The sequence below is a fragment of the Muntiacus reevesi genome, chromosome 12 (assembly GCF_963930625.1).
Source record: "Muntiacus reevesi chromosome 12, mMunRee1.1, whole genome shotgun sequence".
In the NCBI taxonomy this organism is placed as follows: Eukaryota; Metazoa; Chordata; class Mammalia; order Artiodactyla; family Cervidae; genus Muntiacus; species Muntiacus reevesi.
This window is the reverse complement of record NC_089260.1, coordinates 69834142-69976006: the sequence shown is the minus strand read 5'-3', so window position 1 is coordinate 69976006 and position 141865 is coordinate 69834142. Positions and strand designations below refer to the sequence as shown.

Genomic DNA, 141865 nt, shown 5'->3' with positions numbered 1-141865 from the left:
ACCCTTGACCTGGGGGGTGCCCTAGGGGGTAGAGAGTGGAGGTCTGGAGATCCAAGTTCCCGTCCCCTGGGACGGCCAGAACTCTACTCCAGCCTCCTCTGTCCTGCAGGAAATGAGGTCAGTGATGCCAATTTCTCTCTTTTCAAGGAAACATCTGGACAGTTGGATTTTTTATTTGAACCGTTTTGATTTTTTAAACTGCTCTGGGGTGGGGCACGAAGCAAGAACGGAGCAAAAGAGTGTTTGTGGGCCACATAAAAACCTTGAGATGGCGATTCCTGAAGCTCCTCCCCATTTTGCAGATGAACAAACCAAGGGACCACATCTTGCCCAAAGTCCCTAGGAGTGAGTGAGTGATCCAGGAATGAGGCTTCCAGTTTCTCAGCCCAGGCTCTTCCCTCTGTCCTGCTCTTGAGGCCAAGGGTGTGCAAGCCCAGGAGCGGGGTCTATCCGGAGAAGAACCAGATGGTCCTGCCTTGCCTCCAACCCCCAGTCCTACCTCTTCAAAGGAGCCCATTGTGACCGCTGGTGACCAATGCTTCCAGCAACAGGAGAGAGCCCAGAGATAAGGGGCACAGTCTGGTACAGGGATGCCAGGGTCAAGGGAGATGGAGGCGCCTCTGGAATTATAGGGCAAGGGCGGGGGGACCGAGCTGGAAGGCCAGCTTCTCTGCTGGGTGAGTGTGTAAGTGACAGCAGTTCTCAGGGTATCAGTGCACTCACGTGGAAAGCCAGGTAACACACAAGGCTGGGTACAACGTCAAGTTAGTGTAAGTCGGTCCCCAAGGTCCGAGCAGGTGCTTCTCAGTGCAAGAATTCTGGATGGCCAGACGGGACCTCTTGCAAGAGAAATTAGACAGAGTCCGGTGCAGTTTTAAAAAACAGGTCAGCACTTTGTGGAGGGTCATCTCAATGAGGAATTCCTTGTTTTACGTGGAGTCAGTGTAACCAGGACCAGAGTTACTGCCAAGGACAGAGACATGCTCAGAAAAGACAGCTCAGAGTTTTTGAAGCCAGCTCCCCAGTTGTGCAGGGGAGGGGAGAAGGGACCTTGAACAAGGAGGCTTCAGGCCGAGGTAGAAAGAGCACTTGACCCAGGGGACAAGGCCTCTGGTCCTGTCTCCACATCATTCAGCTGTGTGACTCTGGGAAAGTCATGTAACCTCTCTGGAACCCGGTTTTCACAACCGCAACAAGGAAAATAGCATCTTGCACGCTGGTGGCAAGAGTAACTGGGGCAAGTTGTTTTTGTTGTTTAGTTCCTACGTTATGTCTGGCTCTTTTGTGACCCCATGGACTATAGCCCGCCAGGCTCCTCTGTCCATGGATTTCCCAGGCAAGAAGACTGGAATGGATTGACATTTCTTCCCTCAGGGGATCTTCCCAACCCAGGGATCAAATCCATGTCTCCTGCAATGGCAGGCAGATTCTTTACCACTGAGCCACCAGGGAAACCCTAACTCAGGAAAGAAAGTACATAATACATGTGACTCCCTGGGTGGTCCCAGCTCCTCCACATCCTGATTGCCTGGCGTCTCCTTCTGGGACCTCATTTTCCCTGCCTGGATTCATGTTTGTGTTTGAGTAATGTTTCCCAAACAGCAGTCTTTGGCATATTACATTTGTGATTTTTACCATCACCCAAGTACATTTGGTGAAATTTATTACTTCACATTAAAAAAATAAAAATTAATGGATCCCTTATATAAACTGAAACATAAAAATGTAAAGGAAAACATTGCATCAGTGTTCTAAGTGGAGAAGCTGTTTCACTGGTCGTAAATTGAAATCATTGGTAAAAATAAACACCATCAAAAGCAAACGAGGTATTAAATTCGAGCTAGACCCAGCTCCTGGGGAAGGTTCTGGGCACACTGCATTTCCCCTTGTTACGAGCAGAGAAGGGTGTGAGAGAAATGTCAGGGCCAGTGTGAATGGAACATTGCTTCCTGGTGTAACCAGGAGGATTTAAGGAATTCACCTAGGAATCATTTTTGTGCTCTGTGGTTTGATTTATGCCTTGAAACTGTGCCTCAGAAAATGATGTTGGGGGAGCCTCCAGCCCCATCTCCGTGAACACAGGCTCATAGGCTGAGCAGAGGCTGTTCCCGGGCAAGTCTGTCCTGGGGACAGACCTTGTCTAGAGGAAGCCATGCCGAGTGGCTGTGGGAGGGACCATAGGGTCCTCATAACTTGGAGAGGAGTCCTGAGAGGGAGCCTTTGATGACAGCTTATGGAATGATGCTCTGGGACCCTGGTCACATGAAGAGTGTGTTCCTTGTATTCGGTGTAAGAGTGTATTCACTGGAAAAGAAACCAGTGACCTTAATAATGATAGTACCCACAGCCCATGAGACAGCCATCCAAGGCTTCCACTGGAGGCAAAGATGAAATAAAGTTGCAAGATACGCTGAATCCACTTCCCCCATCCTCAGACTCGTGAGAAGCCTCCCAGGTAAGAGTTTGAGTAACTTTCATTTTTGCTCACCAATGGAATTGAGATCATAAAATCTTTAACCTTGATTAGGTGTTTACCACATACCAGGCACTGTGCTAACCATCCAGTAGGTGTTATCTCATTTGTCCTTCACAACAGGTAATTATTGCTGTCATTATTTTATGTCTGAGCAAAGCAAGATGCAGACACGAGACTGATGTGGCAGCCAGGGTCACCGTCTCTGGGAGGCGAGACTGGGTGCAGACTCCAACTCCTGGGGGTCCCACCACGGTTGGAACAGGTGTGGACTGGCTCTTGTGACCCTAAGACTTAAGACGGAAGCATAAGGCTAGACACTTTCCAGGGGGCAGCCCAGGGTTCAAAATCTAACAGAGCCTCTGGGGGTCAGAATGAACCCACTCTGTGAAGCACAGAGGCCGGCTGCCCACAGGGGCTGGACACGACCATCAGGGTTGCTGGGACGGACACCCAGCCTGGGGAGAGGGTACTGGTGACCCCACCTTTGAATGCATAGCCACAGGACGCTCACCACACATCATCTCCTGGGGTGCTGGCAAGGCAGTGAGCTGTCCTCCGGAACCTGATTTTACAGACTTTGCAACAGATCCCAAGAGACATGGAGTCACTGGCCAGAGTCACCCGGCCATTGAGAGGCTGAACGAGAGTTGAATCCAAACTTCCCAGGGAATAGACCTTGATTCTACACATTTTGTGAACCTAGACTAGCCATGGCACCCACCGTCAACTTTCAACCCATCTCCTCCAGTGGCCCCATCTTTGCTTCAACCTTTAACCCCCTAAACTCTAACCATCATGCAGCAGCCAAGGAATCTTTTAAAAAAGTAAATCTACCACTTAATTTCCAATCCTCTGCTGGCCTTACATCAGCTTAGAATAAAGTCCAAACTCCCTTTCCAGATCTACAAGTCCTTCCAAGGCCCTGCCTATCATGAGCTAAATTGTGTCCCCTCCCCTCAAATCCATATATTGAAATTCTAACTCCCAGGATCTCAGAATGTGGCCGTATTTGGAGACAGGGTCTTTAAAAAGGTGACCCCATGGACTATAACCCTGTAGGTTCCTCTGTCCATGGGATTTCCCAGGACAGAATACTGGAGTGGATTGCCATTTTTTCTCCAGGGGATCTTCCCAAGCCAGGAATTGAACCTGCATCTTCTGCTTTGGCAGGTGGATTCTTTACCACTGAGCCACCAGGGAAGCCCTTTAAAGAGGCAGTTAGAGTAAAAATCAGGTCACCGGGGGAGGCCCTAATCCAACATGGCCTGTGTCCTTATAAGAATAGGAGATGAGGACACAAACATGTACACATACACACACAGAGGGAAGAGCCTGTGAAGACATAGGGAGGAGAAAAATGATCATCTACAAGCCCAGAAGAGAGGCCTCAGAAGGAATCAGCCAGGTTTACACACTGATTTCAAATTTTTAGTGCCCCAAAACAGTACATTTCTGTTGTTTAAGTCACCCAGTCTGGGGAATTTCATTATGATAGCCCCAGAAAACTAGCACACCTCCCTGTGACTCTCCCCTTTGCTCTCTGCATCCAACATCGGCCTCCAAATTCTTCCAAGTGTTTTGGTTGTGAACATTCATGCCTCAGGGCCTTTGCACATACTCAACCACGGTCTACATTTCTCCCAACATATCCACAGAAATATTAATTGGGAAGCAGAATGTGGGATATGTGGAAAGAGAAAGGTAAATGGATTTAACAAATCTAGCACCCTGTCTATGGAGAAGAAATCGCAACCCACTCCAATATTCTTGTCAGGAAAATCCCATGGACAGAGAAGCATGGTGGGCTATAGTCCATGGGGTCACAAGAGTTGGACACAATTCAGTGACTTCACCACCACCACCAGGTGCCCAATCTGTACCCAGCACTGGGCCAGCTCAGAGTTGCAGAGATGAAAAACAAAGACTCCTCATCCACTGAGGAGGGAACTGGAGTCCAGGAAAAAAACAGAATATTTTAGATAATAAGAGTGGTGGGGTATAGAATTTGCAGAAGAATGAAGAAGCAATGAGGCCCGAGGTATCCTCCTAATCTTCGGGAATCCTCTAGATTGAATATTTGTGTCCCCCCAAAATTCATGTGAACCGTGAACTTCCAGATGTTCAAGCTGATTTTAGAAAAAGCACAGGAACCAGAGATCAAATTGCCAACATCCGCTGGATCATTGAAAAAGCAAGAGAGTTTCAGAAAAACATCTATTTTTGCTTTATTGACTATGCCAAAATCTTTGACTATGTGGATCACAATAAACTGTAGAAAATTCTGAAAGAGATGGAAATACCAGACCACCTGACTTGCCTCTTGAGAAATCTGTATGCAGCTCAGGAAGCAACAGCTAGAACTGGACATGGAACAACAGACTGGTTCCAAATAGGAAAAGGAGTACATCAAGGCTCTTTACTGTCACCACGCTTATTTAACTTATATGCAGAGCACATCATGAGAAATGCTGGGCTGGATGAAGCACAAGCTGGAATCAAGATTTCCAGGAGAAATACCAATAACCTCAGATATGCAGATGGCACTACACTTATGGCAGAGAGTGAAGAACTAAAGAGCCTCTTGATTAAAGTGAAAGGAGAGAGTGAAAAAGTTGGCTTAAAGCTCAACATTCAGAAAACAAAGATCATGGCATCCGATCCCATCACTTCATGGCAAATAGATGGAGAAACAGTGGAAACAGTGTCAGACTTTGTTTTCTTGGGCACCGAAATCACTACAGATGGTGACTGTGGTCATGAAATTAAAACACGCTTGCTCCTTGGGAGAAAAGTTATGACCAACCTAGACAGCATATTAAAAAGCAGAGACAGTACTTTGCCAACAAAGGTTCACCAACTCAAGGCTATGGTTTTTCCAGTAGTCATGTATGGATATGAGAGTTGGACTATAAAGAAAGTGGAGTGCTGAAGAATTGATGCTTTTGAACTGTGGTGTTGGAAAATACTCTAGAGAGTCCCTTGGACTACAAGGAGATCCAGCCAGTCCATCCTAAAGGAAATCAGTCCTGAATATTCATTGGAAGTACTGATGTTGAAGATGAAACTCCAATACCTTGGCCACCTAATGTGAAGAGCTGACTCTTTTGAAAACACCCTGATGCTGGGAGAGATGGAAAGCAGGAGAAGAAGGGAAAGACAGAGGATGTGATGGTTATATGGCATCAGTGACTCAATGGACATGAGTTTGAGCAAGTTCTGGGTGTTGGTGATGGATAGGGAGGCCTGGTATACTGCAGTCCATGGGGTCACAAAGAGTTGGACATGACTGAGTGACTGTACTGAACTGAGAATTCATGTGGAAGTTCTACTCCCAAAATGGTGATGATTGAAAGTGGGCCTTTAGAAGTTGATCAAGATTAGTGAGGGCTTCCCTGGTAGCTCAGAGAGTAAAGAATCTGCTTGCAATGCAGGAGACCTGGGTTCAGTCTATGGGTTGGGAAGATCCCCTGGAGAAGGGAATGGCTACTCTCTCCAGTATTCTTGCCTGGAAAATCCCATGGACAGAGGAGCTTGATGGGCCATAATCCATGGGGTCACAAAGAGTCACAGGACTGAGCATACACATCCCACCCAGTTTCAGCTTCTTGTCTTAGCTGGTCCTCCAAGCTTTCCGGTTTCTTTGGAAACCCTCAAGTCCATTCACTGCCTCATCCTTTCTGTTGCCTGCACAGCTACTGACCTGTGGTCTGCCCCTTCACATGCATGGCTCCCGTGTTCATGGGGATTTCCCACTCCTCACTTGTGAGGCCTTGTGGATGGACTTCTTAAGATGGATTAACGCCTTTATGAAAAGTAGAAGAGAAAGGGCTCTCGCCAGGTTGTGCGGACACAGCAGGAGAGTGGCCATCTGCACACCAGGAAGAGAGGTCTCAGCAGGAACAGCATCTGCCTTGACCTTGGACTTCCCAGCCTGCGGAAGTGTGAGAAACCAATTCTTCGTTGCTTAAGCCACCTGGTCTATGGTCTTTTGTTACGGCAGCTTGAGCACATGAAGACAGGAAGGATGAGGCCAAGACAGGGTGTCAGGAGACTGAGTTTTTCTCTCCTGCTAGTGTGACCCTAGGTAAGGGATTCCCTTCTGCGGGCCTCAGTTTCCCCATCTATAAAAGAGAAGTCCTAGTCCTGAAAACCTCTACAGTGGAGAGTTTCTGCCCTGATCATAGGGAATATCTGCCCTTGAGCTGACCAGCACTGAGGGCCCAGAAAAGAATGGAGGCTACATATATGAGCTTGGAGCTGCCCAGAAGCAGGGTGGCGAAGAGGGGGAGGGGAAGGCATCCTCAGGCAGGAACCTCACTCAGCAGTTTTCAGGGGTGCCTGGGATCAGAGCTCGGGCTGGGTCCTGCAGGCTCTGAGAAACCCAGCTCATACCTTTCCCCTCCCTGGTTAAATATTTGCCGGCTTTAGCCTGATCTCAGAGGAGTTTAACCAGTCAGCCCAGCCAATGCATTTGTACGTGTCCTTATGCACATGTGGGCTTAGCGCTGAGGCAGCACTTCTGCTATCCAGTTTTTTATTTAACTAGGAAAAAAAAAAAACAACAGATACTTGCTCCCCACTCCCAACTCATACCTCCCACTCTGCTGCCCAGCTGACCTTGGCCCCACTCAAGACCAACCAGTACCTGACAAGCCACCCCAGTAGGGTTCAGAGCTGTAGGTCTTCATGCTGAGAGTGTGGGCCTGAATTCTTGCTCTGCCACTGGGGTTGTATGTCTTTGACAATTCCTTTAACATAGGGAATAGTCTCCACCCCTGCAAAATGAGCTCATAAAGCCCCCTTAGGCCTCAGCCCTTGCCCTCACACCCTTTGTTTTGCTCTCCAAACTCAGTGCCCTTCTATTGGGCATCTCTCCTTATCTTGGCTCTTGTGTTTCTGCCTCCCCACCTCTCCCCTTCCTTGCAGAGGCAGCAGTATTTGATGGCAGCTGCCCAACTCTTGAGTGGGCAGCCTTGAAGGCGGGTTCAGATCTCATCTGCATCTCTTGCCTTAAGGGAAAGTTACCTAACCTCTCTCAACCTTGATGTCCCCTCTGTGTGTTGGGGGTAAGAGAATCAGGTCTTCTTAGAGAATCAGGTCTTTAACCCTTGTTCCCTTGCTGAGAGGATTAAAGAAGATGATGCTGCCATATTGATGTTCAGTTCAGTTCAGTCGATCAGTCGTGTCTGACTCTTTGCGACCCCATGGACTTCAGCACGCCAGGCCTCCCTGTCCATCACCAACTCCCAGAGCCCACCCAAACCCATGCCCATGGAGTCGGTGATGCCCTCCAACCATCTCATCCTCTGTCATCCCCTTCTCCTCCCATCTTCAATCTTTCCCAGCATCAGGGTCTTTTCCAATGAGTCAACTCTTCGCATGAGGTGGCCAAAGTATTAGAGTTTCAGCTTTAACATCAGTCCTTCCAATGAACACCCAGGACTGATCTCCTTTAGGATGGACTGGCTGGATCTCCTTGCAGTCCAGGGGATGCTCAAGAGTCTTCTCTAACACCACAGATGTAAGAACATCAATAAAGATCACTATGATTATTCAGGAGATCATCCCAAGCCTGTCTTCCCTGCTTATTAATTTCCCTGCCTTCACCCTTTCCTTTCCACACCCTGGGGGGGTGGGTAAGATGCCTTCTCTTTATTCTGTGCCGTGCTGACCTCTAAAGACATAGCCCGTAATGGACTTAATCACCGTTTTTTTGGGTTTTTTTTTTTTTTTTGATTCATGTAGCATTTTATTTATTTTTTTTTATTTTGTATTTTTTTCATTTATTTTTATTACTTGGAGGCTAATTACTTTACAATATTGTAGTGGTTTTTGCCATACATTGACGTGAATCAGTCATGGATTTACATGTGTTCCCCATTTAATCACCATTTGTGCTTGTGATGATGGTGAGTACTTCCTGGGCAGTTATCTTCTAACCCTCAGGTCCACAGCACTTGAGCAGCACCAGGTTCTTGAGTGAATGAATAAATGGGCAAATGAGTAAATGAACGGCCAATGACCTTTCCAGACCCATGGGAAAATGCTCTTGGTCTCCAGCAATCAATAGAGATCTGTGTCCCACTTTTTCAGTTATGCCCTAGAAAACGATTGCCAGGCTCAGAGGCATGACACAGTGATCGATGGACTGGACAGGGCAGAGGAGGGGGCAGAGAGGTCATGTGGAACAGCCTTTGTTCCCAGCAGGCCTCCTACGGTGGGCGAAGGACTAGCACATGAATCTATACCCTTTCATTCAACTCATTCCGCTGGAGGGCTTGCCGGGCTCCCAGCCCAGGCTGGTACAGTCCTCAGAGAGTTTCCTTAAATTTCATCTGAGGGCTACCCTGGATGAGTCAGTTCAGTTCAGTCACTCAGTCGTGCCCGACTCTTTGAGACCCCATGGACTACAGCAGGCCAGGCTTCCCTGTCTATTGCCAACCCCCAGAGTTTACTCTAACTCATGTCCATTGAGTCGGTGATGCCATTCAACCATCTCATCCTCTGTCATCCCCTTCTCCTTCTGCCTTCAATCTTTCCCAGCTTCGGGGTCTTTTCCAATGAGTCTGTAGGATCCATAAGATCCGAAGCTCAGCTCCATGAGGGAGGCCCCTCCCTCTGCCATGCTCGGACTCTGATGATGCTGCGACCAGTCCACTTTGAAACTCAGCCCAGGAGGGGCCCACACCCTGTATTACCTCTGAGACAGACCAGCACTTTCTTGAAAATCTTAATAAAAGACCAAGAGACGACCCAAAGAGACTGTATCTCATTTCCCTTGGCTCCTTGCTTGCATTTCATTTTTTATTATTCTTGTAACTACTTCTGAAGACTGAATAGTGTTTGCATTTTACTTTTATTTTTGCTTTTTTATTTGCTGGGCCACTGGAAAGTAAGATGCAGATATCATGATCACTTACTCCTGAATATTTCAACAAGTATCTTCTAAAACGAAAGGCCTTTTCCTCACCTAACCACACTCCAACACCTCACCTGAGCCCAGAGCCCCGGAGTCCAAGCCGGTTCCTCGCCTATCTTTCAGTTGTTCGCTTACTCTTTCCTTCCAAGATGACAGATGCCGCCGTGTCCTTCGCCAAGGACTTCCTGGCAGGTGGAGTGACCGCGGCCATCTCCAAGACCGCGGTCGCGCCCATCGAGCGGGTGAAGCTGCTGCTGCAGGTGCAGCATGCCAGCAAGCAAATCACTGCAGATAAGCAGTACAAGGGCATCATAGACTGCGTGGTTCGTATCCCCAAGGAGCAGGGAGTCCTGTCCTTCTGGCGTGGTAACCTGGCCAATGTGATTAGATACTTCCCCACCCAGGCTCTCAACTTTGCCTTCAAAGATAAATACAAGCAGATCTTCCTGGGTGGTGTGGACAAGAGGACCCAGTTTTGGCGCTACTTTGCAGGGAATCTGGCATCAGGTGGTGCCGCCGGGGCCACGTCCCTGTGTTTCGTGTACCCTCTCGACTTTGCCCGTACCCGTCTAGCAGCCGACATGGGCAAAGCTGGAGCTGAAAGGGAATTCAGAGGCCTCGGTGACTGCCTGGTTAAGATCTACAAATCTGACGGGATTAGGGGCCTGTACCAAGGCTTTAACGTGTCTGTGCAGGGTATTATCATCTACCGAGCTGCCTACTTCAGTATCTATGACACTGCCAAGGGAATGCTTCCAGATCCCAAGAACACACATATCTTCATCAGCTGGATGATTGCACAGTCGGTCACGGCAGTTGCTGGGTTGACTTCCTATATCCGTTTGACACTGTGCGTCACCGCATGATGATGCAGTCAGGGCGCAAAGGAACTGATATCATGTACACAGGAACGCTTGACTGCTGGAGGAAGATTGCTCGTGACGAAGGAGCCAAAGCCTTTTTCAAAGGCGCGTGGTCCAATGTTCTCAGAGGCATGGGTGGGGCTTTTGTGCTTGTCCTGTATGATGAAATCAAGAAGTTCACCTAAGTTATTTCCTAGTTTTTCTCCTGTGACTAGACATGTTGTATTATATAACATATCTTGAGCATTCCTGACAGACTGTTAGCTGTCTATTTATCAATGGCAACTATTTACTGGTTGAAAATGGGAAGCAATAATATTCACCTGACCAGTTTTCTCTTAAAGCCATTTCCATGACGACGATGGGACCCAATTAATTTTTTATTTCAGTCACTCCTGGCAAATAAATTTGAAGAAATAAAAAAAAAAAAAAAAAAAAAAACCTCACCTGAGATCATTGATGAGAAATTTCTAATATCATCTAATACCCAACCCATAGTTAAAAGTACAGAATTGCCTCCCAGATCACTTTGGCAATTTTTTTTTTTCCAAATCAGAGTCCAATCAAGATCCACACAGTGCACTGTGTATGATGTATTTTAAGTCCTTTTTCACCTAGAGTTGTGCTTCCTGCTTATACCTTTTTTGTTCTTTATTTATTTCCTGACTTTGGCTGCTAGACCAGAATTGGCCAGACATCATGAAAGATGCCCTATACCCTGGGGTTGTTCACTGTCCCCTTGTCCATCTATAGTTGGTTCCCAGCTGGGCCTGGACGTGACTGTCTTCAAAACTGGTGGTGTTAGTAAAGGGACTCTTGGTGATCTCAGCAACAGAGAGGTGATACATGCAGTGGGGACGCAGGGGTGCCTGAGCAGAAGACAGACCCTGGGTACGAGAGGACTTTTGTCACATCAGAGGGAGCCCAGGGGACCTGGGCAGGTGAGGGCATTGGATTCTTCCTGATCCTCCCCCTCGGTGTCACCTGCCCCCACCCGCCTTCAGCCTACTGTGCTGTTCCATCCTGCCCCACCCCTACTAGCGTCTTATCTTAGACCCAGGGAAAGCTCTGGGGACCGGCTCACTTTTCCTCTACCTCTGCCCTGGTTCAATTTAAATTCTAGATTGATTAAAATGTTCAAATTCACATATAAAAGTAAAGAAATAAGACTAGCATAAATATTGGTAAGTATTATTATACTTTACCGAGTTGAGCAGGAGCTTTAAGCATGACCTCAAAAAGCTGACCCCATACAGAGAGAAAGGAATAGATTTGACCAAATCAATCAGCTGTAATAAAAAAGCCAAACAAATTCTGGAGAAAATAAGATGAACCATGATAGTTGACTTCGAGCACTTAATATCTTCCATATGCAAGCTGTAATCTATAGAGTTTGTGTAAATAGTAGGCTTTTTGGTTTGCTATCTGGGTGTAACAAATTACTGCAAACTAGTGGCTTAAAATAATTGTTTGATTTGTCTGCTATTGATTCTTGGACGTGTTTGGCAGGGCTGACTGCTCTCTCCGCTGTGTGTCTGCTCACCACTAAGGAGTGGCTGGAGTGGGTTGAAGAACCCACTTCCAAGGTGACCACTCACCTGGCTGGCTGTCAGAAGCCAAGCCAGAGTTACTGGCTGGAGCCTCGGTTTTCTTCCTCGGGGCTTGTCCTTGTGGCTAGACTGGGCCTCTAACAAAATGGTGGTGTTTTGGCAGTTGGACTTGTTGCCTGGCAGCTGACTTCAAAGAGAGTCAAAGTTGGGGAGCCTCCGGTCTCTGAAGGCTGAGCCCCGAAACAGTGTTACTTCTGCTACATGCTATCAGTTGAAGCAGGTCATCTGAGCACCCCAAGTCCAAGGGGGGAAGGGAGCAAAGAAACAAAGACCAGAAGACATGGTTCATTGGAAACACCAAAGTAACCTTCTGCCACAATGAGAAATTAAACAAAACCCCAACAGAAAAACAGACAATGAATGAGAACAAATAATTCATTTAAGAAGCACAGACTGCCAACAGATATATAAACATATATTCAACTCAGCATAATGGAAGAAATACACATTTAAATTTCACCTAATTTTTCCTCACCCAAGAATGGAAGAGCATATTGCCAAGACCCATAGACCATTGTTGGAGCAAAAATTTTCTGTGAATTTCCCAGAGGAGAATTTTGATAAGATGCAATCAAAATCTCCAAAAATAATGACTCTTTTGATTCAGTATTTCCACATTTAGGATTTTCCAGTACTTTTCGGTAAGGAAATACTCAGAAAAGCACACAGTGTTGTTTCCATAGTAAAAGACTGAAAGTATGCTGACTATCCTTTAATTATGGACTAAAATTGTTGCATTGATTTGATAGAACACAATGCAGTAAATTTCTTAATGAATCTGGTGATTAGGCTGCTGACTTGGTGTCAGAAAATATTCACCAACCCTTCCTACCTCTGATCTGATATTTCAGGCATTCATCTACTCAATCATTCCACAAAAATATTAAATGAACATGGGGATCAGTGGTTATGCAAGATACAGTCCCTGCCCTAAAAGCATTTTCATGGTCTTTGGAGAAAATAGACATATTAATTGCTAAGTACTGGGTTGGCCAAAAAGTTAGTTCGGGTTTTTCCATCAGATGTTACGGAAAGAACCAAATGACCTTTTAGCCAACCAATATAACACAGTGCATATAGTATGACATAGTCATGTCCGACTCTTTGTGACCCCATGGGCTGCAGCACACCAGGCTCCCCTGTCCTTCACTATCTCCAAAAGTTTACTCAAGTTCAAGTCTATCGAGTAGGTGAAGCTATCTTACCATCTCATCCTCTAAATTATTATGTATCTGTAAAATAGAACTCTAAAACTTGGAATAAAGACTGATCGAGATCCATGATATTACTATCAGAAGTAAAAAGGTTTTATTTTTCTTTATTTCTTCTAGCTGATCAACTTGTACAGCATGTCCCCATTTATGTAAAACATATAAAAGGGAACTTTCTGAAAATATAAGAAACCAGTTTGGGGACTGGAACATCTGGGAAGTGGTTTTAGGAGGGGGAACAAAGACTTACTTTTCATTTTACACCGTTGGGCAGTGTTACGGACTGCATGTCTGTGTCCTCCTGCAAATTCATTTCCTAACCCCCAGTGTGATGGTATTAGAAGGTGGGGCATTTGGGAGGTAATTGGATCATGAGGATGGGGACCTGGTGAATGAGATTAGTGCCCATATGGAACAGACCACAGAGGGCTTCTTCACCCTCTTCCGCCACATGAAGACATGGTGAGAAATTAGCCAGCGAGAAGCCAGGAAATGAGCTTTCACCTACAGGACCTTGATCTTGGACTTCACAGCATCCAGAACTGTAAGAAATTGGTCTTTGTTGTTTAAGCCTCCCAGTCTATGGTATTTTTGTTACAATAGCCTGAACTAACTAAAACAGGCACTGTTAGGTCTTTTTTTTTTTTTAATCCAGTGCCTGTATTTTATAAAAACATTGTAATAAAGCATTTAAAATGTATCAAAGACAGTGTTTTAATTATAGTATTGTCCTAGCATTCTTTAAATTCTTGCATAGATTGATTAATGTGTTCACTGATTCATTCAATAATTTTGTGGGAGTCATATCCCAGGTTGAAAGATACCAAGGATGGACCACTCAGAGACTAGGGGAGACCCCATGGGAACAGGTGGCAGGCAGGGTCGTCACATCAGTGCTGCGGGAGGGATCCAGAGACAGTGACCTCATCTGTCAGCCAAGGGCATGTTGTAGGGGTCATAGAGTAGGCAAGCACGGGGTGGAGGCTTTAAGGAGGAGGGGACATCTGAGTTGGGCTCTGAAGTGTGCATGCACTTGGGCCAGGTGAGGAAGTCTGGGCAGGAACCTTGGCATCTGACAGCACAGGCAATTAATGTCTTCAACTCAACTGACCTATTTAGCAGGAGTGAGAAATTCACAAGCCAATAGGAAGAGAGGAGAGAGGAGAGGCATCCAGACTGGGGCAAGCATGAGGCATTTTATAGCTTATCACAGAAGGAACCACACCTCTCTCTCTCTTTTTTTTTAAACAGCAAGAATAAGAAGCTTCTCTCACCATCCCCAGTCACTATGGTAACCAAAGACCCTTCTGCTCAGAGTGATGGGCTGTGTCTTCTCTCCCAGGATAGCACGCGAGGCTCATGATGCTGTGACATCCAAGCAGGGCTCCGGTGAGGACAATCCACACCCTTCCTTAGACTCTGAAATGCATTTCAGTGAACAGCACCAGGCAGCCGAGAGGTCTAGGATGGCTTCTCAAAATTCTGCCCATCAGGGTAGCTGTTAATAAACAGATGTAACCACAATTTGGTTTCCAGAGGTGTGACCTTGAACAAGCCACTTTCTCTCTCTGAAGAACAAATATTCTGAACCAACCAACTCTCAGGATTGGTCCAAAGATTCATATGACACTGTCCCCCATCAAGTGCCACCCATATAAAACTCAACATCATTTTGTGTCTCAGAGTCTCAGGTTTATCAGCTACACATCTGGGCGAATGTTCTCTGCTAGGGGACCACCTGTCGAGAGACATTTCAGACTGCACTCCAATTACTCTGTCCTCTTTGGTATTTTTCTGCCTTTTCTCCTCTTAATGATCCCTACGGCCACAGTCTCAGTTCAGTTTCCATGGTCTCTTTCTTATAAAATGTCTTCCTGCTCTGTGCTTCCACTACACAAGATATCAAACTCCTTTTTTAGGATTTTTCTTTTATATGGACCATTTTTCAAGAGAGCCTTTATTGAATTTGTTACAATATTGCTTTTGTTTTTTGTTTTGGGGTTTTGGCCACAAGGTAGGTGGGATCTTAGCTTCCAAACCAGGGATCAAACCCATGCTCCCTGAACTGGAAGGCGAAGTGTTAACCTCTGGACCACCAGGGAAGTGCCACGCTCTTTTGAAAGCACAAATCTATGTCTTCTCCTGCTTGCAGCTCCTCAGTGATTCCCAACTGCCCAAAGGGCAATCAAAACTCCTTATGAGGGACTTCTCTGGCCCCCCTAGTCGCTAAGACTGTGCTCCCAATACAGGGACACAGATTTGGTCGCTCCTTGGGAATTAAGATCTCGCATGCTGCACGGTGCAGCCAGGAAAAAAAAAACAAAAAACCTTAAGAGAGTCTACAAGGCCCTTTCTAACCAGCCCCCATCTACCCAATCAAACTCAATTCTAGATTTTCCAACCCACATTCTGTATGCCCAATAAATCTGTCACTAGTCAATCTTAAAGCACACTGTACTTTCTCGTGCATCCACGCCTTTGTGGGTCCCACTGTCTAGAACCACCATGTCTTCTAATCCTTCTCTTGGTCTAAAACAGTTCTCTCAAGTAACCCCCCCAACAACTGCCTGCCCTGTGCTCTGGTAACTTTGGGGGCTATTTTAGTCATCCTCTGCTTGGTTTTCTCTGGGCCCACCCCCTCACTGACCTGGAGCAACCCGAGGGCTTGGCTCAGGGGACGTGCTCAACCAGTGAGAGACGGATCATTCTGGGCTAAGCCTTTTGCTCACAGCTGAGACATGGGGACCTGCCTGGGAGCTTGCCCAGCTCCTGGAAGTGGCTGCCATCACCTTCCTCCCTGGGAGTCATGTTTCCTCCCGAGGCTGTTTCTAGACATGTGGAATACTTGGGGTTTAGCTACTTTCGGTTATTTTTTCCGAATCAAAGAATTTCCCCCTTCCGTGAACAAGCTTACCCTTCAATTAATCTCATGGGACTTTTGTGGGCAAATGGGCCTTAGGACACATCTGGTGAGTGGAGTCCTGTGTTTGCTCTGTGGATGAGGAAGCAGGTAAGAGGTGGACCACACAGCTGGTGGGGAGGCCTCCCCAGCACGCCTCGCTCTCCAGAGCGGCCTGACTCACTCCCCCCAGTACCTGGGGCCCCAGACTCTGTGGAAAGCAGCCTTGTGTTCACAGGGTCCTTCCCAGGTCCCCAAATGCTACCTCCTCGGAGATGGAGCTATTAATATAATTCTTGCTTTTACAGGTGGGGTTCAGAAGCTCAGAGCAGGGCAGGTTCCCAAAGTGAGCCGCACAAGGAGACTCAAACTGAGCTCTTCTGTCTCTGCCGGGTCCCTTTCCCTTTAAAGGACAAAGATGGGCAACCCATATCCTGAAATGCAAAAACCCTTAATTATTTCTGAAGCCTTTTAAGGGCAAAGATACATGGATATTGCTGGAATCTTAAAGGCCAGGAGAAAGTGCAGCGTGGAGGCCTGCGAGGAATTACTGGAGGAGCATCAAGTAACTTCCCTTGTAAGGCATGAAAGCGGTGTTTACATGCCTCAGATTCCACCATGACCTTCTGCCATGGCACTTCTTCCTCCTGATCTATTTATTTCTATCAAAAACTAACAACTCCATGGGTTTCCCTGGTGGTTCAGGGGTAAAGAATCTACCTGCCAATGCAGGAGACCTGGCTTTGATCCCTGTGTCAGGGAGATCACTTGGAGAAAGAAATGGACACCTTTTTTCTCTAACCTGTCAGAGAAGACTGACAGGTTACAGTCCATGAAGTGCAAAAGAGCTGGACACTACTTAGTGATTAAATAACAACAAAGGCTCCACGCCCCCCTTTAAATGTAATATCCTGTCTACCTTGAAAGCAGAATCATAGCATAACCTGCTTGTATGTATGATTTTTTTAGCTTTCCATTTTATATTGGAATAGAGTTGATTAACAATTTTGTGATAGTCTCAGGTGTACTGTTTTGAAGAAAATCCACGTGATGCTCTAACTTTAATACAGAGGAAGAATAAGAGGAAATGGTTTTGTGATACAGTAATATGCATTTTGGTATGTAAAGGCTCAGGCAGGACCGTACTGAAAAATATAATAAAGTAGTCAGCTCCCTGCATCTATACAAAAGAAAATGGTTTCCCAGGTGGTGCTAGTGGTAAACAAGTTGTCTGCCAATGCAGGAGACACAAGACACAGGTTCAGACTCTGGATTGGGAAGATTCCCTGGAACAGGAAATGGCAACGCACTCTGGTATTCTTGCCTGGAGAACTACATGGACACAGGAGCCTGGCAGGCTACAATCGTTGGGATGGCAGATAGTCAGACACAACTGAGCGACTTCACACAATAGCACACGAATAAAAAAATCACCATGAATAATCACAGAGATCAACCTAGGTGTGTTCTGTAAGTGATGTGCAGTACTTATAGGAATTATGTGATTTTTTAAAACAGAGAACAACTCTTGAAAAGATGCCAGAATCAACAAAGCACAAGTTTCCCTCAACTTACATGGTAGTTGCATTCCTGAAAATTCAGGGAATATTCAGTTCAGTCGCTCAGTCCTGTCTGACTCTTTGCGACCCCATGAATTGAAGCACGCCAGGCCTCCCTGTCCATCACCAACTCCCAGAGTTTACCCAAACTCATGTCCATTGAGTTGGTGATGCCATCCAGCCATCACATCCTCTGTCATCCCCTTCTCCTCCTGCCCCCAATCCCTCCCAGCATCAGGGTCTTTTCCAGTGAGTCACCTCTTCGCATGAGGTGGCCAAAGTATTGGAGTTTCAGCTTTAGCGTCAGTCCTTCCAATGAACACCCAGGACTGATCTCCTTTAGGATGGACCGGTTGAATCTCCTTGCAGTCCAAGGGACTCTCAAGAGTCTTCTCCAACACCACTCCATGCAAAAACCCCTTCAAGTGTCTATGCAAAAGGGAAGTAGGTTCTGGATGTCCAAATAATACATTAACAAATAAAATTGAGCAGCACATTAAAAGAGTGATACACTGTGACCGGGTAAAATGTATCTAAATATTTTAGCATGTGTTGAATATTATAAAATATCTTAATATAATGTATTACATTAATTGATCTAGGAGAAAACATTATAAGATTATTTTTATGAAAACAGAAAACCCATTTGACAGATTCAATAATAATCCATTATTTTTAAAAAGTAATAGTATAGTAATGGATGGATATTTCTTTAACATGGCACTATATGTCTCTCTACTCAGGAGGAAACACAGAATCAATCCTATTAAAGGCAAGAGCAACAAGGTCCTTCACGATCACTAGTTTTGTTTAATGTCTTCTTGGTTTTCCCAGTGATCATGTACAGATGTGAGAGTTGGACCATAAAGAAAGCTGAATGCTGAAGAATTGATGCGTTTGAACTGTGGTGTTGGAGAAGACTCTTGAGAGTCCCTTGGACTGCTAGGAGATCCAACCAGTCCATCCTAAAGGAAATCAGTCCTGAATATTCATTGGAAAGACTGATGCTGAAGCTGAAACTCCAGTACTTTGGCCACATGATGTGAAGAACTGATTCACTGGAAAAGACCCTAATGCTGGGAAAGATTGAAGGCAGGAGGAGAAGGGGATACCAGAGGATGAGATGGTTTGGATGGCATTACTGACTCGATGGACATGAGTTTGAGCAAGCTCCGGGAGTTGGTGATGGACAGGGAGGCCTGGCGTGCTGCAGTCCATGGGGTCACAGAGTCACACTTGACTGAGTGAATAAACTGAACTGAGTAAAGCAGTCAGATAAAAAATAATATAAACATAAACAATTTTTGTACAGACCTATAAATAGTGAGTAGGTTTACTTTTTCAGTTCAGTTCAGTTCAGTTGCTCAGTTGTGTCCGACTCTTTGCGACCCCATGAACTGCAGCACACAAGGCCTCCCTGTCCATCCCAACTCCCGGAGTTTCCCCAAACTCATGTCCATTGAGTCGGCAATGCCATCGAACCATCTCATCCTCTGTCGTCCCCTTCTCCTCCTGCCTTCAATCTTTCCCAACATCAGGGTCTTTTCAAATGAGTCAGCTCTTCGCATCAGGTAGCCAAAATATTGAAGTTTCAGCTTCAGCATCAGTCCTTCCAATGAACACCCAGGACTGATCTCCTTTAGGATGGACTGGTTGGATCTCCTTGCTGTCCAAGGAACTCTCAAGAGTCTCCTCCAACACCACAGTTCAAAAGCATCAATTCTTCAGCACCCAGCTTTCTTTATATTCCAACTCTCACATCCATACATGACTACTGGAAAAACCATAACCTTGACTAGATGAACCTTTGTTGACAAAGTAATGTCTCTGCTTTTTAATATGCTGTCTAGGTTGGTCATAACTTTCCTTCCAAGGAGTAAGCATCTTTTAATTTCATGGCTGCAATCACCATCTGTAGTGATTTTGGAGCCCCCCAAAATAAAGTCTGACACTATTTCCACTGTTTCCCCATCTTTTTAGAAAACCTTTCTCTCTTAGCTCCACACTCCCCTTCTCTACTCTGTTGTGAACTTTGGGGGCTAGAAGACATTTTCCAGCCTCCCTTAGCAGCCTCTTTCCTAACAGTTTCTGTCAGTGCGAGGCATTCACAGGAGGCTGGAGTTGCTGGGGGGTGGGAGAGACAGCTGAGAACCCCAGGGACCCCAGTGCGCAGCCCCTCATTGGGGGTCCAGCATGGGCAGTGGTAGGACCTCCAGTACAAGAGGCAGGGCAGGCTCTGAGCTCCAGGTTCCTGTGGTAGCAGCTTCCTGATCTCAAGGTAAAACCCCTTCTCTCTTGCTCCTCGACACTTCCAGTAAGTCTGCAACTAATTCCCATATGGTACCCTCTCGAACTAAAATACCTAACAGGATTTCTTGTTCCTGACTGACTAATCCTGACTCATAAAATAGATACAGTAGAGGGGAAAAAAAAAAAAAAAAGCAAATGAGCAATCACAATAAAACAATAAAATGTCGAGTAATAAACTGGAAAAGAAATAAGCAAGACCTGTTAGGTAGAAAGTATAAAACTCTATGGAAAGACACAAAGGAAGGTGTGAAAAACAAAAAGAAATGCTATGTCTCTGGTCAGATATATTCCCTTTCATAAGGTGGTGATTCTCTCTAGGCTATCTTCTAACATTAACGCAGTCTCAATAAGAATTCTGAATTTTTGTTTTAGTTTGAGAAGTAGACTAGATGATTCTAAAGTTGATACTGTAAACCAATAAGGAAAACTCATTAAAAAATAAGAGCAATAAGAGAGGTCTAATTTTATCAGATATTAAAATATGTTAGGAAGCTCAATAATCAATTAACTATTGTTAATTAAATTAGTGCAGTGCTGATAACGTAGTCAAACTGAACAGGAGAGAAAGTTGATAAATAAAACCAAATATGTTCCGTAACTTAGTATAAGATACAGTAAATGTGGTGTCTTAAATCAGCAAAGAAAATTAGTGTAAAGGGTAGTGAGACAACTGGGCATCTTTTAAACACACCTTACTTCATGTACTATCATAAATAAACTCAAAATGGATAAAATACTTACATGTAAAAATTTAAACCCTAATAGTACCACAAGAAAATATGGAGTGAGCAGGCTTATTTAACTATGGTTCAAAATCCAATGTTTATAAAATACTTGATTGATAAATGCTACTATATAAAAGTTTTCAAAATTTCTACACAACAAAACAAAAACGCTTAGCAAAATCAAAAGACCAAAATAGAAAAAAAACTTAAAAACCAAACTGGGCAAAATATTTGCAACTCATGTCATAGACTAAGCTTTTAATTTATCAAAAAAGTAAAGAGCTCTCAGAAAGAAACAACAAAACATTAAAAAAAAACCCAAATGGGCAAGGGACTTTTAAAAATATAAAAAAGATGTACAGCTTGACATAAAATAAGAGATAATTAGATTAAAATAATACTGAGACAACATTTTTCACCAATCAGATTTATTTAAAAATTTAAATATTAATAATACATTCTGTGGGTGAGATTGGGTGGCAACTGGTACTTTGCTGGTGTGTGTATAAATTGTCTCAAACTTTATGAAGGGTAATTTGACAATACTAGCAAAATTATAAAAGTTTATACCCATTGGACCAGCAATTCCACTTCTGGAAATTCATCCAACTGGCAAACTTGCTCAATTTCTATGTGACATATATTACTACAGAATTATTTGTAGGAAAAAAAGTTGGAAATGTACTTGATATCTATCAAGAGAAGACAAATAATCTAGTTATCTATTCAACAAAATTTATGCAATGTCATGTCAAAGCTATGGTTTTTCCATTAGTCAAGTATGGATATGAGTTGGACCATAAAGAATGCTGAAGAATTGATGCTTTTGGACTGTGGTGATGGAGAAGACTCTTGAGAGTCCCTTGGCCTGCAAGGAGAACCAACCAGTCCATCCTAAAGGAAATCAGTCCTGAATATTCATTGGAAGCAGTCATGCTGAAGCTCCAATACTTTGGCCACCTGATGTGAAGAGCCAGCTCGTTAGAAAAGACCTTGATGCTAGGAATCGGTGAAGGCAGGAGGAGAAGGGGATGACAGAGGACAAAATCGTTGAATGGCATCAGTGACTCAATTGACATGAGTTTGAGCAAGCTCTGGAGTATGGTGAAGGACAGGGAATCCTAGTGTGCTGTAGTCCATGGGGTTGCAAAGAGTTGGACATGACTGAGCGACTGAACAGCAAATGCATGTCAGAAAAAAAAGGGGGAAATTTTTTGTGTTTTATAAGGAAAGAGCTTCAGGATATATTGTTACCTGAAATAAAGTTTCCCAGGTAGAACTAGTGATAGTGGTAAAGAACTTGCCTGCCAATGCCGGTGACTCAAGAGACAAAGGTTTGATCCCTGGGTTGGGAAGATCCCTTGGAGTAGGAAATGACACCCAACTCCAGTATTCTTGCCTGGAAAATTCCATGGGCAAAGGAGTCAAGGGGTTATAGTGCATGGGGGCCACAAAAAGTTAGACACAAGTGAGTGACTGAGCATATGCTTACACACTTTCTAGGGTGATATACACAGTATGCTAACTTTTGCCTAGCAGAAGAGGGCTGATAAACATATATATTCAGACATGTGAGTGTTCTCTCTACAAAACTAGGCAAGACATGCACAAATGTAACAAAAGTGGTTAGTATGGTGGAGGGGAGGGAACGGTTGGGACAGGAGAAGGAATAAGAAATTTTCATTTGTACCTTTTGATGTCACTTATTTTGTTAAGCTATTAAAATGTATTCTCCATTCAAAGTTACTAAGCATGAAAACATTTGCAAAATTAGCATAAAGGCAATACAAAGAAGAAGGGGTGCAGGTGAGGGGGACCGGAGGCTCCCACCATGAGCTTGCTCAGGCCCCCCAGGTTCTTGGCCCACTGATCAGGAATGGGTGGAGAGAATACAGGCTTTCACACTCCCAGTCCTGCTGAAATAAGCACCCCCTCAACCAGGCAGCCCTGAGTCAGCATCCGGCCCTGCCTCTGCACGCAGAGAAATGACTTTCTGTAGGTGAGTCCGTGGAGAACGTGCGTCTGGCTGAAGCTGAACTGTCTGGGACCAAACACGGGCATTTCCCAACCCCCGGAAGAAACACCCGTCTGGTGAAAGCCAATATTACCTGTCAGAGTCAAAGCCAAGCAGAGGCTGAGGGAGTTGCCTGGGGAACTCAGCAAGGCCCAAAAAATGACAGCTTCTGTAATGGTCTAGTTGTAGGGGCCACTCCTTTGGCCCATGGGAACACAGTATGGCTGAACAAAAGATTCCAGCTCTGCCACTTAATTCAGTACACTTCTGGCAAGTCACTGAAACTCTCAGAAACTCAATTTCCTAATCTGTAAAATGGGTATACTCTTTCCTCACTGCAGAGCTGTTGGAGGGATCAGAAAACAATGTGTGCAATGTACTTGGCCTTTTGTGCTCAATTCTGGATAACTTAACACAGGATCCAAGTGTTAATGTGTCTTTCACTTCCAGTGCTACCTGGAAGGTCTCCTTCACCAAGGGAAGGTCTCTGAACTACTATTAGCACCTGGTTTTGACCTACCTTCACAAGGTTTATCTAGATGATAGGAAGAGACTAACCCAGGGATAGCAAATACCTAGACCATGTGTACATGGTCACACTTCTGCCCTATGCCCACGCAGACATCTCTAGTTGATATGAAGGGCAGACATCACTAGTTGCTTTGACAAGGAGAATTCTCAATGCAGTGTGCTCCAGGCAGCCACTTCTTATCCACCACCATGCAGGAGAGAGGAAATCCATTTATCCATTCTAAACAGGACTTCAAAGTCCTGTTACAATCTTGCTAGCTCTGACTTCCCAGATTCTATAAGAAATTAAAATATAAAATAATTTAAATATGAAATCTAAAAAATCAAAAGATATTGCCACTTCCGAAGTATTAATATTCAACATTTCAGTCAGTTCAGTTCAGTTCAGTTGCTCAGTTGTGTCCGACTCTTTGTGGTCCCATGAATCGCAGCACGCCAGGTCTCCCTGTCCATCACCAACTCCCAGAGTTTACCCAAATTCATGTCCATTGAGTTGGTGATGCCATCCAGTCATCTCATTCTCTGTCGTCCCCTTCTCCTCCTGCCCCCAATCCCTCCCAGCATCAGGGTCTTTTCCAGTGAGTCAACTCTTCGCATGAGGTGGCCACAGTATTGGAGTTTCAGCTTCAGCATCAGTCCTTCCAATGAACACCCAGGACTGATCTCCTTTAGGATGGACTGGTCGGATCTCCTTGCAGTCCAAGGGACTCTCAAGAGTCTTCTCCAACACGACAGTTCAAAAGCATCGATTCTTTGGCACTCAGCTTTCTTCACAATCCAACTCTCACATCCATACATGACCACTGAAAAAACCATACCCTTGACTAGACAGACCTATGTTGGCAAAGTAATGTCTCTGCTTTTTAATATGCGATCTAGGTTGGTCATAACTTTCCTTCCAAGGAGTAAGCGTCTTTTAATTTCATGGCTGCAATCACCATCTGCAGTGATTTTGGAGCCCCAAAAAACAAAGTCTGACACTGTTTCCACTGTCTCCCCATCTATTTCCCATGAAGTGATGGGACCAGATGCCATGATCTTAGTTTTCTGAATGTTGAGCTTTAAGCCAGCTTTTTCACTCTCTTCTTTCACTTTTATCAAGAGGCTTTTTAGTTCCTCTTCACTTTCTGCCATAAGGGTGGTGTCATCTGCATATCTGAGGTTATTGATATTTCTCCCAGCAATCTTGATTCTAGCTTGTGCTTTTTCCAGCCCAGCATTTCTCATGATGTAATCTGCATATAAGTTAAATAAGTATACAGCCTTGACGTGCTCCTTTTCCTATTTGGAACCTGTCTGTTGTTCCATGCCCAGTTCTGACTGTTGCTTCCTGTTCACTGTAGAACCTTTCTCTGTGCTGTGACGTGGACCAGAACAGGGAGCAGAGCTTTCCTGTCTGGTGCTGCCGCACCTGGGGATGTTCATGTCACCTGGCGTGAGCTCTGCCCTCATCTGGCTCACCTGTAGTCACGAGATCACATAGGACAAATACACATCCTTCTCCATTTGTGCTCTTGAAATAAATTCTGTGTACTCTTGGGCCCCACTGTTATGGCTCTAGGGGGTAAGGGAATGAACAGAGAATATTTACTAAGTACATACTGCTTGCCAGAAAAATGTATTTCATATCTTAGCAAACTTTGAGGGTGGGTATTACTATCTGCATTGTAAAAGTGACAAAATTAAGGTTTTACAAGCTAAAATGTCTTCTTACCCAAGTTTTCTGAGCAGGTAAATCAAAAGAATGAATTACCTGCCTGATTACAATCCCTGGTGGCTCAGATGGTAAAGAATCTGCCTGCGATGCAGGAGACCTGGGTTCATTCCTTGGATCGGGAAGATCCCCTGAAGAAGGGAATGACTACCCACTCCAGTATTTTTGCCTGGAGGATTCCATGGACAGAGGAGCTTGGTGGGCTACAGTCCGTGAGGTCACAAATAATCAGACACAACTGAGAGACTAACACTTTCACTTTCTTTAAGTAACAGACAAGAGACAGAACAAACCACTCCAAACTAAACCTGTCTGAGCCAGATTTCTCTTTGTCCCTATAACTTAAAGTAATGGACAATTTGGGGGCTCAGAGAGGCAAACATTTTTAATTTGGATGCACATAGTCTTGTGGTGAGTTCTTGTGTTCTGATTGCTGCGGCATGGTTCTCCTTAGGCCCACCCACCTTTCCAGAGAACTCTCTGAGTCGGCAAAGGTTGGAAAGTCAAGGGAGTTCCCAAGTATCTTCTCCTTCCTGGCAGCCCTCTGCCTGCTCTGATGAAGGCTCTGCCAGGAGTTCTGGGCTGTTCCGTCTTCAAGGCCAGGCTGACTCATGGTCACCTGTGACAGAAAGGAAAGCACCATAATTATCCACATCATCATCATCTGACAAAAGCTGATCCTAGTCCCGTGTCCATGCTGGGGCCTGGGAGCTCAAGGTGGGGTCTCTACTGGAGCACCCCACCGCGTGGGCTTCACAGTGAGCTGTGCCCTAAGTATTTGTATGATGCAGCTCACTTTAATCTGCCCACCAATATTACGCGGTAAAAGTAATTACTAACCCTGAACTGAAACTCTAGAAGGTAGAGTAACTTGTACAAGGTGATTCTTTAGAAAGTACATCTAAATATATAGCCTGAGATTTTGACTAATTCTCTGTGTGGCTTCTCTGATAAATAGATTTCTCCATTGAGACTTGAAATGGTTTTCTCCAATTCTGAGTCATAGAAAAAAGAAATCCAAATAACAGAAGTTTAAGCAATATAGAAATTTACTTCTCTCTCATGTCCAAGGTGTCCAGAGGAGCTGTTCAGGGATGGTATGGTGCCCCATGTTATCAATAACCCAGGTTCCTTCTCTCTTATTTTTCTATGCTACATTTCATTCCTAAGGTCACTTCATGGTCCAGTATGGCTGCTGGAGCTCCAACCATTGCATTTCATCCTGTGGGCACTAGTGGTAAAGAATCCACTAGTGGAGACATAAGAGACACAGTTTTGATCCCTGGGTTGGGCAGTTCCCCTGGAGGAGGAAATGGAAACCCACTCCAGTATTCTTGCCTGCGAAATCCCATGGATAGAGGAGCCTGGGAGGCTATAATCCATAGGGAAGGGAAGAGTCAGATACGACTGAGCTTGCACACGCACACACACACACACACACACACACACACACATCATTAAGGAGGAAGAGAGTTAATTTGTGCATGCTTTCTTCCTTTAAGCATATTTCTTAGATTTCAACTACTTTTACTTAAAACTTAGTATTGCCCCAAACTTAGTCTATACATGGGAAACTGGGAGATATCAGACTTACTCTGGCTGGTTTTGTGTTAAAATCTGGTGTTCCATCAAGGAGGATGAGAAGTAGAATGGATAGGATTCATTCTTTCTGGAGTGATTTGGGGCTAAAACAAGCAAAACAAGCTGGGAATTAATTTATTCACTGTTCATTTATTCACTCTTCAAATAAATGTGTACAAATATATACAGAAGGTTTACTTTCTGCTCATTTGGTTTTCCATCCAGGGAATTCAGGGTGACCAAGACAGACAGGGTCCCTGCATCTGTATGGTCACAGTCCAGTTGGGCATCCTAACTCTGACTGTTTATCAGGTTTTATGGCTTTAATAAACCACACCCTTTATCTGATCTTCACCCTATCCTCATTTATAGAATCCTTGAATCCAGCAGTTCATATTAACCTCCCAGTTAGAATATTCTCTGCTGAGATGTCGCTGAGATGTCTCTGAGGTGTGGGGGAAGGCAGGAGCACAGAGAACCTGTTTTTCTATTGTTTCCTCTCTGGGATAACACTCACTCACTGCAGGGTTGTTCTTTCAGTTGGATGGGTCCTCGGGGGAGCACCCAGCAGGGGCCTTGTGGGGCAGCGACTTTTCTTCTGTTTATACGTCTGTCTGTCACTCTGCTAAGGGAAAGAAGATGCCCTGGAAGGAGGTCCTTTTTGAGCTTGAGAATTCCCAGAGAATGTGGGGTACCAGGGTTTGGAGAGCTGCTGAGGGGGGCTTGGAGGACACCAACCATCAGTCCCTCCTACCGCCTCCTGATGTTGCCTACTCTGGGCATCCTCCAGTCACAGGTTAGGAGATCTCTGGGCTCCAGCATCCACTGTGGTGATTCTCTGTAGGCGGCAGTGCGTGGCCGAAGCACATGGATTCTGGAACTGACCGCCTGGGTTCAAATCCCGGCCCTGGCACTGTGGCCCCCAGTGTATGCTGAAGTCCTAACTTCCAGGGCTTCAGCATGGGATGATATTTGAAGCCACGATCTTTAAAGAGGTTGTTGCTGTTTAGTCGCTAAGTCGAATCCAACTCTTTTGTGACCCCACGGACTGTAGCTCGCCAGGGTCCTCTGTCCGTAGGATTTCCCAAGCAAGAATACTGGAGTGGTTTTCCATTTCCTTCTCCAGGGAATCTTCCTGGATCAAGGATCGAACCCAGGTCTCCTGCTAGGCAGGCAGATTCTTCACTGCTGAGCCACCAGGGAAGCCCCCTTTAAAGAGATAATTAAGTTAAAATGAAGTCATTACAATGGGTCCCAATTCAATACCACGGGTATTCCTATAAGAAGAGGAGATTAGAACTGGGAGATACAGAGGGAAAACCATGTGAAGAGACAGGAAGAAGACAGCAATCTATAAGCCAAGGAGAGAAGCCTTGAGAAATCAATCCTGCCACACCCTGATCTTGAACTTTTAACTTCCAAGACTACGAAAGTGCATTTCTTCTGTTGAGGCCGCCCAGTCTGTGCTTCTCTGCCATGGCAGCCCTAGAAAATGAATACAAACCGTGGGATGCCTTTTCACATCCATTCTGTGCCCATTTTCCTCATTTATAAAACTGAGATTATAACAGGAGCTCCCTCATAAGAATGTTGTGAGGCTTCAACCAGCAACAATTACTTAGAACGGGACCTGACACAGAATTATCTGTCTGTAAGTGAACCTATAATTATGATGACGATTTCTCTCCACCTGCCCCACCAGATTTCAAAGACAGAGTTTCCCTCTCCATTTCGCAATGGCTAGCGCTCAGTGGAAAATAGAATGCTCTGCTTAAAAGGGACAAATGGGTGAATGAGATGCTGTTTTAAATGCTTCTGGGAAGAAGTCAGAACTGAAGTTGTTGTCAAGGGGAAGCTCTCTAGTATCTAGATGGAAGTGCTGAAAAATAAAGTTAGTACCCAAGTGTGAAAATGAGGAATTTCTAGAAGGAAGAAGGGGTGGAGAGGCAGTGAGAGTCACAGTCACTCCGGCTCAGCAGGTGACCTTTATCAGATATAGCTGGATCTGGGCCAGAGGCTTAGCTGCCTCTGGTGAGGCTGACGCCGCCTGCGTGGGGAACGTGGCCTACGAGCAGGACAGGACTGAGCCTGCAAGCAGGGTAGGGTGTCAGAGAACCAGGAGAGACACCCTTCCAGTCCGGCTGCCTGTGAACACAGCGGCAGGCACCTGCCCGGAGGCAGACACGAGGGCTTCTCCGCCCCGAATGCCCCGCCCACACCCATCTTTCTCCTTCTCTTTTGCCTACCAAGTTTTGACTCCTCCACAGACCCTCCCCATTTCTGATCACTGATTTCTCTGCTCTCCTACCTGTAACTCCAAAGCCACTTTTTTCCCTCCTCCAGGGAATCTTCCCAACCCAGGGATCAAACACAGTTCTCCCACATGGCAGGCGGATTCTTCACCAGCTGAGTCACAAGGGAAGCCCAAAAATACTGGAGTGGGTAGCCTATCCCTTCTCCAGGGGATCTTCCTGACCCAGGAATCAAACTGGGGTTTCCCGAATTGCAGGCGGATTCTTTACCAATGGGGCTATCAGGGAAGCCGAACCTAAGAAAGCAATGGGGAAATCTTGGACCCCTACAGAGAGCAATTCTGGCTCTTAAATACCTGATTCTGCCCTGAGCTGGAGGCTGTAGTTGGCAAAGATTTCCTGGAGATGATGAGGTTTAAATCTAGTTACATCAGAGATCAAAGTCAGCCTGCCATCCAGCCGTGTTTGGATCCACCCTGTCAATGTTTATTAAATGTCCTCTATGTGCCAGCCAGGCTCTGCATGTTGGGGAGACACAGGTGACCGAGAGGGTTTTCTCAAAGAACTAGCACCCCAAAAGAAGAAGACAGCCCTGCGCACAAAAAATAAGGCTTTGTTGTGATGTTACCAGCCCAGAACACCCCTTCAGCGGCACCACGAAGGGACGTGACAATGCACAGCTCACCCTAGAGAGCACCCTGAAAGGTCTGAGAAAGGGGGACCCTTGGGTGTGTCTTAGAGAACAAAGTAACCACAAATACCCACGCAGGCCAGCTAGAGACCATCTGCATGAACACTTCCTCCTTGGAAATTTTCATTGTTCCCTCTGCTTTTTTCTAACTTCTTCCACATTGGTGGTTGGAAATAATTAAAACTGTCCCTGAAAAGGACAGAAGACTTCACCTGTTTCGGGCAGAGGAGAGAAAGAGGCCTCTTAGGGAATCGTCCAGGTCAGCAGCTCCCAGGAGAACTTCCTGTTGTGATGGAAATACTTGCTGGCTGGGGCAATAGCCACTGGTCACGTGGGGCTATTATAAGCCCTTGAAAACGTGGCTAATCTTTCATTTCCCTGGAATTAATTCTAAAATAGCCACATGTGGCCACTGGCTATTGCATTAGAAAGCGCAGGGCTGGGCATCAAGGAGGCTGCCTCGTCAGACCGGCGTCCCGCCTGTGGCCTCAGGCACACTCTCTCCAGGAGTGCTTCCTCTCCTGCAGGGATGCGGGGCCCCATTGTGGGGGTGGTGTCCACATCCCTGGCCACACACTCAGATGCACAGGAAACGTCCATTTTCCTTATTTCCTTGAAGTCAAATCAAATGCGACTGGCAGCTCCCTTTTTGCCAGCCCTGGGGGATGTCCAGTCTCAGTGATAGTAGACACCCAGTGTCTGCATGCCATCATCATGCCAAGGTTCCAGGGTTGGGCTACGGGGCAGCTAGGCACCTGGGTAACAGAAGTTTCCTTCAGGGCCGGGCTGCTGCCTGGATACCTGGACCCTCTGGAGAGGGCATGTTCAGGATCTGCCACCCTCCCACCTCCTTAAGACACGGGGTCAAGGGTGCTGGCTACTAACAGAACCCTGGCCCCTGGCCTCACCCAGGCAAAGAGCTCTCCCTGCTCCACCTTCTAGCTTCTCTCCTTCCCTTCTGGTGTTCTTGGCACAGAATTTTACTTGCTTCAGGCTTTACCAAAAAAAAAGCCAGTAGGGGCTGTGTCTTGCTTTAAGCCCAGGAACCCTAATGCTGAGTTGAGAAGGCTCAACACAGTCAGTTTTTTCCCCTAGAAGCTTACTGAAAAAATTAAAAAAGAATCCTGCTATTTAATACTGCAGTAAATTATGCACGCCGTGCTCAGTTGCCAAACTGTGTCTGATCCTTTGTGACCCCATGGACTGTAGCCCACCAGGCTCCCCTGCCCATGGGATTTTCCAGGCAAGCATACTGGAGTGGGTTGCCATTCCCTTCTCCAGGGGATCTTCCCCACCCAAGGGTCGAACCTGCATCTCCTGCATTGGCAGGCGAATTCTTTACCGTTGAGCCACCAGGGAAGTCCTGCGATAAATTATACTTCCTTATAAAACTGTAATGCCCCACGTGGAGAAAAAAAGTAAGAGGCCAGGAAAAGACATCCACAGCAAAGGGAACAGTGTGTGCAAAGGGCCAAAGGCCATTAAGCTCCATGGCAACCAGGTTCCAAGTTGGGCAGCCTCAGGTGGCAGTTCCATGAGTGTCTGCTATAAGATTATTTCCACCAGGTCTCATGACTTAGATGTTGTCATGCCCATTTCAAAGATGAGGACACTGAGGTTCCAAGGGGTCAGATGATTTGGCCAAGTTACCCCAGGATTTAAACCCAGGTCTCCTGCAGCCAGCCTGGGAACAGATCATGTAAACGAGGAGCAAGGAGGAAGGTGAGACAGCAATTTGCCTTGGGAATGGGGTGTCTCAGAGGTGCGAGGGCCAGCCCTCAGCCAGGAGATGCGTCAGGGGAGATGGTCTAAAATCTGAATCATCCAGTTGACGCCAGAAACCGCTGGTCCGACGGTGAGCCTGCCTACCTTCCCAGGCTTCTATTAATAATCGGCCAAAGGGAGCTGCCCACGGTTACTCACTTAAAGATTAAACACACCATCACTCCTTCCCAGAGTGCAGCCCCGGCGGGGCAGGCAGGCATGACATCACCAGCCATGCCCTCTCTGCCCTTGGGAAGTGGTGGCGTGGGCTGGGATTTTGGGAAGCCTGGATTCAAAGACAGGCTTCCCTGGTGGCTCAGCTGGTTAAGAATCTGCCTGCAATGCAGGAGACCAGGGCACGATCCCTGGGGCAGAAGGCTCCTCTAGAGAAGGGAATGGTTATCCACTCCACTACTCTTGCCTGGAGAATTCCATGGAAATAGGAGCCTGGCGGGCACTAGTCTGGGACCCAGGACCGGATGCATTCTCTCTGTTTGTCAGATCCCCTAACTACTGAGAGAAAGTACCAAGCATCTCTCCCCATCAACATTGTATTAACATAAAAGAGTGGTTATAGGGCCTCTAGTGTTAGAAGGCATTTGATGGTTTGGGATAAAGACTGTGGGTTTGGGAGTCCTCCAGACATAGTGGTTAGGGACAAATTTGGGAGCCAGACCTCCTGGGTTTGAATTCCAGCTCTATTATGTACTAGCTAGGCCATCCTGAGCAAATTACCTAATTTTTTTTTCTGTCTTAATATTTCCATTTATGAAGTAGACATGACAAAAATGGTACCCTGAGTCTTGGAGATGTGTTGAAGATTGTGATTACTCCATGCAAATGGTTTATCACAATCCCTGGTGCCTGTGTGCTGGATACATATTAGTTGTTATCGTTAGCCAGGAATCCTTGGACCAGGATTTTATCTGAGCCTCAACTTCCCCATCTGCAAAATGGAGACATACCCCTTCTTTGAGGTTAGACTGCTAATTGTGTATGATGATGTATGTGGGACTCTGGTGTAGAATTGACATTTAGTCATTGAAATCCTCTTTCCCTTCTAAGAGCCCTCAGGTTAGATAGTCTGAGTTTCCATTAGGTATGAAGCAGTCTCTTCATCAGCCTGGATGTAAGTGTGCAACAAACAGCGATGGTAACACCACGGAAGAAGGATGAGGTTCTCCAAGAAAATTCCCAGACAGAGGTATAGTATTTTCCAGGTGCTCTTTGGTCCTGGAGAAGCCCTTGAGAGTCCCTTGGATAGCAAGAAGATCGAGCCAATCAATCCTAAAGGAAATTAACTCTGAATATTCATTGGAAGGACTGATGCTAAAGCTCCAATACTTTGGCCACTTGATGCAAAGAGCCGACTCACTGGAAAAGACCCTGATTCTGGGAAAGACCGGAGGCCAAAGGAGAAGGGGACGGCAGAGAATAAGATGGTTCAGTAACATCACTGACTCAATGGACATAAATTTGAGTAAACTCTGGGAGATAGCAGAGAACAGAGGAGCCTGGCGTGCTGCAGTCCATGGGGTCGCAAAGTCAAACATGACTTAGTGACTGACCAACAAAGGTGCTATTTAAGAGTGGCGGTCATTTCACAGACTGAGCAGAGCTGCTGACAGTGCCAGGCCTTCCAGGGACATCAGGTTCTTGGGAATCAGCCGAACTGGTTAGTCTTCCTAGCTGTGGGTCCTTGGACATGTTACTGCCCCTCTTTGAGCCTCAGTTTCCTTGAGTGTAAAATGGGAATTCTAATACTTGCTTTGCAGTTTGTTGTAAAAACCAGAAACAAAATAATTGGATTTTTCTGTAACATTTTACTGAAAAACCCAAATGAACTTTTTGACCAGCCCAATTACTGCTACTGCTACTGCTAAGTCACTTCAGTCGTGTCTGACTTTGTGTGATCACATAGACGGCAGCCCACCAGGCTCCCCTGTCCCTGGGATTCTCCAGGCAAGAACACTGGAGTGGGTTGCCATTTCCTTCCCCAATGCATGAAAGTGAAAAGTGAAAGTGAAGACGCTCAGTCGTGTCCGACTCTTAGCGACCCCCCTGGACTACAGCCTACCAGGTTCCTTCGTCCATGGGATTTTCCAGCAAGAGTACTGGAGTGGGGTGCCAGTACCTGGCATAGAATAGGTGTTCAATAGGTAGTCTCTGAAAAAACAAGTTCAAATTCTTTTCCACTTAGATTACTCTCTCATCTGCTAAGCGCTTGTCTGTCGAGGAGCATGAGGCTCAGAGATGGGGTACCAGTCTGGTTCCCACAGCTCCTTGTTAGCAGAGCCAAGGACCTTGCCTGAAGTCATCATATAGAGTTTGGCTTCAAGCTTGGGAGCTGAAAGAGGGCTCTGGACATGGGGTAAGAGAGGGGGGCGGTGAGATGGGATTTTTATTTCTTAAAGATGAACACAGAGGTGGGACAGACAAACTCTTGAGATGACATGTCTTAATAATAGGACCTCTCACTTCTAATCCTGGGAGGCCAAGTATAAACACATAAAATAAATGACATCATTCGGCCTCGTCAGCAAACAAAGACTGCAAATGCATTGAGAAAACAATGAGGTGCCAGTGTGCGCCTATCAGATGGGCAGACAGTCCCAGGGGCAAGGATGTGCCCACACACAACTGGTGGGACCCAATCCTCACACTGCCTGTTGGAGGGTGGCTTACAGCACTGAAAAAAGTCCTTTAAAAAAAATTATATGTGTGTATATGGCTTCCCAGGTGGTGCAGTAGTAAAGAATTCACCTGACAATTCAGGAGATGCAGGAGACAGGAGTTTGGTCCCTGGGAAGAGTCCCTGGAGCAGGAAATGGCAACCCACTCCTGTATTCTTGCCTGGAGAATCCCATGGACAGTGGAACCTGATGGGCTACAGTCCACGGGGTCACAAAGAGTTGGACACTGTGGCTTTGTAGTAGAGTCTGAAGTCAGGCAGGTTGATTCCTCCAGTTCCATTCTTCTTTCTCAAGATTACTTTGGCTATTCGAGGTTTTTTGTATTTCCATACAAATTGTGAAATTATTTGTTCTAGTTCTGTGAAAAATACCGTTGGTAGCTTGATAGGGATTGCATTGAATCTATAGATTGCTTTGGGTAGAATAGCCATTTTGACAATATTGATTCTTCCAATCCATGAACACGGTATGTTTCTCCATCTGTTTGTGTACTACAAAGCCACAGTCATCAAGACAGTATGGTACTGGCACAAAGACAGAAATATAGATCAATGGAACAGAATAGAAAGCCCAGAGATAAATCCACGAACCTATGGACACCTTATCTTTGACAAAGGAGGCAAGGATATACAATGGAAAAAAGACAATCTCTTTAACAAGTGGTGCTGGGAAAACTGGTCAACCATTTGTAAAAGAATGAAACTAGAACACTTTCTAACACCATACACAAAAATAAACCCAAAACGGATTAAAGATATAAATGTAAGACCAGAAACTATAAAACTCCTAGAGGAGAACATAGGCAAAACACTCTCTGACATAAATCACAGCAAGATCTTCTATGACCCACCTCCCAGAATATTGGAAATAAAAGCAAAACTAAACAAATGGGACCTAATGAAACTTAAAAGCTTTTGCACAACAAAGGAAACTATAAGTAAGGTGAAAAGACAGCCCTCAGATTGGGAGAAAATAATAGCAAATGAAGAAACAGACAAAGGATTAATCTCAAAAATATACAAGCAACTCCTGAAGCTCAATTCCAGAAAAATAAATGACCCAATCAAAAAATGGGCCAAAGAACTAAACAGACATTTCTCCAAAGAAGACATACAGATGGCTAACAAACACATGAAAAGATGCTCCACATCACTCATTATCAGAGAAATGCAAATCAAAACCACAATGAGGTACCATTACACGCCAGTCAGGATGGCTGCTATCCAAAAGTCTACAAGCAATAAATGCTGGAGAGGGTGTGGAGAAAAGGGAACCCTCTTACACTGTTGGTGGGAATGCAAACTAGTACAGCCATTATGGAAAACAGTGTGGAGATTTCTTAAAAAACTGGAAATAGAACTGCCATATGACCCAGCAATACCACTTCTGGGCATACACACTGAGGAATCCAGATCTGAAAGAGACACGTGCACCCCAATGTTCATCGCAGCACTGTTTATAATAGCCAGGACGTGGAAGCAACCTAGATGCCCATCAGCAGATGAATGGATAAGGAAGCTGTGGTACATATACACCATGGAATATTACTCAGCTGTTAAAAAGAATTCATTTGAATCAGTTCTAATGAGATGGATGAAACTGGAGCCCATTATACAGAGTGAAGTAAGCCAGAAAGATAAAGAACATTACAGTATACTAACACATATATACGGAATTTAGAAAGATGGTAACGATGGCCCTATATGCAGGGCAGAAGAAGAGACGCAGAAGTACAGAACAGACTTTTGAACTCTGTGGGAGAAGGGGAGGGTGGGATGTTTCGAAAGAACAGCATGTATATTATCTGTGGTGAAACAGACCACCAGCCCAGGTGGGAGGCATGAGTCAAGTGCTCGGGCCTGTTGGGCTTGGAAGATCCAGAGGAATCGGGTGGAGAGGGAGGTGGGATGGGAGACCGGGATGGGGAATTCGTGTAACTCTATGGCTGATTCATATCAATGTATGACAAAACCCACTGAAAAATAAAAATTTAAAAAAAAAAAAAAAAAGAGTTGGACACAACTGAGTGACTGAGCACACACACACGTACGTATATACGTGTATACCTGTTGGCCCAGAGGTTTTGCTCTGTAGCATTATACAAAGATGGGTTTGGGGAAGCATATACAAGAATAGTCAATTCAGAGAAAACTGGAAACACCCAGAACGTCCATGAATGTAGGGCATGTTATATGAAGCATGGTCCCTTCGTGTAATAGAAAAAATACTATGTGTCACTAGAAGGGATCTCATAGCCTCATGGATAGTGGTGGTTGGTAGTGGGTGGACTCTCCATGGTGTGGCTGCCATACTCTTGGGAGTTCATTGTATAATTATTCTAATATACTGTACACTTAGATTTGTTTGGGCCTCTCAACCGGCACTAATGGTAAAGAGTCTGCCTGCTAATGCAGGAGATGCAAGAGATGCGGGTTTGATGCCTGGGTCAGAAAGATACCCTGGAGTAGGAAATAGCAACCCACTTCAGTATTATTGCCTAGAAAATGCCATGGACAGAGAAGCCTGGTGAGTCACAGCCCATGGGGACACAAAGAGTCGGACACGACTGAGCGTGCACAGGCTAGCGCGCACACACACACACGTTTGATGCATTTTCTGATGTTATACTTTATAATGAGAAAATTTTTTAAATGTGTGGATAGATTTCTTTTTAAATGCAGAAATGTTAATCATGTATGGCTTTGTAGAAAAAAAAAGCAGGTTATAAATATATATATCAGTTCAGTTCAGTTGCTCAGTTATGTCTGACTCTTTGCGACCTCATGGACTGCAGCACGCCAGGCTTCCCTATTTATCACCAACTCCTGGAGCTTACTCAAACTCATGTCCATTGCATCGGTGATGCCATCTAACCATCTCATCCTCTGTTGTCCCCTTCTCCCCATGATAGCATTTTAAAATGCTGTCATCAAAATATCTATTTGCAGTTAAATATTATCATACCAGGCTTCCCAGGTGGTGCTAGTAGTAAAGAACCTGACTGTCAATGCAGGAGACACAGGAGACGTGGATCAATCCCTGGGTTGGGAAGATCCCCTGGAGGAGGGTATGTCAACCCACTCCAGTATTCCTGCCTGGAGAATCCCATGGACAGAGGGGCCTGGCGGGATACAATCTATAGGGTTGCAAAGAGTCAGACATGACTGAAGTGACTTAGCACGCACATACGTTATCATACAATTGTAAATATATATTTACCTACACATACTCATAGTAAAGTGGAAGGACACCTACTAAAATATTAACAGGGATTGTTTCTGCATGGTCGCTTGCTTTTTTTAATTCTCTAAACTTATTTTTTTTTGGTTGCATGTATGTGTGTATGTATTTAGAGTTTCTTTGAATTTTCTAGTAGTTTTACATGGGCTCTTTGTTTCTGAAACATCTTTTGTTTCTTACTATGGGAGTAACATCCATTCTATAGCATTCTCTGGCTCGTAACAGGCTCAGAATTAAGCCACGGTCCACTGCCACTGGTGCTCACGTGCCCAAGGTTGAGTCAGCATCTACCTGGACAAACATGCATTTGGACTTGATATAGACAAGGGCTTGCTTGTCCGCTGTGGGCAGACTGGGCAACTCGAGCTCCACCCCTGCTACCACCCCACACAGCTCTGGGGCTCTGTCCCTTGCTTCCCTGGAAGGCTGGAGGTACTTGGCAGCCACTTTTTCTCCTCTCAGGACACTTCCTGGCTGTCTTCCTCCTTGGAGGCAATCTGTTCAGGTTGCCGGCTCCCTGACCAGCAATCATGCAGCCTGCAGGTCACCAGGGCCACCTTCCCAGGCTGGGGTCAAGAGTTAGATGGCTTTGTGCTATCAGTCTGGAGCTCAGCTTCCTCATCTGTGAAATGGGGCTAAAAGCACCCACACTCCCCACAGAACAGGCGCTCTTCCCTCTGATAAGCCTGTGCTCTGCACGTGTAGAAAGAATGTGTGTGCTAAGTCCCACGGTCGTGTCCGACTCTTTACGACCTTATGGAGGTCAGCCAGCCAGGCTCCACTGTCCATGGGATTCTCCAGGCAAGAATACTGGAGTGGGTTGCCAGGCCCTCCTCCAGGAGATCTTCCTGACTCAGTGATGGAACCTGTGTCTCTTACGTCTCCTGCATTGGCAGGCGGGTTCTTTAGCCCTAGTGCTACCTGGGAAGCCCTGTAAAAAGAATACTAGGTACAAACTTGTCCACCTGCTCAGGTGAGCCTAGTTGGGTTTTATTTAAGTAAAGGCTTGTTGGTTTTCCCACTACATCCCTATGCCTTTTGCTTAGGAACGGGGCAGCTATGCCTTGTCTGCCCTGTACCGTGAAAATAACCTGACTCAGACTATTCCAGCCCACTCTCCCTGGTACGAGCCTACATCTGTCGTCTGGTTCCTTGCAGCTCACAAGGGGAATACCTACACCGTGTTCCTCCAGGCCCACTGCAGAGCACCCTCCTCTTGCACATGATCCTGGTGGTGGTCAAAGGCACATGTTGCTTGAATGCTTTGGTGGGGGGGAAATTTCAGTTCCTGTCCAGAAAGAGCGAGGCACAATGCCTGCAGGATAAGGACTGTGCTGAGCTGTGCTTTGAGAGGCTCCCAGCAAAACAGTGAACCTAACGCTCCTTCAGGTTTTTCAGAAAGCATTGTGAGGGGTGAAAATAAAGCAGCAAATACTCCTTCCTAATTGCAATAACACTAGGCCAAACAGAATAATTTGCCAGTAGGTCCAGCAATGGTGGGGGGCTGGCTGAGATTTAATTTAACACGAGGAATGCAAAATCATGTGACATTGCTTCTCTAATCTGTCTGAGAAGTAAATTGCATGGTTGCCACCCCAAAAAATCCTTTTGCATTCGTTGAAGCTGGTCCCAGGTGGCGGTGGGTGGGGGGAGCGGTCAGCAAGGAGCCCCCAGAGGCTGTGGCCTCTGCTCTAACTTCTCCACCACCTAAGACATTCCCAAGGATCACCCAGGATGCCAGCGGGCACCTGCAGAGATAAGTTGTTTGAAGCCTCAGAGGCAAGAAAAGCAGATTAAAGTTTAGGAAATGTCAAAGAACCATCCCATCTCCTAAACCTGGATGATGAATGGTCATGTTACTGAACTGAGGTTCAGCTGCTCCTGGCTCAAGAATCCAATACTGACAAATAAGTATTGGGTAAAAAGACAAGATAGCTTGACTGAGAATCTGGCAATCCTGGGGAGAAGGTGTCCATGTGTCCCTGCAAAATCAACTCCCCACTTTCCATGTTTTGCTCAGAGATTATACAGGGAGAAGAAGGAAAGGGTTACATGCCAAGGAGAGGGTTGTGGGGTGTGTGATCAGCTTGTGGACATTCTTCTGACTGGTTGGCGGTGAGGTAACCGAGTCAACATCATCAGCCTCCCAGTTCTGACCTGTCCGGGGTCTACGTGCTTGTGGTCACTTAACGTGTGCTTAAGTCGCTCTTTGCAATCCCATGGGCTGTAGCCCTCCAGGCTCCTTTGTCCATGGGGATTCTCCAGGAAAGAATACTGGAGTGGGTTGCCAAGTCCTCCAGGGGATCTTCCTGACCCAGGGTCTCCTGCATTGCCCGTGGATTCTTTACCAGCTGAGCTACCACAGAAGCCTTAGTATAATTAACTTATTCCACCTCATGGGAGGTTTAGTATCTGTAAAACAGCTCAAAGAATATGGCTCAGAGTATTATCTATGGCCCTTGAGGAGGAACTAAAGGTCCTTAACTTTGTTTAATGTTTTTATTAAAATGTTTATTATTTAGTCTTGTTTGATCTCTTTCCTTTGCTTTTACGTTTTCTCACTTCTCTGATTAAATTTAGTCTTTGGCTAAAGTCTTTCTACAGTCAAGAGGCAGGTGAACGACATGGGTGGGGGTGGGTGGGTGTCTGTGCTGGGTAGGCCCATAGGGTCCAGCTCTGTTATAATAGTTTTAAGTCAACTGTCTGTACATAAAAGCAAACCATCTTCCTTCTTTCCTTTCCTTCCTCTTTTCTTCCATACAAATAGCAAATATTATTTAAGATTTTCCTGACCTGTGCAAGACAGTATAGTCCCAACTCAGAGAAGTTGCTGCCCCTTTTTGTAGGAAGCTCTGTCCTCAGAGGTACAAGCAAAACCCAGAGGATGAAGGAGCCAGAATGGGCAGGGTAGGCAGGCAGGTTAGGCTGGAAAGTGCAGCTGGAGGTGGTGGTGGAGACAGTCAAGCCAGGAACATGGGTGGAGCATGAAGGGCCCCCGATTTCAGAATGAGCGATTGCCAAACATATATGCGGGCTCCTCAAAGCTCCCATGACCTCTCAGAGAAAATGCGGGAAGTTTCCCAGGGCTCTGTCCTCTTCCGACTTTAGGAGTTCTCTAAGTAAGTAACCTAAAATTAACTGACAGCCTTTGACTTAACATGGAAACAGCCCATCTGAGAACAAAGTCAACATGGAATAAACCTGATCTGGAAGATATTAAGAGCTGAAGAGGTAGAGATCTGATAACATCAGGCCCTGGATCCAGCCATACCTGAAGGTAACCCTCCTCTGGATATTACTGCTATGTGAGCCCATAAATATGCCCCACACCTTTATTGCTTAAGCCATGTTTATGCTACATATACACCAAAGATTTCTAATTAATAACAAGAAAGGGAAACACACAAAACTCTGGGGGCAGGAGGTGGTGAGGGAATGCTTATCCATCCTTAGTCTAATGGCTGCCAGTTTGAAACATCCCTTTTTCAGGAGGGCTTTTCTAGAACCTCAAGAGTAGGTGAGATTTTGGGTCACATAGTCTTCTAAGACCCCAGGTCCTTAACAACGCTTCTAACAAAACCAATTATATAGTCATGCCATTTTCATCCCTTTATTGCTAGCATCTCACATAGTGCCTGATGGATTTTAAATGCTCAATAACTATGTATTAGAGTCTTTAAAAAGATGAATCTGGTCGGAGAGGAGCATGAGAGGTTTACTGGAAGAGCTGACGTTTGCCATAGCCTTGCCGGAGGGTGACCCGGTAAGGATGGACTGTGCTGGGCTGCCGTGACATCCCCCTTATGGATCCTGTTGGCACGTGGCAACAAGGTCTATTTTTTCCCCTTGTCACATGTTGATTTTGATCAGCTGGTTACTCCGCTCTGAGTTCCCTCCTTCCGGGTTCTGGGGGATGGACCCTTCACTAAATGGTGGCCAGAGTTGAGAGTGATGGGGATAGGAGATGAATCACAGGCTGGCTGTTAAAGTCCCCATCCAGAAGTGACACAAATCACTTCCCCTCCTGTTCACTGACAGAGCAAGTCATACCCACCTGCCTGACTGCAGGGGCGGGAAGTGGAAGAGCTGACATGGGGGTGAACGATCTGGTGATATCTCAGTATCTCCCAGTGCTCAGTTCTGCTCCATGCTAGCTTTGTTCTCAGGCAGGTCCTTTCAAGATTAAATCTATGTTTTCCCCAGATGAGCGACAACTCCGGAGAAGGGAATGTGGGAGGACTTTCTAGAAGGAGAAGACAGCTTGGCCAAAGGTTCAGAGGTGCCGACGTGAGGGTCTGCTTGAGAAAAAGTGGTGAGTAACCCAGTGGTTGAAAGAGGGAGAAAAATGCCTGGACGTGTTAGTGGACATCCCTGTTGCCACACTGGGGAGGAGTGGCGAACTTGGCAGGCAGCAAGAGCAATAACAGGTTTAATTAGGCAGGACCCATGATTTAGGTTATTCAAGATGTCAGCCAAGCAAGGGCTGGCTGGTGGAAAGCCTGGCGAGAACTACCGCGGGAGCATTGGAGAGCAGCTTCATCAGGGTGGCCCTGAGCAGGCCAGTAAGTAGGTCTCTCTGCAAATGCACGAAAAATATTTGGTAAACACATATTAACAAAATCCTGGGTTGAGTCCTGTTATCACTCCTTCTCCAAATTCATTTCTAGTCCAGAACCTCAGAATGTGATCTCATTTGGAAATACAGATGCAGATGATTACATTTGCAGATGCAATTAGTGAGGTTCAGATGAGGTCACACTGGATTAGGGTGGATCCTTCAGCCCACGTGACTGGTGTCCCCATGAGGAAAGATACAGAGACAGAGAGAGACACAAGCAAAGAAGGCCATGTGCTGACAGAGGCAGAGATCAGAATGATGCAGCCACAGCCAAGGCTTGCCTGCAAGCACCAGGAGCTGGGAGAGGAAGGGAAGGATTCCACCCTGGAGACTTCAGAGGGAGGATGACCCTGCTGACTTCCTGATGGCGGGCCTCCAGCCTCTGAAACTGAGATAAAATACATTTTTTCTATTATTTTAAGTCACTCTTTTGGTGGTAAGTTGTTACAGCACTCCTAACAAACTATTACAAATCAGGAGCAAAGAGAAACTGATTTTTATGGGCCAAAAGTTATATATACCTCTTCATTTCTATTAAAAATGGAAGATTTACTATGTACCGTGAACCAAAGGCTAACATCCGACCACCTGTGAAATTGTTTTCCTTTTGCAGATTTTCCCCATTGCTCATAACTGGACATTACATGTCAAGGATGCTCTCAGAGGACTGGGAAAAGGTTCAGAGGTCCGCAGATATGATCCTTCTACTTTGGCTCCCGAAGGAAGCAGAAAGATCCCTTGAAGTCCAAGTAGGGCTGCAGAAAGAAGGGTGAGGTCAGGAAGAAGCACTGGACTTTGCGCATTTATTCGACCACTATTTACTGGCTTTCTGTATGAATCGGGTACTTTGAAAGATGCCAGGAGAGATGGGATGAGATGATGATGGTGGTGATGATGATGACTAACATTCTATCAAGGACTTTGTACATGCCAGGCACTGTTCTAGGACATTTCACAGGTCCTTTACATGACTTCCCTGGTGGCTCAGACTGTAAAGCACCTGCCTACAATGCAGGATACCTGGGTTCGATCCCTGGGTTGGGAAGATCCCCTGGAGAAGGAAATAGCAACCCACTCCAGTACTGTTGCCTTGAAAATCCCATAGATGGAGGAACCTGGTAGGCTACAGTCCATGGGGTCACAAAGAGTTGGACACAACTGAGCGACTTCACTTTCTTTCTTTTCTTTACGTGTATTAACTGGTATTTCTTACAACAACCCTAGAAGGTAGCTCTCTTATTATGTACAACTTCCTGATGAGGAGGCTGAGGGAGCAAATTACAGAACATGTCCAGGGCCAGAAAAGCTGGTGAGAGCAGAGATGAGATACAAATGATCTACAGAGATGAAAGTCCTAGCTTCCTAGGAGGAGGGAGGAGGAGGAAGGAGTATGGGGGGATGGGGAGGTGGTATGTGGATACAGAGAAGGCTATTGTTTTCCTTAAAGAGCTTTGTAGATTTATTAAGCCAGGACTGACTCCTGAGGAACTTGATATATTAAACACTAAAAAGTTAAAGGAAGGGGAGATGAGGAAGTGGAGATGATGTAGATGGGCATCTATTTAGAGAAGTTTGGGGAGGAAGAGGCTACAGTAATTGGAGGGGAACTTGGGGTAAGAGACGATTATTAGGATGCGTCATTGATTGCTGTGAATGTGTACTTGTAGATCAGAATGATTCACAAGAGAGGGAGATATGGAGGAGAGCCCAATATGAGGATGAGGGGATGCTAACTTTTCATCTTTTTCATCTTTAAAAACATGGAACCGCATCAGGGAGCTCATACACTGTGGCCAGAAGGTCCAGCGGCTCCTCTTACCCATCTTCTCCACATTCATGATGAATGTCAAGACAGGTGGGGTAACTGCCCAAGGGACCACAGCACCGAGGTGGAGAAATCAAGCATTCTTCCCATGAACTCTAGCTTTAGATCGCTCTCAGGCCCAAGCACCCATGAACTCCAAGAAAGAAGCTTGGGAATGGATGATGCCTCTGGTCCTTCTAGTGAGAACAGTCTATAAAAAAAAATTTCCATGCTGCTAACTAGAAATTTCCAGGGACCTTAGTCCAGAAAATCCAGTCTCACTCGGTGATGGATCTGTATCACATGTGCATTCACTAAGCAAATCTAATTCTGTTGCTGACCAGCGAGAAAGAGAAATAATTTAAACGGTTCAATACAATTGCACCCATATTTGGCTCCAAGAGCTCTGCTGTCTCAGCTGACCTGGGCTGGGGGACCAGCGGTGCAGGAAACTCTCAGTGCTCTGGGGCCACTCCACAGGGGGAGCACCTTCTACCTGGGTGCCCATCCAGGGTTGCCCCTGAGTCCTTCCTTTCCACAAGTGGATGCAGGAAAACGGCTTCACCTGGGCACTCAACGCATTGCAGAAACAGCAAAGTATTGCAGCACTGAAGGAAAAACTGGCTGTGTTGGACCCATGAGAAGGAGTCTGTGATCCCTCAGAACTTTTCCGAGCTGCTTTGGACTCTGCAATGATTTCCTTTCACCCTGGTTGGAGAATGCCGCAGGTCTCAGAAAATGCTACCCACCCCCCCGCCCCACCCCCCACTCCGGTAAAATTCTTTTCCCCTCTCTTTGTCTCTGATATCTTGTCTCCCTCATCTGCCCACTTGCTCTCTGCTCATTGTCTTCCGGAAGACTTGGGTTCCTAAGCTCAAGAGGGCAGAACCTGCTGCAGGTCTGGACTGCTCCGGGTGCTCCACCCCCCAAGTCTTCCTCAAAGGGGTGGAAGTGGCTTCTCCTGGCAAAGTGCCCTTCTCCAGTCCACACGCCAGGGCTCCCATTTGTTATTGAGGAAGTACTGGCCTACTCCACTTTTGAACTTGAGCCTCTATATCTTTTGCCAGGTAATAAACACAGTGGCTCAATAAATGCTGAGAGTCGAAATAGGGAAGAAAAGGGGAAATGGATGTGTGTGAGTGGAGTAAAAGAAAGCAGGCTAATTTTGTTCATTACCATCTCCCCAGTGTATACAACAGAGGCTGAGTAGGTGCTCAATCCAGTTACCCAAGAAATGAGCCCAGATTAACCTTCCCTTTGGGTGAATGGGGAAACTGAATCTTGGGGCTCCTTGGCTTTTCAGTCCTTTTCCCCAGCCGCTGAGCAAAGGACTTGGCTCAAAGCAGCGGCTCAATAAATATTTGTGTAATGACAGAATAGGTAAATACCAGGGCCCCTGGAGGCCAATGGGATGCACAAAAGAGAACCAGGGCCCTGTCCTGAGCAAAGCCTGGGCTGGTAGAGGGAAGAGGTTTACCACCAACAGGCAGAGGGGTAGAGGAAGAGTGCAGATGCAAGCCAATACAAGTCTGGGCAAGGGGTCTGGAGACAATGGTAGGGTCTTCATTCATCCATAAAATGATATTCTCCCAGTGCAATGAGTCTCACCCGGGTTGCACATTAGAACCATCTGGGAAGCTCTTAAAAGATTCTTGGGCTGCACTCCCTGAGATTCTGATCAAACCATCTTGGGATGGAGCCCTGGCCAGTATCTTCTAAAAAAAAAAAAAAGTGCCACGGGGGATATTGATAAGCACAGCGGGTTGGGAACACGGAGTCACAAACCAGACAGTAGACAAGGCGGCTAAGCGCGCAAAGGGTGCCCAGTACAAGTTCTGGGAACCGGGCGAGGAAGGAGCGAGAACCTTCCTTTTCTGCCAGGGTTCTGGGGGCGGGGAGAGGGACGCAGGGCGGGAAAGGGCAGGTGGGCTTAGAATTCGGTAACTGGGGTTGGGTGCGGCGGCCCAAGCATTAGGACGGGCTGAGCAAGATGGACGTGATTAAGCGGGAGTCTGGGTTTCACCAGAAAGCCTATGCAACAAGGAAGGGTCATGGGGTGCGAATCGCAGGGAGCGGGTCTCCAGGAAGCAAAGGAGGCAGCACACAGGCCTTGGGATCTAAGACCCGGAGGAAGTGGGGGAGTCGCTCCCAAGGGATGTCCAGGCGTGGCGCAAGGGGACTCGGAAGAAGAAACTCTAAGATGGAGAGGGGGGCCACTCGTTCACACAGAGACACACGGAAGTCCACACGCACACGCGAGAGCGCGAACAAGCACACACACCCGCGCCCAAATGGATCCGCGGTGCACACACGCCCGCTGCACACGCCCAGGCCCCGGCCTTCCGGACGAGGAAAGGAACAGCGCTGCGGAACGGCCGCCGAGACCGGGAGGGCCGCTCCCCGCCTCGCCTCCACGCGGGCTTGCGCAACAGGCGGCGGCTCTGGCTGGCGCCCCCAGCGCGCTGCCCCAGCACGGCCAGGCGCGCCCAAGGGAGCGGGAGGAGCGCCGGGGAGGAGGGAGCCGCGAGGGGTGTGTCCCCGCGGCTAGAGGGCCCCGGGGGCGGGGGCGGGGCGAGGCGCGGGGGGCGGGGCCGCGGCGCCTATAAAATCGCCCTCCTCCCGGGCATAAACAAACCTCGTCTGGCTCCCAGCTCCGGCTCGGGAGCGCACGCCTGTGTTCGCCGCTCTCTTCGCTCCTTCTGGGCCCCGCCAGCCTAGCTCCGGGTCCTTTTCGCTTTTCTCCCTCTGCCTCAGGTAAGCCCGACGCCCTCTTCCCGCCAGGAGGGGAGGGATTGATCGCCCGTGGGTGCTCCTGCCTCTGCTGGACCACCTTTTGTGGCCAGCACCCCCTTCCTCCCCCACTCCCGGAGCTGCAAGTACTCGGTTTCCCGGTGGCGCGAGGGCGAGCTCCAGGAGGGGCTTTGGGGGCGCGGGCACTGCTGGTGTGGGGGTGTTTGATTCGGCAGCAAGAGGGAAAAACAGGTCCGGGTTCACCTTTCCCCTAGCTGAGGAAGTGGGATCCTGAGGGTCGGGGTGGGGAGTGGAGAGCCCCAACACCTTGATCCCTGTTTCCCAAGGCCCTCCCGGCTCATGGGCGCCTTGGGGCTGAGGGCGCGCTGGACCTGGAAGGAGGCGAGACAGGAGTGTGTGTGATTGAGGGTAGAAGTGGGGTGTGTTCCTGGAGTGGGGTGTCTGGGGAAGGAAAGATTGAGCGCGCCTGTAGAAAGGAGATAGCTAGGGGTGAGCGGCGCTAGGGACGAGGCTCGAGAAGCGGACGTGGGTGTGTCTGCTTCCCAGACTCTGCCCCCAACCAGTGTGTGTCTGAGGGGCGGGGGCCCATTCAGCCTGGAAGTCGGGGTGGAGCACGCTTCTGTGTGCGCGCGCGGGGGCGCGCGCGCGTGTGTGTTGAGGAAGGGTCCTAGTGTCCCAGCGCGAGCGACACGCGCGGGAGCGAGGGTTGGCGTGCGTTGCTGGGCAGGATGCGCCCCCCGAGGTGGCCCGGGGTGGGCGCTGTGGCGGCGCGCAAGAGGTGGCCTGGACCAGCGGGGTCGTGTGGCATCTGGCCGCTCTGCGCTGGCTGGGGCTTCGAGTGGCGTCATTTTAGCCTCCGCCCACTCTCCGCAGCTTTCCTTCTCTCCCCTGCCTCCCCGGCCCGCCTCTCCTGCCCTCCCAGGAGAGGAGAACAGCTGGATTTGCTCGGCCCTTCCTGGGAGATCCGCCGCGGTCTGGGATTCAGCATGGGCAGGGCGTGTGCACAGTGGTGGGCTCAGGGGAAACGCGCTGTCACCGCTTGGGTCACATTAGTGGCTGAAGCTGGGATTTAGTGGCTATTTGCCTTACTCCGCTCCACCTCCCCCACTCGCCCGTCTGTCGCGTCTGCTGTCAGACATCTCTCTAGGTCTGGGGCAGCACCGACTTGTGGCTTGGACTGGGAGTTGGGGGGGAGGTGCCCGGCAGCTGGTCGGGGAGGCAAAGCTAGTGGGGGAGGGCGCGATTGTCTTGTGCCCAGACCACGCTTTTCTTCCCTAGATGTCCTGGGCACTTGAGTTTGTTGGGTTCCTTTGAGTTACTGGGAAAGATGAAAGATTCAGAAAGAGTGCAGCCAGTGGCCAGTCAGGAGGGCTTTAGCCATCAGCCATACGTCAACTCCTAAAGAACAGAATATCTATACACAGAGTGTGTTCTTGCCATACCAAATGCAGTCCCCAGGCAGACCTTCCAGCCCAGCTTCCTCCTGGATAGAAATGCTGGAATCTTGACTGAGTTTCACAAAGGTGAACTGAAATAAGCAGGGTACAGAGAATGCAACCCCTGGCACCTGGCTTCAGGGGGTCCCCAGTCAGGGCAGAAATGCAGACAAGGGTGCAAACCCCAGCCCTCTGTGGTGGTAACTGTTGGGGTGGCCCAGGGTGGGGGTCAGGGGAGGAGGAGACACAGGGATAGTCAGGAAGTGATAGGATACCTTTAAAGGGACAGTGCTCTGGGGTAAGGAGCGAAGCTGGATGTCCCCAGATTTGGGACTTCGTAGCTTTGTGGCACCTTAGAGTGAGAAGGAAGGGGTTGCCTGCCTTGCTTTGGCACCTGGCACCTGGCCCAGGGCCAGGCCCTTGGGAAGAGATCAGATAGACACTGAATCAATTGAACGGCCCCATTCCCCTGTGATCCCACAGGCAGTTGAATTTTTGGTGATAGCATGTGGCTGCGCTTTCCAAGGAGACCTGGGAGGATCTTTTGGGGTCTCTTTTCCTGAGAAGCAAATCCAGGCTTGCTATCCCTTGGTTTAATAATTTGGAGGAATTAAAAATTCACACAAGTTCCTGGTCCAACTTCTGCCTGCTTGACAGATGGACACTGAGACCCAAAGGCGGGGAATGACTTGCCGAGGAGGGGCCAAACCTGGAGTCGGTCTGAGTCTCCTGGTTGTGATGGGAGGTGGTGAGTGGGGGCCCAGTCTTGAGAGATGTACTTTCTGCTGTCAGAAAATGTGTTGGATCCTCACTGCATTTCTGGTGGGGAAACTTCCCAGACAGAATGTGGATGATTGATGGGTCAGTTGATTTTCAGTCTGAATCACGAGTTCTTGAGACAGGAGCAGAATCAGCATAGTGAGAAAGGGCTGCAGCCCTGCTGAGTGGTGGTGGCCCAGATTTGGGCTGTCCAGGCTGGACCCCAGATGTGAACAAAGCCCCCCCTACCAACCTCAGTGCGCTGAAATCTCCTGGCCTGAGCTGCCTCAGCATGGATGGGGAAGAAAGATCTCATTGTGTTTTTCTGATGGCCTGAAACTGCAGTTCTTCCTTGGGATCCAGAGAATCCCATCCAAAACGTGACTCAGAAGGCCCTGTGCTTCAGAAGGGAAGCCAGGATGATGACTCAGCATCTAAGATTCTAGCAGGGAGGGCCCTGACTCAGGCAGAGGGGGCTGGGAAGGGACAGGACCTTTCTCTCTCTCCGAATCAGCAGCTATATCCCACAGCCCCTCTCATCCTCGCAATAACTCTGCCTGCACTGTCTTGGCGCCATTGAATGGATGGGAAAACCAAGGCCAGGAATGTTTAAGGGACTTGGCTTGTGGGCTATGTGACTGGAAGTGGGAGGGGCAAGCTGAGAACCCAGAGCGTCAGACCTGAAAGCCTTTGTTCTTTTTTCATGATGGCACTTTGGGGTGACTGCAAAAAGGCTTGAGTGAAAAGCGCAGAGAGGCCAGACAGAGCTCTGGCCTCAGTTACTGCCCCGCCCCCCCGCCTTAAAAATCAGAGTAACACATACTGTCTCACCAGGACGTGTAAATATTAATTGAGTTAATCTATGGCAAGAGTTGAGAACAGTACTTGCCTGTGAGGCCACCATGAGGGAACTTACGGTCCACCATTTCCACAAATGACATTCTCAAGGCATTGTCTGGGAGGGCCTGCAAATGCTGGATTCATGTTTTGCTTCTTGAAGTTTTTACAGAAAGCTAGGCTTATGCAGATTGGATAAAAATATAATGGAACTTTGTCTGAAATGCAGATTTCCAGAACTGGTAGGTCTGGGATGGGCAAGGGATCTGCATTGTTTCAAAGCTTCCTGGGCCAGATTGGGCTAGAATGTACTGCCAGAGAGGAGGATATTTGCTCCAGAATGATGACTGCAGGAGAGCAAAAGAAAGAGGGGGGCCACATTTCTCATATCTCCAGAGTCTGGAATAAGTAGCTTTTATTCGGCTAAAGTGCCTTGTGATTTCAAGGCATCTCCTTGTTCCTTTGAGATAGGAGACATCCTTGCTGTTTCTCAGATCAGAAGACTGAGGCTTGAGCAGGTCCCTCGTTTGTCCAGGATCAGGTGATGGGGCTCTGTTCCCCGTGAGCCACCGCGGACCATTCCCTGCAGCGTTCTCCTTTGAGGCTGCCCAGGCCCTCCTTGATCCGTCTTTGGAATCTGGACTTGGTTTCTTGGCTTCATTTCAGGCAGCCCTTCCTGACTCCCTGATCTCAGTCTGGGCCCAGCCCTGCCCTTTCTTTCTCTTTGAGTTTGGAGACAGACACAGGCAGGTTGGCTGTCTCTGCTGCGGAGCCAGCGGAGGTCAGCTCCCTGGACACTCGCTTGGCCCCTGCTGCGCCAGTCCAGGCTTGTTGGAGCGGGCTGTGCTGGAGGAGTGGGGTCTCTGACCGTGAGTGTGCGGACCCCAGTTCTCCGGGGCAGACGCCTTGTGAGAAGCAACCTGGCAAGCCTGGCAACCTGACTTGGCGCTGCTGAATAGACCTGATTACAGAGTGGATCCACACACAGGTCTCTCTTCCACCCAGTCCTGATCTTCATACCGTGTATTTACCGAAGACCTCCCAACCCCTGCCCACCTGGGCTTCGTCTCCAGGCATTTCCATTCCCGCGGAGGCATTCCTCCAACTGAGGTGGTAGGAAGTGGGACTCCTTAGCAGTCTGGGGGCTTCATCTTTTGTTTTATAGATTTTTTTTCCCCTTAAACCCGTGGAAAGCTCTGTACATATAAGCGTTCTGCCTGTGTGCTGATCTGCTTAGAGAGGTGGATGGGGACCACTTTTAAGGAAGAACAGGGCTCCATTCTGTTCCCCCATCTTTACCCCCAACTCCACCCATTGGCTTTAAGAAGGTTTTGGGCAGCCCTCTCTGAATGTGAGTGTGGGAGTCATTCTAAAGAGGTAGGTAATTCTGAGGACTCTCTTAGCTGGGAACCCTCCCCTTCCTCCCCTTTTATTAAGCATTGAACTTGCCAGCTTTCTCCAGAATGCCTCCCTGACTTTCCCCGCCAGGCAGGCTGATTGGCTTGGGTGCCCTTCTTGGATCATTCTGGGTTGTGTCTGCCTACTTATCCTTTTCCCGTAGACCAGAGAGCCTGCACTTAGGAGGCAATCCGTTAATATTGGTTCAAGTAGTAGTAATATACTTGCTCAGTCATGTCCAACTCTTTGTGACCCCATGGACTGAAACCCACCAGGCTCCTCTGTAGGGATTCTCCAGGCAAGAATACTGGAATGGGTGGCCATTCGCTTCTCCGGGGAATCTTCCCGACCCAGAGAGCGAACTCAGGTCTCCTGCATTGCAGGCAGATTCTATACTGTCTGAGCCACCAGCGAAGCAATGTTGGTCCAAAGGATACCTCCATTTACTAAGGGAATAACAGTGAGCCCTCTTGTGTAGGAAAGACCGGAAGGTCATCCAGAGGGTAAGAGCGGCAAGACCAACTGGGGGAAAGATTCTGTCAGCGTGGCAATCGTCCCGTCTCAGGGACAAAGGGTTGTGTAGGCGGAATCTGCATCCATGTCCCATGCTAACCCCGGTTCCGTCTCTGTGCTTTCCACACATTATCTCACAGACTATCCAGTGCTGCTCGTGTCTGTCTTGCAGATTCACAGAAAAAGCCTCTCACCCACCCAGCATCCTCCCTTAGACTTCCGTTATCTTGCGCGTCCCTGCAGACGGTCTGGTCTTCTCTCTGCCGGACAAGTGGCTGGGCTGCCAGACCTCCACGGAGAGCAGACAGAAAGGTCCTGGGTTGCGCTGTGGAGAAGGGGGTGGGGTGAGGACCACGTGCGGGCCCTCCCTCTTCCTGCTATTGTGTCCCAGATACACGACGGACCTTCTTGCTAGTTCTGTGCTCTGGCCCAAGACAGAGAAGTTGCCTTTGGTCTCTAGCCTGGTACCCAGGGAATGGATGCATCTGGGGGGGTGGGGTGCCTTCTCTTTAGTGATTTCTTTTTTATTCTTTCGATATCAGACAGTCTGTTGGATGCTGCTGAGGTTCAGCCTCCAAGCAATGATTGTCTTTTTTCATTTTATTGACTTTTGAAATCCCTGTTTTCTACCTCCCTTCCCCTCAACTGGGGAACTTTCTGGAAGGTCCAGTGAGTCCTGCCATATTGTTTACTAGGTTGATTACATAAGGAAAACATTGAGAGTTAAGGCCACCGACTTCTTCACCCTTCTCGGAGTCTTGGGTTTTAGAAGGTCCAGAAAACATCACAAGAACCCATAGACTGCCTGGTAGCTTGATTTCAGCATCTCTTTGGCAGAGAAAGGTCCAAAGGGCATGTCCATAGCATGGTGCGGGGAGGCAAGGTGTACCCCAAGGCTACCTTCCTGGAGGTTAAGGCAGACGAGGCACTGTTCTCTCAAACCTCCTGGAGTTGACTGTACTCGGAGAGGATGTTATGGTGAACATCAGCAGCATCCATTGATCCCCTGCCCGCCTTTTAAATTCTGTTCTATAAAGAGCCCAGTGTGCTGGAAAAAAACACTGCTTTCATGTGGCTTGGAAACCAGGCGTGTTCTGGAGGGGACAAAATCTGGGCCAGTGGCTGACAGTCACAATCGATGCAAGCTTATCAACAGTTGTTCCTGGTTCCCTTCTCTCTCTGCTTCACTGGAGGACCCCGGGAGGCTGTGGTCTGCCCGCCCCTGCCCCGCACACCTGCACCCACTCCGTAGGATGGAGGCTAGGCCTTTAGGAAGTCACATGGGCCTTGGCATTTGAGCCTCAGATTACCCACTGGTAAGCTGGGGTGATCCAGTCCACATTCTCCCAGGGACCTCCTTGAGGAACAAATAGTATAATGCAATGAACCTTTTTTTTGAAGTATTGAATATGGTGGATCCCTTCTGCATGTTGTGAGGGGAGAATGTCTACAATGTGGGCTTTGCCCACAGCCTGGGCCTCTGGTGGGCTGGGCCTCAAGGGGGCTTCTGCATGTTGTGAGTGGAGAATGTCTAAGATGTGGGCTTTGCCCACAGCCTGGGCCTCTGGTGGGCTGGACCTCGAGGGGGCTGTGCATGGTGGCGTGAGAAGCACGTGACTCCGCCAGCTGATCCACATGGGAGAAGTCTCCCAGGAACATGGGGCCCATCGTTAGTACTTCCTGCCTGGGGCTGGGCACTCGGCACGTGTGTCTGTTTAGAGCAAGCTGGGTTCATGGTCAACTGTCCCCGTTAACATTGCTTTTTTAAAACTGTGCCATCTTGATGCTTGGTGACCAGAGGTCCATTTCTTAATCTCTCTGTGCCTCCATTTCCCCGTCGAATGGTGAGGTGATGGGGTCCACCTTCTAGGGCTACTGGAAAGCTCAAAGTGGGGATGGAGTTTGGACCCTAGGAGGCACCGTGAAATTCTTGTTGCTGTCACAGTCTGCAGAGGGTGGGTGCGGCCGGGGGGCTCCCAGAGCACACCGGGATGTTTCTGTGCTAGACGCCCCCCACCCCTGCCTTGGAGGGGCTTTAGGGGCCCAGCAGAATTTGCCTAAGAGGAGGGGCATGTGCCCCCTCCAGGTGGCTTGTTGGAGGAATGCCAGAGCTGGTGGAGGACTCCAGTCTTAGGGACGAGGAGGCTGGGAGAAGAGGGTCCTCCAGGTTCCCAGGGCAGGTGACCTGAGCAGAGCACGCTGCAAGAGGCCCTCATAGCACCCCAGGGTGCACCTCCCTTTTGTCTGCACGCAGCACCTTCCTGCCTGGGCTCCCATCCGTCCTGAGTTTTGGGGACCATGGGATGTCCATAGAGGGCTTCTCAGGTGGCTGAGCAGTAAAAAAATCCACCTGCCAATGCAGGAGACACGGGTTTGATCCCGGGTCGGGAAGATACTCTGGGGAAGGAAATGGCACCCTGCTCCGGTATTCTTGCTTGGAGAATTCCATGGACAGAGGAGCCTGGCAGGTCACAAAGAGCTGGACACGACTTAGCGACTAAACGAGAACCACAGTGTCCGTAGAACACACGCCGCGTGTTTTGTAGATGGGAAGCGGGGCCCACGGAGGGGGTGAATGACCTGGGAACAGTGTGGCTGGAGGGGCAGAGTTCCCGCGCCCTGGCCCCTAATCAGTGCTCCTGCTGCTGCATCAGGGCATTTGAGAATCCCAGGCTCCGTGTGTCCCCTCGCTCTCGCGGTGACCGGTTAACAGCGCTCACGTGGCCTCGTGGCCTGAGATGCCTCCGCCTGCTGCCTTCCCAGCCCCCGAGGTCACCTTCTTCGCTCCTCTGAGCAAATCTCAGTCTTGGCTTTGCTGGAACCCATGGAGTCCAGCTCGTTGCTGACTGGCTCCTGGGTCCGTTGAACTGGAAAGGTATTTGCCTGCCCGCCTCTCCGCCCCGGCCCCTTGGGCCTTTGTTACTCATTGACCCAAGTGGTGGCACATTGGGTCTGATTGCTGGAAACCCATGTGACACCTGCTGAACCCTTTTTCTGTGTCCCCTCCTTGCTGGGCCACTCGGGGACTAAGAATGTTTAAAATACAGACCGTGTCCCCACAGATGGCCTGGGTCTCTGAGGCAACAAGGGAAGTGCACTGACTAATGAAGCAGCTGTTTGCCCGATTCTGTGTGCCGTGGTTGCATTGAAGGCCCCCCACTACTCGCCGGGAGCAGGAGTTGTTATGCCCATTTTACAGATGAGCAAACTGAGGCTCAGAGGTTTGATCGCAGAGTCAATCAATGGTGATGTTCAGGTATGACCCTCAGATTTTCCACCTGCCCCCACCCCCCACCCCACTAACTCCTGGCTACCTTTCACTTCTGCAATATTGATTTTCTCAGAATTCCTTCTGGGCCGGCAGGTGGGAAAGGAAGAAGAGGTATAAACCAGTCTGGCAGCTGGCGTTGTGACCTGGAACCCTGTTGTGTGCCCTGAGTAGGATTTTGGCAGAAGGAGGCCTGGCCCGACCTCATTTCCTGTGTGGAGTGGCTTCCCTCTATGCTGAGACAGAGTCACCCTACAGGATGGGGCGGGGGGCTGGGAGTCAGACACCCGGGCTCCCACCACCATGTCCCATGCGGCCGGGCCCCCTGCAGACTGCCGCCTGCAGCCCTCTGCCCCCTGCAGCACTGCCTGGGCCCTCTGCGCTAGGACTTTGCAGGAGGCGGTGGAGAAGGGCAGGCTTGGCATCCAGAGCTTGGCCTCAAACCCAGGGAGACAGCTTGTTGAGCCCAGTGGGGCTGCAGGTTGGCTGCAGGGGGTGACCCCAGGTGTGGGCACCCTCTGAGTGGAGCCTGAAGGGGACAGGGCCGGGGGCACCAGCCTTGGCACCCAAACCTGGTCAACCTCCCATCTACGCCTGACTTGTCACATAGTCGGGTCTCATCACAGAGCTGTGATAGGTCCTTTCTCGACTCACTCTGTGTCTGGCACATGAGAGCGGCTGTGCAGGAAAACTACCTCCGAGTAAACCTTCCTACAGCACATGCCTCCTGGAGCTCAGATGGGCTCTGAGGGCTGGTCTTGCCTCGTGGGGGGCAGACGATAAGGAGGGGGAACACGAGGGGCTGCTGAGAGGTATCCCTGGCTTCATCTAAAACATGTCAGCTTTCTTCTTAAAAACAGTTTTATATATTGAACTTCCTTATAAGGTTTCCTCTAGACCCCCAGCTTCTGAAACAAAAGTTTGCAGAGTTTATTGATGGATGCAACAGAGACGGGGTTAAGGGCTGGCCTCAAGGGGCCTAAGTCTACAGATAGCACCCTAGCTCAGAGAGTGGGGTGCGGGGCCTGGGGGGCCCAGGGCTCAAGGTACACCTTCTACAGTCCGTTTGGGCAGTCTTGGGAATCGCAGGCAGTGACCTGGCTGGAGGTCCTGGCTGAGTTCCCCTGTTGGGACATGTCCAGTTACAGTTAGCAGCTACAGGCTGCCCCCGGCCTGCGGGAACCGTGCCTCCTTCCCACCCCCATCCCCCAGGGCACAGGAGAACCTGAAATGCCCTCTGCTTTATCTGGTCTCCCTGCAGACCTCAGAGCCCTGGGGTTCTCACTGGCTGCTTCTTGGTCTGGGCCCAGGGCGTTTCAGCCCCTTCACTCCTGGGGCCAGATAATTCTGCTGTGGGGCTGCCCTGTGCTCCTGTGGGGTGGTCAGCAGCCGCCCTGGCCTGCATCCGCTGGATGCTAGTAGCATCTCCCAGTCGTGCCGATCAAGAATGTCTCTGGACATTGCCAGATGGGGGGACATAATCACCCTCGTCTGGACAAAAAACTGGGATTGTCCTCTCTGAGCCTCCCCAGGGCCCCAAGCACACGAGCTTCCGAAAAGGAGCAGTTCTCAAATACTGATGTTTAAGGGGGATTCACCACTTTTCAAGCCGCTGTCTCCTGGGGTCTGGGAAGCTGAGTTGTAGGAGGAAGAGAAGGTGTGGGGTAAAGGGATGTCTCTGGGAGCATGTTTGGGAAGCCAGGAAAGCTGGACCTGAACTCTTTCTGGTTCTGAGGGAAGGTGAGGGGGTGGTTGAAGGCTGATCCTCCAGTGCGATCACAGTGGAGTCACGACAGCCAAGGAGACTTGACCACGCTGGGCTGAGCTGCAGCCTGAAAGCTTGAGCCCTTATACATGTAGACGTGTTTTCAAGGCATGTCACTCCTGTGATTTACTAAACCACATAAGAGTGAGTGTAAACATAAACATGGGCCTCGTCTGGACAAACACTGTGGTGCATTGGGATAGAATCTGCCTACCAACATGGGAGGCACACGAGATGTAGGTTTGATCCCTCGGTTGGGAAGATCCCCCTGGAGGAGGAAGGGGCAACCCACTCCTGTATTCTTGTCTGGAAAATTCCATGGTCAGGGGAACCTGGCAGGTGACAGTCCATGGGATTGCAGAGTCAGACGCATCTGAGTGATCAATTCCTGTGAGGCTGCATAAAAGCCGTGCATCTGTCTGTTCATTCTGTCTGTTGTGATGCTCGGGGCTACAGGGAGGGAAGGGAATGAGCCGGGTAGGCTGCCTACCTGTCCTGGGGAGCTGGCAGGTGGGGATGGAGGCCCAGGGGTAGCCGGAGACCCTGACTTCACCCCTGGGTTCTGAAGGGGCCCCTGTGACATGTGAAGTCCTTTTCCTCTTAGCGTTGCCAGAGCCGTGAGCTTCTGGAAGGCTCCCTGGCCTGTGTAGGCGAGGTGTCCCATGGCCAGGGTCTCGGGACCATGAACACGCTGAGTTAGCAAGGCCGGCAGACCTTGGCTTTTCATGCCTCCTGCCTCCGAGCTGGCAGCCGCCCAGGAATGCTCGCAAATATAAAACCGACTTTGTTTTCGGAATGTTCTGGAGCCTAGACTCCAGAGGCTGCATAAAGGCATTCTTGTGGGGCTGGTTATCTACTGGGGCCTCAGACCAGAGCGTCCCAGGGGATCTGCCCACGGAGCACCACGTGCTGGCATTGGGGGGGTGGGCTGGGTGCAGGGCAGCCCCGCTGTGTTACCCGCTGATCCCTGAGAGGTGTTTGGCAAAGAGGGTTTCTCTGGGTGCAGGGAGCTGGGTTCTCAGAGGAGCTGAAATTGGGAAATTCAGACACTCGTGCTCTCTGTCTGGCTGTTACATCTGTGGAGCCATGGAGAGTTTGGGGTGAGGTCCCCACTCCGGAAAGTAGCAGGTTTTCACCCAGTTCCCGATACAGAAGGTCTGGGTCTGTGACCTGGTGGGAGTCCCTGGTCTCCCGTCACTTACTCCTTCACTCTGTCTTCAGCTCTACCCACAGCCACCTACCCTTCCTTCTGGGTTCATCGCACCTCACCCCAATACTGGGGGGCGCTTCAGTCTCTCAGCTTGACTCTTCACCCCTAAGAAGAAGTGTTGATGCCTCAGGCCCCTGATTGAGCTCCCCAGGAGGGAGTGTGCTCAGGACCTGTCACCCCCAAGCCTCGGTGCCCAGGGAGGCCAGTTACGGTGGCATTTCCACTGTTGGAACCCCTGGCGTCAGGGACTGGAGGCCCCTTCTGGCCCAGCCCGATCTCTGCCCCCACCCCTGCTTTCCTGCCCCGCCTGGCTCAAGAAGTACTTTGTGCCTTGAAGATCCTTTTTCTTTCAAACTCTTCCCAAGTGCTCGATCCTGTCATCTTGGCTTGAGATAGTCCCTTCTCCTCTCCGCTCCCAGCAGGGAGCAGAGTACCCTGCCCAGAGATGAGCATGGGCTGTCTCTGTGGCCATCCCTCTGTTGGGGACATCCTTCTGTTGGGGATGAAGGAGAGAGCTAGTGCCATGCCTCCCCGTGGCCGGCCTCCGGCACCTTCTGTCCCCTTTTGCTTGTCAATCTGGGGCTGTCTGACTTTGGGATGTGGCAGCGACGTGGGTCTCCTTCTAAAGTCCAGAGCGAAACATCAATCCTTGGTGTGGTGAGTGGGTCTGGCCTGGGTGTCAGGGCTTGGTTTTGAGTGTCATGGTGGTTTAGTGGCTAAGTTATATCCACTTCTTGTGACCCCATGGACCTTTAGCCTTGTCAGGCTCCTCTGTCCGTGGGATTCTCCAGGCAAGAGTACTGGAGTGGGTTGCCGTTTCCTTCTCCAGGGGATATTCCTGACCCAGGGATTGAACTCGAGTCTCCCGCATTGCAGGAGGAGTCTTTACCGACTGAGTTGTTCAAAAGCCTGTTTCCTGTCCCAGGAAATAGACTTCCCTCCATCCCCAGGGACAAGACTGGGGCCGGGGTGGTGGGCAGGAGGTAGAAACTGCTGGTCTGGGGAGTGAAGGCTCCCTCCTTGGTCTCAGGTTTGCGTCTCTCTGGAAACACCTCTCAGCTGGAATTGCTGACCCCCTGGCCTCTGTCTCTGTGCAGGCGTGTGACAGCAAGGACATGTCTCGGGAGCTGCAGGACGTGGACCTCGCCGAGGTGAAGCCTTTGGTGGAGAAAGGGGAGGTGAGTGGAGAAGCCCTGGATACGCCCCCTCCCATCCCCACTCGTACCTGGACATATGTGTGTGCACAGTAGGAACACACATCCATGTACACACACGTGTGCGCACCCATGCACACACACGCACATGTCCACTGCTTCCTGGTTTCCACAGGTCACCTTATCCAGTTGCAAAAGGCCAGGAGGTTCTAGTTCAAGTCCCAGCTTGGCTCGCAAGGGCTAAGGCCCCTCGCCCACCTCCGACCTTTCTGCGTCACTGATCTCCTTTGTAAAGACAAGGGCATTGAATGAGAGTTCCTCTAAGCACCTCCACCTCTGACGTCCTGTGGCTCTAAGCCTGCCACCTGAAGCCTGTCGCCCATCGGCTCTGCCGGCCCCACAGCCGAGTGTTTAAGGGACCAGGCTGCCTGGGTCCAGGTCCTGCCTGGGACACTGCAGCTCCGTGACCACTGGCGAATCCTTCAACCTCTCCATGCTCCAGGTCCCCAACTTTAAAAACCAGTGACACTGGGACTAGCGTCATGGGGCCATGGTGAGGATGGAGTGGGTTGCCTCAAGTGGAGCTGTTAGACCCTTGTCCACCCTGAAGGGGACCAGCTATGTTCCTGTTCTCTTGTTGCTACAATTATCACCCTCTTTTTTTGGCCAAACCTCTCAAGTGAACAAGACCTCCTTGTTGGAAACAGACTTCCCTGCCATATAGCCTAGCCTGGCATGATCTGTCCTGGACTGGTTGTGGATGGATGTGAAAAGCCTTTTCATTTGCACAGTTGACACTGTATTTTTAAACTACGTCCACATCCCAGTTCTCACTGAGTTTTGTAACTGCCTGTGATGAGACACCTTTTGTAAAGCATAAAGTTTGGGTTCAACAGTGGGGTTACCTTGAGGTGAACTAAATGCTTTCGAAAGTAATAATTAACATACACGAACCACGCCCTGCATGCCAGTTTCTGGACTAACCGTACTTCATAGGTTACTTCCTGCTAAATTAAAGGATAAGGCTGTGGCTGATTAGAGACTAGGTTCTATAATTATTCCCATTTTACAGAAGAGGAAGCTGAGTTTCCGGGAGGTTAATTTGTCCTTCTCTGTCGGTCACATGGTTACGAAGTGCGAGGTGTGGAGCCAAACTCAGGCCAGCTGCCATTGGTAAATGGATTCACTTAATTCCTTTATGGCTCTACATGTGCCTGCTCTGTCTTAGGTCCATTATTTCATGGACTTTTCTTTTTTAACTTTTAATTTTGTATTAGGGTATAGCTGATTAACAATGTTGTGATGGAAGTGAACAGTGAAGGGACTGAGTCACACACACACATGTATCCATTCTCCCCCAAAGCCCCGTCCAATCCAGGCTGCCACATAACATTGAGCAGAGCTCCATGTATTACACAGGCCTTGTTGGTTATCCGTTTTAAATATAGCAGTGTGTGCATGTCATGGACTTTTCTTTATGAAGGTGAGACGCATCTTTCTATTTTCCATTATATAGATAATGGAAACTCATCTTGATGGGAGGAGACTTTCCCAAGGTCATTTGGATAGGATTAGAAGCCAGACCAGGGGAAGCTGCAGAATCCTTGATATCATTCCCATGCGAGGGGTCTGCAGACGTCTTCTGTAAAGGACGAGTTGGCTGGTATCTTAGGCTTTGAGGACCCATGGTCTCTGTTGTAACTACTCAGTTTTACCATTACAGCCTGGAAGCCGCCCTAGGCAGTATGGAAGCCAATGGGCTTACTGTGTTCTAATAAAATTTTATTTACAAAAAGAAGGTGGAGGAAGGTAGAGGCCCACAGTTTGCCAACTTGAATACTGTTCACTATGTATGCTTCAAATCCATTTCCTCTTCTGTCTGCTTCTTTGACACAATCTTGAAAAAAAAAGCAAAAAACAAAGCAACAGAAAAACTCCCAGGTGATGCAAATACGTATCAGGATCTTTTATAAATAATTTTGTTTATTTATTTGATTTACTTTTGGCTGTGGTGGTTCGTTGTTGCTGCCTGGGCTTTTCTCTAGTTATGGTGCGGGCTTCTCGTTGCAGTGGCTTCTCTCGTTGCGGAGCAGGGGCTCTCGGGCACACGGTTTCAGTAGCTGTGGCTCCCGGGCTCTAGAGCTGGGGGGCGTGTGGGGCCCTCCCGGACCAGGGATCTAACCTGTATCACCTGCACGGGCAAGTGGGTTCTTTACCACTGAGCCAGCAGGGAAGCCCCACATTAGCATATTCTTATCCCTCCCCTTTTGAAAAACCACATGAAATGGTATACCACGTTTGCTTTGTTTATTTAATCACCCATGTTGGAGACCTTTCCAACATCAGTCCACAGGGCACTTGCTTCTGTCTTTCCAGCTCACAGTCTTCCTCACGTTTATTTGACTAGGGCCCTGTATGTGGACACCTGGGGCCACGTCACTGTTTCCAACAGAGCTGCAGGTGTTCACAGCCTCTTTGGATCCTACATGTTCGTCATTTCATGCATGTGCAGGTCTTAAATAAATTCCCCAAGTGGCATCGCTGAGTCCAAGGGTAGATGCATGTTTACACATAGCATGTATAGATTTTTTAGGCAGCCTAGTGCTGCCCTTGGAAAATTTTATTTCTGAAATGAACATCTAGGAGGTTATCAACTCCTAGTTACGTGTCAGTCTGTCTCTCAGTAGATACTGGCCTTTTCTTTCCAGGTTTAAATGGAAGTAAGCCCTGCATTTCCTTAGACTGACTCAGCAAAGTGTTTTTAATTAGGTTTGCTGTTGGGAAGTTCTTCCTGATGCCCATCCTCCATCGGGATGACCTCTGCACTCTTGTTAACATTGTGAAGGTTAGGGTTGTATGAAGCAGCTTTTCTACTCCCTCCTGTCAATACACACACACACACAAGTGTGTTGGCCACCATTTGTTTCCACTTGAATTTATCAAACTCCCTTCTGTTCTTAACCCCAGCCCCAGTAGGTTTGAAGCTATTGAGATATACACACACACATATATATTAATTGGAGGAAAATTGCTTTACAATGTTGTGTTGGCTTCTGCCATACAACAATGCAAATCAGCCATAATCATACATATATCACCTCCCTCTTGAGCCTCATGCCCACCCCCCATCCCACCCCTTACTTTAATCTCCATCAGCAGTTGGGTGTACAATTTTAACTCCCAGCCCCTGGCTGTTCCAAGGGGTCCCCTTCTCCTTTCCATCACATCTTTTTCCTTTTGCTCTGCTGACCTGCCTTCTTTCCTGGTGGTTGGTGGTGGATCCAGCTGGGCTTAGCTTTCACGGGGTGTTTGAACTCCATCCTGAGCTGGGAGGAAAGGGTGCCATTGTTGGCCGAGGGTGGTTCCAGCCCCAACTTTGACCTGTACTTTCACTGCTACCTGGGGGGGACAAGAGCCCTTTTCCTATCTTCCTGGGCTGGGCCTGCCACTGGCAACTCTGGTGAAAGATGGAATTTGGGCTGGACAGTCAGGATTGTTGGATGGTGGGGAATGCTCTGCTCTCCTCCCATGAGAGATGGATTTTAATCCAGATGGTGGGCTGCCATGGAAGAAATGTAAAGACAGTGGCATGATCAAGTTTGAGCTTTAAAAGTGTAGCACGTGGGTGGAGACAGAGACCAGTTTATAGGCAGTTGTGGTTAGCTTAGACCTTCAGATCTTTTTTACCAAGGCTCTAGTCGAAGAAGAATCCATCTACTGTGTCTATTTTTCAGTTGGACTGCTATTCTTTGAGATAGAAAGTCTCTTTGGAAAGAAATAGGCTCCACAGAGGACATAGGGTCTATATGATAGACTCAGGGCGTGGGGAGGTCTGTGTGTTCGGACATTACTTCTCTGCCCTGGGAAAGTGATGAAACTGACCATCGCTCTTGTCTCTCCACAGACCATCACCGGCCTCCTGCAGGAGTTTGATGTTCAGGCAAGTAAAGATGTGGCTTCCCCTCCCCCTCGCCTCTTCTGTCTTCTCCTTTCCCCCTTCTTGCATGGGTTAGATCCGTGTTCAGACGTTAGGGCTAAGGGGAGAGATGAAAGTGGCCTCAGCCGGTTCCCTGCGCTCAGCTCCTTCTCCCCAGAGAGAAGTGGGTTTGAGTTCTGACCAAGGAAGCAGGAGCCAATTAGTCTCTGTGAAAGCCAGACAGAGATCCAACAGCCCCTTTGGCCCTGCAGAGCTGGGCAGAGCTGGAAGGCATGTGCAGAGGAAATGGCGAGATGTTGGGTGGGCTTGGGACCCTGTGATGCGAAGGGATGGGGGAAGCAAAGGTTTGATGTTCTTGGCTCCACCTGGGAAAGTGAAACCAGCTTCTCTGTGGTCTTCCGGCTCCCTGTCTGCTCAGGTTGGCTTGGGAGCAAGAGGGGGGTTGCCTCTGGAGGTTTGTCCAGGAACAAGCTTTCAGGAGAGGGGGTTGACCTCTCTTGGCCGAGGGGTGGGTCAGAATCTCAGGGACTGTAAGTCTTGAACTCCTTATTCTAGAGCTGCGTGGGCCCCTGCACTGCGCTGGGCCCTGGGGGCAGAGCCGGAAGCCTGAGCACATCCAGGTCACGTGGGCTTCCTGGAGAAGACAGGGCCTCGTACAGGCTGTGCGCAGGCTGGCATGCTCACCTGGCCCTCTGCTTGCCCATCACACGGGTGCCCCAGCTTCCAGCCCATCCTGAGTCCTGCGACTCCATCATACCATTCACCTCCTTCCTCCCCCCAGAGAGCTCCCTGGTCCTCCTGAATCTCGGATTTCAATGATTGGCCCGCCATCCATCAGAGGCTGTGAATCCTGGCATTGTCTTTGGAAGGAAGCGGAAAGAGGGAGTGGGGTTGGAAACACTGGCTGGTGTGAAGTCAGGGAGGCGAGTACAAAGAGCGCAGGTGAGGTGCGTGGGCCTCAGTGTGTTACGGGTCATCCTGGCTGTTCCTGCAGCCCACCCTGACCCCGGGCCCCGGGAACCCCTGAGGCATCCGAGGTGTTGGTTTCTGTTCAGCCATTTGTCCTCTGAGGCTAACACATCCCACTGTGTTATGTTGCCTTGTTCAGAACGCTCTGATTGCACCGTCATTGTGCGCCCAGCCCTGGACACCGAGGCAGACGTGGCCCCTGAACTCCGCAGGCACACCCCATTGAGCCCCAAGAGCATTGAACAGCCAGGTCACTGTCTTCATTCTTAGAGTTGAGGAAGCTGAGGCTCAGAGGTTAGGTGTGCCTGGTCTGTGGTTGCACGGCTAGCACCATGCTCTTTGCAGTTTGACCGTGAAACCTGCTTTCACAGCCTCCTGGTCGTGTCTATGTCAGGGCCGCGAGCGGGAGGCCTGAGCAATGGTCAGCAGCCACCATGTGCCATTTGCTTCAGAGGGGCACCGACTTGGCTTGAAGGTGACTCCATGAGCTAGCAGGGAAGCTCCCTGCCCGAGGGAGGGCCTTCCAGCCTGGGGCCCTCGAGCCTCCCTTGCTGTCAGCAGGTGTCCGGGGCAGCCCACAGGGACAGCTTGGGCCGGGACAGGTCGTTCCCACACTAGGTGTTTGTGGTTAAAAGCAGCAGAGTCGAGAGATACCCTCTCATCCTTCAGGAGCGTCTCCCTGACTCATCAGCCTGGGTTTACAGCATTGCTGCTGTCCCAGCCTCTCGGTACCTCCGCAGCGGATGCACCCAGACCAGGGCTGGCATCTCCCCGTTTTATGAATGAAGGACCTGAGCCACCCAGACAGTGAGACTTGCCACGGTCAGGCTGCAGCTGAGACATCGTGGCATCCTGAACAAAAGCATCTTTCCCCCCACCCTTTTTGAGTCAGGTCAACCGGATTTAATTCTAGCTGACCTTTTCAAGGTGTGTGCCCTTGAGCAAGTTACTCAGAACTTCTGAACCAGTTACCTGCCCTCTGTAACGCAGCAGTAAGAATGGATGCTTTTGAGTCCTAACTGTGTGCCAGGTACTGTTCTAAGCACCCTGCCCTTATTTAATCAAATATGTTCATTTACTCTTCATAAGAGCCCTGGTTGCGGGGGGTGGGGAGGGGAAGTTCTGCTATCCTCTTATTACAGGTGAGCAGTGCCTCCAAGTCACACAGTCAGGGAGGCCCCCGGATTTCATGTTCCCCTCTCTCCTGGGTGTAACTCAGACTCCGGTGATGTTCACAGCTGTGTTTACTGCTCAGGAAGCAGAGGCCACGCTCTCTGCAAGAACGCAGGTTACAGGCACGGATGGATGTATGGACGTGACGGTTAGACTCTGGGGTCTGGAGACCTCCTGAGCCACCAGCTCCCTCTAGCACAGGTCCCTGGGGAGTGGGAAGAAACATGATCAGACCACCAGACACACTTTCTCCTCTGGGGTCACTGCAGGTGGGAACATCAGTGGGGTGGTCTTGGCTGAATCTACAGCCCCTCTAGAACTGGAAGCCAGGCTACCTAGTGGCCTCAGCCCACCTTTTGTGCAGAGGAACAGAGAGAGGGCCCTGGGATGGGTGGGGCTGCTCCCCATGGTCTGAGACTTGAGCCAGGAGTGGAGGTTGTGAGTAACTCAGGCCCCGGGACAAAGGCTAATCTTCCACCCCCACCATCACCTGCTGTGTCTGGTTCTTTTGTCCCACTGTGACTCAGACTATCAGCTCCCTCCCCTTCTAGGCCATCAGAGGGCGGGGCTGCCTGATTCCATCACTTCACTGGCTGCTTCAGCACCCAGTACACAGACCTTGGTCCTCAGGGAGCACACGGTCTCATGGGACATGCTGGTCATGCTCTTTACAGCACTGGTTTAAGAAGAGAATCAGGGCTGGGAAGTCACTTGCCTGAGGTCCCCCTTGCAGTGACAAGAATGTGGCAGCAGACCCCGGGCCTTCTCTCTCCCGGCTTTGAGAGCCTCCTGTTCTGCATCACCTGATGAGGCTGCCTTAGGGATGCTTCCAGTGAGCCAGGCCCTGTGCTAAGGGCTTCCCAGCCAGTATCTCACTTAACGCCTCAACAATAGCATAAGGAGAACTGCCATTATCCCCATCACTCAGATGGGGAAACTGAGGCTGGAGGGTGGAGCCAAGCATTACTCTCAAATCTGTCTCAGCAGAGAGGGAGCTTGTGCTCTCACTGTGTGGTTCACAGGTCGAGGTCTCTGTCTGCCCCATCCCTGGGCCAGAGCTCCGTCCACTGGTCTCTGTCTCACGACTCTGGGCACGTGGGGGTGCAGGGAAAGTGGGAGGTGAATAGACTGTCTCCAGGCTTCCCAGGTCTAGCTCATGCAGACCCTCCTTCTACAGCGGGAGAAGCTGAAGGACAGAGAGAGGGGAATCGCTTGTGCAGTGGTGTGCGGTGGGGGAGCTAACAGAGGTGACATTGGATCCTCGTCTGGCCATTTCCCACCATCATGAAAATAGGGTTGCGGGGCGGAAGGGCTGGAAAGATGCAACAGCTATGCCAGCTATGGCCCTGACTGTCTGGTGGGCTCTGAGGGCAGTTGGGCTGGAGCGACAGTCCCAGGGGCCGGCTGATCTTTCGGGGTTGGGCTGGGCGGGGCCCGGGGCAGGGAGGCGAACCTACTTTCTCTGTCACTGAAATGTCAGCTCTTGTCCCCAGCCCTGCCTTCCACAGGAAGCGGCTCTCAGGTCTGTGGTTTTGTCTTCCTGCAGCAGCCTTGTGATGTCTTCTCCCCCAGGGTCAAGGCCACAGAGTCACCCAGACTCTGCGTATTCGAGAGCCAGGTTTGCGCTTTCCTGGCTGCCTGGCCCAGAGCAAGATGCTTCACCTCCCTCAGGCCTCAGTTTCCCCATCTGGCACATGGGGACCAAGACTCCAGCTAGTGTAGAGGGAACCTGGTGTGATGTTTCCCAGTCAGTGTTGGCCCAATAACACACCTGGTTTTTCCAATTGTTTTTTTGTGTTGAAATACATATATAACATAGGGTTTCTCCGATGGCTTAGCTGCAAAGACTCCTCCTATAATATAGGAGACGCAGGAGATGCGGGATTGGGATGATCCCCTGGAGGAGGAAATGGTAACCCACTCCAGTATTCTTTGGTTTCCCTGGTGGCTTAGCTGATAAAGAATCTGCCTGCAATGCAGGAGACCTGGGTTTGATCCCTGGATCGGGAAGATCCCCTGGAGAAGGGAAAGGCTACCCACTCCAGTATTCTGGCCTGGAGAATTTCATGGACTGTATAGTCCTTGGGGTCTCAAAAAGCCGGACATGACTGAGCGACTTTCACTTTCTTTCCCCTTCCATTGTGGTTTAGCTCAGGATATTGAATATAGTTCCCTGTGCTATATGGTAAGACCCTGTTGTTTATCCATTATACATGCAGTCGTTTACATCTACTAACCCCAAACTCCCAATCCATCGCTCTCCCCACCTCCTTCCCCTTGGCAACCTTCAGAGCTCTTTCCATCTTTTTTCTTAAGTATTTATTTGTTTAAGATGCAGCAGATGTCGGTTCGATCCCTGGGTTGGGAAGATCCCCCAGAGGAGGAAATGGCAGCTCACCCAGTATTCTTGCCCGGAAAATCCCACGGACTGGCTGTGCTGGGTCTTAGTTGCAGCATGCAAATTCCTAGTTGTGACATGGGGTCTTGTTCCCTGATCAGGTATCAAACCCAGGCCCCCTGTATTGGGAGCGTGGAGTGTGGAGGCTTAGCCCCTAAACCACCAGGAAAGCCCCCAGAACTCTTTCCATCTTGCAAAACTGTAACTCTGTCCCCATGAAATACTAATTCCCCATTCCCCTCCCTGCATCCTCTGACAGCCACCATTCTGCTTCCTGTTTCTAGGAGTTTAACTACTCTCAGTACCTCATGTAAGTGGCGTCAGGCAGTATTTGTCCTTTGTGATTAGCTTGTTTCACTTAATGTAACGTCCTCACGTTTCGTCCACACTGTAGCCAGTGTCAGCACACCATCCCTTTTCAAGCCTGAGTACTACTGCTCTGTTATATGTCTAGGTTGCATTTTGCTTATCCTTTTATCCACCAGTGGACGTTTGGGTGTCGTGATTAGTGCCGCTGTGAACACAGGTGTCCAGTGTCTGTTCGTGACTCTTTCAGTCTTTTTGGACACGTACCCAAAAGTGAAATTGTTGGGTCCTCTGGTTATTGTTTTTGTTGTTCAGTCGCTAAGTTGTGTCCAACTTGTTGCAACCCCATGGATGGCAGCACACCAGGCTTCCCTGTCCTTTGCTATCTCCTGGAGTTTGCTCAAACTAAGATCCATTGAGTCAGTGATGCCATCCAATCATCTCATCCTCTCTTGACCCCTTCCCCTCCTTCCCTCAGTCTTTTTCCAGCATCAGGGTCTTTTACAATGAGTCGGCTCTTTGCATCAAATGGTCAAAATACTGGAGCTTCAGCTTCAGCGTCAGTCTTTCCAATGAATATTTAGGGTTGATTTCCTTTGGGATGGACTGGTTTGATCTCTTTGCGGGCCATAGGTTTCTAAAATTTTGGTCATTGGAGGAACCTCGAAGACGTAGTTTATCTGTTCCCTGTGAAGTAATTCATTGCTTTTGTGTCACTCGTGACCATTCGCAGAGCTCTGTCATATGCTCCCGTCCCTGGCACAGGGGGGAGGTGGAGCGGAGGACAAGGGTGGGGGCCCCACCCGTCTGCACCCGTGGACCAGAGGGTGGCGAGGGCAGGGGTGGGCGGTGTTCTGCATCCTCTGGACATCAGCAGAGTGAGGACCTGAAGACCACAGAGGATGAAAGCCTGGGCAAGGGGCCAGGGAGGCAGGATGAGGTTCGTCAGCCTGGGCCGAGCCCTCCCACTGGATCCCAGAGCTCTCCTAGGAGCTGGAGGCATTTTTCCGACTGTGCTTGTCTTTGTCCCTTTCCCAAACGCCTGCTTTGTGCCTAGCATCGTCTTTGGCGCTGGGGATACAGGGGCGAGTGTGACAGGCAGTAACCCTATTTCCAGGGAAGTCCGTTCTAAAGGAGTGTATTGCTCAGCACCGTTCTGAGTGAGCTGCCCGTTTGGTGTTCCTACTGCTCACAAGGAGCCCTGTCTGCCTCTGACAGATGGACAGCCTGAGCCCACAGAGGTTCAGTCACTTGTCTGAGGTCACGGGGTGCAGGCGGGATAAGGCTGGGATTGCAGCCATTCCTTCTGAGTCCTTGGAAGCCGAGGTGGGTGGAGTGGGGCACCAGTGATCCATTGACCATGGTGACAAATTGAACTACCGTCGGGGCTTGGAGGATGATGGCACAGGCTGCCGTGATGGGGTGAGGACTTCGGCTGAGGGGTCGGGAAAGGCTTTTGGAGCAGGTGACACTGAACTGAGACCTGAGGGAAACGTGGACTCCTGGGACAGAAGAGCAGGGACTGATTACCCGTGCAGAGATGACAGCACACGCAGAGGGCCCCCTGGCTTGGATTCTGAGTCTCCTTCCTCTAAGCTGCTGATAGACTCCACCTTACCAATTTGTTGTTTAGTTGCTCAGTCGTGTCTGACTCTCTGCGACCCCACAGACTGAAGCCCACCAAGCCCCTCCGTCCATGGGATTCTCCAGGCAAAACTGCTGATGTGAGTTGCCATTTCCTTTTCCAGGGGATCTTCCCGACCCAGGGATTGAACCTGCGTCTCCTGCATTGGCAGGCAGATTCTTTACCACTGGGCCACCAGCGAAGCCCCCTTACCAATGAACCGCAATATTTGAGCTAACCAAGTACCAAGTGATGCTTTGTCAAGGTTGCTTCTGAACAGATCTTTGGATAAAAGTATATTCATTTGGATTTGGCTCCTGGATCCGGTTGACTCAGAGTGTTTATGACGGTTTCCCGCAGATTTCCAGCAGTCTCTAAAACCGTGGGTGTGAGTCACTTCTGAAGGGCGTCCTTCTGAAGGCGCATCGCACTGTAAAGGCTGATGTTCTCTGGGTCCTGGTGGCTTACTGCTCATAGTGCCAGGAGCAGAGACTGACAGCCTTGCTCAAGGGCAGCTGGAGGGCGTCCCAGCCCAGGCACTCGCCTGCACACCCTGACCTCAGATTCACACGGGGGCTCCTGCCTGTGCTGGGCTTCAGCTTCTCTGATGAGCCAGGCCTCCCCAGGCTCTTTCATTGAATCTTTTGGGACTTGCACCCTCATGCCTGCCTGACAGATGAGGAAACTGAGGCATTCCCATGGCCAGGAGCTGTGAAGGGGCCACATTGACCCCAACTCTGCCCTAGATCGACTCTGTCAACCAGGACACGTACTGCAGGACTAACCCCCGGAATGGCCAACCTACGTTTTATGGATGAGGTTCCAGTTCACCTTTGCAATTTTTTATCAGAAAAGATCTGGCCAGGTAGCTAATCCAAACAGTGCTCCTGTGGGTTTGTGTTTAAACCCTGGACGGGGACCTGATGTAAGGACTGGAGCATCGACGTGCCTTAACAGCAGTCCACTTTTATATGTTCATTTTGTTGGTCCTCAGGGCTCATGGAATGGGGTCCCTTCTGGGCAGTTCTTGGGGGTTGAGTTGAAGGAAGCTGATCTTCTTCACTGTGAGTGTCCCAAAGTAACCAGTGTTATTTTTCAAGGAATATTTGGTGCTTCAGCATTTTAGCTAAATGGGGGCAGACTCGTTTCCTTTCCCAAAGTGGTCAAGAACTTTGTGCGTGTGTGTGCATGAATCAAAATACACACAGTTAGCCCAGAGGTCCTCAGTGAGAAACAGCCTCACGGCTGCCGTCTCAGGAGACGGCTTAGCCTCCAGCACAGAGGCATGAGAGCCTTATCTCATCCTGGCTGATGTCACCTTAAATGGGCAGTTTGTTCTGGCCTGGGTGCTGTTTTAGGGCAGGTCGATGGGTGCCCAGCCAGGCATGTGATGTTCTGCCAGCAGTTCTTGAGACCCTGCTCTGTCCTCACTTGGAGGGGCTTTGGAGCCCTCAGAGCGTGGAGCTGGGTGGGCTGCTGGCCTGGGGTGCTGGGGCTGCAGGAAGGAAGTGGTTTGATCTGGCGCTGCAGAGAAGGTTCTGGCATCAGCCTAGGCAGTGTGTTTGCAAATTTGATGAGTGGGGAAAGTGGAAGTATTTTGAGTTCTGGTTTATTTTCTTTGGCTAGAATTCTAGAACCCGGGACTATCAGAGCTGGCAGATGCCTAATGATCCGGCCCTACCCCTTCTGCTGAAGGTGGGGAGGCTTTGTGGAAAGCCCCTGAGGGGGTTATTGGTATGTCTGCCCATTGTCTCAGGGCTTTCTTGCTAAGGTGGGAAGTGACCCTTCCTTTGCAGGTAAGAGACCAGTTCGGAGATGTTAAGAAAGTGGTCGGAGGGGACTACTGAGATAGTCCTAAAGGTCCATCTATTTGGGCGCTGTAAGAGCTGATGTCTCGAGCACTAGCTATATGTCACACACTGTGCCGACCTCTTTTCCTGCATCATCTCACTTAACCCTCAAAACAAATTGTTGGCATCCTTGAAGGGGCAAGGTCAGAGAGGGTGTAAGGGATTTGCCCAGGGCCACACAATGATGAGCTAGACGGCAAAGCTAGACTCAGTCCCTGGAGCTGGGGAGGGCGGGAGATCTCAGCTCACTGCTGGCGGCTCCACCCGCCCCGGGGCTGGGTCACTTCCTTTGGCCCCTCTTGGTGGATTTGCTCTTTGTAATTCCTTCCACCTGGATCTTTAGTTATTTGGATGGTTTGATTTGATCTGGTTTCCATGGGAATCTGTGTTTGTGTGCTCACCAGGGATCTCCGGGCAATGAGCTGATGTTACCCACAGAGCCTGTGGGTGGAGGGGATGGAAGGAGCTGGGCAGGAGGGGTGGTGGGCTGGAGGGTCTCCTGCGGCTCCCAGTCTGGTGGAGCTGGGCCTGCAGAGGGGGAATGTCTGATTCCTGCCTGTAGGGGCATTGATTTCCACCCCCACCCCACCCCCAACTCTTGGAAGCAGATCAACTCACAGGGAAAATGGAAATGGTGACCTTTCACCAGTGTCTTTCTTTGCACACAATTGCTTCTTGTTTTCCTGCCCCCTGACTGAAGGTGGGCAGAACTCAGAGGCTTGGAAATCCTCAACCCACCGTTTCCCATCCCTGCCCGCCCCCAGCCTCACTTCCGAGGAAGCCGCTGAGACTGAGCGTGACAGATGGCAGTGGCACGCATCTGGGTCAGTGCCAAGTGAGGCTTAACCTCTCTGCCCTCCTCCCGGGTTTGCTGGGAACGCTGTCCTGGTGGAGGGGTCGGGAGCACCTCGCCCTCCAGCAGTCCCGTGGTGGGGCTCCCATCAGCTCGCCAGGTCTCTCCAGCCCAGGCCATCAGACTGACCTCGTGTACACCCCCACCTCCTGGTCCTGAGAAATAGATAGCTGTCCTGGACAAAGCGGGAGCGGGTCAGCTCTGCCTCTGCCAGCCCCGTGTCTTCAGCCTATCTCCTGACCTCCTAGCAGCTCAGTCTTCTAATCTGTAACAACGGGGGCAGAAAGAGGTGTTATGACTGTCACACTGTCACTGATTCAGACTCGGCATGCACGCCTCCTTTCTTTTTTAAAAAAATGTATTAGAGTCTTTTTTTTTAGTGACTACATAAGCTTTTTTTTTTTTTTATGTTTCTAACTTCTGCATATTGGGGAGAGTAGGAGAGCAACAGGAAATCAATTTTTAAAAATCTGCTGTGATACTGTTACTAAACACAGGTTCAGTACCCTGTGTTCGGCTGCTTGCCATTCAAAAGCCAATCCTGGAGAGACAAGGGAGGGTTAGAAAAAAGGTTGCTTTATTCAGGAGACCAGCAATCTGGAGAGAAGGCAGACTCATGTCCAAGACCCACCTCCAAGGATTCTGTTTAATTATAAAAGTTTTTGAAAGGCGGTGTATTAGAATCTTTTTTTTGTTTTTGTTTTATGTATGATTTGGTTGGCTGGCATCACCGACTGCATGGACATGAGTTTGAGTAAGCTCCAGGAGTTGGTGATGGACAGGGAAGCCTGGCATGCTGCAGTCCATGGGATGTTGCAGAGTCGGACATGACTGAGCAACTGAACTAAACTGGTCATTTGTTTTTGGTTGCACGAGGTCTTCGTTGCTACATGCGGGCTTTCTCTAATTGAGGCAAGCAGGGGCTACTCTTCCTTGTAGGCGTCTGTAGTTTTGACTCATGGGCTTCTCTGCCCCGTAGCATGTAGGATCCTCCAGGACTAGGTCAAACGCTCGTCCCATGCTTTGGCAGGCAGATTCTTATCCACTGGACCCTCAGGGAAGTCCCTCGGGCCTCCTTGCCTCCCTCCGCTCCATGGATGGCCCTCCTTCCCCTCTTCCTCTTTCTGTAATCCAAGAGAGGCTGTCCTCCTTGGAGGCTCCCCCTGAATTCCCAGGCCGGCACCCTTTCATCCACTGCAGATCATTTCCTGATGCAACTTCTTGACTGTTTCTCGATGTGATGACAACATTGAAGAAAGTTGAGAAATGGAGGGAGCATGACCTCTGTGAGATCTCCTTCTCTTTTAGATGTCCCAGTGGGCCAGAGATCAGGACTTAGAGGCCCAGGGGTCTGTTGGGAATCTTCAGTCAGTGCCTGGCACCTTTGGGTGCTAGGCTTCAGCCCCTGGGACTGGCTTTGTCCTCTGTGAAACAGCTGTCCTTGGAGCACAGGGTTCAGACCTGACTTTTTAGAACTTTCCCAGGAGCGGATGGTGTCCTGTGCAAATACGATTGCGTTCCTTCCACAACGCACCACTCCCCGTCAGTCAGTCTTCATAACTCACGTGCTCCTTTCCCAGTGGGCAGGGCGAGATCAGTGGCTCAGCCAGGCCCACCCTTCCCCACTGTGCGCCCAGGCAGGGGACTGGGAAGATGGGTGGAGGGTACCTTATTTCACAAACAGATGATGGTGGGGCCAGCCCTTGGCAATTTATCCTAAACCTCTGTTCTCATGATCTGGCTTGCTTGCCTCAACAAGTCGTGACTTAATGCTGCGTCTTATGAGCCCCCAACCAGCTTTCTTTGCCTGTTGTCCCAAGGGCGCCCTCCATCCGCAGGCCATGCCTTGACGGAGGCTTGCTAGGCTGAGGGGAGGGGCAGCCCAGCGCGCCAGCTGACTTAGAGCCTGGGTAAGTATGTCATCCTCTTAGAGTCCAGAGCGCTCAGCGTCTCCCCAGGGCCTGCTGAGCAGGCGGATTATGGAGGGAGGTGGTGGCAGCAGATCTCAGAGCTCTCCTAGATCATCCAGCCAGTTGATTTAAACCCTGGGAGCTGCTCTTTGTAGCTCGACAGTAATTGTCTCTGGGGAGGCAACTGGAACAGCTGGCCCGCAGGGAGACATTGCAATTTCCAGTTCCTACCACGGTTTTAGTCTTAGGAGCATCTCCATAAGCAGATGGGTTTGTTATTGACTTCAGTTTATGGCTAAGGGAAGAAATTCTCAGAGAAGTCTGGTAACTTGGCCAGGGTCACAGGGTGAGTGTAGCTTTGGAATTAATAGCATCGAACACAGTGCCCTAAAGAGGGTAATGTTTGATATTTTTGCTGACCCAGACGGACTAGTACAGCAGACTATAAATGTCACCCAGTCTAAGACTTCTTCCAGCTTCCTGCTCTGTCATCCTCAGCGTGGAGCTTCTGTGCGCATGCTCAGAAGATGGCTGCTGAATCCCCAAGCATCACATCCGTGTTCCAAGTAGTAAGCAGGTAGATACGTGAAGGGAAAAACTCAAAAGGCCAAGTCTGATTCTTTAAAAAAAATTTCCCCTCAAAGCTCCAGAAACTTCTGCTGACATCTCGTTAGCCAGAACTGAATCTTCTGACCACCCTTGTCTACAGTTCAGTTCAGTCGCTCAGTCATGCCTGACTCTTTGGGACCTCATGGACTGCAGCACGTCAGGCTTCCCTGTCCTGCACTATCTCCTGGAGTTTGCTCAAACTCATGTCCATTGAGTCGGTGATGCCATCCAACCATCTCATCCTCTGTCGCCCTCTTCTCCTCCTGCCTTCCCCAGCCTCACTCTTTCCCAGCATCAGGGTCTTTTCCAATGTGTCACCTCTTTGCACCAGGTGGTCAAAGTATTGGAGCTTCAGATTCAGCATCAGTCCTTCCAATGAATACTCAGGGTTGATTTCATTTAGAATTGACTGGTTTGACCTCCTTTACATAAATCTCTTAAGTGCCTCCTCCAGGCCAGACCCTGTCCAGGACAGAGTCACCCTTTCCCCCCGGATATCCACAGTCCATTTGGGGAGATGGCTAAGAAGCAGGTGTGTGCCCCTGGAGAAGATTCGACAAGAGGACATTAACTCCTCTGCCCTGTGTCTGGGACAGCCCCCTCCCACCTGGCGCTGTTTCCCTGTCCAAGGTTATCTCCTCTGCTGAGGAACCCAGGGTGGTCGGCTCCCTCCCGTCTTACTGATGAATCTCCGGGGTTTCAGAGGGCTTGGGAAAAGGCCGAGCTTGGGTTTGAACCCTGATGCCCCAAGCCAGTGGGGACACTGCCCGGCCTGGCCTATTTTTAGAGGGCGCCGTGTGGGTCAGCTGAAGCGACAATGGAGAATGCGGCCCCCACAATGAACCATTGTTCCCACGGTGGCTTTAGAGCCAGGGCTGGGCCTGGCAGATGACCTGTGGCCCCCACTGGGGGCTGGACCATACTGCATCCTCTGTGGATTTTTCCAGCGCTTGTAGTGCAGGCACTTAGAGGAAGAGAGGGCTGGGGAAATGGGGGACTCATTTTGGGGGGGCATAAAGCTGGGACCCCTGTGCTGAGGGAGGGCCTGGGCACTAGGAGGGAGCCTGATACGCCAAGTGCCATCCCCTGTGAAGCACTCACTCCTCCCCAGGAGGCTCTGTTATTCCTCCCGTTTCACAGAAGCAGGGTACAGCCCGAAGATGCTTCAGGCATCTTCAAAGTGGAAGCCTGTGAGTCCTTGCATCATTCAGCCAGGGATGGAGAAGGGAGAGGGTTTTTGTTAAAAGCACAGATAATGAGCTTTTCCACTCTCAAGATGGAACCTGTGAATTGGGGTGTATTTCTTTATTTTTGCATCAGGGTCTTCAGATTGGCAACCGCTGACCGCAAGGGATGGGAGGGGTGGATTTCCGTGGTTCCCCCCCATCCATCTATGCTTCTACGAGTGACTTCTCTGACCAGAGGTACCTGTCACTTAGAGCCCAGGACCAAATGAGAAGCTTCTGCGAACCACAGGGGCACGCGCTGGGTGTCTGCAGGCAGTAATTCTAGCCACGCGGTGCCTTCGACTCCCCCGTGACAGGCCTCTCTGTCTGCTCTCTCCCCAGGAGCAGGACCTCGAGACCTTGCATGGCTCCTTGCATGTCACGCTGTGTGGGACCCCCAAGGGGAGCCGGCCCGTCATCCTTACCTACCACGACATTGGGATGAACCGTAAGTCCTGAGCAGTTCTGGGTGAGCCAGTTCCCACCAGGGCTGGGGGACACAGTCAGCTAGGAAGGGCAGTGGGGGGGAGGGGACTCCGGCTCTTGCTCTTTTGCTGGGACTTCCTGGAGCTGTTCTGGGAAGAACTCTTGCTACGGGTGATGCTAGTGACAAAGAACCCACCTGCCGATGCAGGAGACCTATTGAGATGCAGGTTCCTTCCATGGGTTGGGAAGATTCCCTGGAGCAGGAAATAGCAACCCACTCCGGTATTCTTGCCTGGAGAATCCCATGAACAGAGGAGCCTGATGGACTATATATAGTCCATGGGGTCACAAAGAGTTGGACATGACTGAAGCAACTTAGCATGCAGGGGACTTCCTGGAGATGTTCTGGGAGGAACTCTTGCTACAGACTGGACAGGCCTGGAGCGCGCTGCCTGAGGGGCATGGAGAGGCTGGGGACTCAGGAGCCCTCCGCCATCAGTCCGTGTGACTGCTTTTAATGAAAGCATGCAGTGGATTTTAGTATTTTCACAGCATTGTGCAACTACCAACACAATCTGTTTCAGAGCATTTTTGAAAAGTGAAGTGAAAGTGTTAGTTGTTCAGTCATGTCTGACTCTTTGCAACCTCATGGACTGTAGCCTCTGTCCATGGAATTCTCCAGGCAAAAATACTGAAGTGGGTAGCCATTCTCTTCTCCAGGGGATCTTCTTGACTCAGGGATTGAAACCAGGTCTCCGGCATTGCAAGCAAGTTTTTTACTGTCTGAGCCCCCAGGGAAGCCTGTCCTTTTATCTATCACCCTGGTGGCTCAGAGGGTAAAGCGTCTGCCAACAATGCGGGAGACCTGGGTTCAATCCCTGGGTCAGAAAGATCCCCTGGAGGAGGAAATGGCAACCACTCCAGTATTCTTGCCTGGAAAATTCCATGGACTGAGGAGCCTGGTGGGCTATAGTCCATGGGGTTGCAGAGTCGGATACGACTGAGCGACTTTATTCTCACTGACTCTCCCAATCTCTCATACCCTCCAGCCCCTGGCCACCACTAGTCTACCTTCTGTCTCTAAGATCTGCCTATTTTGACATTTTTTTATCAGTGGAATCACACAAGATGTGGTCTTCCTGACTGGCTTTTTTTGTAATTTGTCCACATTGTACCATGTATTAGTACTCTGTTCTCTGAATGAGACCCCGAGGTGTAGACCCATCACAGATTACTTATCTATTCTCAGCTGTTGGACATTTGCCCTACTCCCACCTTTTGTCTATTCTGCATGCTGCTGCTGTGAATGTTTAGACTGAATTCTTAGGATTACCAGGAACTGTCACCAAAGTTGGGCTTTTTACTGATGGAGGGGGCCCAGAATAAGATCAACTTAATATTACAGTTACAGAAAGCAGAAATGGTACTGTGACGGTTAGGAAGGAACTTATAGGCCTTCCTAGTCTAGTGTGTATTGCAAGCTGGGTGTTTGCTCAATTCTTGATCAGCAGACTGCCCGAGTGACATTTTTTCCCCTATTGCTTCTTAATACCTTGAGGCCAGGAATGATGTCAGTCACTGAAAACTGTTTTTCTCCTTCACTCTCATTCCTCTTTTATCAATCTCTTCTTTTCCGACATGTAATAACCATATTCCCCATAACCATAACCATCTGTACCAGATCCCATGCTAGGTCCTTTTTTTAAAATTGTATTTCTTGGCTCCGCTGGGTCTTCATTGCTCTGTGCAGGCTTTCTCTAGTTGCAGAGAGCAGGGCTACTCTTCACCGTGGTGCGTGGGCTTCTTGCCTTTTATCAGCAGAGGACAGTGGGAAAGAAAAGGTGACCATTCTTGAAAGTTCCTTCCAACTGCCGTGTAGCCGTGAAACAGACAGAATGGACGCAGACTTCGTTCTCTCCTGACTTCTTCCTCTGCCCTCTCACCTGCCTCTTCTCCAGACAAAACCTGCTACAACCCTCTCTTCAACTCCGAGGACATGCAGGAGATCACCCAGCACTTTGCTGTCTGCCACGTGGACGCCCCCGGCCAGCAGGACGGCGCTGCATCCTTCCCCACGGGGTAAGACCAGGGAGCCTTGGGCAGGAAAACCGTGCAGGGCGGAAACAGGCGGTGGGGGGAGGCCTTAGGTTGGTTTTTAACTTTTTTTTCTTTATTATGATAAAATGTATATAACTTACATTTTACCATGTTTACCATTTTTCAGTGTATTGACATTAAGTGCATTCACATTGTGGTACAGCCGTCACCACCCTCATCTCCAGGACTCTTTTATGAGCCTAAACTGAAGCCCCACAAGCATCATGCACTAACTCCCTTCCCCCGCCCCTCTGGACACCCTGTCCCCCGGTCTCACAGCAGCCCATTTAGGCTGACTTGTCAGTAGGTGTTTGTGGCCTAGACAGGACTGAAGTGGGAGAGGTTCTTGACAAGATGAAATGGTTAGGAGAACGATCTAGAAAGTTGGGCAGAAAAAGAGAAATCATCATTGGAAGTAATATTGATGAAGTACGTCCTGTGACCAGGCTTAATCATCTTTATTTGCAAATGTTATTTGCATTTAATCCTTATATAACCGGTGCTGGTAGCGCCATTCTCTAGATGGAGAAACTGAGGCATGAAGAGGTTGGCTGCCTTGCTCAAGGCTGTGCGGCTAGTTTAACCGGAGGAGGGGGGTGACCGGGTTTGCGCCCAGTCTGCTGAATCTAAGGCTCATCCCCTCTTTGGAACATCAGGCTGCCTTGTCCCCGGGTGTGAACTTCCTGTGTCTCTGCGGTGTGTGGCTGGCGTGGCCTCTCAGTTTCTGGCTGTGAGACTGAGGCCAGGCTTAGTGAATGCGCTGGACAGTCAGGGTCACACAGGGGAGGCAGAATCCTGCCATGGTGTGATTTAAGTCTCCTAGAAGAGGCCTTCTTGGTCTCCACAAGGAGATCTCCTTTTTTGGTTAGTATTCTGAATTATCCTTTTCTTTCTTTTTTTTTTTTAACTGAAAAAAAAATTGTTGGAGTATAATTGATTTGCAGGGCTTCTCAGGTGGCACAGTGTTAATGAATCCTCCTGCCAATGCAAGAGATGCTAAAGATGTGAGTTTGATCCCTGGTTCAATGAGATCCCCGGAGAAGGAAGTGGCAACCCTCTCTGGTATTCTTGCCTGGGAAATCCCATGGATATAGGAGCCTGGCAGGCTACAGTCCATGGGATCTCAAAGAGTTGGAAAAGATTGAGCAACTAAGCATAGTTGATTTTCGGTATTGTGTTGGGGCTTCCCTGGTGACTTAGGTGGTAAAGATTCTGCCTATATTGCAGGAGACCCGGGTTCGATTCTTGGATTGGAAGGAGGCCCTGGGGAAGGAAATGGCTACCCACTCTAGTATTCTTGCCTGGAGAATCCCATGGCCAGAGGAACCTGGTGGGCTACAGTCCATGCAGCCCCAGAGAGTCAGACACAACTGAGTGACTTAGTTTTAGGTGTACAACACAGTGATTCAGTTATACATTTACGAATATTCATCGTATTTCAAATTATTCTATTTTATTTTAAATTATGTATTTTGTTCTGGGGTATAGCAGATTATAGGGCTTCCCTGGTGGCTCAGTTGGTAAAGAATCTGCCTGCAATGCAGGAGACCTGTGTTCAATCCCTGGGTTGGGAAGATCCCCTGGAGGAGGGCATGGCAACCCACTTCAGTATCCTTGCCTGGAGAATCCCCATGGACAGAGCAGCCTGGTGGGCTACAGTCCATGGGGTCACAAAGAGTCGGACACGACCGAGCAACTAAGCACAGCACATAGCTGATTAACAGTGTCGTGATAGATTCAGGTGGACGGTGAAGAGGCTTAGCCATACATATACATGTATTCACTGATTTATCCTAATCATTATTGTTTCCCAGAGAGGAAGGGAAGGGACTCCCGGAGGTATAACATACACGTTATAAACTTCTTAATAGAGCAGCAGATGAAGACAAAGGTCCGTCAGCATATCCATCTTTGCTTGGCCAAATTGTTTGAAAGGCTTAGGGTAACCCAGTGGCTCTTAGCTTCCAATGGAGAGATTTTAAAAATATTCTGAAACCTAGACTCCACTCCCAGGAATTTTTATTCAGTTGACCTAGAGGTTAAGGTGCCAGGTCTTTGTTCCCCAAAGTTACCATGCGATTCCAGTCTTTGACTTGGTGGTAGGCGGGGTGGGTCTGACTCCTTTCTGCCTTCTGTGGTTGGGGGTCTCCTCGGCCCTCCAGTGTACACGCCCTTCATCCCAAGGCTGAGCTGGCAAAGCAGCGATGGGGGCCCCTGGCTGGCCCTCCCGCCTCTAGAGTCAGCTTCCTACAGGTGGGGGCCTCATGATAAGTGTGGGCACAGCACTCTGGGGAGGCAGAGCCAGCCTAGAAATGAGAGATAATCGGAAGGAGAACCTGGGTTCAGAGTGACTTGGTGGGCAGGGTTGCTGCTGGTTGAGAGGAAGGAGCCAGGCCAGGAAGTCGTTCCGTGTGGGACCAGGGGTTGGACCACTCATGTCCCCGTTGGAAAGGCGAGCGCAGTGGGAACAAGAGAGTCCTTCCAGGCCCTGCTAAGCAGCTGGTGATGGGAGCCTCTGTTGTTCCCTGCATCTGGCAAAGGGGATTCCCTTGCCCTAAAGTCAGACCCAGGCTCTCCTGTCCTCCACTATCTCCTGGAGTTTGCTCAAACTCATGTCCATTGAGTCGGTGATGCCATTCAACCGTCTCATCCTCTATCGCCCCCTTCTCCTCCTGCCTTCAATTTTTCCTATCATCAGGGTCTTTTCCAATGAGTCGGCTCTTTGCATCAGGTGGCCAAAGTATTGGAGCAGGCTCTCTAATCTCCCCAGTGTGAGCCCTCACACCATTACCCTCCACCGTACCTGCTGTCGTGGGCCAGTTTTGAACAGAGGGGAGCTCCTGCAGCCCTCTGTTAACAAAATTTGTGGTCCCAGAGGACGTGTGAATCGAGGCATCTCTGTGCCTTAAACTCCCCCAGGTCTCCTTTCTTGAAACTGAATTAGCCCACTGTGTCCACCCCATCAGGGTCGTTTGCGTTCTCCACCTTGTGTCCCAGGCATCTCTTGGGGAGAGAAGATAAGAGAGAGGTTTCCCTAAGATCAGGAACACTTCCTGGCAAGGCTGCCAGGGGACCTCCTTTGAAATCCTAAGAGATCCAAGTCCCCGTTCGTCTATGAAACCAAGTCACTTTTCTCTTAGCTTCAGTGATATTTATAATCTTCATACGAGGGAAATCATAGCAACCTTAGAGGTTTGTTGTGAAGATTAAATGAGCCTATGTGTTGTGCTCAGTCATTCAGTCGTGTCTGACTCTTTGCGACCCCATAGACTGTAGCCCATCAGGCTCCTCTGTTCATGGAATTTTCCAGGCAAGAATACTGGAGCGGGTTGCCTTTTTCCTACTCCAGGGGGTCTTCCTGACTCAGGGATCAAACCTACATCTCTTACGTCTCCTGCATTGGCAGGCGGAATTCTTCAGCACCGCGCCACCTGGGAAGCCCAGATGAGTTTACAATGCTCATCTAATGCTCGGTGTGGGACCTGGGACATAGGAAGCAGTTTTTAAAGGGCCACTTTACAAAGTAGAGGGTTTGGGGGGATTAGGATGGAGAGCATCCTTGCTCAGAGGAACAGGCTGTGTACACTGTAGGGATGCCTGGAATAGGGGCCACGGAGGGACTAGATTGAGGAGTCTGGATGCACGAGGCAGGTTGTCACACCGTCCCTGCCCTTCAAGCGTGTTCCAGTTTGCATTGTTTATTTCTGCCGGGGTCCGAGCTCTCGCTAACTGCCTCTGTGTGCCTTCTCCCAAGGTACATGTATCCCTCCATGGACCAGTTGGCTGAAATGCTCCCTGGAGTCCTGCAGCAGTTTGGGTAAGAGCTTGCAGAGAAAGGTCACCTCTAGCTTCTGTCTCTCCTGGGGCCTTGATCTGGCCCCACCACTGAAATCTAGGTGAATGTTTAAAGTTAGGGAAGAAACCAGCTCGTCACACTCTGCAGACAGCGTCTTTCTCACAATCTGTTTACTCCGATGTGCTTCTTGCAAGTTGGGCTCTTCCCCCTGAGTGAGTCTACCCCATGATGGCAGCCACTCGACTCACCCTTTCCTCACCTCTCTTCCCTTATTGCTTTTTCTTTCCCTTGGAATGTTCTGGAACGGGTTGCCTGAGCCCTCCACGTCTCCCTCCAGGCCCTTGTTTCTTCAGTGCTCATTTCCTTCTCCCTTGAGCCTTTCATGTGATGATAACGCCTCAGAGTTCTTGCCCAGTTCACTTGCCTTCCAAATTTTAGAATCCAAAATACAGCTGAAGGGCGGGAAGAGGCAGTCCAGGGACTGGGCCTTCCCGTAAATGACCATCGGGCTGTCCGAGCCTGGCCGTGGTCAGGAGCGGAGTGAGGGGAAAGGAGGAGTCTTCCCAAGGTCGTGGTCTTCTGTGAGGCCACAGAGCACGTGGCATCGCAGGTCCTCCAGGGCACGTAAGGCAGCGAGGTGCCAGCCACCCTCAGGGATGCCCAGGACAGATGCTGGGGGGGACGGGGCTCCTCAGGGCAGTGGGCCAGGGTTGCACGGCCTCCCGTCGCTCCCCCATCTGGATGTGAATTTTTATTTCTGCTTCTAGGCTGAAGAGCATCATTGGAATGGGAACTGGAGCAGGTGCCTACATCCTCACTCGATTTGCTGTGAGTTGCTTTGTTTTAGCTTCTGTTCTGTATCGGAGTATAGTGTGCTAGTTGCTCAGTCGTGCCCTGCTGTTTGCAATATCATGGACTACAGCCACCCCTCCCCCAGAGCTCCTCTGTCCAGGGATTTTCCAGGCAAGAATATCGGAGTGGGTAGCCATTCCCTTCTCCAGGGGATCTTCCCACATTGCAGGCAGATTCTTTACCATCTGAGCCACTCGGGAAGCCCCTATTGGAGTATAGCCGATTAACAATGTTATAATAGTTTCAGGTGAAGAGTGGAGGGACTCAGCCATATATACACATGTATCCATTCTCCCCCAAACTCCCCTCCCATCCAGGCTGCCCTATAATGTTGAGCAGAGTTCCATGTGCTGTACAGTAGGTCCTTGTTGGTTGAAAAGAACTTTTTTAAAAAATATGCTTTAAATAAAATTAATTCAAGATTAAGGCAGAAACTTGGAAAAACAGCAAATAAAAAAATCACAAAAGGGAAAAAGAAATGAACCATAATTCCATTTCCCAAGGGAGAACCACAGTTCACATGGGGGGGGGGTGTGGTCCAGAGTTATGTATGCCCGTGGCACGTGAGGGCCATGCCCCTAGGACATAGCCATGGCTCTTTCCCCTTCACTGAAATGCCGCACGATGATTCTTTTATCATCGTCCTGACCGTGGCCAGGTCCTCGCATCACCAAGTGTTCTGTTATGGCGCTTCTTTGTGACAGCTGCACATGTTGTCAGGAAAGTCTTGGACCCTGACTGATGCTTAACTAATCAGAGATGCATATGTTAGCATGATGGATGTCACTGACATTACTAGGGGTCCGCATCAGGCGCTTTATCAGGTCCTCTGTATCCTCACCAGACAGTTGTTTCAAAATGCAGTGATGCTCATTTTATTCAGCCATATGTAATCTGATGGCCTATTATTTGCTGAACTTTGTAGAGGTTAGGAATGCTAGCATGAATACAAAATGGTCTGGCTATCTAGACTCTGAGTTCATAAAATACAGTCTCAACTGTATCTTAGATTTCTATCTCCATATCTCTGAGAAGTAAGAGGATTCTTACTGATTACTGAAGAGCCGATTACCTTGTCTGATTTATGAAGTCCATGGTATGATGTACCCATTTCACAGCTGGGGAAGCTGAGGGGCAGCAGAGTGAAGTGACTTGTCCCAGGCAGGTCTGCCAAGCATATGTGCTTCTGCTCCTCTTATGGTTTCCTCTTTCCACTCTTTTAGAAGTCCCATGTAGTATCTACTAGGCTGGAACCTCACTTTTGGAAGTGGGGGGCACATCCAGAGCATCAGTCCTCTTGACTTTTCTCTGTCTTTAGTTTGACTTTAAAGTTCACAGTCTCTCCCCTGGCTGGGTTGTCTCTCTCACTTCGTGCCTTGAATTGCAGCTCAACAACCCCGAGATGGTGGAGGGCCTTGTGCTCATCAACGTGAACCCGTGTGCGGAAGGCTGGATGGACTGGGCGGCTTCCAAGGTGAGCCTGGGGGCCTGGGTCAGTCTGGGGTATCCCACGCTGCAGAGGGACAGGTGTGCCCGACTCTGCCTGGAGGACAGACTGCAAGGGATCTCTCCACGCCCCACCCCTCCACCACGCCCAGCAAAGAAGGCAGCTTTCCTCTGCTGGGCTTTGAATAGTGAACATGATCTCAGCCATGCGCCATTCGGATTTCAACAAGACACTGCTGTCCAAGTCAGTGATACCAGTGGGATGTGGGTCTCCAGCCAGCTTTGATAAGGAGAAGCCTGGGTTAGGATGTATCTACTGGGGATGTAGCATATGTTGGGTTTATATCAAGATGCTGAGACTAAAAAGACGAACAAGACAAATGTCTGTCATCCCAGTCACCCACATATGATTAATTAAAAAAAAATATGTATTTGGTACTAATTTTATGCCAGTTAGTTTTATGCCAATAATAATTAGCTAACATGTTTTGAGTATTTATCAGGTTCTCTTTCTATGGTCTGTGGCTATATCTGCATGACCTTATTCAATCCTCAGTCACCCCAGGAGTGGGGACTGTTGTGACCATTTTATGGAGGAGGAAACTGAGGTTTGCAAGGTTAGGATATTGTCCAGGGTTGCACAGAGCTGGGCAGTGAGAGAACTGGGGCCGGGCAGGACCCCTTGGACTCTGCGGTCCTGGGATCACCTCCGAGCTGGGCTCACTGTGGGCCCCGCCTCCATCAGCAGGTGTCAGGTGCCCGCCGGGAGCCAAGCTCCACAGGGCAGGAAACGCAAAGAGCACAGGGCACATCCCTGCCTGGGCAAGGGCCCTCGCTGTCTCGGGAAGCTTGGCTCTGGCTGGGTTCCTTGTTTATCTTTTAAAAATGATTATTGTTTTTTTCATAAAGGCCCCAGTATTTGCCAAGGAGAAGGGGAAACTGTTCCAATGGAAACAGGACAAAGACTTTCAAACCGGGGTTATCCTGGCTTCTCATTTGGAAAGTGTGTTTTTGCCGAGGTTGGGGTGGCCCGTCAGGGACAGGGAATGTGAAGGGGTCGTGCCCCTCCGCACACCTCCCACCCTACCCTGGCCACTGTGATATTTTATTTCTTCCTGGAACATTCTGCCAGGACACGGGAGCCCTTTCCTCCCGCCGGCATGGTATTCAGGAGAGAAACACACTCCCTGTTTTTTATTTTGTTTTCCAACAAGGGAGTGACACTCGGTGGGCCGGTTTGGCTCCTTGGTAGCTGTCCTGTGCCAGACGTGGGGCTGGGCCGTTGACCGTTGGCTGATGTGGGCCAGAGCGCTGTTTGTGGGTTTTACTCTTTGCACTGATCTTTCCTTCTCAGCTGCAGCTTGGGGGTCTAGTGTGTGTCAGACACTGGGGTCCGATCCTGGGACATGTGTAGCTGTCTCAAATAACCCTCGCCTGGGCCTTGTGACTCTGAGCTTCCCGGCACCCTGGTGATGATGAGAGGTCTGAGGCCCAGCGGCTCTGTGACAAGCCCCCCAAACCCAGGGTCACGCAGCTAGGAGAACACCACAGTCTAGAGCTTCTCTCCCCTACCGGTCCCTGCCTGACACTGAAGTTGGTCAGCACACATTTATGGAGGACCTACTGTATACTTAGCATTTATACCTAGCTGTATGCCCAGCATTTATGGAGTGCCTACTGTATACCTAGCATTTATGGAGCTCTTGCTGTATGCCTAGCATTTATGGAACTCCTACTGTATACCTAGCTTTGTCAGTGGGAGCAGGTAGAGAAGAGAAGGTCAGAATATTCAGAGAGAGGAAACTAGCCTGAGAGGGGAAGATCTGGAGGATGACACTGAAAGGATAGTTGGGCGTAAACAGATCCTGTTGTATAGACTAGCAACTCAGTGTATGTTTGGAAGCAACAGACAAAACCTTACCCCACACACCCCGCCACCCCTTGCTGAGGACTTGGTGAGCTGTGGCCTGGTGAAAGCTGGAAGCATGTGAGCTCTTTGTTCAGACACGTTTTCCCCGCATCTCCTGTGCCCTGGGTTCTGAGAGTAAGGAGCTGATGGAGGGTCAGGCCTCCCCTTCCAGGGCTCCAGGCCCTGTAGGTAACTGGAGACAGGTGACCACCTTCCATCATGGGTGTGACCCCTGACTTGGATGCGGGGGAGCCCATGCTGCTGCTCCGCCCCAGGGCAGTGGGGTTTGCTGACCCTGTCTGGCTGCTGTGAACACCTGCGATCTAATCCCGCCTGCTTCTGTCCTCCCAGATCTCCGGATGGACCCAAGCCCTTCCAGACATGGTGGTGTCGCACCTCTTCGGGAAGGTGAGCGTGTGACCTGACGTTCTGTTGTTCAGTCATGTGCTGTCCCGCACAGAGGGTGCGGAGCAGGGGCGACCCCACCCGACCCTCCCCAAATAGTGAGTCGTGACTCATTCACGATCGTCAAGTCATTCCTCATTCCTTCTCTCTCACTCTCCCTTTAACAGAAGTCTTTTTAAACAGCTTTATTGAGGTACAGCACATATTGAAAGTATAAAATGTGACAGGTTTTGACATTCGTATATACCAGTAAAAACCATCACTGAAGCCCAGGTGACTAACAACACACCTTCCCACAGAACCTCCCCAGGGTCGCCTGGTCTTCCTTCCCTCTGTCCTCCTCTGATCCCCTCTGGGTCACTGCAGATTCGCCGGCATTCCGTAGAGTTCTATGTAAACAGAATCACGCAGTACGGGCTCCTTAATTTTTCTCTCTAGCTCCTTTCAGTCCACATAATTATTTTGCAATCCATCTGTGTTGATGGCATATTAAGAGTTCATCCCTTTGTCATGCTGAGTGGTGTTCCGTGGTGTGGATGGATCAGACGTTGCTTCTCCATTCACCTATTGATGGACGTTGGGTTCTTTTCAGCTCTGGGCTGTGACAAAGCCAACAGCAAGCACATCTATGGAGTGTGTCAGCCTCAGTCCTAAGGGACTCTGTGATCTGTGTAAGAAAGAATTTTTATTCCCAGTTATGAAGATATATATATATCCCCCCCCCCCCGGTGGTGGATGAGGAAACTGAGGCCAGAGAGGTTGAGTCACCTGTGTGAGGTCACACAGCCAGCGAGAGGGGCTGAGGTTGGAGCCTATGAGTCTGGCTTCAGCGTGGGCTCCCATACCCGAGGCAGGATGCTGGCCACCTATGCCTCTGCTGGTACCTCGCTCTCAGATGGGCTGTGCGGGTGCCCCCACTGCGGATGGTCTGAGCCAAGCCCCTGGTGACACGGGAGTGGTGCGTGGTTCTACCCTGTCCCCTGGCCAGCGTGGCCCCTGACTCTGGCTTTGTACCTCCTGCTGAGCTGGAGGATGTGAGAGAGGGCCCTGATGTGGGTCTGAACTGCCGTCCAGCTTGGGGCGATGTGTTCTGTTCCCTGTGTGTGTGGCTTACACACCACTGCTTGCTCCGCGGCTGGAGAGTGTGACCATATGACGCCCAGGGAGGCAGGTGTGTGCTGGGTCGCTGTAGCGTGCACTGTCCTCATGTTCGTTTTCTGTGGCTGCTCTAACAAAGTTCCACAAGCTGGGTATCTTAAAGCAACAGGCATGTATTCTCTCTCACTTCTGGAGGCCAGGAGTCTGAAATCCAGTGTCGGGCGGGCCACAGTCCTCCAGTGGGACTAGGGGAAGGTCCTTCCTTGCTTCTTCTGGCTTTCAGTAGCCTCAGCATCCCTTGGCGGGTGGTTCCTCACTCCAGTCTCTGCCTCCATCTTTGCACACCTTTCTCTGTATCTGTTTCAAATCTCCCTCTGCTTTTCTCTTACAAGGACCCTGGTTCTAAGTCTCTGGATTTAGAACCTACCAGGATAATGCAAGATGACCTCATCTCTGGATCCTTAACTTAATTACATTTGCAAAGACCTTTATTTCCAAATAAGTTAACTTCACAAGGTCCAGGAATGTGATGTGAACATATCATTGGGACAACCTTTCAGCCCGCCAGAGTCCTCTATTTTTATGTTTCAGTTTCCATTACATTTTCTCCACCCTGAGTGTATAATGTGAACCTCGTAGGAATATAGGAAAAATCAAAGCCAATGTCTGTATTTTCTTGGAAGGCGGGGGTGTCAAGTATAGAGTGAGAACTTTGCCTGACTGTACCTGAAATTACTTGGGGTGTCTGTTGGTGCCCCCAACTCACTGCAGTTGTTTTGATCTGTAACCCCAGCACAATTCCTCAGAGTGTGACCTTCCTGATTTTTTCTGGGAGAACAGCTAGTTGGTCCCTGTTGCTTTAGTACTCGTGGACTGTCTTGACACAGCTCTCGGCCGAAACTGGCCCCTCTTTGCTCCTTCCCACTCCTGATCTGGTTGTCGTCAATTACATCAGGCCCTTTCATGAAATTGCAGCATCCTCTGTTGTACAAATGAGAAACAGAACAAGCTCATTACTTGTTTGTCTCAAATCACATTCAGAAAGGAACCAGGGAGAGAGAAGGCTGAGGTCGGCCTTCTGCAAAAATCTGGTTGGCCCTCCTGGGAATCAAGATTGAGCTTCTTTCTGGCACCTTCCCATTGCATGGGTTGGTTTTGTTTTGCAAACATGAAAAACTTCTTTTCATCTATTTCCATTAAAAAGAAATTAATAGTAATTGCTAAAGTCGTGTCGGTGTTTACAATGGGCTTCCTAGACAGCCCAACCTTTATTAAATCCTACAATTTTATGAAGTAGGTGATGGCACTCCCATTGTCTTTTTTTAAAGGAAACTGAGGCTCAGAGAGGTAAAACACTTGTACAATAAAAGGACAGTAATGGAGTCAAATTCAGATTCAGGAGGACTGAGTTCAGATCAGAATTTCCGAAGTCTGAGCCCAGAAAGGCATGCTTGCCCCTCCAGCTTTGCGATTGCTCTCCTCGCAGCTGACATTCAGACATCAGTCTGCTTCTGGGTACAGCTTCTGCTTTCCCAAAGGTTCCCTTGGGCCCATAGCAGGCCTGTGGATTAGGCATTACTGTTTTCACTTTGTACCCGAATAAGCCAAAGAGTAGAGAGGGTAGTGACCAGCCAGCGCCATAGTTCCCACAAACGACATTCTCCTCTCTCTCTGCAGGAGGAAATGCAGAATAACGTGGAGGTGGTCCACACATACCGCCACCACATCATGAACGACATGAACCCTGGCAACCTGCACCTGTTCATCAATGCCTACAACAGGTACCCAGCGCTGCTCGGTCACACGACGGCTGCTTTTGTGGGTCCGGAACTAAGATGGGGCAAGGGAGGGGAGAGCATAAAGTTAATATAAGATGCAACCCCGGAGCAAATAGATGAGCAGAACAAGGGTGCCCAGGAAGGGCCCTGTGAAGTCAGGTGCCTCCCAGAGTTTTGAGTATTGATCCTTTGCAAAAGGGCTTCCCAGATGGTACAGTGGTATAGAATCCACCTTGCCAGTGCAGGAGACACAGTAGATGTGGGTTCGATCCCTGGGTTGGGACAATCCCCTGGAGTAGGAAATGGCAACCCACTGCAGTATTCTTGCCTGGAGAATCCCATGGACAGAGGAGCCTGGTGGGCTACAGTCCATGGGGTCGCAAAGAGTCAGACTCGACTGAGTGAGCACACATGTACTCTGCAAGGAGCTTAACTCCACTCCAGATCACCAGGGGTGCAAGCATTCGTGGGAACAGTCCATGGCAAACAGCTTGCCCATGGATTTACATGTGTGCCTGAGCCGAGGCTGACCCTAAGAAGGACCAGAGGTGGGGAGAGCCGAGAGGGACGTGGAGAGGAGTCCAGAAAAGCTACTGGGAGGTGAGAGACTCATTCCCAGGGCAAGGAGCAACTGAGCCTGGCTTTTGGCCAGGGTGCAGCCCTCTCAAGCATACCTGGGTGACAGTCTGGGGCTCAGCTTGGGAAAGGGACAGCTCGGGGCCGCTGCTGTCGACCAGGGGTTCTAGAATCCTGGGGAACTCAGCCTGCCGCTCCACGGAGGGGTCAGGCCTGAGCCTGCTGGGCTGTGTATCTCCTCACATGTTAGCAACTCAACCACATGGAGGGCATTCGTGTCCCTCCCCACCCACCTCCCGGCCTCTCGGTGATAGAGGGACAGGCAACACTTGCAGCAAGTAGCTGCAGACACGGAGGCTGAGCACCCATTCATTCAGCAAACACTGGTGAGGACTGGAGTGGGCAGGCTTTTGGCTGGGCGGGGAGCACAGAGGAGACCAGCAGCAGCCCCCCGCAGCCCCACAGGCTGCAGGAAAGAGCTGATGCCATGATGAGGGCACTCTCACCAGCATTTCCTGCTGAGGAAGCGAAGGCCCAGAGAGGTTCAGCACCCTGCCCGAGGTCACACAGCTAGCGAGCAGAGGAGCCTGATTTGAATCCAGCCAGACTGGCTCCGGGCTGTGGGCTGGGAAAGGGTGTCTCATGCTGGGAGGTGCCAGGCAGGGAGAGGCTGGTGGCCATCCATACAGTAAGGGTTTAAAAGGAGGGAGTGAAAGGATCAGGTCTGAGTTCTAAAGAGATGATTTGGTTACTATGTAGAGGACTCCGAGTTAGGCGCGAGAGTAAGACTCAGATTAAGAGAAGAGGCTGGACAGCATTTGGGAGGTGAAGGGTGTCATTGGGGGACAGGTGGGAAAGAGGAAGCCTCCACAGAAGGATGTGATTTGTGCATAAAAGGAAAAAGAAAAACCAGAGGACAATAAGGTGGAGTCTACAGGAAATGTTTGAGTCCTGCTGTCCCTGAAGCCACCTCTATGGACCCAGAGAGGCTGGGGTGGGACCCCACATAGCTTGGGATGTGGGTGGCTGTTTGCCAGAGTGGCCAGTGCAGGACTCCTGGGGTTGCCTGGGTGGAAGGGGGCTTCCTGCAGCGGAGGGTGAGCTGTTATAAAGGTGCATCTGTTTGTTGTTTGTCTGCAGCCGGCGGGACCTGGAGATCGAGCGGCCAATGCCTGGAGCCCACACGGTCACCCTGCAGTGAGTTGCCCTTCCCCCCGGCACTGTCCCTTCAGCTCTGCTGGCCATTGCCGGCAGCATCTTAGTCCTGAGCTTGGCAGGGCTGCCTGCCTGGTGCTAGACAGCTCAGTGGGCAAGACCTGGGTGGGCTCTCCCCAAGGATTGGGCAGGACCCAGCCTCACTCATCTTCTCCTTGTGCAGGAGTTTGGTTTGTAGGGCGTCCCCGAGACCTAGGGTTGGGGGGACCTCGGATCTCAAACAAGGCATACTAATAACCACACCTGACAGAATTTATGAAACACCTACTCTATGCCCAACTGTTTGAGGCTCTGCTTCTCAGAGTCTGGAGACAAATAAGGCACAGGGCCCACCTTGAAGTGCTTTATAAAACTAGAAGGAAAAGACAGTCGTGGGTATGACCAACTGGATTCCACCAGTAATGACTATGTCTTATTATAGTTCCTTACATGAACCATATTATTTGACACCTGAATTTGGCACAGGCAATTTCCTTAATTAGGTGTGTCCTTTTTGTCTCTGTTTTTGATGACTGGCAAAGTCCTACTCATCCTTCCTTGAGGAGTACTTGAAAATAAAATACCAGGGCATGGAAGTTCTCTGGCTGAAATTCATACTAGGGTGTAAATGACTACTTACCCATTTTATCCCAAAGTAGAGGGTGGAGAAAGAAGGCAGTAAAAGAGCGAGGAGTACGGGGGAAAACAAAATAATTTCTTTCCTTTTTTTTTTAAGACTTCTGGTCCCAGCCTGGCAGGGCTAGGAGCATGAGAATCTTTAAATGAACCTTGTGTTAACTCCCCATCTCTCCCTGCCCCCAGGTGCCCTGCTTTGTTGGTGGTTGGGGACAGTTCTCCTGCTGTGGACGCTGTGGTATGTAAAAATCACCACTAGCTTCTGTGCTTAAATCGATGGTCCAGATCTGATTGACTTTGTATGAAGTCTCCCTGTCCACTCTCTTCCCCTCCTCTGCTCCCATCAGGGCAAGTGACATCTTCTAGATGCCATATTGGACTTTGGGCAGAGGGCCCAGCCACCAGCCTCCTTCCCTGGTGACTGCCAGCCATAGTCACTTGGCAGTGGGCCTTCTAACTCTAACCCTCACCTGCCGAGCTGCCTCCCACTGACTTGTTTGTACAGGCATGTTGCCACTCGAATTCCTGGCCAGGAGACTCTGCCCATTTGGGAGTCAGGTGGCACTTTCAGACCTGGTTGGAGCCTTATCATATGGCAGGGCAGAGAGGTACCTCGGGAGCAGAGCTTAGGAAAGGCTTTCTAGCTCATTTTCACCCCTTAATTCCCACCTGTGATGTTGTGAAGGTAAAACAAGGACTCTGTCTTCCCAACATCACTATAGCTGGGGACATGGGAGTCTTAGGGGCTCTTAGGAAGAGTATAGAATGGTGATGTTCTTTGTGAGGTGAGCTAACGCAGGGTCTGCAAATGTTCATTTAGTAAAGACCTGGGGTATCCAAATGAACCATGAATTTATTTCAGTCTTGTCCACTGGAAATGGCAACCCACTCCAGTATTCTTGCCTGTAGAATTCCATGGACAGAGGAGCCTGGAGGGCTATAGTCCATGGGGTCGCAAAGAGTCAGACACAACGAGCACCTAACACTTAACCTTAAATCCACTGGACATAATTGTAGGATGTATCAGTAAAGATACATTGCTTACATTAAGAGAGGTGATAATTCTACTTTAGGCACTCTGGATATCACAAGTGAGGATTTTGCCCACTTCTGGATGCACTTTTAAGAGGGTCACTGAGAAATTGAAGAAAGAAACCGGTTTGGTGAATGTGGTTTCATGTGAAGAATAGTTGTCAGGACTGGGGATGTTGAATCTGAAGAATCACTGGCAGCAGCTGGTTTAAGAAGACTGTTCATTTAGCAACTGTTTCTGTAGCACCTTCTATATTTTAGCTAATCTTCATCACAACCCTTTGAAAAAGATACTATCTTTATTTTATTGATGAGGAAACTGAGACTCAGAGAAGTTAAGTAACTTGTCCAAGATCACACAGCTCATGACAGCAGGGCTAGAATTTAAAGCCATCTATTTAATGTTCTTTCTTCCTGTGTTCTTTCTTCCATGCCAGTAGGAATATTGGAATTTCTGATGATGGTAGCAGAGTGGCAGGGAGGGGAGAAGTTTACGACTTTGGTGCCAGGTAGAAAATTAGGAATTTCTTCTCCCTCATCCCATCCAGGTGGAGTGCAACTCAAAACTGGACCCAACGAAGACCACTCTCCTCAAGGTACAGGGAAAACAATGGGGGGTTGCATTTATTCTTTCTTAGAAACCCCTAAATTTTCTGCAGAATTGAGTTGTGCCTGATTATAGTATAACTGGTGGTCAGAAACCACAGAAATGATGACTGTCTGTTCACAAACATCTAGTGAGTGCTGGCTGGTAACCCAAGACTGCACAGATAAAGGGATCTATGTATGGGACTCCAGGAGCTTATGGGCTGCTGGCCGTGGTGCTCTGGAGAGGGATGGACAGCAATCGTGTGGGTGGGGCCTGATTCTAGACAGACTCTGCCCACTGCAGAGGCCCGCTGCCCTGCTTCATGGGCCCCTGGAGCTCAGTTCCCTTGTCTTGTCACTACATCCGCATTAGGCTTAGGGCCTCCCCGGGTTAACTGACCTTGACCTTGAACCTGGGCCGTAGGCTGGCCACAGCTTCACTCACTCTCACCGAGACCTTCCAGCTATGTTTCCCCATCTTCACCCCATCCTCATTTCCCTGCCCAAGTGCTCCAGAGCCCTAGGCTTTGGATAAATCTTCACACGTGCCTGAAATGACTTTAAGCAGTGATGGCTTTGGATTTGGTGATTTGATAGGACCTTCAGAAGTGACAACATTTACTGAGGTTGGCCAACCAGGAGCCTCATCAGACCTGAAGGCTTGAATGTTGCATTTTCCTTCCAAAGGGTCTTAAAAGAGATCATGTGTATGGGGCCTCATGCAGTGAACGTTTTCTGGTCAGACAGAACCCGGTTGGACCTTTGCAAGTTCCTCCAATTCTCTCTGGCTCAGGTTCTGCATCTAAAGTGGGACAACTATCCCTTTCAGGGTTCTTGAAGGGCAGAGCGAAACCACCTACAGGGCCTAGCACAGCGCCTGGCCTGTCATAAGCTGCAAGTAATGTTTCCCAAGAAGGCAGAGTTCATTGCCAACATGGATAGTAATCAAAGCAGCCTAGCTGAGTGAGGTGGGGGTTTCCCCACCCATAATGCGCCCAGGCCCCCTCACAGGGCAGGACCCGGGGTAGGGCAGTGGGCAGAGTGGGTGCCCACTTGCAGCCAGTCCACAGAGTCAGCCTGCCCTCTGTGGAGGCCTTGCACTAACTGTCTTCCCTCTCCCCTAGATGGCAGACTGTGGTGGCCTCCCGCAGATCTCTCAGGTGAGTCACACCTATCTCCACTCCCCAGATGGAAGGCGTTGGGCCTCTGGGACCTGTTACCCTCTTTTCCCTCACTGCCTGCTCCCCACCCCCCACACTGTGACATCTGATGACACGCTGTGGACCTGTTGCCGTTTGTAAAAGTGCTTGCACGTCAGGACATAGCAGATCCTCCTGCAGGAGCCCCTGTGGAGCAGATGACACTGGGTTCAAGGCAGGAAGGGATTTGCTGAGCGGACACAGCTTGGCAGTCATGGACCAGAATCTAGGTGTGCCTGACCCCAAAGACCAAAGGCTGCAGCCACAGGCTCCTGGAGCCAAAGGCCAGAGCAAGGAGCAGAGAGAGGAGATGGGCCAAAGTGTGTGTGTGTGCGCATGTGTGTGTGTGTGTTCATCCACATGTGTATATGTATGTGTGTGTATGCACATGTGCATATGTATGTTGTGCACATGTGTCTGTTCATGCACATGTGTGTATGTGTGTGCATGCACATGCATATATGTATGTGTCTTTGGGTGCATGTGTGTGTGTGTGTATGAGCATCTATGTGTACATGCACACATGTATATGTACATGTGTGTGTGTGTGTGCGTGTCTCTGTGCATGCACTTGTGTATATGTATGTGTGTCTGTGTGTGCATGTATATATGTATGTGTGTGTCTGTGTGTGCATGCAGCAGTAATCAGGCACAAGTGGCCTTGGGTGGCTCTCTTAGTCTCCCTTTCCTGTGTCCCTCTCTGTTTCTACTGGCAAAGAACAAAGTATTTTCAAGTTCATATCTGCTGTTGGGTTTTGCCTTTTTAATAGCTGGGAGTAGCCAGAGAAGGATGGGATGGTTCAGTTTCAGAGGGAACAGATGGGTTCCCAGTCGAGCCTGCTTAGATGTAAATATGATTTAATAGTTGCACACTAGTGATGGGCTGTTTATCCACACAGCCTGCTAGACACCCTGCTGAGACAGTGCAACTTAAACTGGCTGGAGAGAGGAGGGACCGTTATTCTTTCCTCTCTCCCTCCTTTATTCCTTTCTCTATTTGAAATGAGAAGACTGTAACCCTAGCCACAATTAAAGCACTCTTTATTTTGTTTTGGTGTGAGATCTTAGTTCCCTAACCAAGGATCAACCTGTGGCTTCTGTGGTGGAAGCGCAGAGTTCTAACCACTGGACCACCAGGGAAGTCCCACAACACCTTTTATATATCATGGCAGGAGCTGAACTAGCCCAGCCCCTCAGGAGAGCAGCCCAACGAGAACCCGTGGCTCTGTAATCCTGCCTTCTCCTGCCCTTGCAAGTTGAATGTGTTTACAAAGGGCATTCCCATCCTTCATTCCATTCAATCCCTGCAATAAGCTTTAGAGGGAGGAAGAACGTGCCTTCTACCGCAGCCACAGAAGGGGAATTGAGGCTATCAGACGGCAGAGATTGCCTGTGGGCACACAGGGGAGCTGAGTTTGGGCCGAGGTCTCACTTCCAAGCCCATCCTCTCATTTCTGTCCACCATGTTGAACACAGATGCCCTTGGCTTTCTGCAGCTCCAACTTGCAACTCTTGTTTTTATCTTATCGTCCCGTGACTCCTAGAGGGCACTTTCAGCACAGACTCTTCTTTGAATGTCACCTGGTTCTTTGAGAACAGTGGCAGGTATTCATGGAGGTGGGCAAGGCCACTCTGATGATAGCTCACCAGTGAAGTGAAAGGGTGTGAGAATAGACCCAGGACATTACATTTGAGAGTTGGAATTAATTAGCCTTCAAATATGACCTTTACCCAAACATTCACCTCCTGGTTTAGGTTAAATTTTGAGAGTAATTGGTCAAACTGAGTATGTTTGCAGCACTCCCAACTTATTTAAAGTAGCCCAATTGATTAAGAGATTTGTCTGTTCATCCATCCATCCATCTATCCATCCATCCATCCTCTCATCCTGTCTTCTTTTTCCATTTTTCCTTTCCTTTCATCTTTGCATCCTTCCTTTTTTAAGACCATCCATCCTTCTTTTATTCATTAATCCATCTTCCTTCCTTCTTTCCATCCACCTTTTTTCATTTTCATCTATCCAGTTATCCACTATCCTTTCATCCAGCCAGCTACCAGCCTGTCTCCTACTGGGGTGAGAGTAAGTTGCTATGGAATTTGAAAAACCCTGGGTTAATGCACAGGCCCACTAATTAACCAGAATAATTTGGATAGATTGCTTATCTCTCCAAATCTGTTCAGCTGTGAAATGTATATGAAGATGATGCTAACCTCATAAAGTCATTGTTGGGAGAAGATGAGAGAGTGCTGCAAAGCCCTTAGCACAGTGAGTGGCCGTTACATTCTAGACGCTGAGCTGGACACATCGGTTTATCCAATGATGTATTCTTCCCAGAAATCCTCAGTTGCAGGTGTAGCACTCTGCCCATATTATATAGGTGAGAAAGCTGGCTCAGACTGGTCATGTAACTTGACTAAGCTCCCCCAGCTATGTAGTGAATTTGAACTTTTTCTTCCTGACCAAAGCTAAGTTTGTTCTCCGTAATCATCCCATTCTTTCCTTTCCTTTTGTATTTTTGTCCTGTCAATACATGGTGGCCTTCCATCTTTTGCCAAGCTCTTTAATGAAGGCGACCACAGGCCTGGCTCCCCATGGCCATGAATGATCCGGACCTCCGGTGACTGACTGCACTTCCGCTCTTTTCTCTTGCAGCCGGCCAAGCTGGCCGAGGCCTTCAAGTACTTCGTGCAGGGCATGGGATACAGTGAGTATGGCCTTTCCCAGCAGGGGGTGGGCCGAGGGGCAGCGGTGGGAACTGGAAACGGATTGGGCCGAGGATTCTGTGTCACTGTGGGCAGCTTTAGTGTTTTGCACGCCGGGCACGTCAGGGAAGAAATATTTAGATGCGTGGAGGGTGGGCCGAAGTGCAGAGCTTCCAGTGTCTCCTCATACGCTAGTGGCTCGTTCTCCCTCCGTTGTTGAACAGAAGCTGTTTCACACCAGGGAATGTTTTAAAGCGTGGGTGAGGACTAGCCTTCTGAGAACCAAGAAGACAATAACCCATGAAACCATGAAAATCTTTTTTAATTTTGATTACATGCTTCCCTAAGAGACTTGTAGCGAGGATGGTAATGGTGGTCATGTTCGTGGTGGTGCTGGTGACGAGAGGATGGATGGTGATGGTGTTGGGAGTGATGGTGGTGATGGTAATGGTGCTGGTGAGGTGAGAATGGATGGTGGTGGTGTTGGGAGTGATGGTGGTGATGGTAACGGTGCTGGAAGTGATGCTGATGGTAGTGGGGTGATTATGGTGATGGTGCTGATGGTAATGGTGCTGGAAGTGATGCTGATGGTGGTGGTGTTCGGAGTGATGGTGGTGATGATAATGGTGCTGGAAGTGATGATGATGGTGGTGGTGTTCGGAGTGATGGTGGTGATGGTAATGGTGCTGGTGATGTGAGGATGGCTGGTGGTGGTGTTGGGAGTGATGGTGGTGATGGTAATGGTGCTGGAAGTGATGCTGATGGTGATGGGGTGAGGATGGTGCTGGGTGTGATAGTGGTGATGGTAATGGTGCTGGAAGTGATGATGATGGTGGTGGTGTTGGGAGTGATGGTGGTGATAGTAATGGTGCTGGAAGTGATGATTATGGTGGTGGGGTGAGGATGGTGCTGGGTGTGATAGTGATGGTGATGATGGTGATGGTGGTGATGAAAAATCATTAAGTCCTTTTTTTTTCTCATTTAATGATCACAGTAATCCTAGGAGACATTCTTGTCCTCATTTTACAAATGATGAAACTGAGGCCTTGAGAAATTAAGCAAGAAGCAGAGTAGGGATCTGTGAAAGTTCTTCAAAAACTGCAAAGCTCCGAGCAAATGGGTGATCAAGGCACTTATATTCAAGGCAGAGCATGTCTGCTAAATCATTAGATTTGAAAATTGAAGGATAAATAGCAGCACAACTGAAGAACCTGCAGCTTCTTGCGTTATGGCTCCAGTTCATTCACAGACACACACAGCCCCTTTTCAGCAGTGCAGTCCCATGACCGGGACAGGCAACCCCAAGTTTAAGCTCACTCCCGGGCCGCATCCACCGTTGTATACGTTGGTGTGTCAGCCACGGTTTCAGCCCCGACGTGGTTGGTTTTGCTCTCTCTCTCTGCTGCCTGGATTTCTAATTCGAGTGCCCATCTTAATTAAGAAGTCTGAATGTCTAGTCACTTCCTTTTTTTTTTTTCTTTATTTTCCTGAGGCTTAAACTGTTTGCTCATTTAAAATAGTAATGGTGTGTTTGGTCTACTGACCGCAGTCTTCAGATTGGCCTCAGCCACATTTAGTTTCTAGCACAGCTGAGAGCAGGCGAGCCTGATTTTCATGCCCCGGGCAGGATTCATGTCCCAAAGTGCCCTCTTCCAACAGAAAACATCTGCCTGGGGGTCTTTGCCCCTCTGGGAAAGTGCACAGCAAAGGCAGTAACTCGAGAAGGGCTTTGTTTACCTTGCAGCCATGAATTGGAACTCATTTGTCTTGAACCTGCCATGGGTTTGGATTTCTGCTTTGAAAGTGCATTCTGGGGAGAAAAGAAGTGGGAGGCCGGCCTTGCTCCCCCCCGACCCACTATGTCGGCTTCTATTTCCAGAAAGCAGCCTGCAGATCATAGGGAAAGATGACAGAAAGAGCTAGAGGCATCCACCAAAGACGAGGAAAGGAATTGCTTATTTCCCAAGTGCCTGCTCACAGCCGTTGGCCAGTGTAATGAGCCCTTAGCATCCATGACTCCATGCTAGGGTCACCAGAGCCCTGCAGCGTCAGTAAGACCCCAGGTGTGGAATCAAGGAACAGAGGGCTCAGAAAATATGTGAGCAACAGGTGTGGGATCGATCCCGGTTTTTTCCTGGATTCAGGAGCTAGTTCTTTAAGAAGATTCAGTATGCAAGGATGAATTCTGTTTGTTGGTGTCTGTGGCAGAAAGCCAACACATATGCCTACTGAACCAATAACATAACCCCTCCTTACATGTGTACCTATCACTGCCTCAGTGTGTGGCATCTGTTATTCAATGTGATTTTGACAAAGAGGCTTCAGTCGGCTGATGGAGTAGTTTCCTAGGGTGGCCATAAAAAATCACACACTGCATGGCTTAAAATGACAGAAATTTATTCTCTCACAGTACTACAGTTTCAGAGGCTAGAAGTCTGAAACCGCGATGTAGGCAGGGTCATGCTCCCTGTAGGATTCTAAGAAGAATCCTCCTCCCTCGTTCCAGCTTCTGGTGGTTGACAGCTGCCCTTGGCTTGTGGCCGCATCACTCTGACCTCTGCCCTGTCTTCACAAGGCTGCTCCCTGGGAGTGCGTCTGTCTCCTCCTCTCAGGAGGAAACCAGCCATTGCATTAGCACTCACCCTAACCGAGGATGAACTCCTCTTGTCTAGATAGATCTGCAAAGGCCCTATTTCCAAATAAGTCAGAGATTCTGGTGCTCGTGAACTTGGGAGGGTACTCTTTAACCAGTACAAGTGGGGTTCTTCATTCCACCTTCTCAGCCACCTGCCGTGTTTAAGGGCACTTTAAGTCCTTCAGAATGGACGGTGATGTTAACAGTTTCTGGGAGTTCACAGGTTGCCCGCAGGAAGTGGTGACACTGACTGCTCTGTGTGGCCTCGGTTTCCAGCCTGTGGCATGCAGGGATTAGCCAGGCCAACTATGAACATCCTCCTGACTCTAGAGACTGTTGATGTTACAGGGTGGTGGGCACACACTCGGGCACTGATACCCAGGGGTCCATGGTAGGATTCTTATTTTACACGTGGGGACGGGGTCTCAGAGAAGAACGCTCCTAGAGTGCCACAGCTAGTAAGCGAGTAGCAGACAGCTGCGATCGAGACCCAGCTGGTGGGTTCATGCCAGGGTGGGACCCGTCAGTCCTCACCCAGCCTGAGCCTGGCTCTTCACCTCTGCGAGTGGGTACGGAAATGAGGGGGTGCCCAGCGGCTGGATGGCCTTGAGGACGGACAGGAGCAAAGGTTCCCCGGGCAGGTGGGGCACACAGCAGGCTGTGTTGCCGGGGTGTGAGCACCTCCAGCCTTTGCCCGCCCCCTCACCGGGCTCTCTCCTCTCTCCCCAGTGCCCTCCGCCAGCATGACCCGCTTGATGAGGTCTCGTACAGCCTCAGGCTCCAGCGTCACGTCCCTGGAGGGCGCCCGAAGCCGCTCGCACACCAGTGAGGGCGCCCGCAGCCGCTCGCACACCAGCGAGGGCACACGGCTGGACATCATCCCGAACTCCGGCGGCCCCGGGAGCAGCGCCGGGCCCAACTCCACGGAGGTGTCCTGCTAGGCGGCCTCGGGGCCGGCCGGCAGCCCCTGGACTCTGGGACCGATTGCTGTAGCTGCCCCTCCTCCGGCCCCCCTCCCCACCCCTGCCTGCCAACCGCACGTTAACTCGTAACTCGGTATTAATCCAAAGCTTATTTTGTACAAGTGAGCTCTGGTGATGACACAGTGAGATTGGGTGTTTGTGGGGTCACCCTTTCCCGGGAGGGCAGGGCAGGGTGGACCAAAGGGAAAGATGCACCTCAGTGTCCTCCCCGAACGAGGGGCTGAGAGGCCACCCTCCTACCCTCCTTTGGAGAAGCCAAACTGCCAGAAACCAGCGCAGAGTAAACACTCGATCCATCCAAGGCTCGCCTGGCCGGAGCATCCTGGCGCAAAGAGACACCTTGTTGGAAGCCCAGCCCGCCTACTTCCTGTTTCCTCTCCAACTAAAGAAAAAACAGACCCATATTCTGGAAACCAAGCCCTTTCTGAATGGGGAGGGGGAGAGTAGGGAGTGGTGGGGAGCTCTTTGAAAAAAAAAAAAGCCAAACAGGAAGCAGGGAGAGAGGTGAAATTGACGCAGAGGCTCTGAAGTATTTGGAAAAAGCAAATCTCCATAGTTAACTTGAAGAAATAGATTTTTTTTTTAACGTTTGTGCATATATACACTTTTTATGGTTGATGCCTACAAGCCTGTTTTCCTGGCATTTTTTAACGGACAACAGAAGTAGGTGACAACATCTTCCAGTTTTTCAAAGAAACGGTCTTGGCAGGAGTTTGGTATGTGTGTTTAAGGCTTTGAATCAGCTGCCTGCCTCCCCCGCCATCGCCCCTACTTCCCACCCCTAATACGTGAACCAGTGGTGATTTCATTCATGGGGAAGAGTGGGTAGATTTGTAGTCGTTTTCTCTGAAATGGAAAGATTGCAAACAGCTGGGCCTGGCTGTGATGTGTCTCCAGGCAGCACCGGGGCGGGGGCGTTGGGGTGGGGTGGTATTTTTGGTGATTAGATGTAAGGAATTCCTTGTGGTTGTGATGGAATCCAGTGCAGTTGTGATTTCAGTCGATCCCGTCTGGTTCCCAGGAATTGTGTGTGATTAAGTTAAAGCCTGCTTCTAGTCTTTGACAACGGGTAGGATGAATCTGAACTTGACTGCCAAAGGTTTCTGACCTGGTGACCTTCCAGGATCTTCAGCTAGGGGGTGGGATTTACGTGGGGAGTGGTGGCCCAGAAGATGTACGGAGTCTGAAATGTGTATTCCATGGGACTCCCTTCTCTCTCCCTGCCCCTCTAACTTCTCCCTGAACGGGGTGGCACCACTGACATTTCTGGGCAACGTCAACATAGCTGTCAAGTTCCTATACTACTTACTGCCTTTCGATCTCATTTTGGCTAACATGGATCTTTGTATAGGAAGTTTTGATCAGAATGAATGGAGCAGCGTGTATCAGCCGCTGGGGCCTAGTGGTTACTGGGAGGAAGTAGTCAAGCCTTCTAGGTAGCTTGGAGGGTTATGACTCAGTTTACCTGTCACCTACCAACTGGGAGGCAGAAATGGCTGAATCAGAACAAGAAGCTGTTATGTACAAGTCTTTCCAGAAGAGTTTCTTAATGAGATATTTGTATTTATTTCCAGATCAATAAATTTGTAACTTTGCAGTGGCTTGTGTCTTCTTCCCCTACCTGAGAGATCGTCCATTAAGATGGGTCTTTCCTTACCTGGGGCTTCCTGCCCACATGCCCCTCACCTTTGGAATTCTTCAGAGCATCACTGTCCAATAAAAATACAATGGGAACCACCAATGTAACTTCACATCTTCAAGTAGTCACATTAAAAAAGGTAGAAAGAGACAAGTGAAATGGATTTTAATAATGCATGTAACTCAGCATATCCAAAATATTAACATTTTAACATAGAATCAGTATGACAATTACTGAGGTGCCTTGCATTCTTCTCTTCCTACTGAGAAGTCCAGGGTGTATTTGCACCGCTTTCATTTATGTCGGTGCTCACTTGTGTTCGACTCTTCGTGACCCAGTGGACTTTACCCCACCAGGCTCCTCTGTCCATGGGATTTCCCAGGCAAGAATACTGGAGTGGGTTGCTCTTTCCTCCTCCAGGGGATCTTCCACACCCAGGGATCGAATCCATGTCCCCTGCAGCTCCTACTTTGGTAGGTGGATTCTTTATCGCTGAGCCCCCTGGGAAACTCATTTTACGTCACAGTTCATCTCAATTCAGACCAGCCCCGTTTCAGGCACTTTAGTAGCCAAATAGCACAGTGACAAAGGAATCAAGCTTTTCAATCTATAATTAAGAAGGAAACATCTGTGTTTTTTTTTTACATTTTATTTTTATTATAGAAAAGTGTGTGAAAAGACCACCCAGTGATAAGCCTGTAATGCTTCTTGCTCTTGTATTTAAGTATATATGTAAATATAACAGGTTTCACTACAATCTCCCATTTTTATTTAAGATTAGGTTAAAATTTATAACAGAGGACTTCCCTGGTGATCCAGTGGTCAATATGCACTTCCAATGCCGGGGGCACGAGTTCAATCCCTGGTCAGGGAACTAAGATTCCATAAGCTGTGCTGTGTGGCCAAAAAGTAAAAATTTTTAAACAATTATCAAACAGTTGCAAAGATAGTACAGAGAGTTTCCATATACTCCATCCCAGGTCCCCCTGTTGTTACTAGCATCTCTTGTCACTATGGTTCATTGGTCACAACAAACAAATCAACACAGATCTATTACTATTAACTAAACTCCATACTTTCTTGGGATTTCACCATTTTTTCCTGTTGTCAGGATCCCATCCAGATGCCACCTTGTGTTTAGTCATCCTGCCTCCTTTGTTCCCTCTGGTCTGTAAGAATTTCTCAGACTTGCCTTGCTTTTGATGACCTTGAGGGTTTTGAGAAGCCCTGGTGGAGCATTTTACATGAGGACCCTTGATTGAGGTTTTCATGCATTATTTTCTCATAGTTCGGTTGGGATTCTGAGTCTTTAGAATGAAGAAGGCAGACACTCAGTGCCACCCTCATCGCCTTGTGCTGTCAGTGTGATGGGTCAACGTGACTTAACAGGGATGAGGCTGACCTTGATCACCCGGCCGAGGTCGTGTTTGTTAGGTGTCTCCGCTATCAAGTCACTTTTTCTGCTTTTCCATACTTGTTCTTTGAAGCAAGTCACTAAATGCAGCCCACACTTAACACCCTCCTCCCTCTTAAACAGCTAGCATGCTGTTTATCTATACTGGCTTTTCACATGCGTTGAAGAGTTTCTTAGCATGTGTAATAAGCTGTCAACACTTGCAGTCTGCATTATCATGCAGCAAGTGACTGGGCAGAGAAAGGTAGGGAGGGTGACTGTGTGTGCTGCACGTCAGAAAGGGAGGCAGGAAGAGCTTTAATGCGTACAATAAATCCAACAAATGACGTTGCAGGAGACACTGCTTACACTTTGAAATATAATTCTCCAAACGTTCCAACTGTGACAACATCATGCATTTCTTTATTGATAAGTGAAATAGCAATGTGGAGGCAGGTCTCAATAGAATTTCAAGGTAGTGATGAGCATAATAACATCTTAAGAAAACAGCCACGATTGTGATAAGAAAAATATATGTGATTTCAACTGGCGGTGTTAGGCGTTGTGGACCACATTTAAGTAGGAAGAAATGCTAAATTGCAATTAGAGATGAGATGGTTAGATAGCATCGCGAACTCAATGGACATGGACTTGAGCAAACCGCAGGAGAGAGTGAAGGACCGGGAAGCCAGGCGTGCTGCAGTAACTGGAGTTGCCAAGAGCTGGACACAACTGAACGACTGAACAATGACAACGACAAAAGCAAAGGTGCATTTCGCCCTCATCCAAGCACACGACCCCTGAATTTAATCCATGGATCTTTGGTCCAAGGACCTCTAGTGTAAGGGCCCTGCTTTAGACACAGGAGGAGGAGGAGCAGCACGTAGGCTCCTTCCTATTCTACATTCACAGTAAACGCCTTTTCTGTGTCGGGTCCTGTGTGACAGGAACGAAGGGAAGGAAGGCACAGGAGAGTCAGCAGGAAATCACCATCGCAGTGGGTGTATGCATGGCACAGGGCCCCCAGACCTCCCACGATCAGCGCCTGGGAGCTCGGGCTTCCATCGAGAGAACTGAACTCTCGCAGGTGTTTGCATGTATCAGATGCTATTTACAGATCGTTTGCCGGCTGGGGCCCTATTTCTGTTCTCCTAGCTGCTTGTTTTGGTTTTGATTCACAGACCCTTGGGTTTCAGTAGCAGCTGGAAGACCAAGTGTACAGCAAGACCAACCACATGCAGGCTCTGTAGGGGACGACAGAGGCCCCCATTTGCCCCTTCCTCGCTCCCCATCTCTGACACGGCCTCACCCTGGTCATTGGCGGGTCCCTGCTGTGCCTTGCTCAGTCCTGTCCAACTCTGCGACCCCATGGACTGTAGCCCGCCAGGCTCCTCCGTCCATAGATTCTCCAGGTCAGAATACTGGAATGGGTTGCCATTTCCTCCTCCAGAGCATCTTCCCAACCCAGGGATGGAACCCATGTCTCTCGCATCTCCTTCATTGGCAGGTGGATTCTTTACTACTAGTGCCACTTGGGAGGCCCTGCTGCTGCTGCTAAGTCATGTCAGTCGTGTCTGACTCTGTGCAACCCCACAGACGGCAGCCCACCAGGCTCCCCCGTCCCTGGGATTCTCCAGGCAAGAACACTGGAGTGGGTTGCCATTTCCTTCTCCAGTGCATGAAAGTGGAAAGTGAAAGTGAAGTCGCTCAGTCATATCCAATTGGTAGCGACCCTGTGGACTGCAGCCTAACAGGCTCCTCCGTCCATGGGATTTTCCAGGCAAGAGTACTGGAGTGGGGTGCCATTGCCTTCTCCGTGGGAGGCCCTAGACGTAGCTTAAATCCATTGGGCTTCTCAGGCTGCATGAAAACTCTTCAACTGCGTCCCACATGGACTCCAAGGGCAGAAGGGGGAAGTTTGGCTTTCTGAGTTGAAGATGGGATTGGTGAGGAGATGAGCCTGCTGCTTTCTAAGATCAGATTTCCCTGTGTCTCTAAAGCATAAAACCATGGTCCTAACCCAAAGGCTACTTGACCTTCTGGTTCTGGGACCCAGAATCAATCAGGTCTTTGTGTTTCTTAACGAGAAGAATGGGATCAGCCTGCTTCAGATGTCTATTCACTGTCAAATCAACTATGAACATAATAGCATCTCGAGATAATTGCCACTATTGTGATAAGAAAAATACAGGTGACTTCAACTGGTGATGTTAGGGTTTGTGGTCCACTTCTGCTCTGCTCTGCTCAGATGTGTCCGACTCTTTATGATCCCAAGGACTACAGCCACCCAGGCTCCTCCGTCCATGGGATCCTCCAGCAAGAACACTGGAGTGGATTGCATTGCCTTCTCCAGGGGATCTTCCAGACCCAGGGATTGATCCTGTGTTTCTCGTGTCTCCTGCATTCACAGGTGGATTCTTTACCACTGGCGCCACCTGGGAGGCCCACCTTCGGGTCAGAGGAAATGCTATGTTCACACACAAATGCTGACACAGCCTCACCCTGGTCATTGGCTGGGTCCCTGTTCACGGTGCTCAGTCGTGTCCAACTCTGCGACCCCAGGGACTGTAGCCCACCAGGCTCCTCTGTCCATGACATTCTCCAGGCCAGAATACTGGACTGGGTTGCCATTTCCTCCTCCAGGGCATCTTCCCCGCCCAGGGATGGAACTGGGTCACTGCTGTGTTGCAGTTAGAGGTTAGTTCACGCTACGCCGGCCCCTCCTCTACATACACACGGCAGGGATTCCTAGTAATGGATGTGGTTGTAGCAGGTGAATCACTATGTCTTTTGAAATTAAATCTGTTGACAGGCAAACTCACTGTTGAAGAAAAGGCCCTTCCTCATTCCTGCTCTGAAAAATTTCCTGAATGCCCCGCCCTCAGCAGAAAGCACCAACCATGTGACCTCATGATAGGACAGCCTGCAGAGATGGCATCACTAATAACAGTCATATTTAGCATATTTTATGGTTTCTTTTCCCTTTTTTATCTTTATCTGTGAGGTTGAGTTATTCTTACTTCACAGATAAAAAGCTCACAGAGATGAATGGACTGTATCACTCTCGCCTTTGAAAACAGTTGGCTAAGCACATAACTCACACAACCACCTATAGGCATCTTCAGATTATTGAACATGGATTAGTTACTGGGACTAGCAATGTGGAGGACCTTATTGCTTTTATTGCCTGCGGGGACGTTTGTCCACCTGTTAATTAGTCCCTCCCAGGTGGAGAACTGCTTCTACTGTTTTATCTCGTTCTTAATTCTGTCTCCTCTGCTGGCAGGATGATATGTTTCTCATTGCTCTCAATAAGCCAGCCTTTCTCAGCTTCCTCTTCCTCTTTATGCAAACTTCCTTACACTTCATTTCACTACCCTGGTTCCCAAGGCACCCGGCAATAGATCTCTTGAAAAGTCATGTCTGACTCTTTGTGACCCCATGGACTGTAGCCTACCAGGCTCCTCCGTCCATGAAATTTTCCAGGTAAGAGTACTGGAGTGTGTTGCCATGTCCTTCTCCAAGGTATCTTCCCGAACCAGGGATCGAATCTGGGTCTCCCGAATTGCAGGCAGACACTTTACCATCTGAGCCACCAGGGAAGCCCAGTAAGTCTCTATCCATCCATCAAGCCCTGCTCCCCAGTCCCTGACATGTGCTAGGCTTAGAAGATGCAGTCATGGTCCCAGACCTCCAGGTACCCACAGGGTGCGTGAATGCTAAGTGGCTTCAGTTGTGTCCAGCTCTTTGGGACCCCATGGACTGTAGCCCACCAGGCTCCTCTGTCCATGGGATTCTCCAGGCAAGAATACTGAAGTGGGTTGCCATTCCCTTCTCCAGGGGATATTCCCAACCCAGGGACCAAATCCGAGTTTCCTGCAGCTCCTGCATTGTAGGCAGATTGTTTACCACTGAGTCACCGGGGAATCCCACCCATAGGGTACCTGGGAATATAAAAAGACATTGAATAAATGAGTAAGTGAATGCCAAATGTTCATCTTATATTTACATGAGATGTTTTCCAACCTCAACACATTTGTCCCCTTGGTCTTTTCTGTATACCAGAATTCCCATTTCTCAGTGCATTTTCAAACTTTTAGCCATTTTTATTGCCACGTATAAAATATCTGGGACCCTAATGTCCACCATCTGCACATTTACTGAAAGTGTTCAATTTTCCATCATTGCCTCATAATAACTGAAAATACAGGAAAACTCACCCAGTCCAGTAAGTCACTTTGCTGATGATTTATTGCTTCAAGGCAAAAAGCTATAAACAGGGAATTTGAGCAATGAAAACTCTTCATATTGGATAAACATGTTCCGTGCGACACACATCATGAGAAAAATGACGAATGATGAAAAATATCACAGATTGCCCAAGTGCTACTTTCCCTCTATGGGGAAATTCTAAGACATTTCTTCATATGTATTTTTTAGTCACTTACAAAAATGGCAGTGTGTGTGTGTATTAGTCACTCAGTCGTGTCTGACTCTGTGATCCCATGGATTGTAGCCCATCAGGCTCCTCTGTCCATGGGATTCTCCAGACAAGAATACTGGAGTGGGTTGCCCTTCCCTTCTTCAGGGGATCTTCCTGACCCCGGGATCAAACCGGGTTTCCTGCACTGCAGGCAGATTCTTTGACATCTGAGTCACCAGGGAAGCCTGAAAATGGCAGTCGGAATACTTAGATATTAAGTCATAGTTTGAAAACAGATACACACACACACACACACACACACACACACACACACACGTTTGTATACATGCAGAAATACACAGTCGGCCATTCTGACCATTCAGGACTCCCAGCAGGGCAGAGTTATTACTTCAGTTACTTTGGGTCAAGATAAGTCTTTAAAAATCAGTGACCTAATTTAATGTAATAGTCACAGGCTGCATTACTTCCCCACAATTTGTAGGAATACACAGTACTTACAACGTTAATGAGAGCCTAGATAATCATACCGTTTGGATCTTTCTTTGATCTCTCTCTGAATCATTTTCAAAGTTAATGTTGCAGCTGCTGTCAGTAAGGCCTTGTCTTGTGCCTTTTGGTTTGCAGGGGTGGGTGGGGGCAGGCTAACTGGGCTTAGCATCAGGAGAGATGGCTCAGGTTGAGAATGACCTCACTTTGCAACCTTGGTCGGCAGTTCATTAGCTGGAAAGACAATGAGCAAATACTTTCTAAGAGCCTCAGCTCTATCTCTAAAATGGGAAATGATGATAATGCCACAGCTCACAGGTTTGCTCTGAGGATTAAATTAGGTATGCAGTAAAGCACCTAGCCTAAAGCCTGGTAAGTGTTCACCAAATGCTTATGCTAAGGTTTAGCACGCATTAATGATATGGTAAATTCAGGTCTCCTTTTTCTCGCTCATCTATGCATGCAAGATATTCACCCTAAGCACTTACATGAATTTCTCCACCAAAGGTTGACTATTCTTTAGTTTACCTTTCCCTCATCCCAGGACATGGGGTTACAAGGGACTGGAGAAGCAGACACTCCAACAGGCCTCATTCAGGCTCTGCCTGGAGGCCTCCTCAAAAGCAAGTTGTTGTTGTCCAGTCTCTCAGCCGTGTCTGACTCTTTGTGTCTCTGACCCCATGGATTGCAGCATGCCAGGCTTCCCTGTCCTTCCCCATCTCCCGGAGCAAGGCAGAGTGGAATAAGCAGAGATCTGGGTTTCAACTTTTGAGGGCTGATTTCCCAGCCTCTTTGAGTCCCAGACTTCCCATTTATAAAATGGGGAAGAGATGCTTGCTCAAACTTGCTGCCATGATTAGTAAGATAATTCAAAAGTTAGCAGACGGCTTGGCACCAAGTAAGCATTCAATAAAGAGATGTTTTTTTCATCATGATTGTTAACTTTTGTGGGAGCAGGTCGCGCCATGGCTCTGCCTCCTTCCCTGTGACTTCAAAACATGAAGCTGAGACTTCCTCTCTGGGCCTGCACAGGACAGATGCATTTTTCAAACAAGGGCATTCTGGCCACCCCATCCCACCCATCCCGGGAAGGAAAGCCCCAAGTCCCTCATCCAGGCTTCCTATGATCTTGGAAGCCACGTTCACTTTCCTGAATTGGGAAGCAAATTCAGTAAGAACCTAATTCTTGGGTGTCTGTCGAATTTCAAAAGGGGTCAGCCCTCACCTGGTCCTTGGAAGCTGTGGGTGGCAGGTGATTTCACTCTACAAAAATCCAACATGATCCACATGGACTTATAGGAAAGATTATTCATGGAGTAAATTCTCTTCCCTGGTGGTTCAGTGTAAAGAATCTGCCTGCCAATCCAGGAACTGTGGGTTCGATCCCTGGGTTGGGAAGATCCCCTAAAGAAGGAAATGGCAATCCACTCCAGTATTCTTGTCTGAAAAATGCCATGGACAGAGGAGCCTGGCAGGTTACAGCCCATGGGGGTCAAAAAAGAGTCAGACACGACTGAACACCTGAACAACAACAAAATTCTCTTCACAAAAGAACTCTTGGATTTTTTTTTCTTTCAATGAACATGTGCCTTTCTTTTGATGTTAAATGTCTCTTTTTCTACGGCATTTCAGATTTGGCTGATAAAACTTAGATTGTCACGTACCTTTGAAAGAAAGAGATCTTCTGAACACATGTAGAGACACATACACAATTTCCTTTATTCATCAAATACACATTGAGCACCGCTGTATGCCTTGCACCAGGCATTCAGGAGGTCACAGTAAGAAGGACACATTTTCAATCCCTTTTCCCTGTCTAGGAATCCCTCTGCTCAGCACTCAGAATTCCCTCATGAAAAAGGCACCATCCTTCAATCTGCAGCATCAGGTAACAAAATCACCTTTAAATACACGGTGAGAGCTGGTTCTGATTTGAAGGAGGGAATGTTCTGGAGGGGAGTCACGGATTTCAGTTTATCCTAGATTTTGTCTGATGCTCAGACATCTAAATAATCTGAAAGTCAGATACACTCTTCTCTTGGGAAAGAAGCTGGAGAGACAGTAAGAAGAACCAAAAATGACAGCGAGAAGATGCTTATCCTGACATGTTTTCCTGCTCTGATGCATTTGGAAGCTCTAAAAGTTGAGGGAAAATACGGGTTACAGAGTCAATCCAAACTGGATTTGCATCCTGACTACCCCACTGACCAGTTGGGTGACTTCGGTCAAGCTCCCTTACCTTACTGAGCTTCCATTTCACATTTGTAAGAACAGAAATAATAACGGGCACTTTTCAACATGACCTCCCAGTTTCCATGAGCTAGTGTAACGGTGCACGTAAAGCGCTGAGAACAATGTCTGACATGTAGAAGGTACTAAATAAAAGAACTGTAGCAGTAAATATTTATACTTTACTAATAAAATAAATAATAGCCTCATTTCCATTAATAACAACTTTCTCTTCCTTTTAGCATCAAACCCTTTTGGCTTTTTATCCCTGTTAAACATACTTCTGTTTTGAAACAACCAGTAAACTTCTGTCTTTGTACCAGAACTGAGCTTTATGGATCAGTAGACCCACAGTCTGCGAAATGGGTCACCCAGGCAGAGAGACACATGCTCTGGGCCCAGGGTGACGCAGACTGGACCCACTTCTTGGTTTGTGAACCCATTTTTTGTCTTGACTCACACTCAACCTGGACCCAAGGCTCCCTCAGAGCAGAGGGACATCACAGGACACCACTCTGAGGGGTCAGCGATGTCGTCCCAGGGGACCCACCAAGTCCCACGAGCCCCAGCAGGCAGATGGTCAGGGGTGAGGAGGAGGCTGGCTGACTGCCCAGTGCCATGCCCTGCCCGGGAGCAGCAGATTCGGTGCAGGGCTTGATCGCTCCTTCTGAAAATAGACTGCCCATGCTCTGACCCTGGTGTATTGACCAGGGACTTCTCCCAGGAACAAAAGGAAGTTTATCGGCTTACATTTCTCACTGGGATGAACCCAATGTACACCCTTCACAGTGCAGGGGTGAAGAGAAACTTAACTGAAATGGGTGAACAGAAACTTAACTGCAATAATGCCCAGATTCATGGATACAACTGTCCATCCAAAAACAGAAACCAAACAACCATTCACCTCATTTAGCAAATATTCGGTGACCATGGAAGGCACAGGTCTTTAGAATGAGAGAGAGCTTTGGTGTGCAGTGGTCAAAACTGCTGATTAGGGTCCTTCTTGGCAGGGCCCGAAGAATGAACTGGTCCACTGTCCTAAATCCCCTCTATCCTTCTGAATGGGCCCAGAGAGTCTGGTGGTTTGGTATCTGAAGAAGGAATTAGTGATACCGAAGGTCTAGCTGATTCTGTTCCTTGGGACTTGGGTGAGATCCAGCAGGACTTCCAGTGACTCGGACAGGCCCGATCGGGCTCGGGTATTGTCCAGAGCCGGGCACTTTCTTTGGAGTGTATGTGGACCGCTGCCAAGAAGACCCACTGTCTGGGCCTGAGCGTGCCGTGATGGGTGCTTTGGGTAGCTGGAGACAGGACAAGGGGTCACGGGCCTGGACCCTGTCATTGGAAACGAGTGGGAAGTGGACAAAAGAAGGCTCAGTAGGCCTCAGAAGGCTGGCTGCCTTATAAGCACTGGGTCAGCCTCGAGCCCAGGTTCTAAGGCTGCTTAATTGGCAATCTCTGAGAATTCAGGGTAGGAGTCCAAGTCGGCAAAAATATCGTTGGGATTCCGACAGCTCAGATTGCAGAAGCAAGCGTTAATCCACAGGGCCTGGCGGGAGAAGCCGGGCCCATCGGGACACTGGAAGGAGACGCTGATGGTCTTGGACTTGTAGGGGATACAGCACCGGCTGTCCGTGCAGAACCCGCAGTACTTGGGCCGGTAGGCGCGAGTGCTGGTGCAGCCGGCCAACGTGAAGTTCACGGGCGCTTCTGGCTGGTACACGGCCAGACACTTCTTCCCTTCCTGCGTGAAAGGAGGTTTCGGTTGAGATGCTCAGAGGATCAACATTTTCAGCTCCAAACCCTCAATTCTTCCCTTTTCACTCGCCATGCACCCCATCTTACTTTCAGATCTGCAGCATCTTCAAACTAGGAAGCATCACCCCAAAGGCAACGAGACCCAGCTGTATTATGCAAGAGGAAGCTGAGCACAGAAAGAGACTGCCTTGCCGAGGCACATCTCTCTCAGCCTGCAATTTCCCTTCTTTCCCGCCTTCTGCCTTGCCAATGCCCAGGTCAGTTTCTCCAACACAGGATGACTTTGTGGGCTCCTTCAGCCTGCCAAGCGCCCCCTGCTGGTTAGGGGCAGAGCCATCAGGGCCTCCAAGACTTGACTCATTTAACCCTAAACTCCTTCTCCTCTGCCTCCCATCGACCCTCACACACATTCTTTTCATGCAGCTTATTCAGTTGAACTGGCATTATTTAGAGGGAGCTCTGTGGGGCTGTGGGCCACTCAAGGGCAAGGCTCTCTCTGCATCCCTACAGTCTAGTTTTCTGCCTGGTACATGGCTCTTGTTGTTTAGTTGCTAAGTTGATTCCGATTCTTTTGAGACCCCCATGGACTGCCAGGTTCCTCTGTCCATGCAATTTCTCAAGCAAGAATACTGCAGTGGGTCTCCATTTCCTTCTCCAGGAGCACTTCCCAACCCAGGGATCCAACCCATGTCTCCTGCATTGGCAGGCGGGTTTTTTACCATGGAGCCAGCAGGGAAGCCCCAGTAGGCACGTACTAAACTCATTGAACGAATGGCTGTTCTGGTCAACTATGCACAGCACCCTGCATGAAATGGGGGGGAGCCGATCCAGGCAATGTGTGGGCCTGAAGCTCATACAGTCTGAGAGCTATCTTCAGTGAAAGTCGTTCAGTTGTGTCCAACTCTTTTCGACCCCATGGAGTATACAGTCCATGGAATTCTCCAGGCTAGAATACTGGAGTGGGTAGCCTTTCCCTTCTCTAGGGAAAATTCCCAACCCAGGGATCGAGCCCAGGTCTCCCGTACTGCAAGTGGATTCTTTACCAGATGAGCCACCAGGGAAGCCCAAGAATACTGGAGTGGGCAGCCTATCCCTTCTCCAGCGGATCTTCCTGACCCGCACCTGCCACTCCCTGGGAGGCAGACCCACCTTGATGTGTGGCCGGAGGTCCACGTCGCACGGCCGCAGGTTGCAGAGGCGGCTCTCCTGCTCAGGCCAGCACCGGGCGTTGACATTGGAGATGCGGGTGGAGACCCCCAGGCCGCAGCTGGTGGAACAGGGGCTCCAGGGGCTGGTGTACGTGATGCAGTTCTTGTGCCACGGCTCTATCTCATCCGTGGTCCCTGCAGATGCGGACCAGGTGCCCGGTGATTTCCCAGTCTCCATCAGCCCCCCCAATTCCTGCCATCACAACCCTAAGGGCTGGGGTCCCTGAACCTCAGAGAGTGGGCAGTCCCTCCGCTTGGAGGTCAAGCTGGCTTCTAACTAGCATGGGTCCCCAGAGAGAAGAGAACTTGTTATGAGTTCCTCATACTTCTCCAGAGGGAGGACCATCTTTAGAGACAGGTGGACCTGATTCTAGACAACTTACTCTGGGCCTCAGGCTCTTCTCTGGAACAATAACATCTGCCCTGCAGGGCTGGTATGGCAATAAAAGGGTCCAGATATTGACCGAGTACACATCAGGCATCTGCAAGGTGCTGGGAATAAAAGGGTAAAAGACACCGGTCCTGCCCCTGCGGAGATGACATTATCTGGGGAAGGTCAAGGGGAGTGCTTGCCCAGTACTAGAATGTCATCTGAGTGAAGCTCAGGGCATCGTGGCTAAGGAGATATGCAGGCTTCAGAGGCAAATTGTCTGTGTCCAGCTCGGAGCACCGCCCCTTAGCATCTGGATAGCTTCCAATAAACTGGCTCCCACCTCTGAGACCCAAGCTCCCCGCCTGTAAGTGGGGTTGACACTAGCACCTCCCTGCCTCCTGTCCCTGGTTGTGGATAGAAAATAGGGGTTCAGGCACGTGACAGGGCCCCAAAGCTGTCCCCATCCTTAGTAAGCCCTCAGGAAGCGGGGACTAAATGCCAACTCTCGGCTAGTTCTTTCAATGGATGTATCCTGGCAAGCAGAATACGGGGAGGGCTCATAAGTGTCTGAGAAATGGAAAAGGGAGTGAGCTGAGAGGTGGAGACAGGTGCAGAGCCAGGGAGACCAAGGAGCGATCTCACAGAGGGATGGAGCAAGATCCACAAGAAAAAGACGGGAAGAGGAAGCCGGTCCCTCTTGATAACACACATGCCCGGAAGCCAGAGAGGGGAACCTGCAGGGAGAGACAGCAGGTGCGCAGGGGAGATGGGTGAACGAATGCAAGAGTGAATGAGTGAGAGAATAGGATGCTCCGGAGACAGGAGACAGCAGAGGCCTTTGAGGACGGACTAGAGGAGGGCGGGCTGCGAGGGAGGCGGCGGTGGGCAGGGATTTGCCGAGGAGGATGAAAAGGCTTTGGTTTCTAGGTCACCCACGCGGCAGGGGCTCTGCTTGTGCTCGCTCAGAAGGAGGTCACCGGGCCACACACACTGACGCGGTGGGCAGGCCGCCGCTGCCCCCGGCCCCACCCGGGGGCTCTGTTCTAGGAGGCCCGCTGGGGACCGACCAACCGACCAACCGAGCTCGCCATCCCCTCCTCCGCGGGCTGGGGCGGCCCTCCCCGCGCCCCGCGCCCGCGCCCCGCACCCACCGGAGGTGCCCGTGTGGCGCGGCGCCGTCTTGCGGGGCCTCCTGGCGTCCTCTTCGCACACCCACTGCTCGCAGCAGCGCCCGGGCACGCTGACCCGCCGCGGGCGGCGGCACCAGAGGCGCGGGGGGCGCGCGCGGAGGCACAGCGGCGTGCAGCCCACCGCGCCGCCCACGCATGTGCAGTTGTATTTGCAGTTGGGCTGGAAGGACTGGCCGTTGTTGTAGCGCACGCCGTCCAGCACGCAGCCCACGCCGACCACCTCTGCGGACACAGGCGCCGAGGGTCAGGCCGGCCGAGGGGCGGGGCGGACCCCGCAGGGCAGCCTCCTGCCGCTGCACCACGGCCCCCGCACCCCACGCCCCGGGGTCCCCATCGTGGAGAGGGACTGGGGCCAGCTGCCCTGGCCGGTTTGGTGGGACCTGAGCGGAGGGTGTGGCCGCCCATTGAACCCGCGCAGAAACACCCGGTGCCCGTCTGGAGGGCTGCACGAAGGGGTGGGAGGCTACAGACTGGCCAGGACTGAGACCCCGGGCAGCTAGCCCAGTGTCCTGTCCCAAGTGGCACAGAGCCTGGTCCTGACAGTTATCCGCCTCAAGGGCCACGGTTGTGAGAGGAGGCAGATGCGATGGGAAACCCATCAGAACACTTTGGAAGAGACTGGGTTCATTCCACGCCTATTTTGTGGAGTGTCCCAGGTGCTGGGGATTTAGTAGTGAAGGAAGGAGACAAAAGTCACGACTTCAATGAGCTTGTGCCTGTGTGCTTAGCCTCTCAGTCCTATCTGACTCTTTGCGACCCCATGGACTGTAGCCCGCCAGGCTCCTCTGTCCGTGGGATTCTCCAGGCAAGAATACTGGAGTGGGTTGCCATGCCCTCCTCCAGGGGATCTTCCCAACCCAGGGACTGAACCCAGGTTTCCCGCATTGCAGGCAGGTTCTTTAGTGTCTGAACCACCAGAGAAGAAAGGGGGCAGAGGACTCAGTGGACCATCTAGAGTGTTGATGGGGACATTAAAGCAGAGAGCTGGAAGAGTGAGGGGGAAGGTTTCAGATTTAAACAAGGTGGGGAGACAGGGCCTCACAGAGGTGATGATTTTTCAGTAAAGATGGAAAGGAGGCAGGGAGCTGAGCTGCCCAGGTGTTGGGAGAGAAGCCTTCTAGGCAGAGAAGGGACTGTAGGCGGCAGGAAGGCCTGGGGTGGGAAAGGGGAGGGGAGGGAGGGACAAGGGCTGGAGGCAGGAGATGAGGGAGAGAGGGCTTCCCCGGAGGCTCAGAGGAAAATGCAAAGCTCTTAAAGCCTGGAACTCCCGTTGATACACAGTATGTGCTCAGTGAGTAAGGATGAATTGGTGATATGAATTATGCTTCACCAAAACCTTGATGGTGCTGAGTTGAGGACAGGCCGACGGGGTTCCGGCAGAGTCAGAAAGTCACGCCGGGGAACCCAGATAAGAGCAGATAAGAGGCGGTGGTGCTTGGACCAGGGACGGGCAGCCAGGAGGAGAAGGGCCCCCCGCTTCTGAGTCTGTTTGGAGGGATTCACTGACAGGTGGGATGTGAGGATGAGAGGAGAATCAAGGAGGACTCCTCGTTCTGTGTCCCGAGCCCTGGAAGGAGAGGGATGCTCTGTCCTCAGAAGAGCAAGGTTGGGGTGGGTGGCCTCAAGCTCTTTCCTAGTCTCAAGGTGCCTGGTGGACTTCAGAGTGGAGCCAGTTCTGCAAACTTGGAGCTCCAGAAAAGATGCGGGGCTACTGGGCTCCGACCAGCATCCTGGCTTTCCATCTTAGTCCCATTCTGAGGACAGTGTCTAGAAGTGCAGACAGAAAGCCCAGGGCATCTAGGGGCACTCACCCCAGGAGGGCTGGTCTGCCAATAGTTCCAGCATATCTCTTGGATTCACCTGAAGCTGAACCGTCACCACCACCATCATCCCTTTATCTCACAGGAGGGAAGGTTCTTGGTCACCCGACCTGCTTTGTGTTAGGCTTCCTTGCATCGCCGACTTCATCCCAGAAGGAAACAGGACCACATCATCACCTGCGTTTTCACCTGCTGCAAACCTGCGTCTCAGTGAGCTTGAGTCACACGCCTAAAGTCACAGCGCTCGGTTCAGCAAGTGGAGGGGGCAGGATAGCAGCCTCTGGGGATGTTGGAGTGACTGCTGGTTTTCCTGGGAGGTGGTACAGGCATGAAGGACACTAACGATGCCCGTCCGATCTGGAGCCAGGCACCATCTAAGTTATCTCACACAGTCTCGCGGTGACTGTCCTAGGAGAGCTTTGTTTTCTTTCTTTGGCAGAGAGGGGAGCTGGGTGGGTGGGGGACAGTGATTCATCTGCTCCAAGTCCCCCAGCTGGCGTCTGATGAAGCTGCACCCCCAAGCTCTGACTCCACCGCCATTTCCTTCCATTGGACACCAGTAAAGGAGGGGAAATAGGAAAGCAAAACAATGAATGAATCACCTGATGAATCACTCATCTTTCATTCTGAGCCTGGCCGTGCCCTCTCACTCCAGGGAGTGTGTACATGCCTGTGTGTTGGTGGATGGGAGAATGGAGTGCTGGAGCTGGCTCTGCCCCTGGGTGTAGGAACTTTGGGCGGCGAGGGCACTGCTGGGTGCTGGGAGTCTTAGCATGGTGGTTCTCATCACCAGCGGCACAGTGGCACTCCCTGGGGGAGCTCTTTAAAATCATGATGCCCACACCACGCCCCAGTACCTGGGGGTGGACTTGGGCTTCGGTATTTTTACTTTTCATTTTTCGACCTTGGTAGCTCCGGCAGTCCACTCCAGTACTCTTGCCTGGAAAATCCCATAGACAGAGGAGCCTGGTGGGCTGCAGTCCATGAGATCTCGAAGAGTCGGACACGACTGAGCGACTTCACTTTCACTTTTCACTTTCATGCATTGGAGAAGGAAATGGCAACCCACTCCAGTATTCTTGCCTGGAGAGTCCCAGGGACGGGGGAGCCTGGTGGGCTGCCGTCTATGGGGTCGCACAGAATCAGTCACGGCTGAAGTGACGTAGCAGCAGCTCCCCAGGTGAATTCAGTTTGCAGCCAAGATCGGGACCTTTTGCCTCCAGAAATTGTTCACAGTCTCCTGGGAGGTTTGGGGGGGTGGGGGCAAAGACGGATGGTATGTGGGATGGCTGTGATGGTCCCACCGGCAAGCTCTGGCACCCCTTCCTTATTTGATTTCTTTATAGCTGATTGAAGGACCAGCTTCTGATCAGACAGGGAAGCTGGCCCAGCCTCCTTCACCATTCAGACTTGCAGGTCCGTTCAGGCATGACCTGGTGGGCTTTCCTCTTATTGAGGGACTTCTGGGAATTCAAGTCGCTTTGCTGTGCCATCCAGACCTTTACTCTTCTAGCTCCACCCCTGGTCAGCTTCCTGGAAGCAAGGACAGTGGGCTATGCCTTGTTGCAACCCCACTGATATACCATAACTAACCTGTGTCCATTATCAGTGAACGAAGCAGTGGGTGGAGGGATGGATATCAGGTGGGGTTAGCCCTACTCTATATTGGGCTTCTCCCATGTATCAGGCACTTGACATCCGAACCACCCAAAAAGGTAGGCATTATTCATTGCATTTTCCTTGATGAGGAAACTGACACTTAAAAAGGTTAAGCAGCTTCCCTAGACCCATTGTGTAAGTTGATTATGTCGCTGAGTTTGAACTTAGGTTGTCTAGCTTCAAACACCATGCATGGGTTTTCTGCTCCTTTATTCATCAGACAGGAGAGTCAGAGCTTGAAACTAGCCCTGCCTCCCAGACTGTGAGGATAACCCTGGACGAAGCTAAGGGGACTTCTACAAAGGAAATGTGAAGTAGTATCCAAGAGCAACTGGTCACAGTTTAGGCTCTTGTGAAATTCTTTGTTTAGCCTCAACCATCATACAGGGTTGGTTCGATCAAGCTCCTTAAGTAATGTGCCCACGGTCACGTAGCCAGCAAGTGGCAGAGCCAGGATTCAAAACCCAAGTCTGTCTGCCTGTAAATTTCGTGACCCTTCCAGCAAACCACACTGCCCTCAATCCTGACCCAGTTGCATTGAATGCAGAGTCGTGTTTGCACAACCCAAATAGCCAAACAGTTTAATTCAGAGGTCACTCTCTGCCCACGGATGTGTTTAGTTTGGCCCATGGAGTGTTTTTTTTAAATGTTTTGAATGCGCTGCCAGAATTACAAATCATACATGAACCTGGATTTTCTTTTTCTGGATTCTCTTGAAAGGAAAGTGGACTAGACCAGATCAGGCTCCCTTTCCCGCCTGACCTCAATGGTAAAGTTTACGCTCATTAGTTTGCCATAGTCCCCACCATCCTCTCCTCGAGTCGTTTATGGCACTGTTGCACCTTGTTTTCTATTGCCTTGTCCTGGCCTAATTACAAGCACATCTCTAAGGACAGATTTTGCCTGTCCTGGGGAATGGCCATTGGTTGGCCACTTGCTGACAGATTTTTCTATGTAAATAACCTCTTCTTTCTCTTTCCCCTCTTGCCCCCAAACATCTTTCTCTCTCTCTATAGCTTTCAGACCCTGGACTCTCTTCTTTATTGCATTAGGGTTTCATGAATTTAGACACTATGGCAGTATTTCTGAGAAGATGTTCCATAGAACATGGAGGAATTGTGTGTGTGTGTGTGTGTGTGTGTGTGTGTATGTGGTGTGCAGGTGGATAATTGGGTAAAAATCTGCCTGGGAAAAAGTATTCACTATGCAAATAAATGTAAAAAGTCTTCCTATGATAGCTCTGTTCTTGGAATTTCACAATGGATGTGGACATGTAACACCTCTGATAAAGTCTGTTCCCCTTGTTGAACCTTATTTATTTCAATGTCTGTAGATCTCTGTGACTGGAAAACCCTTGGCCCATGTCATATTTATTACAGTATCCTGAAATTCACAGTCTTCTTTCCAAATGCAAGGAAAGATGCTACATGGAGACTCATGATGAGGGGGAACCGAGAGGCTATGTTGAGTAAAGAGGTGACATCTAAAGAGGTGGGGGAGTGGAGTAGAGCTAGGTGATTTTCCAGGCCCTGGGTGGTAAAGACAGGCAGGAGAGGCGCTTGTGGGTCTGCAGAGTCTGCGGGTCCATGAGAGAATGTCTTATAAAGTTGTGGTGCCTGGCACGTGGTGAGGGGTCAGTGCAACTTTAGAGACTGATACAGTCACAATGAATTGCCGTGAAGGACAGCTGTAAAAGAGGAAGGAAATGATGAGACAGTCTCGTAGAAGTGGAGGGGATTCTAGTGCAGGAGGGCTCAGCCTGGTTTCCTTACCTGGGTGCGGGGAGAGAGTATATGAGCGACTGTATACTTTGGCCATCAGTCTCAAACCTGGGTATGAGAGTCACCCAGAGAGCTTGTTAAAAGTTGACTCCCACCCCCACTTCCAAAGAACTGGAGTGAGTAAGGCCGGGGTGGGGCTCAGAAAAACATTTGTAACCAACATGTCAGATGATTCTATGCAGAAGGAATCTGCAAGTTCTCTTTGAACACACTGGTTTGTGGGGTTAATAACGAGTCTCCGTAAAAGGGGGAAACATGGAAAGATGGGAGAACCAGTGATGGTTACTTGGAACGCAAGATGACTTGATATGAAAGTTGAAGCAGGAATTAATGTCAAAAGAGCAGAAGGTACTCATAGGTTAACCATAAATCCATAAGTATCTTGACTTGAAATTGTATGTGTAACCCTCATCAATGACACTTCAGGAAATATGAGTTAGCTGAAGATAACTGTGTGTGAGCATGCAGTAGGGTGTATTAGAGTCAAAGGCATGAGGAAAGCTTGATTCAGCCTTAAGGCAAGAAGGGAGTTCTTGAGTTTATGAGGCTTTGTGTTACTTTTCAGAAGTTAAGCTGCTGCCATGATGCCTATTTGGGCTTCCGTAGTGGCTCAGACGGTGAAGAAAATGCCTGAATGCAGGAGACATTCAATCCCTGGGTTGGGAAGATCCCATGGAGAAGGGACATGGAGAAGGGAATGGCCACCCACTCCAGTATTCTGGCCTGGAAAATTCCGTGGACTGTATAGTCCATGGGGTCTCAAAGAGTTGGACATGATTGAGCAACTTGCACTTCACTTCATGATGCTAATTTACCTCTTTTCATCTCATACTGGTCATGTATATTGAATAAATGCTCATATGATTCAAGGTAAGTGAATGCCAGCCCAGATAGAAGCAGGAGACCAGAAAGCCCCAGAAAGGAGGCCTCTGGGAGCAACAAAGGAAATGATATAACCCTTTGAAGAGGAAACAAACAAAAACAAACAAACAAACAAACAAAAACAACAGCTTCTTCCCCAGTATGGGGCTATTATAAAGACCAAGAGTAAAAAAGAACAAAAGCAAGTAGAAACTCCAGGAAAAACAAAAAAAACTTCATAATAAAGGAAATTCAAGCAAGTATACTACCTCATGCAGCAACAAAAACCATTTACATCATCCTAATATTGTACACAGTGGTCAAATAGTGGTTTATAATAAAAAATATGACAATGATATTGGAAGCTGGGGGAGGTGTCAGGCAGTATTAAGAAGCTAAGTCAACTATCATATAGGATCACCCACAATTATAGATTATGCACAACTGATATTTTAAGCTGATCAAGATATAACAAGACATGCTAGAATAGTTGCAATTACCAAAAGAAAGGGCCGAAAAGTTAAAAGTGACTGTAGTGAACTAGAGGAAGGTGGGTGGATGGTAGGAAGAGATGGTTTCAGGCTGCTGCTTTTTGTTCTTTCAAGGTTACAAAATGTTTTCATATCAGATTATGTTAATTGACAATGTTACTAAAATATCTGGAGCTCCACAGGGTCCTAGTGCCTCTGGGAGGTCCCGAGCATCCTGCAAAGTGTTCTACCTCGGGGAGAACAGAACCAGGCTTAGGTCTCTCCTGGTGGATCCTTCTTCCCTGGACTCATCCACGGATGGAGGCCAGAGAAGACAAGGTCCAGATGCAAGAGGAACGCTGCGTCCCTCCCTGCTCAGCCTCCGGCCCGTCATCATGGACTGGGGCGGAGGGGGAGTGGGTTTGGGTACCTCCTGCAGAACCAAGCCTGGCCAGAGGAAGGGCTGTGGATGGTGGGGGTTTGCTGTGGGCCAGAGCTGGGGGTCTGGGGCTGGCCGATGGTGTGGGGGGTCTCACTTACGTGCACACACTCCTACTGCGTACCTCGGGTGGTCCCCACTGTAGTCGCAGTAGAGGCCCCGGTGGGGGTCGCAGACCGCAGCCTCCGTGCAATTGTCCCCCAGCTGCTGGGCGCACACTTTGCAGCACTCACAGCCGTCCGTGACGAGGCTGACGCCCAGCGGGCAGCGGGGCGGGGCCGCCGGGCACTCGCACGGCCACTTGCAGAACTGGGGGCGCGAGGTGTCCTCCAGCGGGGCCGCCGTGGGGCCCATGGCCGTGGGGGGTGGGGAGAGGGCCTGTGGGGGGAGGGAAGACGTAAAGGAGGCTGCCCAGAAGAGGGGTCCCAGGCCAAAGGCCGACAGTCGCCTTCCCATCTTCACGGAGTTCCAAAGGTTTACGTCAAATTCCAATTCTCTGCCATGCTTTGGATGGCCAGACACCTCCTGTCTCCTCACTAGGATGGAGGAGCTGGCATTAGGACCAGAAGTCAGCTGCCCGAATTCCCCTGTTGGGGTGCTGGGTCAGGCTTCCATCAGCTCTCTGAGCCCATGGGTGTCTCCTTCCCCTCTGACCATCCCGCAACCTGGGAGGTCGGTGAGTCGGCCTCCTTTGCAGAAGAGAGAGCTGCGGCTTTGAGAAAATGCCTTCTGATGAGTCACACTGTAGGCTCAGCCCCAAAACCCGACTCTCTCTTCACCCCATCGCCCTTTTCTCTGTCCTATGGATGTACCCTCTCTGCACTAAGGGTCCTTAAGAGCTGACTCATATATATATATTTTTTTAATTAAAGTATGGTTGATTTGCACTGTTGGATTAGTTTCACGTGTATTCAGTTATATATATTAACTGTATTCATTATACATATGTGTATACTGTGTGCACATTCAATTACACACAGTGACTCAGTTATACATATTAATACATTTGTAGGTTGGTTGGTTGGTTTAGTGTCTAAGTCGTGTCTGATTCTTTACCACCACTTCAACTATAGCCTGCCAGGCTCCTCTGTCCACAGGATTTCCAAGCAGGAATACTGGAATGGGTTGTCTTTTTTCTCCTCCAAGGGATCTTCCTGAACCAAGATCGAACCTGTATCTTCTCCATTGGTAGGAAGAGTCTTTACTGCTGAACCCTCAGGAAAGCCCTTTATACATCGTCTGTATGTGTTAATCCCAAACTCCTAATTTATCCCTCCCCCTTTCCCTTTGGTAACCGTGAATTTGTTTTCTATGCCTGTGGGTCTGTTTCTGTTTTGTTAATAAGTTCCTTTGTGTCTTCTTTATAACTTCCACATATAGACAATAAACGTATGTACAGCCAGTTTTGGTCATCCTATCATTATCATTATTATTAATACTTTCCCCTCTGAGCACCAGGAAGGGGCTACAGGGACTGGCGGTGGCAATGGGTGTCCAGCCGCGTGGCTGCTGCTGCTGGCCCGCTCTGCCCCATGGGGAGAGGACTGATCCTGTGTCCAGCGCCAGCCCTGCAGAGAGGGGTCTGACTTTGTGCTGAGGGTGGTGGATACCCACTCCACTTCCCTCCACCCGTGCTCCTTCCCAGAACCCCATTCCCATCCACAGGCAATATATTCATCTATATCCTGGCAGATATGATGGACAAGACAGCAAGCCCGCGGGGAACAGGGGTTAAACCCCAAAGAGCGCTTCTGTGCTGCAGATGATGAGGCTGATGGAAAGGGAGGAGGCTCTGGGGTCAGTATTACCAGCTTCAAACTGCCTGTATCTTAGAGATCCAGTCACTCGCCCAGCCCCTCCATCCTGGCCCCTCCCTCTTTACCCTCGTGGAAACCTCAGCCCAGAGAGGAGGAGAATTGCCTGAGGATGGAGAGTGAGGACTGTAGGCAGCTCCCAGCCATTTCCCCACCCCCACGCTGGTGGTCCAGGCTGGAGAGTCTCCTGTCTGGGCTTCTCAGCAGTGACTCCTGAATTCTGAGGTTAGCAGAGGTGGGGGCCCCCACAGCCCGTCCCCTCCACCCTGAACCAGAGGAGCCCTGTTCTGTGGGTTTATAGAACTGCATTTCATTCTTTGAACAAAGCAGATACTGAGCTATTCAGACAGATTCTTTTCTCTCTTCCTGGAGAGGAAAAGAAAAAGAAAGTTAAGCCACTCAGTCGTGTCTGAATCTTTGTGACCCCATGGACTGTAGCCTGCCAGGATTCTCCATCCTTGGGATTTTCCAGGCAACAGTACTGGAATGGGTTGCCATTTCCTTCTTCTGGAGAGGAAACCGAGACCCAAAGAGGCAGAGGGTGTCCAAGATGACGTGGCCACGTCACAGCCTAGATACCAGTGACTCTCCCAGCTCTCGTCTCCGCGCCCTTGACCTCTGCCCGCTCTTTCAGTCACTCAACGAATATTTGCTGAGCTAGTTCACCACCTCGCTTCTGTTTTAAGCACTTGAAGATGAAGTTAAGCATCTCCTGTGTGTATGGGACTATGGCTTACGGGAGAGACAGACGATAGAGGTGATTTATTACAACGTGAGGCTGTGTGGAGAGTGGGGGGCACCAGGGCAGCCCCGGGAGCTCTCTGAGCTCCAGTGCAGGAAGCTCTCTGCTGAGGTGAGTGGTCTGCATCCCTGCGCCCTTGGTTGTAAGAACCAGAGACCAGGAGAGGCGGTGCAGGTTGAAGGGCTGGATTAGTTGGGCTCTGGGTTCTAGGTTTGGCATAAGACAAGTGAGGTGAATGTTGATTTGACAAAGGGCCTTTGAAAGTCAAAAACGCAAACCTTGATTTGAGGTTTTTGTCACCTCTATGCTTGGATTCAAGTTTGCTGGTAGGGGGACAGATTGCTCTGAGGTTGGCAATGCTGGTCTGTTTTCATCTGGAAATCATTTAGTTTGCTTACACTTGTTTGCTTTTCCTCAAAAAACACAAGACACAGCAAAACATCAAACCCGTAAATCAATGAAACCACACACACACAGACATGCACTCACACCCTCCTCTTTCCGACTCCATGGAGAGAGACTTGTCCTAGTCAGGCTGTGACACCGGAGGCCCAGAGATTTACGAGACCCCTCCCCCTCCGCCCGGGCCATCCTGACAGCTCTTAGACCCTAGAGACCTCTTCTTGGCACAGCAAAAAAAAAAAAAAAAAGAAAAAAGCCATCTCCTCCAGGAAGCCTTCCATGCCTTTTCCAGGTTGCATTAGAAGTAGCGCTTCCTTCACAGGAATGTGAGTTTGTAAAGGGCAGTATCTGCACCTTACTTCCCTCTGTGGGCCTGAAACATGGTGCGTGACCCATAGCAGGCTATGGAAATGTCACCTGGTGGGATGGGGGATTGTTGACGCCAAAGGACTTTGGTAGCAGTTTCTTGACTTTCCAGGACCTACCATCTTGGAGCCTTTTCTTTTCCAAGTTCAAGTGTCAGGAAGACAGCACGGGATCCAAACAGTCAGAAGAGGGTTCCCTCTGTGTGGTTTTGGACGAGCTTCCTGACCTTCCTGAGCCTCAACAGCCTTGTCTGTGAAATGGCCACAATAATGCCCCATTGGGGGGTTGTCGGGGGGGGCATCGTGTACACAGAAGCACTGTGTGTGCAGACACGCAAAAGCAGGACTTCTGCACTTGCACTGCCACGCTCGTGAGCACCTCCCTCAGCCACAGGGCCCTCGCAGGTCCTGGGGGTCTGCGCCCTTTGAGCTGAGCTGGGACCAGGGTCACCACCCATCCTGCTGCCTCCATACCAGGTTACAGCTCCCCAGAAGGAAGACTGTTTTCCAGTTACCGGCCGGGAGCCCCAGGGCACAGAACTCCTCAAGGGAAGCCCCAGTGAAAGCCCCCCTTTGGACGAGTGAAGCAGGTGAGGGCAGCCTTGGGACTGGAGGGAAAGGGGCGGGGTCCTCTGAGCCAAGCCCTTGCTGTTGGCGCCATCTAGTGGTAGGAAGGCTCCCAGCCCTAGAAGGTCCTTGATGAGAGCTGTGGGTGGGAGGCCCTTTAAATGCAGGGCCTGAGGTCTCCTGGGATAGGTGCATGACCCTCTGAATCCCGACTGCCTTGTCTAGCACCCATCCCAGGGAAAGTGACTGCACGCACACACACACACACACACACACACACACACACACACACACACACACACACACATACACACACGCACATGCACACACATCAGCCATCTTGAGTGCCCAAGATGGCATTGCCTCTCCATGTGCCCTTGGTCTTGGCACAAGGACCGTTGTAAGCTCACTGTTGTGTGGGGCCTAGGTCATTTCTTCTAACAGCAGAAGCTAAGGGTGAAAAAAGGGAAGGATAACAGCCAGACAGTGAGGAGAGTATCTATCGTCCAGGGGAGGCCAGAGGAGAAGGCCATGGCAATCCACTCCAGTACTGTTGCCTGGAAAATCCCATGGACGACGGAGCCTGGTGGGCTGCTGTCTATCAGGTCGCACAGAGTCGGATACGACTGAAGCAACTTAGCAGCCACAGCAGCAGCAGTGGGAGGCCAGAGAGAGTCAAGAATAGCCTTGGCTACGTCCAAACTGCAGTTGTTCACACAGAAGTCTCTTACGACATGCTTCTGGAAGCAGACTCCCCGAGGATGCCACTGTGTCTATGGGGAAGACAGGAGGGTGGGACTGTGCCCTGATGCTTCCCGGGCCAGGCACCCAGGGCTCAGGCCCCTGTCTGCTTCTGTTTTCTCAGCCGCCGCCTCCATCATCAGTGACCTCAGGGCAGCGTCTCAAGCAGTCACTTCCTGAGGTGGCTCCCAAGCGTCGTCGCTGTCAGAACCACCCAGGAACTTTAATAAACGCTGGTGCCTGGCCACCAGCCCCAGGCAGCCAGACTGAGGCGCCTGGGCTGGACCTTGAATGTGGCCGAGGGTGAGAACCGCTGGCCTCAGGACCTTGTAAGATACAGGTGCCTGGGAGCCACAAGATACAGCCTGCCTCAGCTTCAACTCTTCTCTGCTGGGCCCAGAATCCATAATTTGACCTGCATCCCTGGTGATTCTTGTGTGAATGGTACCCGTGTCTTACAGAACTGGGCCAGGGGAGGATGAGGCGGGGGGACGTTCTAGGCCATCTTCCTTTCTTAACGTGTGACTTTTATAGAACTGCACTTACTTGCCTAGCCCACTGGTGGCTTGATCAGCCTGGACATTAAACAGCCCAGGCCGACCCGCAGAACACACGCCATTCTGTGGCTTCGTGGGGTGACACCAGGCTCTGTAAGCGGGCCTCGTGTAGTTAACTGAAAATGGTTTACTTTGCTTTTCATGTTTTGTGAGAAAGACTGAAAAACAGCAACAACAAAATAAAAAACAGACTAGTTCCCCATGGTAAGACCCCTCAGTGTCTGCTGGGGACCGACTGTTAGGTCACCCACAGATCCCTATGCTGGCATCCTAAGCTCTCTAAAGGTGGTCTTAGTGTGTATATGTGTGTGCTCAGTCATGTCCAGCTCTTTGCAACCCTCTGGACTGTAGGCAACCAGACTCTTCAGTCCATGGGATTTTTCCAGCAAGAGTACTGGAGCGGGTTGCCGTTTCCTCCTCCGGAGGATCTTCCTGACCCAGGGACCGAACCTGCCTCTTCCTCATTGGCAGGTGGGTTCTTTGCCATTTGAGCCACAAAGTGGAGCCTCTGGGGGTGATTGGGTCATGCGGGTGGACCCCTCACGGATTGGTGCCCTTATGAAAGGGACCCCAGAGAGCTCCCTCATCCCTTCCACCACGCGAGGACACAGCAAGAAGATGCCGACTATGAAAAGGGGCCTCGTTAGAATGTGACCATGCTGGCCTTGCTCTTGGATTTCGAGTCTCCAGAACTGTGAACAATACATTTGTAAGCCACCCAGTGGGTGGTGTTTTCCTCCAGGGACGGACTAAGCCCGTCGGACTTAAGACCGTGTCCGATACTGCACCCTCTGGACAAGGAGGGCACTCAGTGGGCAGATTCAAAGAAATCCATTTAATCATAGTTTCTGGGCAATGTAAGCAGATTAAAATTAAGAAGGAAAAAAAACTGAAAGAATATTCAGTTGAAGACCCCACAGGACACCCTGCATGTATAATTTGGGGGTGATGTCTAGAAGTGGGCAGTGACTGTGAATTTTCTGATGTTTTCCAACTCCCTGAAAATAGATCCAGGAACATGTAACTCTATCATCTGACTTTTACCAACAGTTTCACTTCATTTTTACAAAAGTGGGTGGTGGTGGGTATAGTAGCAGAGAGTAGGAGGCTGGCGGTGGTGGGGTGCCACCCAGGAGACCTTAATCAGCCCGATAGATGAGGGAGCTGGACCCCACCGTCGTCTGAAAGTGTTTGCAGTTCATCAGTGAGTGGGGCCCTGGGACCAGGAGGTAAGGGCCGGGTATCTGCAGGGAGCAGAACTCATTTCCCAAGGCTGTGTGACCTGGGTCTGGACTCACCCTCTCTGAGCATCTGTGTACTCGTGTGTAAAGTAGTAATGGTAACAGCATGCTCCAGCAGCCCTAGTGCGCAGTTGTAGTCTTACCCCTATTTCACAGATGAGGAAACTGAGGCTCAGGGTGTTGAAGTAACTTGCTCATGGTTTTAAAGCTGGGAGAGTGTCCCCAGGGTGTCCCTCCAGGGGACTTGTCACCAGGCTGCCCTACTCCCTCATTCATTCACATTCGTATTCACTCATTCATTCCTCCATCCTCCTATCACACGCATGTACTAAGCCCCTCCTGCATGGCTGGGCTGGTACTCAGATGGACACAGCGTGGTCCTTACCCCAAGGCCGTCAGAGCACAGACACATATATAAGGTTGCAACATGCGGTGGTGAGAATTGTAATGCACTTGAGCCCAAGTTGCCAGGGGTCCCCTAAAGAGGATATGGGAGACTCTCGTGGAGTTTTCAGGGACAGGTTCCCGTTTCTTAACTCCTGAGTGCCCAGCATTGCTCCTGGCATGCCCTGGGCAAGCCCTCCATCAACAGAATAGTCCAGAGCTTAGCTTGCCCACGTGTAGGCGGCCGCACCCAGATTTCCCACCAGGGGGCAGGATTGAGACAGGAATGGCCTGAGCCGGCCCCAGCTGGGCCCTGGGGGCTTTAAGGATAGGGTTGCCCTATTTGGAAGCAGTTTCTGCTCATTCCTTCACTGATAAGAGAGGTCTGGGGGCAGTGGGAGGACGTGGACACAGGCCTGGGCCCAGAGCTGGGGGCGCCCTGTGGCCTCCCCTTCCCGATGCTTTTATATCTCTGATATAATTAACAGGCAGCTACCTACCATGTGCATCGGTGGACACATTTTCTGAGCTCCTCCTCCTCTGAGTGTACCCCTTGCATCTGTACCTGGGGCCCGGGTGGGGATGTGGGGCCTCTGTCTTGGGCAGCTCTTAGCTCAGCCCCTGCAGGGCCCTTGGCCTGAGTGTTCAGAGGACCCAGCACGGCTGTCTTCCACACTCACTCCCACACCGACGGCTGCATCTCCAGGGACCTGGAGGCCCAGGCACTGACTCAGTGCAGGCCACGCTGCCCGTCGTGGCTGATGGAAGGTTTGTTGAGATTTTCTGCTAATTGGTTTTATAAACATGCAGTCTTGTGAGCTTCTGGTTGGGAAAGTAGCCTTTATATGGAGAAGATAGAAGTGGCAGGAAGCCAGAGTTCTTTCCAGACGATAAACCCTCATGGGTTCTTTCATTTATCAAATGTATGTAAAGCATCTACGGAGTTCTCGGTACAAAGCCCGAGGGAGCGGCCTGTCTCCCGGGGAGCCGGGAGCTCAAACAAGGCAACTGCCTTACAAAGCAAAGGACCAGACTCCAGCCCTGGGGACATCCCACCCACAGCATTTTTGTAACCGACTAGAATGGATTCTAAACAACTTTCAAAAAGTTGTTTAAAAAAAAAAAACAAAGCAAAAAACAGAAAAGAATATTCCATGGAAAGCTTATATTTCACAAAGCTTGGAATATTTACTATCTGGTCTTTTTAAGAAATGATCACTTCGCTGGTGGTCCCGTGGTTGAGAATCTGCTTCCCAATGCAGGAGACACTTGTTCAACTCCTGGTCCGGGAAGATCTCACACGCTGCGGGGCACCTAAACCCGGGCGTCCTAGCTCCTGAAACCCACGTGCCCTGGGGCCTGTGCAACGAGGGAAGCCAGCACAGTGAGGAGCCCACGTCCATCCGTGAAGAGCAGCCCCCACTCACCGCAACTAGAGAGAGCCAGCATGCAGCAACAAAGACCCCACGCAGCCAATAAACTGATAAATAGAAAAAGGAAATGATCACTAACTTCTGTTATATAGTGACAGAGTTCTAAGTAAGCTAAAACCCTGATAGAGTGCATAGCAAGTGATGGGCATTTCTATCAGGGTTGCATATAATCAAACTTTAGAAGTGTTCATTCTTTGTCAGAGATGTGTTCGAACATTTACACATTTGGGAGAATAATATAATGAATCTCACATACCTACCTCTGCTTCAGTAATTATCAACCCTCTGTATATCTTATTTCCTCTGTCACTTCTACCTACACACATGCTTTCTCGTTCTTGAGGATTTCAAGGCAAATCTCAGACCTCATGATTTTACCCAAAATTCCTCAGAGAGTGTTTCTAAAATACAGAGAATTTTTTTTAAAGTTCCAGTTTTCATACCAATAAAATTGGTTACAATTTCTTAATTTTCTCTGTAGCAAATACTTAGTCCACAATCAAACTTCGCTATCTCAAAGCTTTAAAAAACAATCAGATGGTTTCTTTGAATCAAGAGCAAAATGAAGTCTGCATGGTCTGCATTTTGCCTTTTGTGCCTCTTTTATGAGTTTCTGCTCTAAGTCATCTAATCCTCGTGGTAACTCTGAGACAGGCTGCTTGTATAGTCATCTCCCCCGGTTCACAGATGAGTAAACTGAGCCACAGAAAGGTCAGAAAGGCCACGTGCAAGCGGCAGAGCTGGGATTTGAGCCCGGTATCAGTCTCTTAAGGCATCATACTCAAGAGCCCCACTGTGGGTTTTCTCGGCAGAGTCTAGGAGGGGCTATAAGAGCTGGATGAGGAGGGAAGGGGTGGGGCTGTGGAAGCAGGGAGGACTTCCTGGAGGAGGAACCATTGGCTCTGCATCTTTAAAGGATGAATGAGAATTGACCAGAAAGGCAGAGAGGGGGTCCAAGCCGAGGGATGGCAAGAGCAGGGAGCGTGCGGGAGCGGAAATGTGGCATGGTGCGGGAATGACCAGAGGTCACTGTTGCCAGGGATTAGGGTCCAAGGACACAGAGAAGGCAGGCAGGGGTCACAGCAAGAGGAGCTGAGGGCCATGCCCTGGGGTGTGTGCACCCGCTGGGGGGAGACGGGGGTGTTTCCTGAGTCAGTCAGTCCATCGTGCCAGGTGATGACCGGATCAGCCGTGCGAGGGCCGCTGGTGGTCCCTGTTTGACAGACGGGGACACTGGTGTCCTCCAAGCTTAGAGACACAGCCAGAGGATGACGCACTCGGCTCTGACTGTGGGTCTCGTCCTCCTCCTGTGGACTCCAAGGGACCCTTTCTCGCCCAATTTCCAGTTCATCCAACTCACCGGGAGGAACGGAGAGTGGTCACCGCAGGCCTGGCTGTGATGGTGGCCACGGCCCAGCCAGGGAAGGGACCAGCCCTGAAGCAACAGCCAAGAGAGACACGGCGGGGGGAGTGGCCTGCGCTGAGTTCAGGCCTGTTCTGCTTAATACAAGGGAGGAGGCAGCAGCCGTCCGGTAGAACAGAGGTGACCATCTTCGGCTCCTGTGGCCAGATCTGCAGTGGGGGTCCCTGGGTTCCAGCCCCCAGATCTGCAGTGGGGGTCCCTGGGTTCCAGCCCCCATGCTGAGACTGTGGCCCCATGTGAGCAGCTTGCTCGCCGACAGGGCAGGCTGGGGTGAGGCAACCCCTCTGGCGCCATCTGGCTCTGATGTCGCCGGCTGGCTAAGCTGGCCTCAGATAAGGTCTCCCCTCCCTCCACGGCTGGAGCCCAAGCCCACCCCCTTCCTCCTCCTGGATGGGGCCCTGACTCAGGCAGGGAGCACAAGACATGGGCAAGGGGCTGGCCCACAGGACGCCCTGGGAGGGGTCCCCCCGGCCCTGCGTGGGGAGCTCTGGTGTGTCCTTGAAGCCTGGATCACAGGGAGGTCATTAAACTGTGCCTCAGTTCCCAGCTCAGTAAAGCAGGGGTGACATAGGATTCTGCAGTGACTCTGATACCTGTGGTCCTCAGCGCACCGTGAGGGCCCCACGAGGGCTGCTGCTTTGATCCTTTCAGAGCTGAAGCTTGCATGTATGTGTCAGGCCATGGCTACTTGGAGTATGGGGCCAGGAAGAAGTGATGGGTGTGCGCATGAGTGTGTGCGTGTGTGTGTGTGTGTGTGTGTGTGTGTTGGGGGTCAGATCTGAACCTCAAGGGAAGCAGTAGGAAGGATAGATAGATGACTAAAGACACCCCCACAGCCCCAACATTCCATGCAGCACCCACCCACCAGCTTCTGTGGTCCAGGAACTCAGAAAAGCTGAGGAGGCAACACTCGCAACCCCGAAGTACCCCCATAGTCACTCTCTCATCGTGACCCCAAGCTCCATTCCGGCACATGCTCAGCACCCGGCCTGCGGTCTGCCTCTGTCACTAGGGCCCTGCGACTCGGACTCTCAGGTCTCTTGTGTGGATGAGAAGCTGAGGCCCGGCAGGGAGCGGGGAGCTGGCCCTTAGCCCCGGGTTGTGCGTTGCCACCGCCCCTGGGCCCCCACTGCATCTTGCTGAGGGCACGGGCAGAGCGGCTTTCTTGTCTCCACTTTCGGGGGAAGAGATTGAGGCTCAGAGACCAAACCCGAGCCTGGACGAGAGTGGAGTCTTCTGACTCCTCGTTCTGGGCTCTGAAACCAAGCCTGTGGCTGCAGCTCACCTGCTCAGTCCTCTCAGCAACCAGCCCCAGGCCTTATCATCAGAGTCCCTCCTTCCCCCTCCCAGCACAAAGCCTACTCTTAAAAAGGCCGGTGGGCTGCCCTCTCCCCTCCATCCTACCCAGCCACCCAGGTTGGCTTCTGGTTCTGTTCATTAATTCATCCGTGCATTGGGACCTATAGCGTGTTACAGTGACAGCACGCTGAGCAGAGACAGTGTCAGGGCCCGAAGGGAGAAATCACCAGCACGGCTGGGGGTGGGCACAGCACGTGCCAAGGCCCTGGGGTTTGTCTTGCAGGAGGAAAGGGGGTGAGGAAGGCAGCTCACAGGAGAGACAGGGCCGGCTGAGAGCTCCAGCTGAGGATGCGTTTCTTTCCCCCTGAGTGAGAACCAGAACTGTGGGGGCCCACGGTGGGATGCTCTAGCTGGTGGGGGAGGCCGAAGGAAGCTTCTCAGAGGGGTACCGGTTACAAAGACATTGTTCCATGATCCGAGAAGGTGGGGAAAGGCATTTCAGGCAGAAGGGACAGCAGGGGCAGGTACGCAGAGGGGGAACACTCGAGCGTTTGGAAGAATGGCCCTTGAGGTTGGAAAGAAGGTGAAGAGGGGCGGTCCCAAAGGATGAGGCTGGAAACCAGGCTTAGGCTGGTCTCAGAGGAGGCAGTAAAGTGACCGTTTCAAGAGCATCGTCTGCTCCAAGCTCTGTACTCAATACCACCCATTCAGAGGTGGACGTCAGGGAGTCACGGATGAGGAAACTGAGGCTCAGAAAGCTCAAGGTGATCTCCTGTCTGAATTCAAACTCTGTGGTTGACTCCACCTCATTCCAAGAGCAGATTTTGTTTTCTTGCCGCCAAACTTCGTGGGTGGACTTGCACTTGTGGTCCAGCGGGAATCCTGCGAGGTATTAGGACGGAGGGCTCAGCCGAAAGAAAGTCCAGCTCCTCCTGGCAGCCGGGAGGAGTGGGGAGCTGGAGGCGCTGGATGGAGAGGTTAGGGTGGAAAACGGCCCCAGGTTTCTGATGGGGGGGGCAGATGGAGGCATTATTCACGGAGATGGGGACGCAGGTGGGACCAGGCTCTTCAATGGTATTTACAAGGATGCTTCTCAAACTTGCAAGACCTCCAGGATCAACTGTGGTGATAAGTGTTAAGACTCTGGAGTCCTGGGCACCTGCACAGCCCACTCAGCAGGCCCTCGGAAGACGGCATTGGTCTTTGCTGCAGCATCTGGGGATCCTAAGGATCAGGCCTGACCAGGTACCACTGAGATGGCGGGATCCTGGGAGATTCAGCTGGGGGTACATTTTCCAGTTTTATGAAACCATGGGGTACACTCTGAGAGTCAAAAGAGGAGACATGGGCCAAAGGGAGAATAGCTGGGGACACCTTGAAGGGAGGAAACGCTAGAGGGACATCCCAGAACATAGGCTTTTGGGGTGCCAGGCCAGCAATTCTCCTAATGAAGGGTCAGCGGCATGAGTTCCCCCCTAAGAATCATGGCAATGAGCCCTGCTTCTGGCCTACCTGGTGAATGAGTGTGGCCCTAGAACGAGGTCGTGGCTCCGGCTGGAAGCAAGTTTGGGGTCAAGACCAGTCTCCGCATTTTTGGGATTAGCAAATGAGCACTGTGAGGGTGAGTGGCTTGTCTAAAGTGACAGCGGTGACTGGATGACTGACTCTCTGGACAAGTCCACCATTCTACCCCAAGAGCAGGATCCGAGTCGCAGCGATCTCAGAATGCTCCGTCCCCCTTAGAACTGCTCCTCCCTTTTCCCCATCCAGCTCTGGCAAGATCAGGGCACATGGCCTTTCTCTGCACCCTGAGACTCAACACAGATTCTGGGGTGGGAAGAGGCGGGGACAGCCCTTCCCTTCCTGTCCTTCAGGCCCGGAATCTCTTTCCCTCGCTCCCTGCTCATATCCCCACCAAGGTTAAGCAGAGTCATGGTCTGTGCCCCAAGCCTGGACTTGCCTCCGGATTAGGGGGACTGGATGAGCAGATTTTATCATCTCCACTGGAATGCCCATCACTCACGCCCAAAAGGCCCTGTTCCTTCTCTGCTTCTGTCTCCCTTTCCCCTGCTCCTCCCCCCTCCCCCTTGGGATGGAAGGAGGAGGAGGAGAGCTGCCAAATTATCAGGAAGTCAAGGCTGGAGGAGAGACCAGAGTCTCTCAGTTCGATGGTTTTAGACATGATATGTGCATAAGAATCAAGATGTCAATTCATGTACGCTGGTGAGGGTGGGGTGGTCTCCCCAGGGATTCAGGCTCGGGGCCCCAGAACTGATTTTTTTTTTTCCTCTCTCCTGCAGTCCTCTGAGCTTCCCTATCAGATTTTCAAACACTCCTCTGAGCTAAAAGTCTGTCTCCAACACATGAGTCATCCTTGACGCTAGGGACTACCAGGAGCTGACAGACTATCATCACTTCTCTAGAAACAGGACGGGGCTGGGTACAGAGCAGGCCTGTTAGCATCCATGGAACAAGTGAACGGATGGACTAAGAAAACCTCAGTCATTGTCAACCTGACTCAGGGTTGGAAGATGCAAATCACAAGCCAGCATCACCTTAATCACTGCCATCATATTACAGTCGCCATCACCAGTGGCAACCATCACCATCATCACCATCATCACCACCATCATCACCATCACCATCATCACCATCATCACCACCATCATCACCATCATCACCATCACCATCGTCATCATCATCATTATCTGTATTTCCTTCTCCTGTCTGATAATCCAAAGATCTTCCTTGGCTCCCTCTACATGTGCTGAGAAGCTGGCCAGGACTTGGAAACCTTGAGGTCTTCCTAAGACCAGCTCAGCTCTGAACCCAGCACCGTCCACCCATTGCTCTGCCCCTCTCCTTGCCCACCTGGTACGGAGCCTGGGGTCTTGATAAACCTCTGCTCACTTGTTTGGATCGGAGCACTTGTCTGCAGCCAGTGCTTCTGCTCAAGGTAGGAGGCCCCTCCCCTGCTGTTTGGAAGGAGGGTCAGTTCCCACCCCGCCTTGGCCGTGCTGGGTCTTCTGGGGCTACCTCTCTTTCATTCTTTAATCGTGCCAAGAGGATTAGTGCCCAAGAAGCAAGTACTAATGGTATGCCGTTTCTATAGATGAAGAAGCTAGCTCAGAGATGCCTGGTTACTCATCTGAGGGTACACAGCTTGGAAGGCGAGGAGCTCAGTATTTCCCCCTCCCCACCATAACCTTTATATACACCTTGTGTCTTTTCAGGCCAACACAGTCCGGTAAAATACAATGTGAGTTCCAGATGAAACTAGCAGTCATACTAAAGAGCAAAGGTGAAATTTATTGTAATAATATGCTTCATTTGGCCCAATATATTAACAGTATTATCCTTATTATCAATATTATTATCAGTATTATTAACACGGTGTCAATAGAAAAAATTATCATGAGAATGTCGCAGTCTTATGTTCACCCTGTGTATTTCACTCTTACAGCTCAGGTGGGGCCAGCACATTTCAGGGGCTCAAGGACCTCATGTGGCAAGTGGCTACTGGTTGGATGATGTGATGAGCCTGGTCTAGATTGTCACGAGTCTGCCTTGTAGGTGTGTGGTTTTCAAGTGAGTTGATGTATGGAGATGCTCGGGACTGGGTGCCCAGAACACAGTGCGTGCTGGGTCAGTGTTAGCTCTCATCATCCTTTCTGGGACAGGGGAGGTGTTTAATGACCGGCGAAGCCCTGAAGCCCCGCCCCGACACCCGCAGTTGCAGGCTTCTCTTGCGAGCCTCCTCACTCTGCTCTACTTCCCGGGCTGTGGTTGGCATCCTTCCCGGCTCCTCCCGGGATCCCACCCTGGGTCACGGCTGGCTCGCCTCCCCGCCCCCACACATAACCTACGGGGTGTGTAGCAGCCCCTCCCACGCTCAGAGAGATGGCAAAGGTTCCTGGGAGGAATTCCAGGGTTTCTCTTTGTACAAAGACAGCCTCCTGGCGTTTGGCTGCTTTGCTAGCATGGGGCAGGGGCCTTTCCTGGAACCTGGGGAGGTAGTCCGCGGATGGCCTGGGGGTACTGCCCAGCCCGAGGTCAGGATCTGGTCTCCCACGGAGCACTGTTCTTGTACCGGGTTCAGAGGCACAAGAGCCCTAGCCAGGGGCCGTGCCCAGGTGGAAAGTGTCTGTCCCAGCCACACTCTTGCCAGCATCCTGGGCCAGCGGCGAGCAGGAGGGGCTCAGAGCCGGGAGCAGAGCATCCGAGTTGCCAGAAGGGGCTCTGGGCAGGGAGCTGGTGGGTGTGGGGCCTGGGGTGGGGTTTGAAATGCTAGCTCAGGTCCCTGCTATAGACAGAGGTTATAAAGAAGGCATCTCGCTGACGCTCCTGCAATCTTTTAGAAGGGAATGTGCCACTTATCCGGGGCCATGTTAATCCTGCAGTCAGTCCCAGAGGCTGAGAGTGGGTTTGAGTTTCACACCCAGCTCACGCATCCTCACACCATGAGGATCTATACCTTCAGACAAGCCACAGTCACTTACACATACACACACACCACACATGCACTTGTACCTCTGTGCACACCCACACACATTTCTATGGGAGAAGAGATATGAGTCTCAGCCTTACACAAACTATCAGAGACCTCACGTGTGCCCCCAAGAATTTATTAGCACAGCATTTGTGTCCAATCCCTGGGTTGAGAAGATCTCCTGGAGAAGGAAATGGCAACCCACTCTAGTCTTCTTGCCTGGAAAATCCCATGGACGGAGGAACCTGGTGGGCTACAGTCCATGGGATCGCAGAGTCGGACACGACTGAGCGACTTCACTTTCTTTGTGTCCTGGTCCCATGACACTGAGATACTTCCCCCGATCAGCTCCTCGGTGTTCACTCCTCGGCCACGGGGAGCTTGTGGGGGGCTCAGGCTGTCAGCCCCGATTAACAAGAGAAGACGGGGAGGTCCAAGTGGTTAGGGGACCAGCCAGTGGAGGGTCTGTACCCAGCCTCGCTCTCCATGACAGCGTCACCCCTGTCGCCTTCGTTCCCATGGTGGGCGAGGCTGTTCCCTGCCTCTCCAGCCTAGTAAACTCGGTAGGCGAGCAGACCCTGTGCTCCTCATGTCTGCACAAGGACCAGGGAGGCAGGACGCTGCACTGCTGAGAGCTGACCTAGGTTCAAAGGTCAGTTCCACTGATGGCTAGCTGTGTGACCTTGGGCAAATTACTGAACCTCTCTGAGCTAGAGTTTGTAATCTGCAGAGAAGGATGATTATCTCTGCTTTAACCGTGTTACTATGAGAATTTAGGAGATGCTTAATAAAGAATCATAAGAGAGTAGAATGGAAATATATACACCACCATACAAAACAGAGAGCCAGTGGGGATTTGCCATGTGACTCAGGGAACTCAACCCGGGGCTCTGTGACAACCTAGAGGGGTGGGATGCGGGGGGGAGGTTCAAGAGGGAGGGACACGTGTGTACCTGTGGCTGATTCATACTGATGTTTGGCAGAAACCAACACAACATTGTAAAGCAATTATCCTCTGATCAAAAATAAATGCATTTTTAAAAATATCATTTGGATGAACTGAGGAACGTCTAATGTGTATAAATAGATAGTATTTGGTACAGCAACGCCCCCCACCCCACAATGTAGGCCCTTTCTCTTAGCACATGGGAAGTCCTCAATACATGTAGAAGAAAAAAAAAACAAAAAAACAAAGAGATGGAAGAACAAGGCCTGCCTGTGGTTCACCTCTATCATATGTTACATTCCCGAATACACTTGGCTGTGTTTCTGAGCTCTCTGCCCTGTCCAGCTCCTGGATTTATCTCTTCCTGTGCTGGCTTCTTCCTCCTTCAATTACAGAACTTTGATAATGTTTTACTATCTGATGAGGTGAGTCCTCCCTCACACTTTGATTTCCCTGAAGCTTTCTTGGCAGTCCTCACCGAATTTTTTCCTCCATGTGAACATTTATCATCATTTATTTCTTTTCTTCATTAAATGCCCCCAGGACCCTGAGTGGACTTACAGTCCCCTTGTAAGTGAGCTTGGGGGGGATGAGCATGGATGGAAGCTGACTCTGAAGCAAAGTGCAGGTTGACGGTGTGTGTCTCCCAGCCCTCACCGGGGGCATTAAGACTCTGTGTGGGGAGCTCCTGAATCACACAACAGTGTTAGGGGATTACCGTGGGTCCCCAGAGAAGGTCCCAGTCTGGGGGAGAGGAGAGGTCCCCGTCTCCTCTTGAAAGCCTTCCCTCCATTCTGCTTCTGGGGCTGTCTGGATTCCCAGATCCCATGCTGCACGCCCCCTCAGCTGAGCCTGTGGGCCGGTGGCCCTTCTTTCTCAGAGAAGAAAGTACCTCCCTTCTGAGGAGGTGCTTGGTGTTCCTATGTACTGGGACACCACCCCCCCAACATATCTCTCTCCTCCTCCTCACTCAGACCTCGCTACCCAACCCTTCTCACCTCTTCTCCATCCACCCCCTGTCCTCCCAGACACAGCAGCTCTGAAATAAAGGCTGCTGTGGTGCCTCCTGGTTGCTTGGGTCTGCAGCAAAGAGTGGCATTTGGCAAAAAAATATCTTCCACTTACTGATGGTGAGACCCTGGGCAAGTCCCTGGCTTGCCCCTGTCTCTATTTCTTTCATTCTTAAAATGGAATTAATATGCTTTTTATTTGGCAATTACTGGGCAACAGTCACCCAAGGCAGGGGGATTCAACAGCGAGTCACCAACTCTACCTGCCCGCATCATGCACTCTACCGTTCTTGGAGGAACACCCATCTCCCAGCGCCTATGAGCCACTGGCCTGTGGTCAGCTCTGAGCCTCAGATCTGGCTGAATCAGAACCAGTGTCTTTGAGGCCACGGGCAAGTAGCTTACCCCCTCCAGCCTCAGTCTCCTCGCCTGGAAATGGGGCACATCAATTCCCAAGAAAGCTGTCTGTGGGAGTGGCAGCAGGCCCTGGCCCGGGCTGTGGGCTCTTGACTCAGAAGTTCTTTGCAGCTGCCCACCCCCTGCCCGCCCTGTGCCTGCTGCCCGGCCTGTGCCAGCTGCCTGGCTTCATGCTGCCACGTGTCTCGCTCCCTGGCTTCTCGGAGGTGCAGAACTTCTCCCTTCCCCTCGGTGTGCCCCAGGATGGAGGTGGGAGACAGAGGACCCTCCGGGTCCCCCCGAACCAGCGGGTATCTTCTACAGGACCCAAATGTGCATGCTTCATAAACTGTAGAGAGCTATGCAAGCCCAAGGTGGTTGTGGTTGGAGAATCATCATGCGTCCTGTGGCACAAGTGAGCGCTTTTGTTGAAAGCTGGCCTTTTCCTTCCAACTTTCCTTGGTCCTTTCCACCCCCTCTTGTAGTATCTCCAACACTTGGAGACTCATTTTCCAAAGCCAAAGGCGAGAAGTCTAACAACAATCTTCCTCACCTCACGCTGCTCAGAGAGAGTGAGTGACTAGCCCGAGGTCACACAGCGAGTCTGTGCAGACCTCTGTCTGGAGTCCAGGCCCCCTGACTCTCATTTCCTCCGAGTGACCCCTTTCTACTGCATTTCAGGTGGGAAATAAAGGGCATAGAAGTCCTGTTTGGTTTGTTTCCCCAGGTACTGGCCGAGATTCCCGTCCTGCCAGCCCCAGCTGTCCCCAGCGACCCAACTCCTCACCCTGGGGCTCGCCCTGGCTCCTCATGGACACTTCCCTGCCCGCCCCCCCGACATATCAGCCCTTCTCATCCCGCCCACCCGTGCAGCAGGACCGGTGGGGACGGCGCCCCTCGGGGCAGGACTCACCACGGTCAAGGTGCCGCCCGCTGCTGCCGCTGCCACCAGCGTCCAGGGCAGTAACCACCTCATGCCTGGAGGTCAGTGGCCAAGGCATCTACGGAGTAGCCCAGAGGATCCGGCCACTTCTCGGGGGAGTTGGACCGAGACTGACCTGGCCCATCAGAAGTGCCAGATACGCCTCTTCCCGCAGCCCTCGGGGGGTTTTATTAAAGCAAGATCTGACGTCAGGGTTAAGGACAAACCCTGCATTTTCCTCTGAAAAAACTTTTCCTGTCTCTCTCTCTCCTCTTTTTTTTTTCTTTCTTTCCTCTGTCCCCACCTCCAACCCAAGCTTGGCCAGCCTCCCCGGCTCTGACAGCTCTTAAAGGGAAAGTTACAGGGCTGTGATTTCACACCGGGGGTGGTAAAACCTCACAGAAGGAGCCAGGGTCACCTTCCCTGGGCATTTCTCAAAGGTGGGGAGGGGGAGCTGGTAGAGGGTACCAGGAGGAGGCGGAGATCCAGTTTCAGGACCTGGTGCTGGCAGGGGCTTTGAAAGTGCTCCCAATGGAGAAGATCAACTCCCTCCCATTCCCTCCCAGCTGCTCCTACTTCTGGTTTGCATTTGTCATCTTTCACTCCTCTCT

General features: G+C 50.0%; 2 protein-coding genes, 1 long non-coding RNA gene and 1 pseudogene across 5 annotated transcripts; 2 read left to right on the top strand and 2 right to left on the bottom strand.

Annotated features, from left to right (window-relative positions):
* Nucleotides 1-9480: 9480 nt before the first annotated feature.
* On the top strand, nt 9481-10699 carry LOC136144893 (ADP/ATP translocase 2 pseudogene; annotated as a pseudogene).
* A 12551-nt stretch (nt 10700-23250) lies between these two features.
* Nucleotides 23251-29002, bottom strand: LOC136144970 (uncharacterized). Its single transcript, XR_010658663.1, has 4 exons — nt 28721-29002; nt 26930-27621; nt 25296-25450; nt 23251-24674 (listed from the first exon to the last, which is right to left on the bottom strand). It is a non-coding gene; the product is annotated as an uncharacterized lncRNA (long non-coding RNA).
* A 17091-nt stretch (nt 29003-46093) lies between these two features.
* Nucleotides 46094-102370, top strand: NDRG1 (N-myc downstream regulated 1). Of its 2 annotated transcripts, none has more exons than XM_065903574.1 (16): nt 46094-46228; nt 58509-58589; nt 62470-62505; nt 75763-75868; nt 77805-77925; nt 81698-81760; nt 82507-82567; nt 83979-84065; nt 86298-86354; nt 89127-89230; nt 90944-91000; nt 91820-91871; nt 93214-93261; nt 94378-94413; nt 97106-97157; nt 100520-102370. In XM_065903574.1, the coding sequence occupies exons 2-16, from the start codon at nt 58527-58529 to the stop codon at nt 100729-100731; spliced, it is 1155 nt and encodes a 384-aa protein (XP_065759646.1). In that variant the 5' UTR covers nt 46094-46228; nt 58509-58526; the 3' UTR covers nt 100732-102370. The 2 variants fall into 2 exon arrangements, with proteins under 2 accessions (XP_065759646.1, XP_065759645.1); XM_065903573.1 differs by lacking the exon at nt 46094-46228 and adding an exon at nt 54207-54424.
* An 8060-nt stretch (nt 102371-110430) lies between these two features.
* On the bottom strand, nt 110431-141521 carry CCN4 (cellular communication network factor 4). Of its 2 annotated transcripts, XM_065903139.1 has the most exons (5): nt 141246-141519; nt 122625-122901; nt 115455-115715; nt 113872-114065; nt 110431-112708 (listed from the first exon to the last, which is right to left on the bottom strand). In XM_065903139.1, exons 1-5 carry the CDS (start codon nt 141306-141308, stop codon nt 112409-112411), a joined length of 1095 nt encoding a protein of 364 aa, XP_065759211.1. In that variant the 5' UTR covers nt 141309-141519; the 3' UTR covers nt 110431-112408. The 2 variants fall into 2 exon arrangements, with proteins under 2 accessions (XP_065759211.1, XP_065759212.1); XM_065903140.1 differs by lacking the exon at nt 115455-115715 and having other exon boundaries at nt 141246-141521.
* Nucleotides 141522-141865: the final 344 nt, after the last annotated feature.

Excerpts from the sequence above, each read along its gene's own strand:
- NDRG1 (XM_065903573.1), top strand. The coding sequence starts at position 54,353 with ATGCCCATTTTACAGATGAGCAAACTGAGGCTCAGAGGTTTGATCGCA. Across the intron at positions 82,568-83,978 it reads ACATCCTCACTCGATTTGCT|CTCAACAACCCCGAGATGGT; the intron begins GTGAGTTGCTTT and ends CTTGAATTGCAG. Across the intron at positions 97,158-100,519 it reads CGTGCAGGGCATGGGATACA|TGCCCTCCGCCAGCATGACC; the intron begins GTGAGTATGGCC and ends CTCTCTCCCCAG.
- CCN4 (XM_065903139.1), bottom strand. The coding sequence starts at position 141,308 with ATGAGGTGGTTACTGCCCTGGACGCTGGTGGCAGCGGCAGCAGCGGGC. Across the intron at positions 122,902-141,245 it reads CGGGCGGCACCTTGACCGTG|GCCCTCTCCCCACCCCCCAC; the intron begins GTGAGTCCTGCC and ends CTCCCCCCACAG. Across the intron at positions 114,066-115,454 it reads GCGCCACACGGGCACCTCCG|GGACCACGGATGAGATAGAG; the intron begins GTGGGTGCGGGG and ends CCGCATCTGCAG.